Here is a 144,179-nt window from a genome sequence, read left to right as displayed (position 1 = left end):
AAAAAAATAGTGTAGACATATGCATATAACCCTAATAAAGAGTAGCCCCTTACACTTTCTGGATCAGTAGTATATCTCCCTTGCTGCCTCATATTCTGCCTCATATTCTCGCACATGTAGTACCCACAGTACACGGAACCCGCGGGTTGCTTGTGGCACGGGAATCTTGTGCGCAGAGTCATTTCATTAGGTTTGTCGGCCGGATGAGCTCCACCTTTACGGATGTAGAACTTGTAAGCCCTTTTCTAAAATGAATGAAAGAATAAATGAAAGTTAATTTATATATGTATATTTCTCTAGAGAAATAAGCATGATGTGCATGGGAAAGATAATAAGAAATTCACTGACAATTGTATAATTTTTAAGAATTCTTCATAACGCTTGGTTGACCAATCCAAGGAGTCAAAAGCGAGAATTTTTCCGAGCTTTGGTTGTATAAGGAAAGCAATCCAATGATTTCTGAGAAAAAAAAATTATGTACATTTTGTAGGCATGGATCCGAGCAATGGTTTATTATGAAATGGTCGATATTAGACCTACTAGATGTGGTATGGAGCATATAAGACATCTATGTCTTCCCATCGTGTCATCATAAGCGATATGTAGGCCGCAACGTTTGAGATGGTCTCGTCATGAAAATTTTTTTGTGCCTTTTGTTTTTCCTTCTTGGTTGGAAATGGCTTTAGGTAGTCATCAGTGTCTGGCATCCATTTTGGTGAGGCGTGCGCAGCCTTGCAATCGCAGCAGGGTCAAGGTATCAGACCTTTTTCTTTAAAAAAATGGCATCATATGTTTGCATCCTGTAGATAATAATGTATGACAATTACATATTTATGCACATAACATAGTTCTTTATGCTGTAATACAAAATGAATTAGTATCATGAGCACTTACATGCACCAGAGTCGAACCATTTCAATACCAAGTTCTTTGAGGTGGAACATATGTTGTATGTCTGCAAAATCGAACATGATATCAAAGATTTCGTGCCCCTTAGGTCCGAAAACATCCGGATGGTGCGGAGCATATATGGTTTTAAGGCCAAGTATACATGCTCTCTTGTACTAATGATGAAGTCTCCGCATAAAAGGAGGACAATCCCTTAGTGCCCAGTCCGGTAGCAAGTCTTTTCTGTACACAAACTTTAAAGGAACATCGTCCAAGTCTTGAATTTCATCAACCCCAATTGACAATTTGAAATCCGTGTCATTGCGGGGCGTAGAAAAGCCGGATTGTCTGCTGCCACTAGAACTTGCTAGATTATCCTTGGACTTAGCCTTCTTAGACTTTTTATCAGACTTTATATTTGCGGCATGCCATCTATTAATGATTTTTGACCCTTCTTTGTCCTTTTGGTATGGCCGTAGCATTCGAGGCAGCAATGATCGGGCCATCGAAGTCGGGTCCGTTGGACTATGCTCTCGTGACTGAGTCTGTGGTGCATGTGGTGATGGCTCTCGTGCTGTTGGTGATACTCTGGCATGTGGGGATGGCTCTCGTGGTGGTGGTGATATTGGGGCTTGTGGGGATGGATCTTGTGGTGGTGGTGATACGACGGCCTGTGTGGATGGCTCTCGTTTTGGTGGTGATACAGGGGCTTGTGGGGATGAATCTCGTGGTGGTGGTGATACGGGGGCTTGTGGGGATGGATCTCGTACTGGCGGTGATGGCGGAGGTAGCTCTCGTGGTGATGAGTGTTGGGAAATTGGAGCCACTGGTGATGGATGAGCCTGAGGTGTTGGCTCTCATGAAAATGGAGTAGCTGGTGATGCCTCTCGTGGTTCTGTTGATGGTAGGGCCTGAGTAGCCAAAGGTACCTGACCAACCAGTAAGATATCTCGTTTATGCCATAGAATGGTGGTACCAACACATTCTGCAAAGCAACTCTTTCCATCTGCAGTGGGAAAATCTATCTCGTTATTCTCATAGCTTGATTTTAAGAGTTGCTCTACTTGTACGCATGCATATCCGATGGGGATTGGTTTTCCCTCAAATAAACCTCTAGCCGAATGCATCTGGGCCTTGGCTACTTCCTTTGTCTTTCTAGCTCTGCCGACCGGATATAGCAACAAGCAGGGAGTATTAGTCGTTATGGTATCCACTGGGTATTGCTGAGCTGTGGTCGAGGCGACACTACTCTTTGCACATGCCGAACTCGCTTGGCCAAGTACTGGTGGGGGCATGGCCACCATCTGTTGCTGCCCCACCTCTTGCGAGACAGGAATCATAAGTCGGCCCGACTGCTGCTGCTCCGCGAGAGTTGCAAAAATTAAATCCTTGAACCTTGCTTCCATTGCACTCTCTGTTGCTGCCACGATTTCTTCTTTATAGCGGTCATGGCTCCTATACCTAGCCCGGTCCTTCTCGAACCCATCTCTGATGCTCAACTTAGAGGACATACCTCTAACACCGCCTCCATGCTCTTTAGACCCAATGGCTATACTGAGCACATCCACCTCCCTATTGGGTTTGAACTCTCCTTTTTTCTGTAGTTTGACATGTTTTAACATTCTTTCTGCCACCGCTTTTGTCTTGGGTTGATCAAATTTTGGTTTACCTTCAACTATCTTTGGCTTTCTTGCTTCAAGTCACTGCCATCCACGGTCGTCCAATCCTTCATAAGGGTCGGGTTGGCCAGCAGCTATTGCCGCCTCTCTTTCATGCCTCCACTGGTCGATCTTCCTTTGGTGCCCACCTGGCCCAAGGCAGACTTTATGTATTTTGCTCTTTGCCAATTCAGTCTGCTTCTAGCTTAGGGTTATAGCTTCTTCAGTGGTCTTCTGCCGAACAAACTCTTCCCAGTGTGCTGGTGTAAAGTCCCCGTAATCTGCGAATGGCATTCGACCCTTTTGGACATACCATGTATTCAGTTGGCTCTTCCACCGGCGGAATGTTTCACTCAGCATCTTCAGAGCATAACGCCTAACTTGTTCTCTAGTTCCTCTGGGCAGAATAAAATTTCTGCTCAACAATTGCCACATCGCTTCTTTTCTCCCCTCAGAAACCAGGGGCCAACTTGGGATCGTTGGATCCAAAACCATCTTTGTCCTTATTATAGCACCGATAGCATTCTGAAACTTTGCAACAATCTGTGGAGGTTCTATAGGCTCTCCTACCGTGCTAATTGCATTAACAGTAAATTGCCCATCGGGGTACTGGTTTTTGCCTCGCTGACCCTGTTTCCTTTTATTTTGTACGTCAGAGGCTGTACTTGCAGGTTCGGGTAATGAGGACATGCCTAGCATTCACTCATCTTCAAATGAAACTCCACTTGATATAGCTAGTCCAATTACAAGAAGTAGAGCTAAACAATTAGAGAATGAAATTCATTCTCAGGTGAACGCTAACTTTATGTTTAATAATCAGTTTATGTTGAATGATCCTATGCTTTTGAATTCTTGTTCCAATATCCTTAGGAATGATGGACTGTATGAACCAGCATGGGATGAAGATAGATTCAAGCCTCTAGACATCTGAACCAAGAAGCCTATGGTGTGCATGAATAAAATGGTGGTTCATCACCTTTGCATGGGAATGCAACCAGAAGCTAGATGACTGACACATGGTACGAATTCCAAGCATCACTGCAGACAGAATACAAGGAGTTAGACGGTGTTCTATAAGTGGGTGGAAGCATCTTCAAGTCTACTTTCCAGCCCATCAAACGGCTCATTATTTGGACTTCCCACTAAGGAGTTATGCTCATTTTAGTGACTGCTGCCAGAAGCTGAAAAGACGCGCGAACCAGCCACAAAATCCACTAGTGCATGCGCATGCTGCCATTTACTCAAAGCTGAACGCCCCTATCTCTATATATATCTTGTACTAGACAATGAAAGGACAGATTGTTGATTGACTGAACTCAGAATACACAAACTTGTGGAGTTTTGTTTATGCGTGAATCTTGAGAGGCTTACAACACTTGTTCTTTCGATTCCTGAGGGAGTTGTAGAACGCCGAACTGTGGTTCACCCAGTTCATGCCTTCACGTCTGTAGGGCGTGACTGCGTGGGCTGTTTCGTCGGTACATGGAAGGGTGATTGTCTCAGTAGTTCGTCGCTTGGATAGCCTCGCGGTGCGCAGCCTCTTCACCAGGTCACGCAGCAACAATTTATCAAGTTCGCAGATCCTACGAGAAGATCGGGCCACAACAACTTGCTACACGTGCTGCATAGGCGTGTGCATATCATCTGGTATCAAAGCCTCCGTTTCCTCAGTTGGATTGTTCTTGTTTTTTTTGGTAGGATAGAGTTTAAACACCTACTGTCCACTAATAGCCAAAAAGAAAACCTACAGCCCAAATTCATGCGTGCTACTGATTTTGTAGTTTGCTTTATCGAGTTTTCAATCCTTTGAGTCTTGTCTAGTTGCTGATTTTCCTTGGTACGCATCCTGATCATCCACTGCTGGATTTATTTTTTTTCTCTCGTCCTTTACTTGTTTTTGTTCTGGAAAGCCTTGTTTCTATATACCTAGTCTCTGAAACAACAACAAAAAAATTTCCACCCTTCCCACCCTTGTTTTCTTCCAAATCCGTATAATATTCTGCACCGGCATTCTTGTTTCTTATGCTGCACCACCCTTAATTGCTTAATTGCAAGTTGTGTGTTGTCTTTGTTAAAAGATAAAAAAAAGCCAAAAGAAAGACAAGAAACGGGTGGTTCAGTTAAAAAAAAAGTCTGTGACAAAAAAAAAGAGACATAAGAGTTCTTGCAAGAGAAAGGGAATTGAGCTGCAGTTCATTTGGTGCACTTGTCCTTTTTATTCCACTTTGCTTCCAATTCTACTTTCTTATCTTCTTTCCCCCTAATCAGCAACTAAGACTTGTGGCTCTCTTGAGTTATTATTCAGTTTTGCATCACTACATTTCAGCGCATTCCACTTACATATTATCCCACTAAGCTCCACTTACAAGCACCATGAGTTGTTGCACCGCCGTCGCTGTTACAATCACTCTTCCACTATAGATTGCAGGCACGGTTCTTCCTCTTTCTAGGGAGAGAAAGAACTTGTTTTGTAAGTGGTGAGGAGTGATTCCACATATTCATTGTCCTATTATTTTTGTCTCCTTATTACTAACATGGCTGGTGATGAAGACTCTTCTTCCCATACTATTTCTGCTCAAGAGATTCAGGAGGTGCGTGAACAAATGCGTCAATTGATGCAAGGAATGCAACAACTACAGCAATCCATTCAGAAACAGCGTGGGGACCCTCCACCTCATGATAATGAGGATAATGATCACCATGGTGGTGGCCGTGGCCGAGAATTTGCTGCTGGTTTTGGTCGTGCACGACGTGTACCTGTTGGTGATCCTACTGATTTTGATGCTGAAACGCTTTCAAATTCTAGTGCTGAACATGGAGGTGCTCCTTATGGTCGCTATGGTGCATATGATGAACATGGCGATGACAACTTTGGCTGTTTTGGAACCCGTGGTTGTTATGGTGATCACCGTCGGCGTCATCCTGAGCGACGTCACAATGATGATGGTTTGAGCAAGGTTAAAGTGTCCATTCCTCCATTCAGCGGCAAGGAGAATGCTGATGATTATTTTGAATGGGAAACCAAAGTGGAGCAACTATTTGATTTGTATGAATACCCTGCTGAAAAGAAGGCAAAGCTTGCAGCCATTCAGTTCAAAGGCTATGCCATAACTTGGTGGAATTAGATCCGTACTGAATATCATAGAGTTGGGCATGACCGTATAACTTGGGAAGACATGAAGAGGGAAATGAGACGTCGTTTTGTTCCTGCATTTTATTCTCGTGATCTACATTTGAAGCTGAAACGTCTTGTGCAAGGTACTCGCAGTGTTGATGAATATTTTCAGGAATTGGAAATGAGCTTACTTTGTACAGGGATAACTGAGGATGAGGAATCAACAATGGCTCGGTTTCTGGTTGGCCTCAATAAATCCATTGCTGATAAAGTGGATATGACAAACTACACATGTCTCACCGAGTTGGATCATTTTGCAAAGAGGGCTGAAAGGCAAATTGCTACATCTTACAAATACAATGCTTCATGGCGTCATTCCCAATAGCAAGGGGATGCCACGCCCCAATTCCAACAGCAAGGAGCTGCAATGCCCAAATCCTCATCTCATGGAGCAAATAGATCTATTCCAACTTCCTCCAAACAATTGGATGCGAAAGGTAAAGCTGTGAGTTCAAATCATCCCACTTCTACTGCAGCCACCCAACACAAGACAAGCAAGATTGAGTGTTTTAAGTGTGGTGGTCATGGGCATAAACAAGCTGAATGTCCCAATCGTCGTACTATTATTGCACTTGCTGATGGTTCTTATGATTCACAAAGTGAAGAGGAGGATGAGTTTTCCAATGTATTTGCAGATCTTAATCTTGACACTTGTGAGTATTCAGCAGAGGATGGTACAGTTGAGCTAGGTCTGAATTGCTTAGCCATTCAACCTATTCCAACTTTTGCTCACAATGACATGTTACAAAATGTTATTTCTCCATCTTCTGATGAGATTACTAGTGCTGATTTTGATGAGTTGCTTGCTGATTTTCCTGATTTGGAGCCTTCTACAATGAATACACCATCTCCTTCTTTGGTGGTTAGGAGAGTTCTTTCCACTCAGTTTGTTGCTGCTGAACAAGGACAACGCCATAATTTGTTTCAGGTCCGATGCAAAGTGAAAGGCCAAGTGTGCCATTTCATCATAGATGGTGGGAGCTGCAATAATATTGTTGGTGCTTTGCTTGTTGAGAAGCTTGGTTTGCAGCCACGTCGCCATCCACATCCATACCATATGCAACGGTTGAATAATTCCGGCACAGTTAAGGTTTCAGCCATGATTCGTTTGTCATTTTCCATTGGTGATTATCATGGAGAGGTTGATTGTGATATTGTCCCCATGCAAGCATGCCATTTGCTGCTTGGTCGGCCCTGGCAATTTGATGTGGACTCAGTGCATTTTGGACGGTCTAACAAATACACTTTCATTCACAATGACAAGAAGGTGGCTCTTGTTCCATTATCTCCAGAGGAGATACATACTTCAGATATGGCTCGCAAGAAAAGAGAGGAATCAGACAAAAGAAAATTGAGTGAGATCCCCAACCCAAGTAAGGGAGAGAGTTCTAACCCATCCAGCCACATAAAGCCTCATTCCAATCCTAAACAGCCACGCCACACTGAGTGTCTTTTTGTGAGCAAGAGTGATTTGAGAGAAGTGAGAAACACCATAGCACCATTCTTTGTGCTCTTGCACAAGGAGGTCCTACTTTCAACTAATGATTTACCTTGCTCGTTGCCCAGTCTTCTTCTTGATTTGTTACAGGACTACGAGGATGTTTTCCTGATGAGGTACCAGCTGGACTTCCCCCACTTCGCGGCATTGAGCATCAAATTGACTTGGTCCCTGGTGCTTCTCTTCCCAACCATCCAGCATACCGCACAAATCCCGAAGAAACAAAGGAAATTCAGCGACAGGTAAAAGAGCTTTTGGACAAAGGGTATGTTCGTGAATCCTTATCACCATGTGCTATTCCTGTTCTTTTTATTCCAAAGAAAGATGGCTCTTGGCGCATGTGTGTTGATTGTCGTGCTATCAATGCTATAACTGTCCGATATCGCCATCCCATTCCACGACTTGATGACATGTTAGATGAATTGAGCAGTTCCATCATTTTCACCAAGATTGATTTGCGTAGTGGCTATCATCAAATCCGCATGAAACTTGGTGATGAATGGAAAACAGCATTTAAAACTAAAATTGGTCTCTATGAATGGCTTGTGATGCCATTTGGATTGACAAATGCTCCTTCAACTTTTATGCGCTTAATGAATCATGTTTTACGAGCTTTCATTGGCAAGTTTGTAGTTGTTTATTTTGATGATATTCTGATCTATAGCAAATCATTTGATGAACATCTTGATCATATCCGTCAAGTACTTGCTGTTTTGAGGGATGAAAAATTGTATGGCAACATAGCTAAGTGCACCTTTTGCACAGACCGTGTTGTTTTCCTTGGCTTTGTTGTTTCCGCATATGGTATTCAGGTTGATGAAGAGAAGGTTAAAGCAATAAAGGATTGGCCTACACCAGTAAATGTGAGCCAAGTTCGAAGCTTTCATGGTCTTGCAAGTTTCTATAGGCATTTTGTCAAAGATTTCAGCACTCTCGCTGCACCCCTTAACAATCTCACAAAGAAGGATGTTCCTTTCAAGTGGGGACATGACGAAGACCAAGCATTTCATACGCTGAAAACAAAGCTTTGTGAAGCACCGCTGCTACAACTTCCAGATTTTGGTAAGACATTTGAGATTGAATGTGATGCAAGTGGTATTGGCATAGGAGGTGTACTGCTGCAAGAAGGTAAACATGTTGCCTACTTTTCTGAAAAGCTAAATGGTCCACATCTGAATTACTCGGTTTATGACAAAGAGCTTTATGCCTTAGTTCGCATTTTGGAAGTTTGGCAACATTACTTGTTACCTAAAGAATTTGTAATCCATTCTGATCATGAAGCTTTGAAATATCTTAAAAGCCAAGGCAAGCTGAACCATCGACATGCTAAATGGATTGAGTTCATTGAAACATTCCCCTATGTTGTCAAACATAAGCGTGGTAAAGATAACATTGTTGCCGATGCCTTGTCTAGAAGATGTGCATTGATTACACAACTAGATACAACAGTACTTGGTTTGGAATCCATTAAAACACTTTATGCTGTTGATGCTGATTTTAAAGAACCTTTCTCTCGTTGCATTGATGGAAAAGGTTGGGATAAATATTATGTGCATGATGGCTTCTTGTTTCGGACTAACAAAATATGCATTCCAGCTTGTTTGATTCGTCAAGTTCTTTTGCAGGAAGCACATGAAGGTGGACTAGCAGGTCATTTTGGTGTCAAAAAGACATTAGACATGCTCTCTTATCATTTCTTTTGGCCACATATGCGACGTGATGTCCAGCGGCACGTTGGGTGCTGCATCGTTTGCTTGAAAGCTAAGTCCCGGCTCAATCCCCATGGTTTATATACTCCATTACCTATTCCACATGTACTTTGGGAAGATATATCTATGGACTTTGTTCTGGGGTTACCTCGGTCTTAGAGGGGGAGGGATTCTATTTTTGTTGTTGTAGATCGCTTTTCTAAAATGGCACATTTTATCCCATGTCATAAGAGCGATGATGCTTCACACGTTGCTGATTTGTTTTTCAGGGAGATCGTTCGTTTACATGGAGTTCCAAAGACTATTGTTTCAGACTGGGATACAAAATTTCTCAGCTACTTTTGGAAGACATTGTGGGCTAAGCTTGGCACAAAGTTGTTATTTTCAACCACTTGTCATCCACAAACGGATGGGCAAACGGAAGTTGTCAACCGTACCTTGTCAACCATGTTGCGTGCTGTGCTGAAAAAGAATTTGAAGCTCTGGGAAGACTGCCTTCCACATATTGAATTTGCTTATAACAGGGCAGTCCATTCCACAACAAACTTTTGTCCATTTGAAATTGTTTATGGGATTAAACCGCATACTCCCATGGATCTTTTGCCTTTACCATTGCAGGAACAAGTTAACATGGATGCATCAAAGCGATCAGACTTTATCAAGAAACTACATGATGAGACAAGGACAAATATCGAGAAGAAATCAGCAAAATATGCAAAGCAAGCAAACAAAGGTAAGAAGAAGGTTACAATTCAGCCAGGAGATCTTGTATGGTTGCATCTACGCAAGGATCGCTTTCCCCAACAGCGTAAGAGTAAGTTATCTCCTCGGGGTGATGGTCCGTTCAAGGTTCTCCAAAAGATAAATGATAATGCTTACAAAATTGAGCTGCCACCTGAATATTCCAATGTGAGTACAACATTCAATGTCAAAGACTTGCTTCCATTTGTTGGTGAGCCTGAGTCGAGGACGACTCCTTCTCAAGAGGGGGAGGCTAATGAGGACATGCCTAGCATTCAGTCATCTTCAAATGAAACTCCACTTGATATAGCTGGTCCAATTACAAGAAGTAGAGCTAAACAATTAGAGAAGGAAATTCATTCTCAGGTGAACGCTAACCTTATGTTTAATAATCAGTTTATGTTGAATGAGCCTATGCTTTTGAATTCTTGTTCCAATATTCTTAGGAATGATGGAGTGTATGAACCAGCATGGGATGAAGATAGATTCAAGCCTCTAGACATCTGAACCAAGAAGCCTATGGTGTGCATGAATAAAATGGTGGTTCATCACCTTTGCATGGGAATGCAACCAGAAGCTAGATGACTGACACATGGTACGAATTCCAAGCATCACTGCAGACAGAATACAAGGAGTTAGACGGTGTTCTATAAGTGGGTGGAAGCATCTTCAAGTCTACTTTCCAGCCCATCAAACGGCTCATTATTTGGAATTCCCACTAAGGAGTTATGCTCATTTTAGTGACTGCTGCCAGAAGCTGAAAAGACGCGCGAACCAGCCACGAAATCCACTAGTGCATGCGCATGCTGCCATTTACTCAAAGCTGAACGCCTCTATCTCTATATATATCTTGTACTAGACAATGAAAGGACAGATTTTTGATTGACTGAACTCAGAATACACAAACTCGTGGAGTTTTGTTTATGCGTGAGTCTTGAGAGGCTTACAACACTTGTTCTTTCGATTCCTGAGGGAGTTGTAGAACGCCGAACTGCGGTTCCAGTTCGTGCCTTCACGTCTATAGGGTGTGACTGTGTGGGCTGTTTCGTCGGTACGTGGAAGGGTGATTGTCTCGGTAGTTCATCGCGTGGACAGCCTTGCGGTGTGCTACCTCTTCACCAGGTCACACAGCGACAATTTATCAAGTTCGCAGATCCTACGAGAAGATCGGGCCACAACAACTTGCTACACGTGCTGCATAGGCGTGTGCATATCATCGGGCCCCGAGCTTTCATTGTCTTCCTCTGTGGGGCTAGGGGCTCGGCATCGGCACTTACCCCTTTCTGTCGGCTCCTGCATGGATCACGATTCATCAAGTCGTAATGCATAGTCTATGAAAACGTATGGAATTGCTTCGTTGTAATTCATTACCTGACGTTGTTCCGGTTCGTAATCCGGATCAAGCGCCTCCAATGAACGGCTTTCTCTTTGCGGAAACGGGTGTGGATCGAGCGGATCCTGCCACCTGCCATCTTTCCAAGCCCCTTTTCCAATCCTAGGGCCATCATCGTCTCCACTTTCAGACTCGCCCGTCGCGGATTGGATATCAATGTCGTCTTGGGTCTCCAACTCCATCTGGGATGCAATTTGTCGAAGCTCATCTTGCAGTTCGGCGTCATCCCTTCGTGGGGAGGATGACGACGGAGAATCCATCTACGACTTCTAAACGGATCATGAAGTATACATTCAAATTACAATTATTTTGAACTGGTTATGGTAATACAAAATATCATTATAAGAAATGCATATGACATTCAAATTACAATTATTAGAGAGTACATTATTAGAGTGTACACTACAAAAAAAATAAGAGTGTACATTATTAGAGTGTACGAAAAAATGAACATGACAATACCATGAGCATATGACATTCAAATTACAATACTTCAAAAAAATTAGAAATAAACATTATTAGAGTGTACATGACAATATCATGAGCATATGAAATTCAAATTTCAATACTTCAAAAAAATAAGAAATAAACATTATTAAAGTGTACATTACAATATCATGAGCATATGACATTCAAATTACAATACTTAAAAAATAGATATTATTAAAGTGTACATTACAATATCATGAGCATATGACATTCAAATGACAATTATTTTGAATAGAAATAATACAAATGCACATTATACAAATGCTACAAATTTGTAGAACTAGTTCCAATAAATTCAGAATTACATAACTTAATTGAACTTAATTAATTATTTTTGGAAAACCCTAAACAGGGGCTGCCAGCTGGGCCCCACTGGTCAGTGAGAGGCCCAGCCCAGCCCCAGCACCCGCACACCATGGGCATGGGCATGGCCACGGCCAAGCACGGCGGCGGCGGCGTTCGGCCGGCGCAGGGCAGGGAGGCGAGGAGGTGAGGAGGCAAGGCGGTGGTGGGACGCTCGGCAGGCGAGCAGCTGCGGCGGCGCAGCTGCGGCCCGGCAGCGGCGGAGCAAGGGAACCCAGGGGGAATGGGTTGGGGAGGAAGAGGAGGTGACGGGGAAGCTCACTGCGGCTCGATTTGGACGGAGGGCGGCCGCAGAATAGAGAACGACGAACGGGCGGCGCTCTGGCGGAGGAGCACAGCTGGCCTCGGCGGCGCAACCCCGATTCGACTGAGGTTGGGCTCGGCCGAGTTCGGGGACGGGCAGAGTAGCTCAAGCGCGAGGAAGAAGAAGGCGCCGCCAGTCGAGGAGGGGGCCGCCGCAGAGGCGCCGCCTGTTGAGGAGGGGGGCCGCTGCGGAACGCGCCGCCAGTCGAGGAGGGGGCCGCTGCTGGGAGGCCCCAAGGCGCAAGGAGGGAGGTGCGGCCGCGGAGTCTTCGGCCCCGGGGGGGGAGGGCGGCAGCGGTGCAGGCAGGCGGCGCGGCGGCGGGACGGGCAGGAGGAGCGGCGACGGGGAAGAGGCACGAAAAATTTCGGCAGCCTGACGGCGTCCCGCTCGCTCGATCCGAAAATGTTTCTAAGTCCCGGCTCTGGAGATATTTATAGAGCACTATTTGTAGGGGCGGACCGGGGCGTCACCCACCCCTAGAAATCGATTTTGTAGGGGCGAGTGACACCCCGCTCCGCCCCTACAAATGGTTTTCCATTTATGGTTGAAAATTATAATAATACAAATAAAATAGTAAAATAAATGAAAAAATTGTGAAAATTTTACCATAGAGTTATTGTCACTTGTGTAACATATGAAAAATATCTAAATCATATTTCCGTGAATATATTGAATAGAAGTGTTGAAACAACAAAGTATAGCTATGTCATACTTATATCTCATATAACTTAAGGCAAACTTTGTGCTTTGAACACTCTTCAACACTAAACATGTTGAATTGTATTAATTATATTTTTCACGTATTCTACAGCTCACTAATTGGCTATGGTAAAAATTTCACATTTTTTTAAATGTTTTGCAGCTCTTTTTGAATTAAAAGAATTACCAGAATAATTTTGAAAACAATTTGTAGGGGCGGACCGGGGCATCACCCGCCCCTACAAATCAATTTCTAGGGGCAGGTGGGGGCTGGCCCGCTCCTACAGATTGTTTTAAAAAAAAATTCGGTAATTATTTTAATCTAAAGGAATAGTAAAACACATGATAAAATAGTGAAATTTTTACCATAGTCATATTGTGACATGTGTGATACATGGAAAATATTAAAATCACATTGCAATGTATATAATGAATAAAAGTGTTGAAACAATAATATAAACATATGTCACCCTACTATCCCATACCATTTAAGACTGACTTTGATTCAGAATCTCATAAACAACAATCTCAAAATCTAATAAAAAATTAGGCTAATGTTTGAACAATTGTATTATCATAAACATATTACAATCACTTTCGCACATTAATACAGGAATGCACGATATATTTAAGCGGTAACAATTCTCGATTCACCATCTTTGCGCACCCAAGGCTTCTCATCTTTTTTGATGCCCGCTTCTATAATTTTAATCTTCTGTGAAGAGGTTCATTTGATCATACTGATTGTATTCTTCCACATCATCGATTCCCTCAACTCCTATGATATCTTGTTTTCCAGGGACAACAATGTGTTTTGTCTTCTTTGCGGGATCAGCTACGTAGAGTATCTGTGCGACTTGTGAAGCAAGTACCCATTGGTCGTCTTTATATCCAATATTGTTGAGGTCTACAACCGTGAGTCCATATCCATCCACCTCAACACCCTTCGGATGTTTGACCCAACGACACCGAAAGACCGGGATTTGTATATTGGAACTATAGTGCACTTCCCATATATCTTCTATGACACCAAAATATATTGTATTTTGTCTTGTTCTCTCGTCTAAGGCTGCAATACGAACACCACTGTTCTGGGACAAGGTCTTCTTGTCCTTGGCAGCAGTATAGAATAGATATCCATTAATATTGTACCATTGCCATGATGTGACCTGGCTAGATGGACCCGCTGCCAATCTTTTGATTGTTTGTTCCTCCACAGACTGCCCATCTGGTAGATGCAGGTCCTTCAACCATGCAGTCAGTCGACGCTTGTGTTCTCTCATGATCCAATAAGCCGAGCCACCATTACTTTCTGCACGAATCATGCTCAAGTGTTGATTGACTAAATGTGTCATTATCGTGAGGTGCTGCAAGATGCTATAATGTGCTTGTTGCACACCTTTGAAATCTTTGCCGATGAAGATTTTTCTCCCAACCATGCCCACACCTTCCAACCTCCCCAAAAAACATGGAATTGGCAAACCAAGGGACATGTTATCCTTTAGGTAACCTAGGCAAGACTCGATGACTTCCTTGGTATTGTATCCCTCTATTATGGACCCCTCAGGATGAGCACGATTCAGTACATATCGGTTGAGGACGGACATAAAACGCACATACGTCCACATTTCATGAAGGTAAAGTGGACCAAGTGCCCATATCTGGTCGACCATGTAAATCATTAGGTGTTCGGTTATGTCAAAAAACCTCGGAGGGAAGCACATCTCGAGCTGCGCCATAGTTTCTGCAATGAATTCTTTGAGATCCTGCAACTCCTCTTCATCTATCACCTTTTGTGAAATCCTATTGAAGAAGTAACACAACCGAGTGATTACCATCCTTACATATACTGGCTTGATTGCTCTGATTGCAATCGGGAGGAACAACATCAGCAACACATGACAATCATGACAGTTATAGCCGCATAGTGACAAATCTTTCATCGACACTAGTTTCCTTATGTTGGACGTGAAACGACTCGGGACTCTAATCCCTCTTAAGCTCTCGCACATTGCCTTCTTCTCATCACGTGTCAAGTTGTAGCTAGCTGGGGGAAGTTCATATCTACCATTCTCTTTCTCAACAGGGTGAAGATCTTTTCTTATCTTCATGGCTACCAAGTCCTGTCGTGACTTGTACGTATCCTTTATTTTGGCAGATGTCTCCAGGAGGAGCCCAATTGTGTTACCAAATACATTCTTCTTGAGGTGCATACCATCGATTGCATGGCGGACCTCAAGATCTGCCCAATACGGCAAGTACTTGTAGAAGATGGACTGTTTCTTGAATGGTACGCCTTCGATAGGTACCTTATCTCTCTTTCTCTTGTTCCCATCTTTCTTCTTTTTCCCATAAATGACCTAGACCTTTCGGACCATATTGAAAACTTAATGCCCTTCAACCAAGAAGCATCTGTATCCAAGGTAAACTACCTTCCGAGAACCCTCAAGGAAAGACGATACAGTGCCATCCATGCACACCGTGCATCCCGTCCTACCTTTGATCTGTCCTGACAGGACAAACAATGCCTGATAATCATGGATGGTGACGAATATAATAGCTCTAAAATTAAAGGGCTGCCGTGCAAAACCATCATATATATCGATACCCTCCTTCCATAAAGTTTCCATCTCTTGCATCTGAGGCTCAAGAAAAGTGTCTATATCAATTCCAGGATGCTTGGGGCCCTGTATAAGCACGGATAATAAAAGATATTTCCTCTTCTGGCACAGCCATGTAGGTAGGTTATACATCATCAGTATCACTGGTCATGTGCTGTGGGTGCTACTTCTTTCACCAAACAGATTCATTCCATCCGTACTTAGCGCGAACCGAACATTTCTTGGGTCATCCCCAAATTCCAGATAGTACTTGTCATCGAATTCCTTCCACTGCCGAGCATCAGCTGGATGTCGGAGTTTTCCGTCACCCTTTTTGCGCTTATCTGAATTCCACCATCACATCAGCTCAGCATCCATTGGGTTCGAGAAGAAATGGCTAAGGCGATCGGAAACTGGGAGGTACCACATAATCATGGCGGGAATTCTGCTCTGCTTCTCAAAAATGCCTAAAGTAGCGTCATCTAACTCAACGAAGGCCTTCCCCTTATTCACATTGGTTGGATCTTGATTGTCATCACCACAGTATCCATCATTGTTTTTGTACCGACTTACAGAATATACAGGGCATTTCTTCGGGTCTTTAAAAGTGTCCCCACGATACAATATAAAATGATTAGGACACGCATGGATTCTTTTCACACCCATGGCGAACGGGCTGACAAGCTTCTTTGCTCTATATGTGTTGGCTTATTTGGCTTTGGAAGCAACCAAGCCAAGATACGCAGCAGATCATTGAAACTACCATCTGACCAACTATGCTTAGCCTTCAGAGTCAACAGCTCAAGTATGAAACGAAGCACAGTCCAGTGTTTCGGGCATCCCTTCGAGCGGTCATAAATAACTTCCTCAGCTGATCTTTTCACCATCTCCAAGTTTGCTAACCCCCGATCACTAGCAACCAATACCTCCCTTTGGTGTGGCGCAACAACTGGCCGAAAAAATTACCGTCGTCAAGTTCATCATCACTACTATCACCATCCATGGGACAGTCGACGTCATCACCATGGGGTCCACCAATACCACCACCATCATCATCAACATCATCATCATTGTCGTCGACACCATCATCATCTCCGCCGCCGTAAAAATAAAATGAACCAATCTGTTAAAATCCTCGTCTTGTACAATTTCATCAAGTGGATTATCCGCCTGAGGTGGAGCATCCGTCTCGCCATGTTTCTTCCAGACCGTGTAGTTCTTGACAAAACCTCTCACATTCACATGCGATCTGATTGTAGTTCTGTCGCTGAATACTCTCAAATTCTTGCAGTCATTGCATGGGCAATGCATCAGCTGTGTCTTCTCATTTCTTGCATAGTTCTCAGCAACTTGAACGAATTTGTTAAGCTCTCCACGAAAATAGGCGTCTCTCCTTTTTGTATGGTACATCCATGTCCTGTCCATCTCTGAATAGTAACAAATAATTAAATAGATTAAAACAAGCTACTATTCACAAAAATAATTAGGAAAAACATAAATTCTTTCCTCCAAGTATAATACGCATAAATGACATTGAAGATATATTAATCTGTAAGCGTACATATTGACAGAAAGTAATTTAAATAGTACTAAATAAGAAAGTGAAAACCAAACCTATTATTGTAGCATAATATCTTGCGAAAAAATTTTATCATGCATGTGTATAAAAATAGGGGAAAAACAAATCTTCTTCTCTCTCCTCCATAGATATAGTGACTAATTTACTAAGGAATGAGGCTAAAACATGTAGATCCAATCCAAATGATTAGATAATCTTGTTCTTCTTCTAAAATAGCACAACTTCATCCAAAAGTTTGAGGCAAATGGTGTCTCAAAAGTCTAAACCACACCATGGAGATCTAGAGGTAGAAAGAGAGAAGGAGAGCTCCATTTGAGCCACAAATCCAACAAAAGAGCATAGGAATGACAAGAAATTGGCGTCAACTTACCTTCCAAAGCCTCAACTTTCAAGGAAATCAAGTTGAAAACATTCCCCCCTCTTTTCTCTTTTTTTTTTTGATCTTGGGGAGCTCCTCTCCCGACCAAACAATGGGGGGTCGAGAGGAGGAAGACGCCCATATTTTTATAGCCATTTTCAGGGGCGGGTGGGAGGGTGAGCCGCCCCTGAAAATGTTATTCAGTTGCTATAGTGCGCGCGACTATTTGTAGAAATGGATGACTTTTTTATTTGCTCTTTAAAAAATTCAAAATGTTGCTACAAATCATTTTTTAGTAGTGCGCGCGGCTAAGAGTTGTAGAGCAGCCGGCAGCAGCAGTGCGAGGGTCACATGAGAGAGGAAGAGAGATGCCAGCAAAAACGCGTAGGAGTGTGGCTAGTAGTTGGACGCATGGTGCTGATGGCCTGACATGGTCATGTGGCATGGCCAGCAAGCGCGCGGCGTCCGAAGTTTTCATCGCGTCTGACGCCCGCAGCGAAGCATTTCCCAAATATAGGCTTTTTTAGTTGTCTTTAAAATTTCAAAATTTTATAAAATTTTTCATCACATCAAATGTTTCAACACCATAAATAAAATATAGCTAAATAAAATAACTAATTATACAGTTTGTCTATAATTTGTGAGACGAATCTTTTAAACTTAATTAACCTATGATAAAATAATAATTATTAAATACAAACGAAAGTACCACCGTACTTAATACATAAAAGTTTTCGCATCTAAACATGCGTCCGGACGCGCGTCTCGCTCCGAACATGAGACGCGGCACAATTTTATCCACGTAACCCTAGTACTACCACCTTCTAAATTAACTTTATCGTCTTTCATCTCACCATTTCACTCTACCATTCCAATATCCACACACGACCCGACCAAGCACGTAGCAGGCAGGCCTGCGCAGACGCGGCCCGATTGCTGACCTCGCTACTTCCCAGGCGAGCACACGTCGCCGTCAGGCACATGGCTTGCGCCATCCAAGTGTAGCCACGATGGGTGCCCCCCCCCCCCCCCCCCCCCCCCCCGCAACCCCTGCAAACTCTTCTGCTCTGCCCGCTGCTTCAGTTCACATCCGTTCCAATCTTTTAGGCTGTGTTCCTAGAAAATTTGATGGAGACAGGATCCATGGAGGTTATGCCCAGATTCGTGGAGGTTGTGCTCGTATCCACCGAATTCTCTCCTTCCAAACCATATATCCCTAGCAGAGGAGAGGCCACGTGAGACTTCCTTTCGCTTCCCAATCATGCCGCCATTGCAAAATACTCTAGCAAGAGGCTCGGATCTAGAGGTGTGTGATCTCGCAGTTAGCCCCGAGGTAGAAGTCTGGCACCGGCTTTCTCACTGAGAAGGTGGTCGAGCAAGTAAAAGCCCCCTGATTCATGGTGGAGGAGGTTAATCCGAGGCGGGTGTTGACGCTCACAAACGACCATTTCTGAGCGTTAATATTGTCATAATAAATGAACGGACATGCATTTCTTACACTCATGCCACTAATAAATCACCGAATTCCACATGTCCCTCTAAATTTCTATGAGTGCAGGATTTAGCTGAAAATGGAGGGCAATCACACCCTTTGTACCAAGAAGCAAACACCGATCGATCAGACGTCGCCACACATGAACTAAAAGGCCACCAGAGAAGAAATCTAGCAGGAACAAAGCCGAGTCATACACCATTGACCAGTGGGCCCTGAGAACAGCCCACAGGAAAAAGGAGAAGGTCGGTCGGCCCAGTGGGAGGTCGGCCGACCGCCCATGGGCCCCACCGCCTCAAATCTTCGACGTGGCAGCTCCTCATTGGATGGTGAAGTTGGTTCCGGAGGTTACCTGCTGATTCCACGGCCGAGGAGAGGGTGGCTCCCCACTATATATATGAGGGGAGGGGCTCCATTTCTACCATCCCATCATCACAACATTAACACAACACTCATCCAAGCAAGAGAGATGTAGTTAGCTTCTCTTGTAGAGGTCTTAGGACTAGAGGAGTTTGGGTTCGAGTCGTAGTTCAAGGCCTTGGAATCTTCATGGAGAGTCGTGTATCATGTCTCTGTTTCATCTTCCTTAATTGGACGCTCTAGAACTAAGGTCCCGGATAGACAAGGGTGTCCTTGCGCAAGGCTAGAGTGGTGCTCGTGAGCGTAGGCATGGTGCCTAGGTTGATGACCACGTTTGAATGCGACTTTACCCCACGGTTGGTAGAGGTAGCCGGCAGGTGGTGACAGCCCTGTCCGGTATCGAGTAATCCTCCACGTTCGGGTAGAGGAGTAGGAGGTGCATAAAGCCGTCGGATGTTCAGGCTTCTCCTGTTCATCTGGTTGTGGTCTTCCTAGTCCATTGATCAGGCTTTTTTTTGCTGTGAACGACTCAGTTCAGTTGCTCACGAGAGTACGATAGAGTATAGCCCTAATTATCCTTGATCTTGCTCTTTCCTCTCCGACGTCCTAGGCATGTTATCCAGTTGTGCTTGTGTGATCGCTACCCCCTTTTTACCATGATAATTATTCTCCTGTCCGGGTCATCGACATTGGTCCATAGTGGTTCCTCCTAACTTAATTAAATTCTATATACCGCCGTCTTCCCTGCGGAAATATAAATGACACCCCGGGTACTCTCGGGTAAAATGCTACGGCGGTACTCCGTGCGCTTATGGATTTATTCGTGGCCCATAATTTACCTGCCACTCCATTGACGTCTGCGGACGCCATCGCTAATTCCCAGTGGTGACGTTGGTAGGCGTCAACAAGCATTTTTGGCGCCGTTGCCGGGGAAGGCATAGGTTAAAAGAATTTATTTAAGTAAGGAAAATCTCTATGGTTAGTGGCCAGTGATCTGGCAGGACAACCATGCTGTCTTCTTTTTGTGTGAAGACAGGGGTAGTCTCCGATCAACTTCAATTCGCCAACGAATTTCACGACGAATCCGAATTGGCTTCAAGACAAGCGTGATTTGGCACTCTTGATTTCGAGAAGTCAACACTTTGGCAATTGAGTTGATCATGATTGCATCCACCCTTAGAAAAGGCTCGAATTCTCTGTTTGAAGAAGTGCTCTATTGTCGTTGCCTGATCACCAATAGCAATGAGCACTGCATCAATCGAGAAAGCGACCACATTATGGTGCAATATAGGTAAGTAATTTCTAACATTTCAGGGGCAATACTACGGGACGATATGTATCATGAGAAGTTCAACCCGATCAAAAGAGGACCAAATGATAATCCCGAAGACCCCAGACACCACATCGAGGTATGAATTCTTCCGACAATTTTCATAAAGCGGTGTCACACTTTGGAATTATTTCATCGAGCTAATCAAGGTTGACGGAATGGAATGTCTCGTTCAAAAGACTCTAAACTTTGAGCCCTTGCCGACAGGTAAATCGGTAGTTATCCCATATTTGATTTCAACCATTGCATGTTTGAATTTCCCTCAATTCCATTTGCTTCCTTGCATGAACATTGCATCTTTTGCATGAAAACCCTTGTAATTTTTTGTTTTCTCATCTTTTGCTTCATAAACCCCCATGAATCTTGGAAGTAGACAAGTGCCCAAGGGGCAATTTTGGAAGAAAATGGCAGCCACAAAAATTTGGAGTGTAGTGCATGCATGAACTTGGATGAATTACATGTCCAAATGCATTTGGGGCCACTCCTAGGCCTGCACCGGCCTACCCCTGTGCTCACTCATGCATTTTTGGACCATGTGACAGCCATTATGAATCACTGAAAAAAGGAGGACAAAATTGGGACCAGCCACAAGCCGGCCGACTCCTTGGTCGGCCGACTTAGTGGTGGCGCTCCTCTATAAGAACCGGTGCACAGGGAGCCCATGGCACTCCCTCTGCCAATTTCTACCAGTTTCACTCCGAGATACTTCTTCCTCTACTCTCTTTGCTCTTGTTTCTCTCCAAGTTCATAAGAAAAAGAAGAAAAAGATTTCCCCCTTTTTTGCATTCCCATTTGCATCTCATTTGCATTTCGTGTTTACCTTCTTCTCTTCACAAGAACTGTGGTGGTACTACTACCTCACAAGAATGATTTTGTGGAGTGTTATCACCCACAAGAACGATTTTTGTGAGAGGCAACCATGCCCCACAAGGACTACTAACTCTTGGACAACTGATTTTTTTTACTAACTCTCACATAATCCTTCCGAGTGTTTGGTTTGTCTGTTTGCTGCAATGTCTTTCAGGAACATCGGAAGGAAGGTGTCGGGAGCGCTCAAGAAGGTGACCGGGTCGAGCTCAAGTCGATCAAGCTCGCATTGCTCGTCCACCCCCATGCCAGGCTACACTCGTCAAGATGAACAAGCTGAGTCCTAGGCACCAGAAGAGCAGCCAGCACAACAACAAGAAGAAGAGGCGCTGAATGACTCCCACCTCGACATTCGAGGGGAGCGAGAACTCCAAGCATACAACATCCTGAAGGATCGAACCTTCGGTCATACATGGGAGTTCGATGAGGACCTGCTGGAAAAGACAGGTATGAAAGCTGAATTTGCGAGTATTTGGAAAGCCGTGGGTTGGTCTTCATTTGCTGAAATTTCTGAGTTGGGTTCAAGAGATTTAACCATTCAGTTTCTTTGCACTCTTGTGGAGACAAACAACGGGATCTCATTCCGATTTTTTTGGGAGGAATTTTCTTTGTCATGGAAAGAGTTGAGTACTATTTTGGGTTGTCACCATAGGTGTAATCTTGATCTTGAGCAAGCAAACAAGGGTTATCACCGGGAAAGTTTTTGGCACACCATCTCTGGGTTAAACATGTACACGCACCCCCGTTGCAATGATATTCAGCATCCAACTTTACGTTTGATGCATAAGTGGGTTGCTCTTACGTGTTTTCCTAGAGATGATGTCCGGACAGTTCGTATGGACGAACTTCGTATTCTTTATGGCATGGTGAACAAAATAAAAATTGCCCCTGTGCAAGAAATGGTTCGCCAATGGCTCGGAAATTTTCAGATGTCCAGAGCAGTTGAGTGCACTTATTTGGTCACAAGAATTGCCACAAGTTTGGGTGTGTTGAATTGGGCTTGATTTTCTTTTATCACTACTCCACGCCCATCGATCGATTTGGCATATTTAGTTCAAGGACATACTCTGAAAAGTGCTCCAGATGGCTCTATTATATTTTTCTTTCCCGGCTATGTAAACAAGATTCCGCTTCCTAACCCCTGGACTTCGTTTATATAAAAGGCGTGGTTATACTTTTGATTTGCAGCCCGCTGAAGTACCTCGCAGGAGTAGTGTGTCAGGAAGGATGACTAGAAGCCGATCGCGGAATGCTACGATGGATATGCCACCACTACAACCACAAGCTTTTCATAGTTATGCAGGTTATGCACCCACTGCGGGAACAGCCGGACCTTCGTCCGGACAGTAGTCCGGTTGGGACCGATATATCCCACAACCTGAAGCTGGGGGTTCATCCTGGCAGAGCGATGGCAGCTCTGATTGGGATCAACCCGGACGAACAAACTGGGCATATGCCAGTGGTTCTAGTTCGAGCGGAGCAACTCCACTCTTTGCTGCCCGACGCTCATTTTCAGCTCGAGGTTATCGCGACCTCTCTCAGGGGTTGAGCGACCTCAACATCAGAGTCGGCGACATCGATGATAGGACGCAGCAGACCCACGGAGCTCTCACTCAACATATCCAAGATACCAAAAGATATCACGCACAACAACAAGCAAATCACGAAGCCACCATGGAACTGCTTCAAAAGCAGTATCAGGATGCTCAAGCATTCTACCGGCACTATGGGTATTACCCTCCACCCGGTCAGTAAGCCAGCTTGGGGGGGAAGGAGTCCCCGAAGGTAACATGTATCTTGCATTTGCATATTTCCCTTTTCCATCAACTTGCATTGCATGCTAAAAAAAAGTTGAGTCAGATATCTTTATTTCCCTTTAAGTGTCATTTGTTTTGTTTTCTCATGAGCGGTAAGAATACCTAAGTTCTCCAGTTGAAATGATGAACAGTTGCTCTATTTAAATTTCCTTGTCATGCATAGTTTACAACTCATATTCTCCAAGAACTGAGTTCGTTGGTCTCAAAAAGTTTATCCTGAACCTGAAATTTTGTGGGTTGCAAGTGCATGATCTGAGTCTAAGATGTTGAGAATTATGATATGATGGATTAGAGTGGCTACAAACCTGTTCTGAGCAAAATTTTACGTCCAGAACTTTAATCTTTGAAAACTACAAAATAAAAAGTTCCTCGATGATGAGAAATACCTACCAGAGCCATATGCATGAAGTCTACAAAGAAATAACCTTTCTGCATGCTGCTTGTATCTTTTTTGAGCTTTGTCAAATTTTGTGACCTTGGTGAGTTGCTTTTCATACTCTCATGATCGAGAATCACGTACACACCACCTCCACATGCTAAAACTTCCACATCGGAAGGATAGCAATTCCATACCATCCACTCACTCATATCCTCTTTTATGTTCCATATTCCATAAAGTCTCTCCCAAAATTCTCTCCAATAAGGCATGAGCCATGTATTGAAAAAAAACAAAGAGAGGGCACATGAAGGCCCATGAAAAAAAATGGACACATGAAGGTCCATGCAAAAATAAGAAAAACAAAATTAGCCATGCCCAAAATATAAGAAGGGAGAGACAAAAGCATGGAACACCTTATCCTCTTTCCACTCCATCCACCACATATCCACACACATGCACTTCTCGATCATGATTGTATGACTTGTTTACTCTTTGGGTCCGATCTTTGACTCATGCCACTAACGACCATTTCTGAGCGTCAATATTGCCATAATAAATGGACGGACTTGCATTTCTTACACTCATGCCACTAATAAATCACCAAATTCCACATGTCCCTCTAGATTTCTATGAGTGCATGATTTAGCTGAAAATGGATGGCAATCACACCCTTTGTACCAAGAAGCAAACACCGATCGATCAGACGTCACCACACATGGACTAAAAGGCAACTAGAGAAGAAATCCAGCAGGAACGAAGCCGAGTCATACACCATTGACCAGTGGGCCCTGAGAACAGCCCACAGGAAAAAGGTGAAGGTCGGTGGGCCCAGTGGGAGACCGGCCGACCTACAGGTCGGCCGACCTGCCCATGGGCCCCACCGCCTCAAATCTTCGACGTGGCAGCTCCTCATTGGATGGTGAAGTCGGTTCCGGAGGTTACTTGCTGATTCCACGGCCGAGGAGAGGGTGGCTCCCCACTATATATATGAGGGGAGGGGCTCCATTTCTACCATCTCATCATCACAACATCAACACAACACTCATCCAAGCAAGAGAGATGTAGTTAGCTTCTCTTGTAGAGGTCTTAGGACTAGAGGAGTTCGGGTTCGAGTCATAGTTCAAGGTCTTAGAGTCTTCATGGAGAGTCTGGTATGTTCATTACTTTCTCTTTATGTAATTCTTTAAGTTTGTACTAGATGCTTATTTACTCTATTCAGTACTTTGGTTCATATGCTCTTGTTATGTGTGTGATCCTTCTTGTGAGTTATGATTGTCTTGAGTGATTCATATGCATAGACTAGTCGTGTATCATGGCTCTGTTTCATCTTCCTTAATTGGACGCTCTAGAACTAAGGCCCCGGATAGACAAGGGTGTCCTTGCGCAAGGCTAGAGTGGTGCTCGTGAGCGTTGGCGTGGTGCCTAGGTTGATGACCACGTTTGAATGCGACTTTACCCCACGGTTTGTAGAGGTAGCCGGCAGGTGGTGACAGCCCTGTCCGGTCTCGAGTAATCCTCCACGTTCGGGTAGAGGAGTAGGAGGTGCATAAAGCCGTCGGATGTTCAGGCTTCTCCTGTTCATCTGGTTGTGGTCTCCCTAGTCCATTGATCAGGCTTTTCCTTTGCTGTGAACGACTCAGTTCAGTTGCTCACGAGAGTACGATAGAGTATAGCCCTAATTATCCTTGATCTTGCTCTTTCCTCTCCAACGTCCTAGGCATGTTATCCAGTTGTGCTTGTGTGATCGCTACCCCCTTTTTACCATGATTATTATTCTCCTGTCTGGGTCATCGACATTGGTCCATAGTGGTTCCTCCTAACTTAATTAAATTCTATATACCGCCGCCTTTCCTGCGGAAATATAAATGACACCTTGGGTACTCTCGGGTAAAATGCTACGACAGTACTCCATGCGCTTGCGGATTTATTCGTGGCCCATGATTTACCTGCCACTCTATTGACGTCTGCGGACGCCATCGCTAATTCCTAGTGGTGACGTTGGTAGGCCTCAACAGCGGGTTCTTGAACGTCTATGGAGGATGGGGGCATGATGTTGCAATTGGTGTTCATGGATGTTGCAATAGGTGATTATTGGTGTTGCAACAACTTATTGAATTTTTCTTGGGCGTTGCAATGAGTGATGAGGACATGACACCCATGCATATGATCATGATTGGTGCATGGCATGGAAAAGGTGTCCAGCAAAGGTGTCCAAGTCATGAAGGAGGCCCAAGGTTAATTCAGTTCGAGTCGCCAAGGTGAAGACCCAAAATAACTGAAGTTCAAGTCCACCTCGGAGTCCGGAAATAGCCCGCACCAAAAAGAACGCCCAGGTCGCATACGGAGTCCGTTTCATACGTTATTTATATGGATGAAAAGATAATTTAAAGGATCTTCCAATGGCACCGATTTCAGGCAAAAATTCATGAGGAATCAACGGAAATCGTTGAAATAATGGGACGTCCAGAATCTGCCACGGTGCTGTGACACCATCTTTTAGGCTGTTGGGCCATGTATCGAGTTAGGGTCCATTATGTACGTGTCTTGGGCGTTATGCAGGCCCCAACCGATCATATAATTAGTAGCCACTGCCACATTAGGGTTAGGGTCTTGTTTAAATCAGATTTTTCATCGAGAAACTGTCTTCTTCATTGTAACTATGACAACAATCCTTTTCCTATGAATCACCCCCCCCGTCTTGTTCTTCACCACTGTGGCGATTAGTCCTTTTGTGATCAGATCTTGAATCCCACTTTGATTTTCACTTCATAAACATCTGCAATTTCAGATTGTGTGTTTACCCTTTCTTGCTTGTGTTCTTCGATTCGCTTGCAGAAAAAGTCTTCTTGGCAAGGTCAATCAACTTGTGCTTGGTTGATAACCAACGGAGCAATGGTGTAACGGTTGCAGGACTTCGAATTGTGTATGATTAGAAGTCCGGATCGCCAACGTCACATACTCCACCAATCGAATTTACCCCTACCTCTCGGAAGATCGGACCATGTTCCCATCAATGAGTGACTCATATTATTGCATAGCTTTTCTATAGGTTTTTTCTCTTTTTCTTTCTCTTTCTATTGGATAGGAGTAAGCTACTTTTGTATTTTTGAATGTTGCACACCGTGTTTGAACACGTTGTTAATGAAGTTTTCAGATGTTGCATATTGTATTCTTAGACGTTACAAAAACTTCTGAATTAATGTTGCTTGTAACATGACACATGTTGCGGCGGGAGTTTTACCTGTTCACCCACCATCCGATACCATCTTTGAACGTCGGGCTAGCAAGTTAGAGATATAAAGGACCTCTCTAGGGTAGCTTTTCACCACATCAAGACCCAGCTAAAAATATCATACAATTATTTTGCAAAACAAATTGCTGCACATTCCTAGAGCGACCTAGAATACAACAAATAAGTCCACATTTGAAACAAAATTAGTCATCTTTGCAAATAAATGATTTGTCAAGTCAACAAATCTAAATAATTTAATTTAACAGGGAATACATTAGTGTAGAAAGTGTACAGGATGAATTCACATGTGAAATACATGGAGAATAATCCATCCACATTATGAACTACTTAAGCAAAAAAAATTAGATTGCAGAATAATAAAATAATTTGATATCATGAATAATGATTTCATGCTTGAATAAATAATTCTACATGGCACGTCCACATCATGAGCAAATTATCATTACATTATAGGCGAGCAATTTTGTCAACCTAGTAGATAATAAAATAAATAATTTAATATCTCAAACTAATTCTTCTTACAAATGAACTAAATTTCTACATAGGGCAGATACGTTAGTATAAGGCCCCCCAAGCAGTGCTTCCTGAAATGAAAAGAGAGGGGAAAAAAAGTGAAACAATAGATTTGGACTATCATACAATAACTATTTGCAATGACAAAAACATAAGGACAATAACTTTTCACTTTCAAAACAATCAAATATGCGATTATTAACATTCAACAGTAAGAAATAAATTGAATTACAAATCGAATAAAGAATATTGACACAAGGACAGAAAGAAGAAAGAACAAATGAAAAGAACACACAAAAATTAAGAAATATACATGGGAGGATTAGATAGAAAGGGAAACTAAACAAAGAAAGGAATAGAAAAATTGGAGGGAAAGAAATAGAGAAGGAGAAAGAAACAGATAAAAAAACTGTGGTAATAGCCTAGTGGGCCAAATCACTCTCACATCTGTGTCCTGCGGCCCCGACGGTAGCATTTACACCGAATTGCTCATATGGGCCTCCTAAAATCTCTCACCTCCACGTCTAATGGATTGAAACGCATCCCACCTCTGCATTTCTGTTGCCTCCCATGGCCTACGCGTTCCAGGCCTGCTGCGTCCTGCGGCCCACGCCCTGCTGCTGACAAATGGAATAAAGTTTGGATACGTGCCCGCGCCATGGCTATTCATTTGGTGGCGGTTCAAGATTTTCGGCTGCCTCCACAGGCTGATCAGCAAACGGACCACGCGTTCGTTCTCCTTCCACAGCTTCGATCGATCCGAAGGCGCCTGATAAGCAGGGACGTTTGTTTGTCCACGGACTACGGGAGCATATGCCGTAGTACGTATGTCTCAAGAGTTCCCACGTGTTCTGCATTCTTACGCAGAACTGTGGAATGAAGGAAGGGAGAGGACGGGGTATTGACTGACGTGGTCAACATATCCTCGCCGGGGCTCCTGGTCTCACATAATAGCAAATAAACAGGATGGGTTGGATGTGGCTATAGCCTTAAAACATAAAAGTTTAAACTAGGTTAGGTTAGGACGACGACCCTCCCCTCTGAAATTCATGAACCCACCAGATACGGTCTCCATTCAAGCAAGCCACTGTCGACGTGATGGTGTGCCACTGTGCCAAGATTATTTGCCAAACTATATAACTGCATATATAGTAGCCATCTAATTCCTAGCTCGTTTGTACTCGCCGGGCTGCTCTGCAGCCCATAGTGGCTGCCACAATGCCAACCATATATATTGACAATTTATTCTGTCCGAAGCACATGCTCCGAGAGTCCTGTCAAATGGCTTTGACGAAGTAAGTGGCACACTACTAAAAAATGATTCGTAGGAGCATTATTTTTTTTCAGGTAGTCAAAAATTGCGACTGGTTTCCACAAATACGAGCTGCTGGCTATTGTAGCTTCCGAGCAATTTCTGGAAATGTATTTTTAGAGGCGGTGATGCCATCACCTGCCCCTGGAAATGATGGCCATTTATAAGGTGAGTGATGGCGTCATGCCCTTACAAATACATTTTCAGGGGCGAGCTACGGCGCGAGCCGCTACTAAAAATGATTTTCATGTGCAGGTGATGCAGGATCCGCCCCTACAAGTGGTCTCACATAAATAAATTAATAACTTTTTTATATTAATTCGAATGAAGTCAAACTTTATTTTAAAATTATAGAGGTTGATGAGGCCTAAAGTTTTATAGTTTATACATTATCCGTTTAAGACGGTTTAGGATGAGAGGACTTGGCTAGCTAAAAAAATGCAAATAGCTCAAACAATTGGATCCAACAGACTAGCTATCCCCCTCGGCTGGGTATCTCCTTCGCTATCCCCCGCTCCCCACTCGGTAGATTTGCCAAGGCACTCCCGCTCGGCATCACATCCCGGGCCCACGTTCCCGAGCCGTCCTCCGCCTGTCTGCCAGCCTCGCCGCCGCGCTCTTCTCCCACGCCCCGCTCGCCTTCATCCTCTTGCCGGCATCCTCCACCCCATGGCTCTCCTCGGAGCTCGCCATAGTCTGGGCGGTGGGGTCGAGCTCCCTATGGCTGGCGCGGTCGAGGTCCCTATGGCTGGCGCGGTCGAGCTCCGCTCCCCCTGTTCGGCGGGGTCGAGCGCCGCTCCCCATATGACCGGCAAGGTCGAGCCTCCCATGGCCGGGTCGAGCATGGCCGGCAGGGTCGAGTCTCCCATGGTCGGGGTCGAGCTCCACTCCCATGGCCTGGCCGGCGGGGTCGAGCGCCGCTCCCCATGGCTGGCAGAGTCGAGTCTCCCATGGCCGGGGTCGAGCTCCGCTCCCAATGGCCGGCGGGGTCGAGCTCCCCTATGACATGAAGTTAAGGGAGCAGAAACATGAATTTAGCTAGGATTCAAGGAATTTTTAAGAGACTGTTAGTTCCCTATCTTTTGAAATGCTAAATGGTTATCTAAATGGCTAGTTAAATTAGAATTTAGCGAGTCTAATTTGGCTAAGCTATTGGAGATGCTCTTAGTCCATAGCTTGTCCACATATAGAACAAAATATGCCTTATATTCTTAATTGTTACATGACCATTGATCATTTAATCATATAAATGAAATTCCTTGCATAGATATAATATATAATGGATGATAGAGGGATTTTATAATTTTGAAAATAGTGTACATTTATCCTCCTCCTTTACATGTCAACTCTCTTGGGAAGTAGCCTTAGGATTGACCAAGCGCTCTCAGTGGTTGAGCTTGCGCGGTATGCGCCAACAGTTCCTATACATGTAAGTTTGATGGTTGTTCGTAGCTTGTTATTCCCAAGATCGCTTCTGGGTTACTAGGATATGGGTATCTAATACACATATGCTGAACGGGACTTTTGTTGACATGATATGTTCTTCTTGAATGGTTGTATCTATGTTTGTCATGCCCACATCACTTGTGTTTGTTTCTCCCGACGGTTTTAAGGTCCTCCTCCAGTAGGTGTCCAATACTTTTCGATTATAGATACAGTCATCTAGGTTTGTCCTAACTAAGATAATTTACATTTGGTTTTCAATATTTAAGCAATTATATATTGATTGACATTGCAAGTTAATTAGAATCACTCATTCTAATATTTCCTTAAACTCTTCTTCATTTAAGATTTTAAACATCTTGTACATGTCGTAAGTCAAAGTGTGATTGTCATATTGCACACCATATGGATATCCAAGTGTGCTTATGTTTTCGATTTTAGGAAATATCTACTTTTATCATGTGTGTGTGGGACATGCGCATTCCAGTTGTACCCTCTCTAAAATGTTATTAGGAAGAAGCTTCCGTTGCCTTTTGTATGTGGTTCAAAAGAGTTATTAGGTAATGCTCGACACATATTGCAAGAGACACCGATGTTGCAATTATTGTTTCTTTATATTCCGCAATGGATATTGCATGAAACGGTGTTAATGTTGCGGTGGAAATTCTCCATCCTCGAATCAGATGTTAGATTCATTTGTATACCTGTCTTTAATGTTGCAAGCATTGATATCTGATATTGCAACAATTATTTATTAATATTGCGACAGACCGTCCGATGAAAAAATTCAGCTTTTGCTCTGAGATATATAAGGTTAATAATTAGTGGCACATAATAGGAGGTATGGCCACTTAGTGGGTGTAATGGACTCTGATCTCATCATTTTCGTGGAGTAAGATCGGTTTCATTTTGCCGTGTAACACAGATCATAGTCCACTAGTAAAAACTAACTGCGCACCACTTGGCTGTCCAATCATTGTAAAGATCGTTGGTACATCATCAGCTCTAGACCTAAAAAATGTGACAGTAACCACTGAAACCCAGCATATTCCCTATGCTTGGGACAATTCTTTTATCTTGATGCTGTAGGAACTTCGTCGATCACTATGTACATGCTGGACTTTTCTTTGGGCAAACTTGTATGCGCTAAACTTTATCAGGCACTACTGTTTCACCCACGTCATTCCTGCTTTTGGTGAACATTTTGTTGAAGTGTACAGTTAAATAATGTCACACTATCTAGTGTGATATCAATCAATCTCTGGCTTGAAACCTAAATTTATGTGCATTGAGATGCTGAAACGAATAAAAATTATTCCACTGCACCTAGTTTGTGGGTTTTGAACCTTGGCCTTAACAAAAAAACTGATTGTGCCTTACCATGGGTTTGAGCAAAAAAGGGAAACGAGCCTTGGGTTTCAGCAAATATTATCATCCTTTGTTCATATTGGGTTGCTATATTGTTAATTACCCTTCTTACTTCAGTTGGTAAGTAGTCGCCACCAAAAAGCTTTAGTTCTTTTTTTGGTAAAGACTTCCTGTAGGCCGGCCATATTTTAACTTGACTGCACAGCCGCATCTTTAAAAGACCTAAAACGGGGGGAATTTTTGCCCCCACATTGAGCCACGTCAGCCGGAATATCCCGGCCATCGGATCGCGCGTGGATGGCTCGGATTATCTGGAAGGCTCGGCAATTTTATAAAAAACCATTCGAACTTTATCAAAATTAATAAATAGTCCAGCCCACACTCAGTTAATTTTATAGAAACTCTCTTGAACTTTGCAGAAATAGCATTTGCTCAAGCCACCTCGCAAACAGTTTTACAGCAACCTCCTCGAGCTTTATAGAAATACAATTTGAACCATGTCATCGGGAATTTCTCAGCCATCGGATCACGCATGGATGGCTCGGATTATCCATGAGGCTCGGTAATTTTATAAAAAAACCCTTGAACTTTATTAAAATTAATATGTAGTCCAGCCCACACTCAGTTAATTTTATAGAAACCCCCTTGAGCTTCGCTAAAATAGTATTTGCTCAAGCCACCTCTCAAATAGTTTTACGGTAACCCCCTCGAGCTTCATATAAATACAATTTTAATCAAGCCAACTCTCAGGCAGTTTTATGGAAACCACCGCTAACTTTGAACGAATGCCAGCAGGGCTGCCAATTTTACAAAACTCCCTCAAACTTTATCAAAATTAAACTATCGTCCAACCACTCCTCCGACAATTTACTAACCACCCCCCCCCCCCCCGAGGTTTTCATAAATACCATTTATTCAAGCCACCTCTCCGGTAATTTTACGACAACTCTCTCGATCCAGCCACCTCTCAGGTAATTTTATGACAACCAACTCACGATCCATGCATTTTTTACAAACCCAAGCTCTACAGCAATTAACCCACGCCACACAGACTTTTACGAAAAAGGCCCTAAACTTCCTAAAAATGTACCCACAACCTGAAACATTGCAAAAAAGACCCCCAGATTCATGACGATCAACCCACGGCCCCTGCATTCTAACTAAATAATAATACCCTAAAGTTCCTATAAATTAATCCATAGCCTAAAATTTCACGAAAAACATTCCCAGCTTTCGTACCAATCACTAGGCTACAGGTCATGGCGCGGCAACGCCACCCCAGTCTTTCTAGTGTACATCAATAGAGAGCGGTTCACAGAGAAGCATTTTTTTTCTATTGCTCTCTTAAAAAAGTTCTAGTTTTCGGACCCTCCGTCTAATTCAAATTGAATTGCACAACTGTATTTCTTTTGAAAGACCTTCAAAACAAGACATCACTTGCATATATTTTAACAATATTTTTTAAATACACATAAATTGCTTACGTAGATTAGAAAAATACCAATATGAATTAGTAAAAATGCAAAATTGACTTGCTAAAGTTACCTATCATTGATCATGCAAAAAACATCAACCTACCACAACACAATTGTTTGCCATCATCCTCTAATCACATCATCCAATTATCTTCTAAATATCAACATCAATATTCACTTAACTAAACGTAGACGAGTCAAACAATATTTTGTAAAATGATGAGCAACTTTTGCAAAGTTTATAAGCAAATTAGAAAAGCATTTTCTCATATGAAAAATATATCTTTGAAACATAGTGGTGTGGGATCTTGTTTTGAAGCTCTTGTTGAAACGAGTGCAATTGTGTAATCGAATTTTGATTTGGACACTCGGTATTGAAACTACAATTTTTTTCAGAGTGGAAAGATTGCAAAAATAGAAAATTGTGATTAGTGACTTCCCCTAAAAGGAGCGGCCATACGGCGGGCCTAACTTACGGCCGGCCGTACGTTAGCCTGGTCCTTGTTTTTCTTATTGAGAAAAAGAATGTGAACAACAATGAAAGCACACCTACATAGTGGCTGAACATATGTAATGGACTTTGACATCAGGTTTTAAGTATTATGAAATTTTATTTATTTACAGTCATAATAAAAGTTGTTCCTGCTGAATTGCCCAATGATAGCAAAATTTCTACCAGACGTCATACCAAAAGGTGTAGTGATTTTATCTGTTTGCCACATTTTACCTAATTAGGAACCACATCTTGAAACATCATTCAGTAATTATTTAACCTTACCACTCGTTCCAAAACAACCACTCCTAAAGATGGAAGTTGGAGCTATATAATTTTTACTCACTACTGTCTGGTAAATATTTAAAATAAGGATAGTGGAACACAAGTTTTTGATCAATTAAAATCAACACTACGTAACTCATCAATTTTATTCCATATTTACATAACTCATCAATTTTATTCCATATTTAGTCCATCATATCAATGTTTTCTCCTAGTCGTAGCTTTGATGTTGGTGGACGCACGTTTCATGAAACTATTGGAACAATGCATGAAGTGAAATGATGGTTTCATGATGAGCTTTTGGCTCATTAGAGTAATTGGAGAGCCAAGTAAGTTATGATCGTCAAAATAAAAATATAAATGTGTCTTTACTGATGTGTATGGTGCTAGTTAACTAATTGAGGTACTATGGTGCTAGTTACTACTTCACTAGCACCAGGCACTGAGGGGGGATAGCATACTATATATTCGGAAAAGTATCGTGTTAAGCAGTGTATTTTCCCGCACAACGATGTAGTGTTCTATAGTTTAATTTACTATACACTATTTTGTGCCTTGGCAATTTCTTGGCTAGCTCCACAAAAAACTAGTCGGGAGAATTTAAAATTAAAATACCAATGAATGTACTGTGCATTGCCACACAAAAGTTTTCATGTAACTTACCAGCAAATTATTCTGTCACATCTTGAGAATTCCCAGTTCTTCGTTTCCCAAGTCGGGTCAAATTTTGCACGCTTTAGAAAATTATTATGGCGGTCTCAATTGAGTGAGCTGCAACTGCTGAACCTTCATCAATGTAAACATCCAGATCAAGCCGATTGCTAGCAAGATGAATGTTATTAAAAAAAAACAGAGTGCTACGGCGTGGCTGTTGTTTTCATGTGCTGTGTGATAGGTCCATGTTGCCAGCACTATGTTCAATTGATTAGTATTGTTTTCAGGATATGCTGGGAATCTTTCAGGGTTCTTTCAGTTTTTCAACGTAAATACAAGGCCACCTGCTTTTGATTGTCTATGGGAGATCATTCTCTAAGAGAAGTGATTCGTTAGCTGATGAAAGTGGTTCTCAATAGTTCTCTAAGATCAACTTTATGAAAAACAGATCCAATGCGAGAAGTGACTCTACCTTTTTCAGCTCCCAACTCCTTAGTTCATTTCAGATAATCACTTCATGGAATCACATCTCTCAGAAAAACTATTTGGCAGAGCTTCTCCTTGATTCAGCCTAGAAGCTACTCTGGGAGCTTTGCCAAACATGGCCCAAAACGGATATGTTCAAGGCAGCCATCTGGATGTGATCTATGCTCATTCTAGTAGCTAGCTGATTTGGGATAAGCAAATTGTTTAAAACTATATACTGACTGCTGAAACTTTTATGTGTCCCTAGGTAATAAGTAAACAGAATGCAAGTAAAGTATGGGCCCCTCAATCATGGAATTTACACATGTGTAATCACAGCATAGAGCAATCATGTGTGAAGATTATTTGAGGTTCATAATTAATTTATGGCCAACAAAGTTTTGAGTATTAAGTTGAGCTGCAACCATCAATGTTTGAGCTGTTGTAATCTCTTTGCTTGTCCCTAGTTGTACACTTGTCGCTAAATAAGCTGCCAAGCTCAAAACTAAGACCAAAACAAGTTCATTTTTTAAGAAAAATGAAAATTAACTTCTTGCTGGTCCATAGTCGCACACTTGTCGCAAAAATAAGAGTTCACATATAAAACAAACTCAATATCATTTTTTTCTATTCACTTTAATATCTTAATTATTAGTACAGAGAAGATGAAGCCACCACTAAAACCAAAACAAGATCACTTTTCTTTAAACAAACCGAAAAAGTAACTTGTGTGCTTGTCCCCAGCCACACGCATATCGCCAAACACAATCACGATATAAATAATGTAAAAACTATTCAAATTAAACAAGCTCATTTTTCATTCACAATAATAAGGTCTGTGATGTAGACATAGAAGACGAATCTAACTGCTCGAGGTCAAAAGATTTGCATAGAACAAGTTCAGTAGCTCACAAACCGGGCACCAGCCACAGCCACTCCTTTCACCTTTTGTGGAATTCTTAAAAGCTAAGGATGGAAGGACGGCAGCGAGGCTTTTGTTTTCGGGACCCTTTGTTTCGTCACTTTAACTAAAGCGTCACTGATCACGTCCGGCCCTAGCTAATTCCTCACTCCCCGTTTGCAAATGATTCGCCGCTTTCCAAAGATATCATCGCTGCCCCCACCAAGCTTAGAAAGGAATCGCCCAGACAGCCACAGCTTTAAGCTGCTGCTAGTTCTTTGCTCGTGCTGTCGCGCGTGCAGACCACTTCCTTGCTGCTGCAACATCTTTCTTCTGGTCTTAGATTCTCTTGTAGCATTAGTCATCAGTCAGTCCATGAAGTAATAATATCAGAAATAACATGTGGGCCAGGATTCTTTTGTGGTGCCCAGAAGCTATAGGGAGTATGGCCATACTTTAATTTGGCACCTTTGGTAGAACTCATCATACAATAGCCAAATGTCATGGCCAAAGCAGACCACAGACTATTATGAAGAAAAATCTTACAAGATGTGATGTTAGCCATCAGTAGCAGTACTTTTCAGCTATAATCTCTATGATTTCTGTACTTTGGGTGTCATTTATTTATTCTAGAAGAAAAATCTAGATAATAAGTATGATCATGAAATCTTTCGCTGTAAAATACAACATAATTCATATGCAAATTTTATAGTAGTATTACAAATCATCAATATGTATAAGGTGGTCGTCATACCAGCAGACCACACAGATGTGAGATTCTAGATTCTAGAAGCCACCTATCAGACAGGCTACAATTATTAAGATCTTGGTGCAAATCCTTCAGGACTCGATGATCAATCATTCAATTTCTGACCAACCATCTTTTGCACGGAATTTAGTTCTTTTCTCACCATCAAAGAGAAAAATAGGGACAAGTGTGAATGACCTGACAAAATGATACGATATATATAAGGCAGTTGCTTGTTCCACAAGGGCATCCACTTAACCACATACTCTTTGCCGTCCTTGTCACACTATAAAGTGACACACCACACACCACCACATAAACCCTACTTTGCCCTTGCCCCAGTGCCCACTCAATAACAACACGACAGGGCTGGACAAAGCAACACATACACCCACATCTAGTTACATAGATCATGGACACAACTCGAGAGCTAGATACAGCTAACCTCCCTGGCAATGACCTGAAGACGACGCCACCGGATGGCATGGCACTAGTAGTAGTAGTTGTACATGTTGGCGTCGAGCAGCTGCGGCTGGTGGTACTGCTGGTACATGGCGGCGTCCTCCATGCTCTGGATGAGCTCGGCCAGGGACTGGAGGCGCTCGCCGAGCTCGAGGTTCATGGCCTGCAGCAGCGCGTTCTCGGCCTGCACGGCGGCGCATCGGCGCTGGACGTCGTAGGCGGCCGCGGCCATGGCGCCGTTCCGGGCGCGCAGCGCGGCCACCTGCTTGGTCAGGTCGTCCAGCTGCTGCTGCTTGCGCGCGCGCGACCGCTGCGCGGAGAGCCGGTTGGACTCCTTGCGCTTGCGCTTCCTCTCCGCGGTCACCGCGGCCAGCTGCGGGTCGCAGCAGGGCGCCTCGGGCTCGGACCCGGTCGACGGCGACGCGGTCACAGCGGACACCATGCTGGGGGGAGATGCCATCATGTTCTCCTTTCTTAGTCTCACCGATTAAATTACCTGGTTAATAATAATCACTTTCTTGCTCGATTTTACTAGCAGTTCTTGGCAGAAATCAGAACGTGAATCTCCAAGAAATAATTACTACGTGCGGTCGGTTAATTATGAGAAGACATAGAACCAGTAGAGGAAGACGACGGAGAAGGACTGGACGAGGACGGTGGATGTTATCATAAACACGGGGGATGGGAGCAGAACAGCAGCAGCATCAAAAGGTTCGTGGCACAAGCATGGACATAAGTCAGAAGAGCAGCTCAAGGAAGAGCTTGTCGCGAAAGAAAAATCCAGCAGAGTTTCCCCCTGACAAAACAAGGTACTCGAGTAGGAATTCGGACAGAGTCCCCCCCTGATCAATCAAGAAAACCCCAGCTGAAAATTTTGGCAGAGTCTCGGCCTGGACAAGAGGGTTTTGCAGCTGGAAATTTCGGCAGAGTAACGCCCTAACCAGCAAGGTTTCTGGTGAAAAATTTCGGCAGAGTGACAGCCTGAACATCTATACGAGGTTTCTAGTAAAAAAATTCCGGCAGAGTCTTGCCCTGATCAGCAAAGGTTTCTGGCCAAGAATTCCGGCAGAGTTTTGGCTGCACAGACACTTTGCTACAGCCTCTCCGACGAGAAGGTTCTCGCAGCGGATCGGAATCTCCAAGGCACAGGGAACTACAGGTGCAGGTGTCTGGAAGCAAAGGGCCTGGATGTTCAAAGATGCAGCAGGGTAGTGGGTAGGTGAGGGCGGCAGCCGGCAGAGGAGGTCAACCAGCTTCAGCGGAACAGCGTGCCGCTGCAAGGGAACTTAGAGAGGCGAGTCGAGAGAAGGGGAAAAGGGAATTGGGGTTTGGAAGGGGAGCCCAATTTATAGCCGCGGCGGCGGGGGGGAGGAGGAGCCTTGGCGAGCTTGGCTTGCTTAGGGGTTAAGTGGGGTGGGGGAAAACTAGGCGAAAGGTGTGCGGTGGTGGTGGACTGGTGGTCTGGTGGAGGAGAAAGCGACCACGGGGAAAGGAAAGGCGTGGCAGGCAAAGAAAAAAAAAAAGCAGCCAGAGAAAGCGAGAGGGAGGGAGGGAGGGAGGCAGAGCGCGTTGGAATCTCAGGTTAGGTGTCCGCTAGGGATTCCATTGGGTTTATTTGGGACTTTGGGTTGGGTGCTGGCGTGCTGCATAGCATACATGCATGTCGATAACCAGGTTTAAGGAAGGAGGGAGTAGGTTATTGATCATGAACTCATCGTGCGTTGGTTTTTTTAATCATAAAGTACAACTCCGACATTTACAACACACGCACACTCACACTCCTATAAATACATGTATGCAAACTCTACCGCTATACATTGGTGTTGCACACTTGCACTTGGCCATTTGGCGGCCCCATCCGACCCGGCACGGCACGATCACTCTGGCAAGACTAGGCCCAAGTACAATTTGGTGCCAGAACGAACCAATCCACATGCCTTTGGGCAGGCGCGAGCACGGCACTAAGGCCTGTTTACTGTGTCGAGCCGATTATATCAGGTTTTTGTAGGCCGTGCCAGTAGCGGCCATGCTACCTTCAAACTACTCCATTTACTCAAAAATATATCATATATTTAAATCTGATGGATACAAATTTGGAATGTAAACACATTTAACACATTCATTGTATTTATTCAAGTACTCATGTTCACATTTACAAATTTCAAAAAAGCTACATATATTAAGTTTAGGACTATGGGACTTTGGACCCGTTTGGTTAGCCTAGAATTCTAGAAAATAGAAGTTTGACTGCTAATTAGAGTTGTTAAATAAAGATATTTTATAAAACTAACTCTAGAGCCCCTGCATTAGGAATCCTAATGAATCTAATGAGGTCTTTGACGTATGATTACAGCATAGTTACTGTAATATTACTGTAGCAAATCATCGATTAATTACTGTTATTAGATTTACCGCAAAAAGTTGCACCCATATGTGAAATAATTTTGCAAATAGACTTCATTTAGTAGTCTATGCATATAAGATTTTTTTTTCTAGAAAATCCTAGAAGAGAGGTATGCAAACAAGGCCTTTATGTGCTCCCGTTCTGAGGTCTTGGGCCAAGCACGGCATGAGGCTCGTGCCGTGGCCTGAGGCGGGAAGAACCGTGCCATGGGCTGGCCCATATGGAAAACTATACTTTGCACTGGTGTTTGTTCAAGGAATGTCGTTGGGTCAAGTCAAGGGGTCCCATGTTTGCAGGAATTATGATATCTCTAATTGGGCCTTCAAGGAATGTTTGCAGAAGTGATATCAATTCCGCGGTTCACCTTCAAGGAATGTCGTTATCTCTAATTGGGCCTTCTCTGGAATGTTTGCAGGACTACATGATTGCAAGATTCTGTTAAACAAAGTTATAATTGAAAAAAAAATTCTTTATGAAGCTTGTTGACAGGTGCTGCTGAGGTGAAAGGTTGAACTCACATTATTTTGTTCTAGTATAACATTTAATTAATGCTTGTGGAAGATAATATTTAATCATGTGGAACATATAAAAATTTCAAAGTGAGTGGAGTAGTTTGTTCTATTAGAACAAATAATGTATGAGGAAATAAACATAATTTTTTTAATTAAACATTGTTTTGAAGAAAATGTTTGAGTAGAACAAATTGAGTAAAATGGAACAAAAAAGTTAAGGGTAGATGATTCAGGTTTTTGTTCTAGTATAACATTTTATTTATTGCTCGTGGAGCATAAAATTTAATCATATGGAACAAATAAAAATCTCAAAAAGTCTGAGTAGTAATTTATTCCATTAAAAACAAATAATGTATGATGAAATAAACATAAATGTTTTAATGAAACAATGTTTTTATGAAAATGTTTGAGTAGATAGAACAAAATGAGGACAATGGAACAAAAAATTAAGATTAACCAAAAAAGTGATGATTTAGTATTTTGTTCTAGTAGAACATTTTTTTAATGCATGTGGAACATAAAATTTAATAATGTGGAACAAAATAAACCTCAAGTCCAAGGAATTAATTAATTAGTTCCATTAGAACAAATACAATTGGTTTTTAATTTGGATAATCGATTTGAAAAGTATTTTTTCGATTTAAATTTGTTTTGCACGAAATTCATGTATGTCACTTGCTTGCATCGTACCACTTCTTTCTCCGATTGCTTCTATGCACCGTTGCATCCTAGTGGATAGAAAAAGGAATGAATGAAACAAAAGGGAAAAAACAGGTCATGGTCAGCACGTAATGGCTAGCATGAATCATGGTGTTAGGGCTTATCAGAAAAGAAAAAACAAGGTGTCAGGAGGAGCTCTCTTGCAGACGTGCACCATACAACATGCATCCTAGTGGGTAGAAAAAAGAAATAAAAGGAAAGCAAGCCTGGAACTGGAACACATGGGCGGCAGATTCTGCAATCGTGTGTTCCGACGCGCGTGAATCTCGCAGGGTGATGTGGGCCAGAAATAAATGGTTCTAACGGCTCAGGAAATACCAGCTGACAGTGAGATGTGTTGGGCTCTGTCAGAAGTTATTGGGCCCAACTCCTCTCTTGACGTCAATTGGATGGGCTGGCTTCAAAAAAAAATGGATGGGCTACCCTAAACAACTCTCTCTACACAAATAATAAGTTGCCATTTCCTCAAAAAATTGCCAAAGTGCCATTTAAGAAGCATCTTGACAGGCCTTGTGTACAGGAGTTTCTTCTGTTGGCTTCTACGTGTCGAAATCCAAAAGGTGAAACAGACAAATGTGCTGCAAAAAGTGACTTCTAGAAGCTAACGGTAGAAGCCAAAAGCAGGTGCGAAGGGGAATTTTTAGCTTCCGTAGGAGGAAATCCTGAGGGGTGCATGTATCATTGCTTCAAAAAAAAATTAGAAACACGTTATAAATGTATACGCTCATAAATGCACGTACGCTCATCCCTATAAATATACGCACGCAATCCTACCTCTATGAGCATGCTTTAAAATTAAATCAAGCGGAGAAGATAGCCATGTCTTAATAGATTTTGAAAATAAAAACAAAAACCTAAATAAACTGTCCACAGGCTGAGCTTATTTATATTGAAATTCTTTTGAAATTTCAAATATCATTTTAACTGGAGAAGATTCTTGTGAGATTCCTGTACAGGCTGTTTTCTTTGATCAGTTTGTTTGGTATATGTGGGCCTAATATGTGTTGTGTCTCATGAATTTCATAATTTTCGGCCCACTAGCGCATCAGTCTCTTTTTTCGGTTTTCCCTCAATTCTCACTGGACTGACCTTTGACGTGCTTGTTAGTGCTTCTCCAAATTCGTCCTGTACCTGTAGAAATTAATCGAATTAATACAGTTTCACCTTGGTCTCCTCGAATCTGTCGGGCAAATTATATTGACGTGTATCGCCCCAATTAAATTCCCATCGCGCAAAGCATTTTTGACAGGTGGTTCTTTTCATTATCTCCAACGTACATTTTCTTTATCTCCAGCTATAGATGTCCATTTGGGCCGCCCAGCCCGGCCCGGGCACGGGCCCGTTCTGGCCCGACCCTATATCTCAGCAAGTCATGCCGGGCCGGCCCACGGGCTCCATCATCGGCCCAAGCACGAGCCCACGGGCCGATTTCGTGTCGGGCCAGCCCGAAAAAGCAAGGTGAAGTCACCGTGCTCGGGTCGTCCGCCGCCCGCCCACCGCCGGCAACGCGCGCGCCATCCGCTGTCCGCCCGCCGACAGTGCCGCGCGCACCGTCCACCGCCCCCGCGCCGATGGCGCCGCACCCGCCGTCCGCCGCCCGCGCGCTGCCGCAGCCTGCCCGCCTGCCGGGGCCACGGCCGCGGCCCCCGCCTAGCGACGCCACTCGCGCGCCCCCGGCGGCCGCCGCCGCGCCTTGTGGCTTCCCCCGTCGGCTGCTGGCCTCCGCCTGCCAAAGCTGAGTGGAGGGAGCAGGGAGGTGAGCGAGGCGGCAGCTGGCGGGGAGCAGGGGTGGGGGTGTGGTTGTGGGGATGAGATAGGGTTGGGAGACGGTAGAAAGTTGGTGGGGAAAATGTTAGGAGTCGCTCGGGCTACTGGCAGTCAAACCATCGCACAAAGGCCCAATAACTATTTTTTGTTCCGGAACATTTTTTTCCGAACAAATTATTTGTATTGCTAGAACAATTAAAAAATTGTTCTGAAACAAAATAAATTTGTTCTATAATAAATTCGACTATGGGTCAGTTTGTTAGACTAGTTTAGGTCCAACAACATAAAATTTGTAGTGGGTGATAAGTCAGCCAGGGGTCACCCGCGTGACCCCAGCAGCACCCGTTGGTGGGGTTGGCCTGGGAGGCTGGGACTGAGGTTTATCGGGCCTTTATCGAGCCGGTTTGCTCCCTGCGTGCGGAGCCGGGCCGCTCGACGTGCTGGGATGGCGGCCCAAGGCCGGCACTATCTAGCGGGTCGGGCTAGCCTGGGCACGAAATAGTTCGGGTCAGGCCGGGCCAAAAAAAGGGCTTTCGAGTGGGCTATCGGGCCGCGGGCTTTCTGGACAACTATATCTCCAGCGAAGGTCTACATGTTCTTTTCTTTCTTTTTTTGAGTTTCCCTGGCGGCTACAGTATTTTTTTCTTGAGAGGATGGCGACTAAGGTGGTTTTTGGTAGTTAGGGTTCTTGCGTTTATGGGTGTTTGGTCAGGGATGAAAGGACCGTGACACAGGGGTGAAGTTAAGCACAAATGCCATTTGCAGGGCCGGTCACTCACCCGCCCTTAAATTTTTTAAAAAAAAATTAAAATTTTGTTTAAATGAAAGCATATAGCAAAATATATCCAAAAAAGATGAAATTTTTACCATAAGTTCATTGTAACATGTAGAAATTTAAAATAATATCAAATCTATATTTCAACGTATGTAATAATTAAGAGTGTGAAATTATAATATATAACTCACTCTACTCTCTCGTACAATTCAAGACTTAATTTGTGCTTTCCACACTTATAATCATTATATATACTGAAATATACTTTTGATATTTTTTTTCTTGTTCAATAGATCAAAATAGGTCTATGGTAAAAATTTTACTTTTTTTGATATGTTTTGCTATTTTTCTTGACTTAAATACATTTTTGGAAGAAATTGAAAAAACACTTGTAGGGGTGGATGGGGCCTCAAGCCCTCAACCGCCCCTAAAAATCAGTTTCTAAGGGTGGGTGAGGCCCCCACCCGCCCCTACAAAGGATTTTCCAATTTATTCTAAAAGTTGATTTAATTCATAGAAGCTGCCCGGATACTCCGAGTATTCCTCCGAATACATCCGATCTAATACTCGGATACTCCGGAGAATTATGTGAATCCGCCTCTACAACTTTTGAATAAATTTGAAATCAATTTTCCTAAGAATATACTATTTTTAAAGGCGGGTGAGGGGGTGACCCGCCCCTACAAATGCATTTTTAGAGGCGGGTCGGTTGCTACAGAACCGAGCACCATGTGTAGGAACGGGTGAAATTTTGGTCTGCCCCTAAAAAAAATCAAGGTGTTCGTACCAATCGTTTTTGTAGTAGTGATATTATTAGAAGAAGTAATACCAGCTAGGTGCGCGGGGACCAACAGGGAGTACGAAGCATTTGGTTTTACGAAGGAGGAAGGATGTGATTGTTTAGCTATCTTGTATGTACGTTGTATATGATTGGGCTACCCCGACCAACCATGTGCATTGCATGTCCTCATATCCTGAATACTAGTCATCCAAAAGGGAAGGAGCAGGGGGTAGACGACGACAATGACCTATATATATCAACTATCACGGCAGCGTCTATGCTCATACCTCCTGGCCGGCTAGCAGTTCATCCGAACACCTTTAGCTATGACTAAATTAAAGCGAAGATGTTGAGTAGCATACTGGTGATCGGTGGGACGGGGATGATCGGGCAGCACCTCGTGACGGCGAGCCTTGACGCCGGCCACCCAACGGCCGTTCTCGTCCGACCGGCAACCGCCGACGCCGACGCCGGCAAGGCAAAGCTCATGGAGGCTTTCGAAAGCTGTGGCGCCAGCCTTGTCTATGTAAGTTTCCAACGAATTTATGTCAGCTAGCAGTTGATATTGTCATCAGTGTTGCCGCGTACTTATTTCTATATGCATGTGTACATGCTTGCAGGGGGGCATCAATGAGCACGAAGGATTGGTGGCCGCAATCAAGCAAGCTGATGTGGTGATCTCCGCCGTCGGTCACTCCTCGCCGGAAGAGGTGGAGAGCCAGCTCAAGATTGTCGCTGCTATACAGGAAGCTGGCGGAGTTCAGGTATAAATACGTAGCATTGTTTCTTCAGACCTGAGATCTACGCACTGCATACGTGGTGACAGTACTGCCTGAATTTCGTGAGGTGATGAGTGTTTCTGCTTAACGTTGTGATAATTTTGGAGAAAAACGTGCATGCAGCGGTTTCTTCCGTCTGAATATGGCTGTAACGTGGAGCTAGCGGAGCAAATGCTGGAGCCTGCAAGGAGCATTTTAGGGGCTAAACTTCGAGTTCGTGAAGCTGTCAGAGCTGCAGGGATCCCTCACACTATCATCTCTAGCAACTGGTGTCAAGGGTTCTTGCTGCCAAGGGCCGGAAACCCAGAAGGCCAGAAGCAAACGCTCCTCCGGACAACAGTGTAACAATCTTCGGTGACGGAAAACTACAAGGTAGGACATTCATTATGAGGTACGTTACAGTCTTACAGAATTATTTAATTTGTTTCATTATACTTCATCACACCTTATATATATGTCCAATCTCCAGTGTTCTTTGTTAACGAGAAGGATATGGCCACGGTGGCCATGAGAGCCGTGGAAGACCCACGCACACTTAACAATAGTACTACATTTGCGGCCTCAGGAGAATCTATGTTCTCTGGACAAGCTTGTCTCACTTTGGGAGAATAAAATTGACAAGACCCTTAAGAAAACCTGTGTTCGTGAAGAAGAGCTCCTGAAGAAAGTACAAGGTACGAGCTCCTGAAGACCTATGTTTGTATATGCCACAGAGGAAGAATTCAAACTCTATAATATATCATTAGGTACGAGCCGAGATAAAGATTCAATCTGACACCTTGATACAGTACCTTTGGTTAGCACACAACTCATAAACTCATCACGACTCTCAAGTCTCAAGAGTGATTTCTCTTTCATACCATTATACCAATAAGCAAAATGCAACTTTGAACTAAAACTCGATACACGCAAAAAAAAACACTCACAAGTATTGTTGCCTTGAGAAAAACAGAATCCTCCATCAACACTCCTCCAAAAATCATTGTAATCACAAAGAATTTCTGGTGTGTGCGCAGAGTCCTCATTCCCTCTGAATTTTCAACTGGCCGTGGTACACGCGACGCTCGTGGCCGGGGAAGCAAAGCTGACCGAGAATACCAGCACCAACGGTCCATCGTCTGGTGAGGGTGAGGGGGTGGAGGCGACCGAACTGTACCCAGACATGAACTATGTGACTGTGGAGCAGTACTTGGATAGTCTGCCATGATGGGTCGTTGAGCCGTGTTCCATGTCCATGTGTGCCGGTGCGAAACTTGTACTGGGCATTCCGCATTTGTTTGCCATGATGGGCCGTTGGGCCGTGCCCCATGTGTGCCGGTGCAAAGTTGTTGGGCATTCAGCATTCCCACTCCTCTTTGTTGTAATGTCTTCTTCAGTATGAATTTGAAATTTATAAATATCCATTAGCTGACAGCTTTGCCTTGCTCCCTTGGGTAGCTACTGACAATGTGAATTTGGTTTAATATGTATATATTCAATGAAAGCTGAGTACCCGCAAAAAAAGAATAAAAGCTGATTGGGGCTTCATAACATTTGAACTGTGTACAGGGGCGGAGGGCTCAGTATGGCAAGGTATGGTATTCGCCATACCTTGATTTTGCTGCAAGACCCCACAAATATTCTCCTTTCATGGTTGGCCATGACATCATGTCCAAGCTGCAAATTGCTGAGCGAGATGCGTAGGAAGGAGTAGTAGTCAGGCACCGCTGCAAGGCTGAGTGCTTTTTCAGGCCACTTCATCTGTTCGTTTGCTGCTGCTTTACAATTGCAGATCATCGTATATTACATGCGTATAGATTGTTTTCAATTTGAATCTTATTCTGGTCTACTATGTGAGTTGGTCATACCTTAAATTTATTTCGTCCTCCGCCACTGACTATGTATCTCAAATAATTTCTATAAAATCTCACAAAAATATATTTTAATTATCTCTATTCTATCATAGCTCATATCATGAAAGTAGATGAAAAGTTCACATGTTTACTAGGGATAATTCAAGCTTGTAAGTGTGACTTCATTATTAAAAAATGATAATAATACCTAAATTTTATTTAAAATTTTATAAATTATTGTAGAACCATTGTATTGATGTATAAGCTTGACATAAAAGTTTCATTATATTTTACAAACATTGATGTACATATATTGTTAGTAAAATGGATAGACCTCTCACATTGTTCAACACAACTCAAGTTAAACTTTGAAGTTTACATATCCTAAAGTCTTTTCTTGCTCATATACACTTGAACTTGGGACATAGACTTATCAGAATTTGTGATTTTACAGTGACGCTTGCTATGCAAAAAGTAGTTTTCCTATTTATTAATTGACTGATTAAGGCACTCTTGTGAAGTAACTTGCAAAAAACAATAAGTTACATACCCCAATGCATTTTTAAAATGTAATAGACTATTGATATGTTGTTGGGCAGGAGTCAAAAATTATGGAACATATTTACTTTTTTACAATTTAAATGTTTTTCTGTATACTTATTGAAAGTAATTCCAAAGTGATCTATATGTGCATCTAATAAGATACAAAAAGTTCACCAGAATTATATTTAGGCTCATATGTTCCATTTTAGCCTATGGCTTGGAGATAGACGAAAAATAAAATTTTCTTCTATGGACGATTCAAACTTCTTTCTCTAAATTACCATATAATAATTACAATAATGTTTAAATTGGCTCAAATAATTCTACAAATTGATACGGCAATATAATTTTGGTCTATAAGTTTGCCATAAAAACTTAAATAGTTTAATAAAGTCAGATCATATTTTTTCAAAAAAAATACATCTCTCACATAGTTTCTTATAACTTAAGTCAAACTCATAATATTTTTGAACTCATATGCACCTCAATTATGGACACAAGCTTATGTTCACCATAGTATTAGAAAATATGAAGTTAAAACATTTTTTTCTATTTTCTACTTGGGTGGAAAATGTATTTCCATGTGGGTTTAGGGTTGTTTCCGTGTGTGTTTTATCTAACCCACACCAAATGTGTAATTTCCCTATGGGTTCAAGTTATTTCCCTGTGGGGTCTTTCAAAATCGACAAGGAATGGGATCTTACAAAATTGACAAGGAAATGCCAATTTCCCTATGGGTTCAAGTTATTTCCCTATGGGTTCTTTCAAACCAACAAGGTTCAATTATTTTCCTGTGCTTCCTTTCAAAACCGACAAGGAAATACGAATTTCCTCTTTTTTTTGCGAGAAGGGATGTAGCTTATATTAAGACAAAGTCAAAACAGTACACCCAACTTTTACATAAAGGACCCTGAAGAAGTAAAAAATTACAACCAGGATCCTAGAGGTCATCTTCCACCTCTGGACATGGAGACGAAGCTGCTGCGCTCGCCGAAGATCGCATACGAGATGACAAATCACAAACCTTGCCCATCCAAATCGATAATCGGACACCAAACATTGGGAAGCTGCAAGAGATGCTCGGGAAGAGAACACAGCTGTCGGATTCATCACTTTGGTCCATCCACTCGCCGAACCGCACCCAAACGCCTCGAATCGCATCACCAGCATCGCCGTCAAGGAGATCCAGCACCCAGGCATCCAAATCGGAGAAGATGAACACAGGAGAGGCGAACCGCGGAAGCCCCAAACTGGAAGCTCACATCCCTTCGCAGAGATGAAGCAGAAGGACCCCACCGATCCAACTCCGACGAACCCACACACGCCAGAAATTATTTGGGGGGAAAAGAAGCTCACCCATCCAATGCCGGAGAAGACAGCCGCTGCTCTTTCACGGGAGTAAAGGAAGGGAAGCACAACTTGACTCCTTTCCTCTTGCGTAATCAAAAAAACCCACATGAAAATTGGGCACCCAGAGGGAAAAATCAGTTTCCAGCAGTTCACAATGTAGAATTATTAGGATTCTTATCAAACATTTGTGCGTGTTGGAGATTACCAAATCATTTAGCGCACTGCTTTAATTTATTAGGATTTGACTAACACATGTTGAGTATTTACAGGCTGCCAAATACTGCCGAACCCACCAATGTCAAGCTTGAGTTTTTAGCAGTATTGGTCTTGCTCTATATGGCATATCTAAGGCTCTGTTTGTTTCTACTTTTCTGAACCTCACTTTTCTAAGAATCAGGATTCTGAGATAAGCCAGCTGTTTGGAGAATCGGCTATCTGAATAAGCTAGGTGTTTGGCAGTACTGATTATTTTGAGTTGATTCTCTGAGTTCAGTGGTAAAATGTCTGAAATGCCCTTGAGGCTGATGATATCTCATTTTTTGCTGAATAAGAGCATAATTCAATAATTCTTATATTTTCTGAGTATCTTTACTACACAATTATATTACTATTAGATCAATAGATTAATATCATAAATACACCAATAGATGTACCAGCACTAATTTCTAAACTACGAGTACATAATTGATGGATACAACTAAATCACGAAACCATAGTGGTAGCGATCCCATCACGAAATGCATTCATATCGACATCATCTCCAATACCACCACCATCATCTGTGTTATCATAAGTTGGACAAGGACTATCATCTTCAATGTCTTCTTTAAAATGCGGATCTTCTAAGTCACATTCCCTAATGAAATTGTGCGGGGCCATACAAGCAACTATAATCTTGGACTGCTTGTTAACTGGATAACTGGGCAAGTTCAAGAGAATGTGCCACTTCATCTTTAGAACTCCAAATGAACACTCAATCACATTTCTAAGGGATGAATGTGCATGATTAAACACCTCTTTCAATCCCACTGGTTGGTGACCATGATGCCATTCAGAAACATGATAGCTTTGTCCCTTTTAGGGTGCAAGCTAGAAATCCTTTTCTATTAGGGTATCCAGAGTCAACAAGATAATACTTTCCTGCACATCGAATTTACCTCATGTTATGTAGCAATGAGGAATTATTGATAGAAAAAATAAATTGCACCACAACTTGATCTTACCATATGGAGGATGTGGAAATTGATCCTTGTATGTGACCAGCATATCCAATAATACACAAGTGTCATGAACAGATCCAAGCCAACCAGTAACAACAAATGTGAACCACATATCAAAGTCACATACTGCCATCACATTTTGCGAGGCATACCCATGGTGGGCAATGTATTTGGGTTGCTCACTTAATGGCATAGTTACTGGTATATGACTACCATCTATAGCACCTATGCAATCTTTGAAATGCGGCCAGAACCTTGCCTCTTGCAGTTTAGGGTGGATTGTACCAAATTGTGGATCTTTGGCCTCACAATATCAAAAGCTAATCTCATAATGGAATCAAGAACTTCTGCAAAGTTTCTACTAACAGTTTGTAATGATCGACGGAACTTGTTTTTGCATTGCCTAAAAGATTGAGGTGCACCACAAGCCCATAAACACATTCCTAAGGCTTCCTTGCTACAAAATACTCTACTTGATCTCAATCCTAAGATCTCGGGCAGGAGGGCGCTCGGGGAGAAGGGCACGGGAGGAAAAAAACGATTCACTTATGGGCTACGCGAGTTATGGGCGCCGGTGGAGAGAATCAAGCCTCTAGTTGTTTTCTGGATTTCGTGCTAAGCGATGGCTTAGAGAATCGGAAAATAATTGAGGGGTTTGGGTGGACTTTTCACTTATTCTCGTCCACAATCTGCTTATAAGCAGAAACAAACGTGCCCTAAAGCTGAACTTGGAAAGTCAGTCTTTTTCAGTTACAAGTAGCCTTCTGAATTTGCATTTATTATTTTCTACATATAGAGGCATTAATTGTAAAGTCTTGGTTTTGACACAGGAAATAGAGATTCAATGACTTCAGATTGAAGTTCAAATGTGGGCATTGGAGTACTTTCACAGGAAATAGGCATACCCATGATATCGTGGATGGTTGATCCCTTTGACAGCTCCTTATGTAAATGCTGCATAAGGATTTGGTGCCCTTTAGAAGATTGTAATATCTCTTATCTAAAGTCAAAATTTGGTATGCATGCTGGAAGATTGTAATATCTCTTATCTAAAGTCAAAATTTGGTATGCATGCTGGATTTGTAGTAATATTTCTTCCTTCAAAAGTTGTGGGATACTGTCAGCATATTTTTGAGGTAGCTCAATGCATCGGCAGTCAAAACAGATTACGGTAATGCTAGCTAGGCCTCGGTCGTCCGGACGATCGGACGTTCCACCAGGCCCACCGCCCACCCATCCTATCATTTCCCTATCTGTTCTGCCTGTTGCCAGCCCTATCTCTTTCAGCCTCTCTCTCATGCGCCGCCTGAGACTGCCAACCGCCTCCAACTCATTATCTCTCCTTCAGCCTCTCTCATGCGACCGTTGGGTGCATTTGGGACCGGAACAATCGATGCGGCGTCACTCCGACGAGCCCGGCCGAATGTGCGCTGAGGCATCGCACCGACGGCACTCCGCTGAGCTCGGAGGCGACGCGTGGCCGGTGGGGGCCTGCGCGAGCTCGCGCTGTTCGCTGCACCGCCTATGGCTAGCCCGCATGGAGGCGGCGGCGCGGCCGGTGGGGACCTGCACGGAGATGGCTGTCGAAGGCATGTGGGGTTCGAAGGCTGGGGCAGCACGACGACCCGGTGGGAGGCAGCAACGAGGGGAGCTCCGGTGCAGCGGCGCATGAGGCCGGCGTCCTGTATCAGGCCGACGGCACGCGGGGCAGCAACGCTAGGTGCCTGACGGCGGCTCGAGCTAGAAGAAGAGATTCTCTTATGCTTCTTAATGTCCATGTTGCATTAGGTACCCCAAGATGTTGTAGTAGAATTTTTTCGGATGTTGCAATGATTGATTTCCGGAAAAGCTATCTCTCGCTCGGGTGATTTGAAGTTGTTGCTCACTCGATTTTCTCACCGTTGGATTTGTTATCGCGTCCGATCTGATCTATTTCCCGCAGCTGTGTGGTTTTGTTTTGTCCTACCGCTGACATGTGGGCCCACTTCATTTACACTCACTATTTATATTTGTATTTTGTGAACTGCGTATTTTACCTTTCCCCACCCCTCTATCAGATTCATTTCGCCGCCTCCATTTTTGGGTGCGGAGCTCTCCAGGTGCCCAGGTGTGGCGAATTTGCACGGGTTCGATCTGATTTCTTCTCTTCTCTTCAATTTGACCAGTTTATCCATTGATTTGAGGTCTAGATTTGTGCCTGAATTGATTTTGGGCTGGAGACGGCGCCGGCGCAAGTATGCCTGCAGCTGCGTTTGCATCTGCGCCGCCGCCACTGCCCCCTTCTTCTCCGTGGCATTCTTCAACAAGGCGTCAAGCGTGCACGTGGTGACCAGGTTGCTGGAGGCGTTGAGCTTGCTGAATTTTTTTTCTCGAGACTGTGCCTGAGCACGTTTTTCATTAAGAGGAAGAGAATTACATGACGCGACTGCGAGAGCACCCTCGTAGCGTAGAGAACAAATCACTAAGCAGGTGATAAGCGACCTAAAACAAAAGAGCATGAAAAAGAAAGGAACCCAAACAACCCTGAAACCTAACAAGACGACCAAGACGACCAAGTACAACTGAGTCTATGAGATAAGAAACCTCAACGCCATGACTGTCTAAATATACTACCAAATCAGAATAGCGACGGCAAAGCATCCGTCCGGAACATCCAGCAACGACCACGACAACAGCGGCAAAGCATCCGCTAGAGCGAAGAAGCATGGCCTGGCGGCAAAGCATCCGCCGTAGAAGAGACGAAATCACCAGTGGCGGCAAAGCATCCGCCAAATATGAACCCTGCAACAGCACAATAGAGCAGACCATGGCGAAGAAGGTGATATGAATCACACACAGACACAAGATGTTTCCTCTCCGGACGGCGCGAAGTAGATCCACAACGAACATCGGCACGTCGACGACGAGGGGAGGCCATGAACGACATCAACCATCCATGGGATGGGAGCCACCACGACGAGCCATGGGGAGACCACACCGGCAATGGGCGATACTTGGGCGCCGGCACCAGCCGCAGAACGGCCAAAAGTGCCCCCGGGCGCCCCCAGGGCACCAGCAGTGAGGAGGAGCCCCCGGGCGGGCGCCAAGACCACGGCACCCAACCGCCGGCGAACGGGGGGGGAGCGATGCGACGACGCAGACGAAGGGGAGGGCGGCCCCAGGGGCCACGACCCAAGGAGGCAGCACTCCCACCGGCCGGCGGCGAAGGGGAAGGCGAACCCAAGGTGCCTAGGTGGAGGGGTGCCGCGCCGACCGAGATCCGGCCAAGGGAGACACGGATCCGGCGAAGGAGCCCGCGGATCTGAACCCCGGCGGCCGCCGGCGACCACAAACGGCCGGAGAAGACGCGACCACAAACGGGCGGAGAAGACGACCTCAGTTTCCGGGCTGCGGGAGAGAGCGGGGAGGGAGGAAGGGGACTGGCCGACTTCGGCACAGCCCGCAGGCCGCCGCCGCAGCCACCGCCGGCCGGCGGCGGCGGCGGCCACAGGGAGGCTTACGGCGGGGAGGAGGTGGTGCCGCCGAGTCGCCCCCGTGTCGCCAGGGAGAGACGGCGGGGGGGGGGGAGTCCTCTTGGTCAATTTTCAAAAAATGCTTGCTGAGTGAGTGGATGGAACTGTCGAGCGAATCGTCGAACTCGTCCCCGACGACGGAGTACACCACACCCGCCCCCGCCCGGGCTGCGCTTGCACCGTAGGAGCCTGGCGAGCCATGCGTGATGCTCCCTGTTCTCTGCTGCCGCTGCCTCTCTCCCTGCCTCCATCCCTCTCTCTCTGCTTCTTTTTCTTTTTGAAAAGCCTCTCTCTGCTTCTCTATCAGAGCCTTTGCCACAGCACACACAACATGCTGGCCTCTCTCTCTCTGAGCTTGCTACAGCACATTGCTGGCCGCCTCTCTCTCTCTATCTAGGAGTGAGCTCTTGCTATTTGTCTTAACTGCCTTGATATAGAAATTTTTTACTCTTTTGATCCGGTTATTTTGTTTAATGTTGATTGATGTGGTCTGTTATTATGAAAATTGTTATTATGAATTTTTGTTTTATGAAAATTTGTATTACTAATTTTTTTATTATGAAAATTTGTTATTATGAAATTTTGTATTATGAAAATTGTTATTATGAATTTCTGTTATTATGCTTTATTTGTTTTCTGTAATTGTTTTGGGTTATTAGTTTGTCATGAAATTTGTTTTCTGAGTTATTTGTTTGTCTGCTTTCTGTTATTATGCTTTATTTGTTTTCTGTAAATTTTTTTTTGGGTTATTGGTTTGTCATGAAATTTGTTTTTGGGTTATTACTTTGTCTTTAAATTTTTTTATATTCTCCATTATTTTTTTTCTGGTTTGTTTGTTATTGATCGGACATATACAATTTTTGGGTGACAATAGTCTTTGTTTCACTCAATTTTCTGCTATTGTATTTTTGAGTGATTCGGGTGCCAAAATCACACATGTGAGCCAAAGCTCCAAATCACTCAAGTACGGAATAGACGCTTTGATTTAAGATGTTGAGGTGGGGATACGTGACACGATTAGCTACAAGAAAACACTGGCCATTTGATTAGCTTAAGAAGAAAACACTTGCCAGGCGACGAACGGTATGGCAACGTCGAGCCCAAAGTTCTAGTGCCTCCAGTTTGACCTGCACGTAGTGTGCTATAATTTGAGTATATATATATGGTTCTTTCCAAACTCTAGTGGGCAGTTGCCAAAGCAAGGAAAGAAGAGAAGCGCCGGGCTTGGTCAAAGCTCGCCCGCACACGGGCCGCAAGAGGGTTGGTCTCGACCGAAGCAGCGCAGGCAGGAATTTCCTTTCCATTGTAAGCCCGAAGGACGAGAAAGAGCAGCTAGCACTAGCAGACGGGACTCACGGACAAGCACGGGCGTGAAATCAACCCAGGTGGCAAATATGGCATGAGAGTTTGCCTTTGTCCGCGGCCCTCAACACAGCTCCTCCCGAAATGCCAATCTCCATCTGCCAAAAAGCCTACAACCTACGTCCGGCCGGGCAGCATGTACGAGACAGGCAACAAGCTAGCTAGTATATTTGAATTTTGAAAGCTAATCTATATCTATTACTAAAGCGAGTAAGATTTCCACCCAATTTTTTTGTTTGGTACGTTAGTTTGGTCCGCTTGTGTTATTGACGGGTGGCCCTTAGTCTACCACGTATGTAAGTCGGACCAACCCCCTCCATCCACGACTTCATCACATAGATCCCTACAAATTAACATATGGGCATCAATATGTATCCGATACTTATATCAACTTTGTCCGTAGCAACGAATGGACATAATTATCTAGTAACGTATATATACACACATATGGGCACGAAGTCGATGGATATACAACTTTAATTTGATGAATATCCAACTCACTTTGCGGGTTTTTTTTTGTCTATTTTGTCACGACACAATATAGATGCATTCTTGTGCACAAACTGACCCAATGAAACTCTAAAAGATAAACACAACTTCCATGGACACTTTGCTGATAATGCAAACTTTTATCAACAATTTTACTATTGAAAAGTATTTATCTAAAAGATAGAAGTACTAGTACTAAATCGGTGTCTCAAGTAAACATAGCTATTTGACCTTGATCCACCCAAGCAAACACTTGTCTCTTAAGGGCTTATCCAAGTAGAAACTAAAGAAAAATATTTAAATATTTTTAAAATTTAATACATATGCAGTTTTAAAGTTATAAAAAACCATCCTTATGAACGTATTCTCTCGATTCATTTTTCATAAATTAAAGTTCCATGGTCCAAGATTAATAATATTTGAGTTAGAAAAATGTTCATTTTTGGCCATCCAACTATCATCCGAGTTTGATTTTAGCCATACAACTTCAAAATCGGGTATCCTTAACCATCCAATTATTAAAACCGTTCACATTTAGCCATCCGATAGTTTTGCTTGGTGGTTTGCTGATGTGGATGACACGTGGCAGTGATAGTTTTGCTTGGTGGTTTGCTGATGTGGATGACACGTGGCAGTGAAGCCCACATGTCAGCTTATTTTTTATCTCTCCTATTTTTCTCTTTCTTCCCCTCTCTCTCCTCTCTCCAATCACAGTCCCTCTGCTCGGCGGCCATGCATGGCGGCTCTGGTCGCGGTGCCGTTCTCGACGGAGCAAGGAGGGGCAGCAAGGGGGGCAGCAAGGAGGCGGGGCTGGCCCGCGGCCAAGGCAGCCCCGCGGGGTTGGCGCGCTCTGCAGCCATCGTCTGCTCCAGCCTATTACATGCATTGGCTGCTGCCGCCCCCGCCCCTGCTGCTTGCGCTGCCTGCTGCTGTCGCCACCCCCTGCTAGAGCAGCGCCGCCGCCCCTGTTGCTTGCGCTTCCTGCTGCCCCGCCGCCATGTACTGTAGGTGACGCCTCCCGCGGCCCCTCCTGTAGCTGCGGCACTGGAGAAGAAGGAGGGAGCGGCGGTGGGGGCCGTCGGGGCAGAGGAGGAAGGAGGGAGCGGCGGCGGCGGCCGCCGGTGCAGGGGAGGAAGGAGGGAGCGGTGGTGGGGGCCTCCGGGGCAGGGGGTGCGCGTCGGCGGCGTGGGAATCTCCCCAGCCTCCCCGCCGTCCAGGTACCTCGCCGGAGAGAGGAGAGAAGAAAGAGGGAGGAGAAAAGAAAGCGAAAGAGGAGAGAGGATGGCTGACAAGTGGGCCCCACTACCATGTGGCGTCCATGTTAGCGAAACCGGCCACAAAAACAGCTTGATGGTCAAAAATATATGGTTTTCATAGTTGAGTGGTCAAAGATACTTGGTTTTGGAGTTCAATGGTCAAAACCAAACCGAGGCAAGAGTTGGATGGTCAAAAATGGACTTTTTCCTTTTGAGTTATTTGCCACAAAACTGATACGATGGGATGAGCATCAAGAGAATTTATTTTTCATTATTAATAAATTTATTTTCTAAATAGTATCAAACAGTAAGGACTTATGACCCACTCAAATGTTGAGTGTGCAAATTTCAATAAATAAAAGAAAAAAAGGAACGGATGTGTGTGATATCCACAACAGGCCCATGGACCGGGCGCAAGCAAAATCAACCCAGCAAGTGCCCCGCTTACGCAACCACGAGCACACCCCCACACACGCTGCCTACGCATACCCGAGTCGCCGACTTCTCCGCTTCCCTGCTTTTTTCCTTCTCCCCAACCCAAACGCAGAGGAGAGGACTGGGGTTTAGCGTAGTGGTGGGGTTTAGCCTGCCAATGGCGGCATACGGTGGCGGCGGCGCGCGGGGAATCACTCCTCTCCGTTCCTGCAGGACGGGGCCGTCCGCCTCAGCTCCTCACAGCGGCAGCGCTCCACCCTACCACGTGCCGGAGGTTGGCGAGCTCACCGAGGTGGTGCAAGGCGCACTCGAGATCGGCTACGGGGAGAAGTTCCTCGACGTGCGGATCGAGATGTGCGGCGAGGGCCCGGCGGCTCTCGAGGAGGCGAGCAGCCGCGCGGAAGGTGTCCACGCCTACCGGGATTCGGCGCGATTGGTGTACGGGGAACCTGCAGCCCTGCAGAGCGACGACGCGAAGACCATCTCGATGGCGGGGAGGGTCCTCCTGGCGTGCGCGCAGAAGGTGGTCTGCTTCCCCGTCGCCTGCGGGCTGGTGGTTGAAGCGGCGCTGCGAGGAGGTCGCGGGTGCCGGAGCTGGGACCGGGGACGGCGCTTATTCGACCACGCCTCGCAGCGGCGCGTGCTTCTCCTCGCGGCCAGCAGAGTACTTGGAGCCCAGGTAGAGGGGCGGAGCACCTGTTATGGCGCACTATGGCGCGCGCCATACCTAAAGTCTGAGTCCAAATTTTTTTTTCTCCTCCTCGCGCTGCATTCCGCCCACCGCCCGCCCCGCGGCCGCCTCCGCGCCACCAGCCACCTCCGCCCTCCGTGCCGCAGCCGCCCCGCCTCCGCGCCGCCAGCCACCTCCGCCCTCCGCGCCGCAGCTGCCGCCCCGCAGCCTCCTCTGCCCCGCCTCCGCGCCGCAGCCGCCGCCCGCCTCCGCGCCGCCGCCGCCGCCCCGCAGCCTCCTTCGCGTCGCCGCCGCCCCGCCTCCACCATACCTTAAATTTCATCCGTCCTCCGCCAGGTTGTTACTGCTTAGTGCACTATTTCCCTTTCCCACGTAACACCGTTGTCAAATTTTGTTGTTTCATTGCCTATTTTTGCAGGCTAGTTTAATTACTTAGAAAAGTCATTTTACTTGCAATATCTTTCTATAGCACTCAACAGCTGTGCATGTAATACTGCATAGCTTATGTTAATTTTCATGCATGCTAATGTTGTCTGTCTTCTTGCAATATTTATATGATATCTGTTTTTCTTTGCCCACTTTTTTTAGATGAACAATCAAGATAAAACTGCTGATATTGATGTTGATATACCTGGACCCATTGTGCACATGGTCAAAAAATCACAGATCTCTCATGGGGCAATTGAGTACCTAGTAATTGATGAGGCTGGAAGGATACTGGATATGATGTTTGAGTCGCAGACAAGAATGATAGTTTATATGATGAACATGCCAAGCTTCCCACCGGATAGACAGGTAAATTAAAGATAGATGTGCTTACGTACTCTCTGTTTTCAATGTAAAATGGGATATATATTGGCATACCTTGTCATAAGAACATTAGTAAGTGGGTTTCACTTTTTCTTAACACAAGTGGACAGCACTTAGATTTTATATTGCATAATGAACTATGCTCTTATGTTGTACTGATAAACTGTGTATCTATTTGTAGTTAAATTGCTGTACGTTTGACTAATATCCAATTTATTTTATTCATGATGCTTTTCTTCTCAGATGCTGTATTCTGATTTCTTGTTAAAATATATATTTATCACTGTCGGGACAGTCGGGTCATGCACTGACCTGATTGTCCAGAAAATTGAGTTTGTTAATGATGGGGAGAAAAGAGGCTTGCTACTTGATGTTATACAATACAACCAATCTTTTGTAGTATCATAGTATGCAATATTTATCTACATGTTGTATTTGAATTGGATGGTATGCCACTTATTGCTTCAAGAAATCTTATAATGTGAGCTTTTATGTTTGTTTACCTGCAGCAGACTCTAATTCTTGTCCTTTTGGTTACGAAGCAGGTAGCTGACTCATTGCGGTTTTGGCTATTCTCAAAAGGTTTCCCTGCAACAGAGATCTGTGGTGACAGAACACAGCAGGTGATTGCTTTTATCACTATTCTTGTAATTGTCGAACTGGTTCTTCAATAAGCAATTCAAATTACATATACCATGAAACGCTCATTCAATTATAATTTGAAATTTCTGCCCTGCTGCTTATATATATATATATATCCTTGTTGTGCACAAGACTTGTCGGTTCAATGTCAATTAATTTGTGACTGTGCAAAGTAGTTTAATTGTCAAGTATGTCAGAAGTTCAGAAGTTGTGAGTCATGTGGTTGTACCATATTTCAGAAAACTGTCTCCTTATTGCAGTGATACATGGATCTCCTGCATATTTGAGAGAAAAGTTTTGGAAAATTTAACTTCATTGTCTGCAATTTCTTCATGTGGGCATAAAAAATATAATAGACTAACAGTTCCAAATTCTTCATGGTTTTTACTATAAATTCATATCAATTTTCTGCTGTTCATAGAACAATGTCAAGAGAATACTTCTTTTGAACATAAGTTGATGATTGATGACACACTTGTATATTATACTGTACAGAGAATGATATTCTTATGTTGTGGGATATACTGTGAATCTTTTTTTTTTTATTAAATTCCTGTACATTTGACTTATATCCACTTTTTTCTCCAACGTAATGTTTGTTCCAGAGATTGGCTTCTGGATTCTCATCAAATGTTATATTTGTTACTGTCCGGAGGGTTGGGTCAAGCACTTACCTAATGGTGCTGATTGAGTTTGTTATTGATGGGATGAAAAGAGGCTTCCTGCTATGTCCTGTAGGCAACCAATTTGTTGGTGCGGCTAACAGAAAGGTATGCACTGATTGTTTTCTTCACGGATTAAATTTGATGCTTTACCATTTATGGCTAGAAGACGTCTTTCTAATCTCAGCTCGCATGTTTATCTAGCTACATGAACTTCTAAGTCTGTTCTATGTGGAGATGCAGTGGGAAACCGACTCATTGCGGTATTGGCTATACTCAAAAGGCTTCCCTGCAACACTAATATTTGGTGACACATGTCCAATGTATAACCAGGTGATTACTACTTTCATGTGTTAGTTTCTTTTTCCTCAGAGTCCATCAGGCCTTGCTGTTTCATTGCCCTTTTGTGCAAACTAGTTAAATCGTAAAGTAGCTTATGATGTTCAGAAGTGATTTTAAATATAGGAGTAGAACAGAGTTTTGGAAATTTTCATTTCCAATATTTTATAAAAGTCATTTTACTTGCGATAGTTTGATACAACACTCAACAATTTGGAAATACTAGGACATTTGTGGATAGAATTACCTGTAGCATTTGTAAATGTTAATATCATTTGTGTTCTTACAATTATTAACCTCTTTTTTCATGCTTTCTGTTTTTAGCAGTGTGATCTTGAGAGCGGTGTAGATATTCTTGTTGCAACACCTGGATACCATGTGGATTTTGTTGAAGGATGGTGGTTCTCTTTTGAAGGAATCAAGTACCTGGTTATGGATGGTGGTGACACTGAGAAAACAAAGATAGTTGATATGAAGAATAGATCAAAAGATTCTGTGAGTAAAACTGTCCTCTTCACTTTTCCTTTTCCATGTATGTGAAGAATAGACCAAAAGAGTCTTTTTCTTTTTCTTTTATTTTTTCATTATCTAATTTAATGCAACTGACACTAGTCACGTTGATGCATGGGAATCAAATGACAAGTTAAGAAGTGGGAAATTAGCAATAGGTGAAGTCAAATGGCACTGTACACTAGTCACATCGACGGTGTACATGGCACTGTACGTGTTGCTGTTTTCCTTACATCGTCGCATGCATGCCTGCTTTCATTAATTGTGCTGTGCGGATGTCAATTAATTACGGGTGTGACTCTGTAGCCCTCATACCCGTATGTGTTTTTGTGAGTTGCTACACTGGCGAACCATTGGTTTGCACGTTCGCTTGTACACAAAATGTTTGTTTGCATCGTATTTACCGATTCTGCAAAGTGCAAACTTCAGTTTGTGGATGCTGATTTTGATAGATTTTGTTCTTGTAAGAACTCTTTGCAAAATGGAGAGTTACCCATAATCACTGCTACTTTAATTTATCAAAAATTCAAGTTTTGGCATTGTATACTGCACAATGCTCGATCTCAGCGACTTCCCTTTATATTTGGTTTGCGATTGTCGTGCAGGTTTTGGTTCAGTACATCCAGTGACACTGGTTTAGTACTCTTGGATTTGCACAATCTCATCAAATTGTTTTTATGTTCTGACTCTTGTTCGAATAGTTGTTGGCATTTCAATACATTTTTCACCCCAAAATCGGTTTGTTCTATGAAGAATCAAAGTCTTGCTGGTATTTCATCATGTATCAACTTGAGTATTGCTGTGTCGATTTACACATGATATTTGGACCTGAAATTATGCTTGATCTTTCATTGGATGTTTCTTTTATGTATTTTCCTTTTTAATTGTATAGGTGGTCAAGGATTCTTGGTTTTCACTCATATTAATTGTTGAAACTTAGTGGTTTGTGGTTCCATGTGTCAGGTAAATGAGAAGGGCAAAACGTTCTCTTTTCAAACTGGACTGAGAGTTGTGGTACCCAAGACAGGAGCTTTAATGTATAACCAGGTGGTTACTGCTTTCGTGTACTCTTTCCTTTTCCCGCGAAAGCCATTGTCAAGTCTTGTGTCATTTCATTACCTATGTTTGCAGGCTAGTCTAATTTCTTAGAAAAGTAATTTTACCTGCAATGTTTTTCTATAGCACTCAACAGTTAATTGTGCATGGAAAATTCTGCATAGCTTATGTAAATTTTCATGCCATGCTAATGTTGTCTGTCTTCTTGCAATATTTATCTGATATCTGTTTTTCTGTGCCTGCTGTTTTTAGATGCACAATCAAGAGAAAAGTGGTGATATTGATTTTGATATACCTGGACCCATTGTGGACATGGTTGAAAAATCACTGATCTCTCATGAGGCACCTAAGTACCTAGTAATTGATGATGCTAGTAATTAAAGAAAGATATGTTTACAACCTCTGTTTTTAATTAATGCAAAGTAGCATGAACACCATAATAGTTCCGTATTCTTCATTTTTTTTCTGGATGATGCATAATCCTGATATATACTTAGGTTTTATACTTCACAAAGAATGATGTTCTTGTGTTGTACTGATAAACTGTATCTATTTGTAGTTAAATTTCTCTAATTTTGACTAAAATCGATTTTTTTATTACTCGATGCTTTTATTTTCAGATGCTGTATTCAGATTTCTTGTCAAAAAATATATTTATCACTGTCGGGACTGTCAGGTCAAGCACTGATCTTATTCTGCAGAAAATTGAGTTTGTTAATGATGGGGAGAAAAGAGTCCTTCTGCTAGACCTGTTACATAACCAGTCTGTTGGTATGGCTAGTAGCATGGCATGCAATATTTATCATCATGTTGCATTTAAATTGGATGGTTTACCACTAATGGCTTCAAGATTTCTTCTGATGTGAGCTTTTATGTTTGTCTACTTGTAGCAGATTCTAATTCTTGTCATTTTGGTGATGAAGCAGGAAGCTGATTCATTGCGGTTTTGTCTATTCTCAAAAGGTTTCCCTGCAACAGGCATCTGTGGTGACAGAACACAGCAGGTGCTTGCATCTATCACTATTTTTGTAATTATCTAACTGGTTCTTCAATAAGGATTTCAAATTACATATATCACGAAGCGTGCATTCAACTTTAATTTGAAATTTCTGCCCTGCTCCTTATCTATATCCTCTGGTATCGGGGCTGAAAGAGCTCAATTTGTGGTTTGATATCTGTGTTAGGTTTCAGTTCACAGAATGCTTCGAATGGTATTTGTTTCATGAACATGATTATGAAATCTTTTCCCCCCAAAATTATATATGTCATGCATGTTAATTTATTAGTTTAATTGATTTTTTTCTCTTGTATATGTGAATGATATTGTTTTCATGTTTTTATGAGGTCTATAAGTTTTGTTTCCAAACAGGACTGGTAAGTTTTGGTCTGCTCAAATTAATAGCCAGGAGGTTGCTGTTTTATTCTTGTTTTCTGGACAGCTTGCTCATTCTTCCATAATAATGTAATTATAAAGTTGCTTAGATATTCAAAAGTGATTGTAATGCAGCACCAGAACAGGGATTTTAAAAAATGTTTCTGAAGGGTATTTGTGGCTATGATTTAGTACCATAACTTTCATAAATGTGACCTGGTAATGAAAGATAAAGGGTATCTCTTAATGCAATCAGTACCTGGTAATGAATGAGGATGACCAAAAGCTGGGTATGGGTATGGGCCGGTGTTTGAGCATCAGAGAAGAAATACAGTTAATATAAAAGATATGATCCCAAAGTCTACCAGAAATAGATGTGAAGATTAGTTATTTATGATTGCATTTTCTTAATCATAATCAATTTAATGGTGGCCCCTTTTCATGTTTTGTACAACTTGTAGCTTTCTATCCACACTTTTTCATCATAGTATTGGTGTATAGTTTGATATCACTTAGACTTTATACTGCTCGAGGAAGTTACTTTTACATTATGGTGACATATGCTAAACATCCATTTATTGTTATTGTTATTGAGTTCAGTCGACATTAATTGCACTAAAACTTCTTTTTCACTTCAATGATGCTTTTTTCAGAGATCGATTGTCTTGTCAAATTACATGTGTACAACTGTCGGAACTGTGGGGTCAGACACTGATATGTTTGAGCAGAAAATTGAATTTGTCGATAACTTGGACAAAAGATGCTTCTTGCAAGATCTTCTATGCAAGAAATCGGTGGGTGGTGTTTCACTATAGCATGCAAGAATACTGTACATTTCCTAGTTTCTATTGAAACTGTTTTGTTTTCGTGTTCAACATGTAGAGAATTGGGAAACCACCACAAACCCTAAGGAGGGGGGGGGGTTGACCTCTATTATATATTGCCGTATGGCTTGAAGTACAAGTAAACTCAATACAAGGAAATACAACAATATATCTCTAATACCCTCCCGTAGTCGTAGGCGGAGCTAGGCGAAGACCAAGACTAGACTTAAGTCAGCGTACAACTGGATTGGAAGTCCCTTAGTCATAATATCTGCATACTGATGAGAGGAAGGGACATGCAAGACACGAACTTCTCCCAAGGCCACCTTCTCACGAACAAAATGAATATCAATCTCTATGTGCTTCGTGCGACGATGGTGGACCGGATTAGCAGTCATATACACAACACTAACATTGTCACAGTAGACAATGGTAGCTTTGGCGAGAGGAAGATGAAGCTCCTGAAGTAATTGGGGCAGCCAACAACATTCAGCAACCACATGTGCAACTGCCCTGTATTCAGCCTCAGCACTGGAGCGAGAGACTGTAGTCTGGCGTTCGGAGGACCAAGACAAACACAGTAACCTGATGTCAAACGCCGAGAATCAGGAGAACGCCCAATCGGCATTAGAGTGTGCTGTAAGAGTCAACAGAGCCGACGCCTAAATGAAGTCCAGCGTCGAGAGTGCCCTTGAGCCCTTGACATAGCGCAAAATCCGCTTGACGACTGCAAGATGTGGCTCTTAGGGATCATGCATAAACAAGCAGACTTGCTGAAAAACATATGCCAAATCAGGACGAGTAAGAGTGAGATACTTATTAGGCATTGTATAGGTCTGTGTATTTGTATAGGCCCATATTGGACATGTACATCTTGTACTCCAAGCTATTGGCGCTATATAATGAAAGGTCCCCCCTCCCCCCCATTAGGGTGTGCGGTGTTTCCCCATCTCTCTACCTTTCTTCCGTCCCTGCAGCTAGGGTTTCCAACCCAGCTGTCAATTCCCCTCCCCCCTCCTCCCTCGCGCCGGGATCCCCCTGCGCCCACCCCCCAGCGACGCGCCCCTGATCTGTCGCCCGTCGCCACCCAGCCCTACGCCGCGCAAATCCTCCCTGGTCGTGCCGCGCCCTCTCTTTCACCAAGATGACGTCGACTGCTGTGACCTCCTCCACTACGTCGAGCTCCTCTAGCCCCTCCATCGGCTCCGGCGACTCTGCACCGCCCATCTTCATCCATCCGGCTGCTGCCGTTTGCGTGAAGACCCATGTCCCCTTCATGTTGGAGATGAACTCCAACTACTACAAGTGGGCGTCCTACTTCAAGGTGCTGTGCGGCAAGTTCGGTCTTCGCCCGCACATCGACGCCCCCGGCACCCCCACCCCGACGACCCCCAGTGGGTCATCGCTGACAACTGCGTCAAGAGTTGGCTCTTCAGCTCCGTCGGCGACTCCGTCCTCGACCTTTCCTTGGCCTGCGATGATCAAACTGCTCAACAGCTCTGGGCGGCCATCAGGGACCTCTTCACCGCCAACTAGGAGCCGCGCGCCGTCCTCCTCCTCGAGCAATTCCAAATGCTCACCCAGGGCGACTCCACCATCTCGGAGTACTGCCAGCGCATCAAGTTGAAGGCTGTTGAACTCCGCGCCGTCGGCAACCCTGTGGAGGGCCGCTCGCTCGTTCTCGCCATGCTGCGTGGGCTTCACCCTCGCTTCGCCAGCACTGTGGACGACATCAGCAACTCCACCGTGCTTCCGACATTCTCCCGTGCCCATGACATGCTCATCCACAAGGAGACCCGGCTGTCCAACGATGAGAAGACCATCGCCAACACCGCTCTCCTTGCCTTTACCGGCTCCGGCTGTACCAGCCCAGGCGGGTGCCGCTTGTAACGGCCCGGGTTTTTAAATAGCCAATTTAGGGTAATTAGAACCAAATTATGCATCATGTGCTTGAATTGCTTGAAAAAGGATCTTTTTGTAAATATAAAGGTTATATGTGTAATTATGATTTTATGCAAGGTCCTTTCTATAGTTAATTTGAATAGGGTGTGCAATTATAGCTTTTGTGGAGGGTGCTTTTGCAAAAATTCAGAGCATTTATTACATGGCAGCAAATTTTGCTTTTAAGTCTATGTTTAAAGTGAAAATACATTGAAAAAGACAAAGTTCCTGGAATTTAAAATTCTTTCCATGTTTTCAAACTTAGCTCTTGAATCTTTGATCAAATAAATTTTTGCACAACATCAAAGTTGTAGATCTTGAAAAATTGAACAACTTTCATGTTGGGCACTTTTTCATTTGAGCTCTATTTTAAAAGTTATCGCTGGTTTACAGATTGGTCCCTGGAGTTTTTGGAAATTTCGTTTGGGTCCATTTCCCCTTCCTCCAGCTCCTCTGCTCTCTCTCGCCGCCGACCGACGGCGCCACGCCGCTCTGGGCCGCCCTCCCGCGCCACCTCCTGCCTGCTAGCTTCCACGCGTCGTATAGAAGCTCCTCGACGCCCTCTTCTTCGCGCTGGACCTCCCCTCCCTTCGCCACGCCGCCCAGAAGCTCCTCGCGGCTGCCACCTCGCCGCCGCCGTGGCCCGACCAGGACAGAGCCCACTGCTCCTTTCTCTCACGCGCACCAGAACCAGGGGGCTCTCCTTGATCTTTTCCCCTCACTCTCTCGCTCTTTCCCTGCCCAGACGCCACAGACCGCCACCGCCGCTCTACCGAACGCCGGCGAGCCTCAAGCCGCCGTCGAGCCGCACCTCCACAGCTGCTCCGCCCAAATTAACCCCGCCAGTAGCTCCTACTTGGTCCCGCGCGGCTCACCCACCCTTTTCCCCCTCCAATCCTTCACCGGAGTGTTGTCTCCGCTGACGCCGACCACCACCGGCCGCCGGAGCCCGCGGACCCGCCACCATAGGCCATCCCGAGCCTTCCCGAAGCCACCTAGAGGTGCGCCTGGTCCCCCTCTTGCTTTCCCACCTCGATCCCCTCGCCGCCGGCGAGCCTAGCCGCCGGTAATGGCCGGCGCCCTTTCCCCTGTTCTCCTCTGCGGCTAAGGACCCCGTGTTAGAAGGAACAAAAGTTCCAGGGGGCTTTCTGCAAACCCCATGACTCATATGAATAGTAGCAGCAAGGGCCTCTTTGTAATTTTTGCTGAGAACTTTGAAATTCTATAGAAATTCCTAGGAAATTCAGAAAAAGGCAAATCTTGATGTTTTGGAATTCTCTTGAAGAGCTCTATGCAGTAGAATCATAATATGTTAGGCTTTAGTTGCAAGTTTTTGCTGTAGATTTTGTTTTGTGTTACTAGGTATATAAATACTTGTTCTTTAATCTTTTTCTTATCTGATGCTTGAAAGCTTGTATTGCTCTGAAATTTTTGTGGTAGTTGAATCATGTTACACTAGCTTTGCTATAAAAATTTCATGATCAGTTCTCTTGTGTAGCTATTTATTTGTTTTAATCCTTGTTTAATAGACTTTAATTATGGTAAATAGTTTCTGTTCTTGTTAAATCCTGAAAATATTCCTGAGTGTTCATCTGGAGTATATTAGCTTGACCAGGAAGTTTGAGCCTTAGTTCATGACTAGAACAGGAGCTAAAATTGAATCTCGCTAAACTGATGTTTGTTTTGTTTATTTTCTCAGAATTAATTCTGTGTAGATAAAATCATGAAAAATTCACAGTAAATAAATCATCTCTGTGTAGAACTCCTGTTAAATTTTGAGCTTCTGTTTGGCTCTAGTTTGATCTATATAATTCAATCTTGTACTAGGTGTTGCCTGCATAAATGATTTATTGTGATTAAATGGTTACATATCTTGGTATGATTTTTACAGGGTAGATTACTTTGTTCATGTTCTGTTTAGTGTAATTTTGGTAGATTTTATTACTATTTGTACTCTGAGTTGTTAATTTATTTACAAACCATGACTTAATCGTATAGGAAATCACCACCACTCATTTTATGAAGTTAGTTAACTTCTTTTGTGCTGTTGATCATGATGCCTTGTGTAGTTAATTTTGTTATTTAACTACTCTATAAACGATTGCCCATGTATGTTTATAATGTTGTTCTTGTATTACATATAGACACGACTGCCTTATCGGACGGGACGTACGAGCTGATCCCGGAATCTGTCGGAGGTGATCTCGAAGCTCAAGCGAACACTGCTGAACTAACTGAAGCCCCAGACCAAAGTTCGGAAGAGCCTAGAGCTGAAATAGTTAGCAACTACCGAGAAGGCAAGCCCCGGACATAACCTATATTTCAAATTATTATCATTTACTGTTATTATTTACTTGTGCATTTACAGTTCTTAGGATTTGAATTGAAACCCTAGATGCATGATCCTAGGAACCTATGTACTGAACACTAGACTCGAGATCGACTACTTGCTAAGCTTATAGGACCGGTAAAAGTCGAGTGATTGCCTGTCACTCGCGAGCTTTATAGGAATTGTTTGTTTACTTCTGTTATCAATATAAGGACGACGGACGGGGTTGTGATCGCTATCATGACTTTATGTGAGACCCCGTCTGTGTTGATGAACTTGCTAAGGTCGCGGGGTGTGGTAGCGGTGGTTAAGTTTTTGAAAGTACTAGCCACATGCCGTAAATATGGTACGCGGCAAGCCTAGTAGCCGATTGGACCGGGGAGTGGATATACCTTTCACTCTCTCTTTAGAGATAGGTTTTTAAATGTTACTGTTGATCAACACTACGACTTCAAGGGACAAGGGTGGACCGGGCACGGGTGGACCTTGGAGCCCTGTAGTCGGGGAGAGTGACCCTATCCACAAGCCGGAAAGAAAGGTCAACGGTTGCTTAGAAGTGACTCGACGGTGCTTCAAGCGTGTGTGCTAGGTTATCCTTGCAAGGTTGAATTTCGATTCAGAATCGTCCGCCTCTCACGATGAAATGATACTGCTTGATCCCTTTGCCACACAGAGTAATAAGAGCAACAATATTATTTATTAATCTTGATGTTTGCTTAGTTTTCTACCATGTTTGGATAGTAGTTGCTTACATAGAATGGTTAATCTACTAGAATCTTGAAAGCTAAAACTTGAAAGTAAGGATCTACGCTTTATTGCTTTTCAGCAAAAAGGAAAACCAGAGCCTCACAAACCTTGCATAGTCTAGCTATAGTGGGCTACTTATACCCGTTGACGGTTAAGTCTTGCTGAGTATTAGAATACTCAGCCTTGCTGTTGAAACCCTTTTTCAGGTACGAGTCTTGAGGACCAGGTCGCTAGTTTGACCTATCCCTGCTCTTTGCCTCCTGGCTGGTCCGTAGAGTGGGATTCGTCTTCGGCCGGCAATGACCATGGCGAGTGATACCTTGCTTGGGCTAGCTTGGTATACTTTTGCGACGTGTTGTAGCCATCGTTGTCTCTTTCCGCTGCTTTCAAACTCTGAAGTTAAAGTTATGGTTTGTATAACTGCTTTTTAAAGTTTGTACTTGTAATAATGTTTTAGAACTGGTTTGTAATCATTTTATGCCTGTGTTGTAAACTTGTGGTTGTAATATCTCTGTACTCGCCTTCGTGCGGGGTATGCTTGTTCGATCCGAGAACCGGTGGTTGTATCGGGACGTTACCCGACAGACCCAGAATTATTCCGTTTGAAGTGCGTTTGAGCTAATGTTGCCTTTATAGTGATGGCCTGCGCACTTGAGCCGGAATAATTTAGGCGGTTCTGCCACAGCTGGTATCAGAGCTGCAAGCATACACCGGAGATGTTGGAACCTTAAAAATTGGTTTTCTTATAAAATTGGAAGAACAAAGTATTTCGGAGAACTACGTTGGAATCGTTAAGGATTGTACATAGAACGTAAAGTCCTAGGGAATTTACGGGAATTACTAGGTGGTTAGTTATGTATGGTTTATGTTATCTGACTTCCAGCACTTTATATTTTGTCAAACCATACTCACAAGCAACTCTTAATTTTTGTAACGACGCACCTACGTGAGGTAAGATGGTAAGGATCCTCAGTCAGCTGAGGGAGTCTGACCTTCCCGTCGGTGATGCGAGCCGAACGCTGCCCTCAAGCAGTGGCTTACTTGAGGTGCTTCCAATATATCGACGATTAGTTGACTATATTGGAAGTAAAGTGTGCTCAGTCAGCTGAGGGAGTCTGACCTTCTCGTCGGCGATGCGAACCGAACGCTGTGCTCAAGCAGTGACCTACTCGAGCTGCTGCCAATATACCGATCTCGGTCGACTATATTGGGAGTAAAGGGACTCGTGAATACGCCACTAAGTAGCGTATGTTAACGTTGGCCATACGGCGGAAATTGTATGGCTGCCGCTTCTATAGTGAGCGGTACTGTATGAGAACGCTTTCATGGGTGCTGGCATGAAAGGTTCATTGGATTTATATATGTTCTGTCAATCTTGTGCAGGTACACTAACCACGATTCGATAAGATAAGAACGGTTAGAATGTATCGACTAGCTATATAGGGAGAGCCGTATTTATGTATGCCACCGTGCTAACTACGTAAGCCCAACGATAGTTGGCAATTGTTTATCTTGTGAGGACGGTCAGGACGTGCATGCATATTTGGTTGATGCTTGATTTGGTTCCTAGTATTTGAAGTTGTTACATAAGCTTTTTAAGGAATTTCTAGTATGAATCCTCATAGATAAGTGTTAGTGTGCTTAAATCATGAGTGAGTGAAATTTTGATTTTTGTAGCATACTTGTTAAATGCTTATGTTTCCTTGGATGAAAAAGATGGTTTTTAGTCATGCCTTCATCCGAAGCCCCATCTTGATGTCTAGTGATCTTTTCATTCCTTAGAATCTCAAATGATGAAACAGTACCACTTGGACTACCAGTTGGAAGATCATAATCCTTTCTACTTGCCAAATCTCTTCATTTGTGCATTTCTAGGCTGTTTGATGAATACTAAAAATGTTGCAAATTTTGTAACATGGGTGCTCATCAAATTTTAGCCTATTGAATCTGTGAGACTATATTTTTAGTCCAATCACAACTATGATCTCGGTTGATTAGCAGCGTAGCCCAGAACCCTGTCTATTCAATCACCGAAGATCTATCTAGAAATCTGCCTTTCTATTGTATCTGGGAAAAAACAAAATTAATTGGCCAAGTTTGTGACTTGATCTATAGTTGATCATGTGGAAAGTTTTGTTCGGAAACATGTTCTCTAGCTGCTATTAAATTTTCCTTAGTTAATGAAAGAATTACGCATTGCAGATGGTGCAAGGGACCCACAATGCTCCTGCAGGGTTGGGAAGTGCTTGTGTTAGCGGACAGCCACTACTGTCCAACCTGGCTGAACTCGTGGCTACTCAGACCAAACTACTCCAGCAACTTGCTCAGAGACAGCAAGAGATTTATCAACTCCTACAGCAGCAACACCAGCTAGGGGGTGGCTATAATGTTCCCCAACCTCTGGTTGCGGAATATCCAGAGCTCAATGAAGGAATAAAGGAGATGAGGGATGTTTACTTAGACTCCCTAACGCCACCATCGCGACCTCCGATGGAATTTAAGGCTCGCCAAGCAAAGCATCGGACTCTCAAGCATGACCCAAGCGACATAGACTTGACTGGATGGGAAATTACCTGCACGGACTTCATCCCACGTGGTGGTTCAGGCAAAATAAAACGTTGCTTCAATTGTGGGAATCCTAACCACTTCGCTCGACACTGCTCCCAGCCTAGACGACCGAAACGGGGTCAAGATTCTATGCAGAACAACAAAAATAAGGGCAAGAGACAGGCTAGTTTACAAGGAAGGGTTGGAGGCACCCCACTTGCCAATCTTCTTGAAGGTGCACCGGATATGATGGGTATATTCTCTATTCTCAAACCGTCTAGCCCATACTTTGCATTTAAAAAGGGAAATCTCATTACCCTCCTTGCTCGTATAACTCTCCTTGAAAACTAAAAAGAGTGGCAATCAAGAATACTAGAATAACACGCAGGATCCTTACTAGCATGGTTGTTGCATAGCCATTAATTAAACATGTGCATCATGGGGTTCAATTACAATTAACATCATATGCATCTGGGAAGGGTTTTGCATTTATCACCTAACCCTCCGTCTTTAATTCTAGCCATGCACATTATTTAGGTTGCTATATTTTTACCTTGTCGTGGTGTCTGTCACTGACCAATGGTGCCACGACGGGACCTAGGGCCTCGTGTGTGCTGCAGCCATACGTTTGTGCCACTAGAAGCGCGCTGGTATCTTGGTACGTGTAAGCAATACCCCGACAATCCATTTTTCGCAACCTGAATATTGTGTTAACTTGGGGTTTTGATTCGGCCAACAAAAACTGTGAGTTTTGGTATATCCTTCTGGGTCACTAACCAGCATTGCAATCATACATCTTGAGGATGCATCATTCTCATGGTCATCGAGCATATGCATCTCGCATCATAATGTTTAATTTAATCAACAGTTTGAGAAAGAATGTCCTTGAGCAAAAACTCACCTTGATATCTTTTCTATCTGGTTTCACCACCAAATTGAGACCTTGATTCTACCAGAACTTAGGTCCTCTCTTCTTTACAAAAATCCTACTATATGTCAGTACTAGAATAGTCCACCAGTCTTTTCCAGCCAACTTGCTGGTGATTGTGATCTCATATTTTATCCACCGACTCTTGCCGCAAAGAATGAAATCCTAGATCCTTTAGTGTGGAAAAAACAATTGATTAGTTCACACAATCGTACAGTAATTCCTCTCGCTCATAAATTCATACCTTGTTTCTTGAACTTTCTCTAAGTTCTCAATCCTTATCTACAAAAGATCATATCGTCAACATCAACCTTCTTTATTGTGACTTTGTCCTATTGGCTTTGATGGTTAGTCTACTCCTCTTCCCTTGAGAGTTTTTCGTTCGGAATCTCGGGACGAGATTCTTTTTAAGGGGGGTAGGCTGTAACGACCCGGGTTTTTAAATAGCCAATTTAGGGTAATTAGAACCAAATTATGCATCATGTGCTTGAATTGCTTGAAAAAGAATCTTTTTGTAAATATAAAGGTTATATGTGTAATTATGATTTTATGCAAGGTCCTTTCTATAGTTAATTTGAATAGGGTGTGCAATTATAGCTTTTGTGGAGGGTGCTTTTGCAAAAATTCAGAGCATTTATTACATGGCAGCAAATTTTGCTTTTAAGTCTATGTTTAAAGTGAAAATACATTGAAAAAGACAAAGTTCCTGGAATTTAAAATTCTTTCCATGTTTTCAAAATTAGCTCTTGAATCTTTGATCAAATAAATTTTTGCACAACATCAAAGTTGTAGATCTTGAAAAATTGAACAACTTTCATGTTGGGCACTTTTTCATTTGAGCTCTATTTTAAAAGTTATCGCTGGTTTACAGATTGGTCCCTGGAGTTTTTGGAAATTTCGTTTGGGTCCATTTCCCCTTCCTCCAGCTCCTCTGCTCTCTCTCGCCGCCGACCGACGGCGTCACGCCGCTCTAGGCCGCCCTCCCGCGCCACCTCCTGCCTGCTAGCTTCCACGCGTCGTATAGAAGCTCCTCGACGCCCTCTTCTTCGCGCTGGACCTCCCCTCCCTTCGCCACGCCACCCAGAAGCTCCTCGCGGCTGCCACCTCGCCGCCGCCGTGGCCCGGCCAGGACAGAGCCCGCTGCTCCTTTCTCTCGCGCACACCAGAACCAGGGGGCTCTCCTTGATCTTTTCCCCTCACTCTCTCGCTCTTTCCCTGCCCAGACGCCACAGACCGCCACCGCCGCTCTACCGAACGCCGGCGAGCCTCAAGCCGCCGTCGAGCCACACCTCCACAGCCGCTCCGCCCAAATTAACCCCGCCAGTAGCTCCTACTTGGTCCCGCGCGGCTCACCCACCCTTTTCCCCCCTCCAATCCTTCACCGGAGCGTCGTCTCCGCTGACGCCGACCACCACCGGCCGCCGGAGCCCGCGGACCCGCCGCCATAGGCCATCCCGAGCCTTCCCGAAGCCACCTAGAGGTGCGCCTGGTCCCCCTCTTGCTTTCCCACCTCGATCCCCTCGCCGCCGGCGAGCCTAGCCGCCGGTAATGGCCGGCGCCCTTTCCCCTGTTCTCCTCTGCGGCTAAGGACCCCGTGTTAGAAGGAACAAAAGTTCCAGGGGGCTTTCTGCAAACCCCATGACTCATATGAATAGTAGCAGCAAGGGTCCCTTTGTAATTTTTGCTGAGAACTTTGAAATTCTATAGAAATTCCTAGGAAATTCAGAAAAAGGCAAATCTTGATGTTTTGGAATTCTCTTGAAGAGCTCTATGCAGTAGAACCATAATATGTTAGGCTTTAGTTGCAAGTTTTTGCTGTAGATTTTGTTTTGTGTTACTAGGTATATAAATACTTGTTCTTTAATCTTTTTCTTATCTGATGCTTGAAAGCTTGTATTGCTCTGAAATTTTTGTGGTAGTTGAATCATGTTACACTAGCTTTACTATAAAAATTTCATGATCAGTTCTCTTGTGTAGCTATTTATTTGTTTTAATCCTTGTTTAATAGACTTTAATTATGGTAAATAGTTTCTGTTCTTGTTAAATCCTGAAAATATTCCTGAGTGTTCATCTGGAGTATATTAGCTTGACCAGGAAGTTTGAGCCTTAGTTCATGACTAGAACAGGAGCTAAAATTGAATCTCGCTAAACTGATGTTTGTTTTGTTTATTTTCTCAGAATTAATTCTGTGTAGATAAAATCATGAAAAATTCACAGTAAATAAATCATCTCTGTGTAGAACTCCTGTTAAATTTTGAGCTTCTGTTTGTCTCTAGTTTGATCTGTATAATTCAATCTTGTACTAGGTGTTGCCTGCATAAATGATTTATTGTGATTAAATGGTTACATATCTTGGCATGATTTTTACAGGGTAGATTACTTTGTTCATGTTCTGTTTAGTGTAATTTTGGTAGATTTTATTACTATTTGTACTCTGAGTTGTTAATTTATTTACAAACCATGACTTAATCGTATAGGAAATCACCACCACTCATTTTATGAAGTTAGTTAACTTCTTTTGTGCTGTTGATCATGATGCCTTGTGTAGTTAATTTTGTTATTTAACTACTCTATAAACGATTGCCCATGTATGTTTATAATGTTGTTCTTGCATTACATATAGACACGACTGCCTTATCGGACGGGACGTACGAGCTGATCCCGGAATCTGTCGGAGGTGATCTCGAAGCTCAAGCGAACACTGCTGAACTAACTGAAGCCCCAGACCAAAGTTCGGAAGAGCCTAGAGCTGAAATAGTTAGCAACTACCGAGAAGGCAAGCCCCGGACATAACCTATATTTCAAATTATTATCATTTACTATTATTATTTACTTGTGCATTTACAGTTCTTAGGATTTGAATTGAAACCCTAGATGCATGATCCTAGGAACCTATGTACTGAACACTAGACTCGAGATCGACTACTTGCTAAGCTTATAGGACCGGTAAAAGTCGAGTGATTGCCTGTCACTCGCGAGCTTTATAGGAATTGTTTGTTTACTTCTGTTATCAATATAAGGACGACGGACGGGGTTGTGATCGCTATCATGACTTTATGTGAGACCCCGTATGTGTTGATGAACTTGCTAAGGTCGCGGGGTGTGGTAGCGGTGGTTAAGTTTTTGAAAGTACTAGCCACATGCCGTAAATATGGTACGCGGCAAGTCTAGTAGCCGATTGGACCGGGGAGTGGATATACCTTTCACTCTCTCTTTAGAGATAGGTTTTTAAATGTTACTGTTGATCAACACTACGACTTCAAGGGACAAGGGTGGACCGGGCACGGGTGGACCTTGGAGCCCTGTAGTCGGGGAGAGTGACCCTATCCACAAGCCGGAAAGAAAGGTCAACGGTTGCTTAGAAGTGACTCGACGGTGCTTCAAGCGTGTGTGCTAGGTTATCCTTGCAAGGTTGAATTTCGATTCAGAATCGTCCGCCTCTCACGATGAAATGATACTGCTTGATCCCTTTGCCACACAGAGTAATAAGAGCAACAATATTATTTATTAATCTTGATGTTTGCTTAGTTTTCTACCATGTTTGGATAGTAGTTGCTTACATAGAATGATTAATCTACTAGAATCTTGAAAGCTAAAACTTGAAAGTAAGGATCTACTCTTTATTGCTTTTCAGCAAAAAGGAAAACCAGAGCCTCACAAACCTTGCATAGTCTAGCTATAGTGGGCTACTTATACCCGTTGACGGTTAAGTCTTGCTGAGTATTAGAATACTCAGCCTTGCTGTTGAAACCCTTTTTCAGGTACGAGTCTTGAGGACCAGGTCGCTAGTTTGACCTATCCCTGCTCTTTGCCTCCTGGCTGGTCCGTAGAGTGGGATTCGTCTTCGGCCGGCAATGACCATGGCGAGTGATACCTTGCTTGGGCTAGCTTGGTATACTTTTGCGACGTGTTGTAGCCATCGTTGTCTCTTTCCGCTGCTTTCAAACTCTGAAGTTAAAGTTATGGTTTGTATAACTGCTTTTTAAAGTTTGTACTTGTAATAATGTTTTAGAACTGGTTTGTAATCATTTTATGCCTGTGTTGTAAACTTGTGGTTGTAATATCTCTGGACTCGCCTTCGTGCGGGGTATGCTTGTTCGATCCGAGAACCGGTGGTTGTATCGGGACGTTACCCGACAGACCCAGAATTATTCCGTTTGAAGTGCGTTTGAGCTAATGTTGCCTTTATAGTGATGGCCTGCGCACTTGAGCCGGAATAATTTAGGCGGTTCTGCCACAGCTGGTATCAGAGCTGCAAGCATACACCGGAGATGTTGGAACCTTAAAAATTGGTTTTCTTATAAAATTGGAAGAACAAAGTATTTCGGAGAACTACGTTGGAATCGTTAAGGATTGTACATAGAACGTAAAGTCCTAGGGAATTTACGGGAATTACTAGGTGGTTAGTTATGTATGGTTTATGTTATCTGACTTCCAGCACTTTACATTTTGTCAAACCATACTCACAAGCAACTCTTAATTTTTGTAACGACGCACCTACGTGAGGTAAGATGGTAAGGATCCTCAGTCAGCTGAGGGAGTCTGACCTTCCCGTCGGTGATGCGAGCCGAACGCTGCCCTCAAGCAGTGGCTTACTTGAGGTGCTTCCAATATATCGACGATTAGTTGACTATATTGGAAGTAAAGTGTGCTCAGTCAGCTGAGGGAGTCTGACCTTCTCGTCGGCGATGCGAACCGAACGCTGTGCTCAAGCAGTGACCTACTCGAGCTGCTGCCAATATACCGATCTCGGTCGACTATATTGGGAGTAAAGGGACTCGTGAATACGCCACTAAGTAGCGTATGTTAACGTTGGCCATACGGCGGAAATTGTATGGCTGCCGCTTCTATAGTGAGCGGTACTGTATGAGAACGCTTTCATGGGTGCTGGCATGAAAGGTTCATTGGATTTATATATGTTCTGTCAATCTTGTGCAGGTACACTAACCACGATTCGATAAGATAAGAACGGTTAGAATGTATCGACTAGCTATATAGGGAGAGCCGTATTTATGTATGCCACCGTGCTAACTACGTAAGCCCAACGATAGTTGGCAATTGTTTATCTTGTGAGGACGGTCAGGACGTGCATCCATATTTGGTTGATGCTTGATTTGGTTCCTAGTATTTGAAGTTGTTACATAAGCTTTTTAAGGAATTTCTAGTATGAATCCTCATAGATAAGTGTTAGTGTGCTTAAATCATGAGTGAGTGAAATTTTGATTTTTGTAGCATACTTGTTAAATGCTTATGTTTCCTTGGATGAAAAAGATGGTTTTTAGTCATGCCTTCATCCGAAGCCCCATCTTGATGTCTAGTGATCTTTTCATTCCTTAGAATCTCAAATGATGAAACAGTACCACTTGGACTACCAGTTGGAAGATCATAATCCTTTCTACTTGCCAAATCTCTTCATTTGTGCATTTCTAGGCTGTTTGATGAATACTAAAAATGTTGCAAATTTTGTAACATGGGTGCTCATCAAATTTTAGCCTATTGAATCTATGAGACTATATTTTTAGTCCAATCACAACTATGATCTCGGTTGATTAGCAGCGTAGCCCAGAACCCTGTCTATTCAATCACCGAAGATCTATCTAGAAATCTGCCTTTCTATTGTATCTGGGAAAAAACAAAATTAATTGGCCAAGTTTGTGACTTGATCTATAGTTGATCATGTGGAAAGTTTTGTTCGGAAACATGTTCTCTAGCTGCTATTAAATTTTCCTTAGTTAATGAAAGAATTACGCATTGCAGATGGTGCAAGGGACCCACAATGCTCCTGCAGGGTTGGGAAGTGCTTGTGTTAGCGGACAGCCACTACTGTCCAACCTGGCTGAACTCGTGGCTACTCAGACCAAACTACTCCAGCAACTTGCTCAGAGACAGCAAGAGATTTATCAACTCCTACAGCAGCAACACTAGCTAGGGGGTGGCTATAATGTTCCCCAACCTCTGGTTGCGGAATATCCAGAGCTCAATGAAGGAATAAAGGAGATGAGGGATGTTTACTTAGACTCCCTAACGCCACCATCGCGACCTCCGATGGAATTTAAGGCTCGCCAAGCAAAGCATCGGACTCTCAAGCATGACCCAAGCGACATAGACTTGACTGGATGGGAAATTACCTGCACGGACTTCATCCCATGTGGTGGTTCAGGCAAAATAAAACGTTGCTTCAATTGTGGGAATCCTAACCACTTCGCTCGACACTGCTCCCAGCCTAGACGACCGAAACGGGGTCAAGATTCTATGCAGAACAACAAAAATAAGGGCAAGAGACAGGCTAGTTTACAAGGAAGGGTTGGAGGCACCCCACTTGCCAATCTTCTTGAAGGTGCACCGGATATGATGGGTATATTCTCTATTCTCAAACCGTCTAGCCCATACTTTGCATTTAAAAAGGGAAATCTCATTACCCTCCTTGCTCGTATAACTCTCCTTGAAAACTAAAAAGAGTGGCAATCAAGAATACTAGAATAACACGCAGGATCCTTACTAGCATGGTTGTTGCATAGCCATTAATTAAACATGTGCATCATGGGGTTCAATTACAATTAACATCATATGCATCTGGGAAGGGTTTTGCGTTTATCACCTAACCCTCCGTCTTTAATTCTAGCCATGCACATTATTTAGGTTGCTATATTTTTACCTTGTCGTGGTGTCTGTCACTGACCAATGGTGCCACGACGGGACCTAGGGCCTCGTGTGTGCTGCAGCCATACGTTTGTGCCACTAGAAGCGCGCTGGTATCTTGGTACGTGTAAGCAATACCCCGACAATCCATTTTTCGCAACCTGAATATTGTGTTAACTTGGGGTTTTGATTCGGCCAACAAAAACTGTGAGTTTTGGTATATCCTTCTGGGTCACTAACCAGCATTGCAATCATACATCTTGAGGATGCATCATTCTCATGGTCATCGAGCATATGCATCTCGCATCATAATGTTTAATTTAATCAACAGTTTGAGAAAGAATGTCCTTGAGCAAAAACTCACCTTGATATCTTTTCTATCTGGTTTCACCACCAAATTGAGACCTTGATTCTACCAGAACTTAGGTCCTCTCTTCTTTACAAAAATCCTACTATATGTCAGTACTAGAATAGTCCACCAGTCTTTTCCAGCCAACTTGCTGGTGATTGTGATCTCATATTTTATCCACCGACTCTTGCCGCAAAGAATGAAATCCTAGATCCTTTAGTGTGGAAAAAACAATTGATTAGTTCACACAATCGTACAGTAATTCCTCTCGCTCATAAATTCATACCTTGTTTCTTGAACTTTCTCTAAGTTCTCAATCCTTATCTACAAAAGATCATATCGTCAACATCAACCTTCTTTATTGTGACTTTGTCCTATTGGCTTTGATGGTTAGTCTACTCCTCTTCCCTTGAGAGTTTTTCGTTCGGAATCTCGGGACGAGATTCTTTTTAAGGGGGGTAGGCTGTAACGGCCCGGGTTTTTAAATACCAATTTAGGGTAATTAGAACCAAATTATGCATCATGTGCTTGAATTGCTTGAAAAAGAATCTTTTTGTAAATATAAAGGTTATATGTGTAATTATGATTTTATGCAAGGTCCTTTCTATAGTAAATTTGAATAGGGTGTGCAATTATAGCTTTTGTGGAGGGTGCTTTTGCAAAAATTCAGAGCATTTATTACATGGCAGCAAATTTTGCTTTTAAGTCTATGTTTAAAGTGAAAATACATTGAAAAAGACAAAGTTCCTGGAATTTAAAATTCTTTCCATGTTTTCAAAATTAGCTCTTGAATCTTTGATCAAATAAATTTTTGCACAACATCAAAGTTGTAGATCTTGAAAAATTGAACAACTTTCATGTTGGGCACTTTTTCATTTGAGCTCTATTTTAAAAGTTATCGCTGGTTTACAGATTGGTCCCTGGAGTTTTTGGAAATTTCGTTTGGGTCCATTTCCCCTTCCTCCAGCTCCTCTGCTCTCTCTCGCCGCCGACCGACGGCGCCACGCCGCTCTGGGCCGCCCTCCCACGCCACCTCCTGCCTGCTAGCTTCCACGCGTCGTATAGAAGCTCCTCGACGCCCTCTTCTTCGCGCTGGACCTCCCCTCCCTTCGCCACGCCACCCAGAAGCTCCTCGCGGCTGCCACCTCGCCGCCGCCGTGGCCCGGCCAGGACAGAGCCCGCTGCTCCTTTCTCTCGCGCGCACCAGAACCAGGGGGCTCTCCTTGATCTTTTCCCCTCACTCTCTCGCTCTTTCCCTGCCCAGACGCCACAGACCGCCACCGCCGCTCTACCGAACGCCGACGAGCCTCAAGCCGCCGTCGAGCCACACCTCCACAGCCGCTCCGCCCAAATTAACCCCGCCAGTAGCTCCTACTTGGTCCCGCGCGGCTCACCCACCCTTTTCCCCCTCCAATCCTTCACCGGAGCGTCGTCTCCGCTGACGCCGACCACCACCGGCCGCCGGAGCCCGCGGACCCGCCGCCATAGGCCATCCCGAGCCTTCCCGAAGCCACCTAGAGGTGCGCCTGGTCCCCCTCTTGCTTTCCCACCTCGATCCCCTCGCCGCCTGCGAGCCTAGCCGCCGGTAATGGCCGGCGCCCTTTCCCCTGTTCTCCTCTGCGGCTAAGGACCCCGTGTTAGAAGGAACAAAAGTTCCAGGGGGCTTTCTGCAAACCCCATGACTCATATGAATAGTAGCAGCAAGGGTCCCTTTGTAATTTTTGCTGAGAACTTTGAAATTCTATAGAAATTCCTAGGAAATTCAGAAAAAGGCAAATCTTGATGTTTTGGAATTCTCTTGAAGAGCTCTATGCAGTAGAACCATAATATGTTAGGCTTTAGTTGCAAGTTTTTGCTGTAGATTTTGTTTTGTGTTACTAGGTATATAAATACTTGTTCTTTAATCTTTTTCTTATCTGATGCTTGAAAGCTTGTATTGCTCTAAAATTTTTGTGGTAGTTGAATCATGTTACACTAGCTTTACTATAAAAATTTCATGATCAGTTCTCTTGTGTAGCTATTTATTTGTTTTAATCCTTGTTTAATAGACTTTAATTATGGTAAATAGTTTCTGTTCTTGTTAAATCCTGAAAATATTCCTGAGTGTTCATCTGGAGTATATTAGCTTGACCAGGAAGTTTGAGCCTTAGTTCATGACTAGAACAGGAGCTAAAATTGAATCTCGCTAAACTGATGTTTGTTTTGTTTATTTTCTCAGAATTAATTCTGTGTAGATAAAATCATGAAAAATTCACAGTAAATAAATCATCTCTGTGTAGAACTCCTGTTAAATTTTGAGCTTCTGTTTGTCTCTAGTTTGATCTGTATAATTCAATCTTGTACTAGGTGTTGCCTGAATAAATGATTTATTGTGATTAAATGGTTACATATCTTGGCATGATTTTTACAGGGTAGATTACTTTGTTCATGTTCTGTTTAGTGTAATTTTGGTAGATTTTATTACTATTTGTACTCTGAGTTGTTAATTTATTTACAAACCATGACTTAATCGTATAGGAAATCACCACCACTCATTTTATGAAGTTAGTTAACTTCTTTTGTGCTGTTGATCATGATGCCTTGTGTAGTTAATTTTGTTATTTAACTACTCTATAAACGATTGCCCATGTATGTTTATAATGTTGTTCTTGCATTACATATAGACACGACTGCCTTATCGGACGGGACGTACGAGCTGATCCCGGAATCTGTCGGAGGTGATCTCGAAGCTCAAGCGAACACTGCTGAACTAACTGAAGCCCCAGACCAAAGTTCGGAAGAGCCTAGAGCTGAAATAGTTAGCAACTACCGAGAAGGCAAGCCCCGGACATAACCTATATTTCAAATTATTATCATTTACTATTATTATTTACTTGTGCATTTACAGTTCTTAGGATTTGAATTGAAACCCTAGATGCATGATCCTAGGAACCTATGTACTGAACACTAGACTCGAGATCGACTACTTGCTAAGCTTATAGGACCAGTAAAAGTCGAGTGATTGCCTGTCACTCGCGAGCTTTATAGGAATTGTTTGTTTACTTCTGTTATCAATATAAGGACGACGGACGGGGTTGTGATCGCTATCATGACTTTATGTGAGACCCCGTATGTGTTGATGAACTTGCTAAGGTCGCGGGGTGTGGTAGCGGTGGTTAAGTTTTTGAAAGTACTAGCCACATGCCGTAAATATGGTACGCGGCAAGCCTAGTAGCCGATTGGACCGGGGAGTGGATATACCTTTCACTCTCTCTTTAGAGATAGGTTTTTAAATGTTACTGTTGATCAACACTACGACTTCAAGGGACAAGGGTGGACTGGGCACGGGTGGACCTTGGAGCCCTGTAGTCGGGGAGAGTGACCCTATCCACAAGCCGGAAAGAAAGGTCAACGGTTGCTTAGAAGTGACTCGACGGTGCTTCAAGCGTGTGTGCTAGGTTATCCTTGCAAGGTTGAATTTCGATTCAGAATCGTCCGCCTCTCACGATGAAATGAGACTGCTTGATCCCTTTGCCACACAGAGTAATAAGAGCAACAATATTATTTATTAATCTTGATGTTTGCTTAGTTTTCTACCATGTTTGGATAGTAGTTGCTTACATAGAATGGTTAATCTACTAGAATCTTGAAAGCTAAAACTTGAAAGTAAGGATCTACTCTTTATTGCTTTTCAGCAAAAAGGAAAACCAGAGCCTCACAAACCTTGCATAGTCTAGCTATAGTGGGCTACTTATACCCGTTGACGGTTAAGTCTTGCTGAGTATTAGAATACTCAGCCTTGCTGTTGAAACCCTTTTTCAGGTACGAGTCTTGAGGACCAGGTCGCTAGTTTGACCTATCCCTGCTCTTTGCCTCCTGGCTGGTCCGTAGAGTGGGATTCGTCTTCGGCCGGCAATGACCATGGCGAGTGATACCTTGCTTGGGCTAGCTTGGTATACTTTTGCGACGTGTTGTAGCCATCGTTGTCTCTTTCCGCTGCTTTCAAACTCTGAAGTTAAAGTTATGGTTTGTATAACTGCTTTTTAAAGTTTGTACTTGTAATAATGTTTTAGAACTGGTTTGTAATCATTTTATGCCTGTGTTGTAAACTTGTGGTTGTAATATCTCTGGACTCGCCTTCGTGCGGGGTATGCTTGTTCGATCCGAGAACCGGTGGTTGTATCGGGACGTTACCCGACAGACCCAGAATTATTCCGTTTGAAGTGCGTTTGAGCTAATGTTGCCTTTATAGTGATGGCCTGCGCACTTGAGCCGGAATAATTTAGGCGGTTCTGCCACACCGCTCCAGCAGCACCGGCGCCTCCTCCAGTGGCACTGGTGGTGGCCAGATGGCCCCTCCCAAGCCTGGTGGCGGCTCTGGCAACATGAAGAAGGGCGGCTGGAAGGCTAATGGTGGCGGCAACGACAGTGGCGCCAGCGGCGGCTGCGCACGGCAGCCTGGCAACAGCGGCGCCTCCTCCTACAGCGCCCCCAGCCCTACCGCCCCATGGCCCCCTGGATTTGTTACAATCCTTGGGCGCCCTAGGGGCCGTATCCGACCCAGGGTCCTGCAGCTGGCGCCTGGCGTCCTGGCATCCTTGGCGCTGCTCCTCAGGGGCAGAACGCCTTCGCACTAGTCCAGGTGTCCTCGCTGACACCTATGTGGGACCAGGCCGGTCTCATCGCCGCCATCAATCATATGGCGCTCTAGAACCAGGCTTCCTGAGTCATGGACTCTGGTGCTTCATCACACATGAGCACCACAGATGGTGTACTACTTGTCAGACCCGGGGCAGCGGGATTGTTCATAGGCGTGGAATATTCTAGAGTAAGGGATAGCGCATGGATGTACCTTACCTTTCTTGTAACTACTCGTATGGTAGTAGGACTAGTTGATGTACATGAAAACATCTCAACACCTAAGATAATACAAACAACCACACAGGGCACGTAGGGTATTACGTTCCGGCGGCCTGAACCTGTCTAAATTTTTGTGTTCCTTACACCATCGCGTTCTGATCTTGGCGAGTCTGTGCCTACAATCAATCTCCTCGGGGTATACCTCGAAGAGTTTGGCGGTTAAACACCGACAGTTGGCACGCCAGGTAGGGGCCTCCGCCGACGATCATCGGAAGAAGTTTATGGCACCGCTTGACAACAATGTGATGCCCGCCAAAGGCACCACCTTCTACGTCGGCTCCTGTGTTTTCATCGCTGATGGCTCAAGTGGCTTTCACAGTCATCTGATTGACCCCAGCGCACCGAAAACATCTGAAGCCACACGACATCGTGAAGTCGACAACTTCGTTGACCAACTCGACGTGATCCATCTCCTAGTTCACATCAAGGAAGTCCGTGATTAACCTGATTTCGACGTAACCACACCTAAAAATCTTTCCAAATTGGAAGAGGACCTGGACAACCTCTTGGAAATTACCAGACAGGAAGCCATCGTTGACTGGGAGGCTCCCACGTATGAATTACATCAAGACCCTGTCCAAGATCACATAGAGCTCGCAAGCAACACGGTTTCACCCGTTACGATCGAGAATTACTTGAAAGATCTAATGGCAATCCCTCGGCCGCGAGTAGACAACTCCGAACTACTCGATGGCATCGACCGTGTTTCTGATAGCATTACAGACTGGATCAACATTGTAGAGTCATATCTCCGCAAAAGAAAATCAAGCATCAAACATGAGAAAACTAGTCCCCAACCGAAACACACGGGCGACATCTTCTCAGGACTTGATCGCATTGATGATAAAATTGCCTACTGCATTAAACTTGCGGGGGAGACACTCAATTCAGGAAGTTCTAATGAATAGGAAGAACCCGGGTTTATCAACCCATGGGCAACCAAGGAATACAACCCACGAAGTTCTCCTACGGGTCGTATTTCCCTTGAACCTAAGGTGATCCACTCATTAGAATCCCCCAGGGAAGATATCTTCCCAAAATTATCAGAGATCGATCGCGATCAAGCGTTCATTGAGTACCTCGATGAGCTTGACGGACCAATCCCTGATGATGAGCTTGTCGAGTGGTCGGATGATATCAATCTTTTTATGGAAGGATTGTCAAATCCTGATAAACTCGAAGAACTTTGGGAGAATCAAAAGCTAAGAAGCTATGGGATGAATCTCAATCTAGATTGCCAAGCCGACTGGATGGACACCTTGCAAGCTCGCATCAGTCAGATGACTCCGTGCAGATCGAAGACTACATGAGTCGCTGGTGTAACATCATCCACCAACCCACCCCCAATGTTTAGATTCCCCCATCACCCACTCCTGTCCTAGGAGAGCATGAGACATTTCTACGTCCTAATTGCTCACCAAGAGAACTTGAAAATCTATGAAAGTATAACAACTTCATGAATGATCTCTCTGTTCAAGTGGAAGGAGGATGGGTGCCACCAGATACCCTCCCGCACGATGAAGACTCTCCGACACACCCTCGGATCATCCACCCGTACGAATCCTTTCCATACAGGGTCAAAAACCAGTTCCTACTCCAACTCGGAAAGGAATCAGGGAGTTCAAACCTTGAGGGAAGGAGTCCCTAAAAGGGTTCGAATACCTTATAACACCGCATGCGACTCGGAAAAGAAGCTGGAGCCCAACCCGGACACCTCTATTCGCAACCCTCAAAAGGACCCCTTTGGAGACCAAAGAAACAGAGCAAGCAGCGAGATAGCTAGTATCCAGAAGACACGGAACTCCCCTTTCAAGAAGGTCTTTCGCTTCAAGGAGAAGACGACCAGAAGATCCGTAGCCTCGATCGCCAGTGCCACCTCTTCCTTCCTTGGGATGTACTCCGCGTCAGGTATGTCGGCCGAGCTCCCTGCTTCCTGGGTGGTACATGCACATGCATGTTGCATGCATGCCATGCTCCATTTTCCTTGCAACTTGAGCTTGCGTGTGGCAGAGGTCTAGCTCTGGATCACATGACCAAGTAACCCTGTGAGACAGTGACAATCATTTATTGCCCTGTCCTTGGGATAGCCATAGCTTGGGCCATTTAATGCTGGTGCCGTCCTTCCTTCTAACCGAAGGAAGCTCGCCTGTGTCCCGGGGTCCTCCACGGCGCCATCCTGGGGTGGTGAGCAGTACCCCGGGATCCTCCGAGCTGCACCCCGGGACATGGGGTTAGGTGGGCCTGATCCCGGGGTGGGGAGTAGCACCCCGGGATCATCCGAGCCACACCCCAGAACGTGAGATTAGGTGGGCCCATCTCGTAGATTATTTCTTCGTGCATCTTGTTGGTCGAGTCTCCAAAAATCGTCTGCTAAGGGTACCCCCGTTCCCTATACGCCGACAGAAGCCCCTGGGCCCATGCCTGACCGTATAACCTGAAGATCAGGTGTGGGGCCAATCTTTCCTCTGTGGTGGTGGATGGAGCCTCGAATGCCATTCTTTTTTAGCAAGACCGGCATCAGTCTTGTGTGGGTGTCAGCCTATTGTGACCGGCGTCGTCTTCGTACGACACTTCCGGGGGGGAGGGGGGTAGAGCCTCACTGTTGTCGGCGGAGCTCATGCGAGGGCGGAGTGCTCTCGGTGGCGGACGGAGATCGCGCACGGCAGAGCGCTCGCGGCGGCTTCTTGTACCGTATACAAAGGCTGATTTTCGCTACCTCCATAATGCTTGGTTGGGTTATGAAACACCTGTATCGAGTCAAGTGTCTACAAGTTTTTCTCCAATACAAGGGTCGATTTTCGCTACCCCCATAATGTTTGGTTGGGTTATGAAACACCTGTATCGAGTCGAGTGTCTACAAGTTTCTTATCGAATACAAGGGCCGTTTTTCGGTACCCCTATAATGATGGACGGACATGTCCCCTTGAGTTAGCGTGGGAAACGCATGACTCAAGTAGATGGCACGAGGGCTTTGTTCGCCTGGAAGTGGTTGGCGATGGTGACCCAAAGCTCCCGTGTCGTCTGGTTGCCGGCCATGGTGAAGTCGAGGACGTCCTCGGTGACAGAGCCATACAGCCAGCTGCGGACAGCGCTGTTGGCCTCGATCCATGCATCAGTGCACAGATCAGGGGGAGGGGTGCCGTTGATGTGACGCAAGAGGCTGAACTTGCTGCACATGGCCTCGAAGAAGTTGCTTCACTTGGTGTAGTTGGAGGAGCGGAGTTCCAACTTGATGGGGACGTGCGCCTGGATGGAGACGGCGGCGTAGGCGGCCATTGTAGTCAGCGGAGGCGCAAAGTCGTCGGATAAGAGGGCAGCGATGCCGTTGAGGAAGGAATCGCTGTCGTCGATGGTGTCACCGGCGTTGGTAGAGGCGCTGCTGACATAAGACATCGACAGATTGATCTGTTGAGGGGAGGGGCACCCTAGGGGGGCGGAGCACGCAACAAGGGAGGGGCTGCGTGCGAGAGGTGGTGGCCGGTGGTGTGGGTGGCACCCTAGGGTAGGGCGCAGGGAAGGGGGGAGGCGCCCTATGGTTAGGGTGTAGGGGAGGGTTGGTGCCGATGGAGGAATCCCGGAGGAGAGCGAGGCGCACGGCAGGGCAAGAAGAAGGTCCGGACTCGTGATACCATGTAGAGAATTGGAAAAACACCACACACCCTAAGGAGGGGGTGACCTCTATTATATATTGTCGTATGACTTGGAGTACAAGTAAACTCAATACAAGAAAATACAACAATATATCTCTAATACAATAGAAACTCTATATTCATTGCAATCACAATTTGTTTTAGTATAGATATTTGAGTTGAAGTACTATTATTTCCTCATTCTGCATTGTGCACTTTAAAAAGATTCGACATTTATTTATTTTTTTCTCAAACATGGTATCAAACATATTTTTTCCCAAAGTTGTTAACAAATCATAAGTTTCCTAAGGAGTTTCTTTGTTTTCCACTGGGTTAAGGGATTATTTGTATTCCAATGGGTTTTGTGCCATTTTGTGATCAGCCACACATAACACAGAAGTGAGCTCTGCTTTATCATGCTTGGTGTTACTAATTTGCTTTTGTTTGTGTAGGATATAGTTTGATCTTCTTTATAAAACATGCAAATCTTGTTTAATTTGACACTCTTTTTAAACTAATGAAACTCTCCTAAAACTAATGGTACTTTTTCTGCAAATTTCTGAGGATGTTATTGATATGTGTAAGATTGTGTACAATGCGTGGGATGTATTGCATTGAGCCTCTGAGGTGAATATATAGGAGTATGTGGCTTGGATATCCAGAGTTGCCAAATATACTTCAAAATGTGATCAGTTTTACTTCTGATATAGTGCTTCATTGTTGTTTCCCAAACAATAATGGTTCTACTTTGTTGAATAAGCTTGTTCACTTAGATTGGACTATTTGTCTATGTGATCAACTATTCAATTTAAAATGAAGTTTTGTAGTTTCCTTACAAGCCTAAACAGTTTAATTTAACTATTCTTGCAGGGTTCTCTCTGCGGACCACTCGTTCCCTCATTTCAATCTGCTGCATGGTATGGGTTCACTACACGCTGAGTAATTTGAGGGTGTTCTATAGTTGGAAAGTAACAAAATGTAGCAAATGCTTGTGCACTTGTTACTTTTTGTCTTTCCTTTTCTTCTTTACTGAGACACGTACTATACAAATACATAGGAGGCAGTTTATATATTTTGTGGGTGTAAGCTTTTTGTTTTCTAAACTATCAAACTATGGATTATTTTAATGCTACATTTGTAGGCTATATATATTCATTATGATCATGCTATATATAGGAGGAAAATAACAAAAAGTGGACATTCATGCATTGTTTGTATTCTTCTAGCTAATATATAATGTTTTCTAAACTTTTATTCTGATTTATCTTAATGCTACTTTTGTAGGCTGTACCTGTTCATTGCAATTATGTTTTTGCTAATTCCAAGATCTAGTCAGTTGCCAATAACAGATAACACAACAGAAATTTGCCCAGCACCATATATGCAGTTCAAGAGGCCTGCTCCTGTTTATGTGCCACGCCTGTTCAAGCCAGAGGATCTTGGATACAAAGAAATTCTGATGTTAGATAATACTTCTACGGCAAAAAGGTAATGTATATTTGCACTCAATTTTAGATTTTTTATTTTGAGAAATCATTAATTGTTTTGTTTTTCTCTAGCTATGCTCAACAATGGGCTTTAACACTTGGACCGACTATTTCATTCTTGGCAAACTTTGCTCCACTGTAAGTTGGAAACTGAATCTTTGTTTTTTTACTGAAAATTTTAGAGTAAATTTAACCCACACGATTATTGAAGTTATGTATTCAGACAATGACCATACAGACTATTAGTGAAATACAAGGTTTTGCTTTTAAATACCATTGCCAATATAAATTGTCTTCTGAAATATTATGCATATTCCCTTTTTAAATAGTGAAGTTTCATATGGCACTTCATAGGTTAGATTCCTTCTCTACTACAGTCAATGTTTTAATAACATAGTCATAGGAGATGGGTTCAAGTCTTAGTCCACTATGGTCGCGTGGTAATGCCTCTTAACATGTGAGACTCATTACCATAGGACTTGAACATCTAGTCATTCTCAACACGAGCTGCTGTTCAAAGAACACTCACATCAATCCACTTGCTGATATCGACACTTCAAGCTTGTGGATGTGTTGTTAGTAGGTAACCGTGTAACCACTACCTCGGTTCTTGCTTCCACCTGAGTCCTATACTTCGAAGATCAGAACTAGCCTTTAACCATGAGTGTTATTCATCATTCCCTACAGAACACCCTAAAATGTCACTTCTAAGAACCTACTCTTGGATGATAGATGTCAGTGAATGTCTTTATGCCCACTATACTACATGAAGCACAATGGTTAGTGGCATTAGGAACATCACTTCAAAGTTAGTGCTTGGGTTTCAAAATCCTTATGATCACCGTTGGTTCATCGGGATAGTTGGGAAAAAAAGAGAGATTATGCATGAGGGGGGAGACGTTAGTCTAGATGGGCAAGTGGTGGTCCAGAAGGATACGTTTCGGTATTTAGGATCGGTGTTACAAAAGGATGGCGACATTGATGAAGATGTTAGGCATAGAATTTCAGCTGGCTGGTTGAAATGGCGGCAAGCTTCTGGCATCCTTTGTGACAAGAGGGTGCCACAAAAGCTAAAAGGCAAATTCTATAGGACAGCAATTCGTCCGGCGATATTATACGGTGCTGAATGTTGGCCTACAAAAAGACGACATGTGCAGCAACTGAGTGTAGCAGAGATGCGGATGTTGCGGTGGTTTTGCGGGCACACAAGGAGGGATAGAGTCCGGAACGAAGTTATTCGGGATAGGGTCGGGGTGGCACCAATTGAGAAGAAACTTACTCAGCATCGGCTGAGATGGTTTGGACATGTCCAACGAAGGCCTCCTGAGGCGCCGGTGCGTAATGGGATCCTTGAGCTAGTCGATAATGTAAAGAGGGGTAGAGGTAGACCTAAACTGACGTGGGATGAGTCGGTTAAGAGAGATCTTAAGGATTGGAACATCTCTAAAGAGATAGCTTTGGATAGGAGCGCTTGGAGACTAGCTATCAATGTGCCTGAACCTTGAACTTATTTCTTTCGGGTTTCATCTCTAGCCTACCCCAACTTGCTTGGGAAAAAAGGCTATGTTGTTGTTGTTGTATGCATAGGTTGTATTTATGAGGAAGATGTGCCTTGACCTATATTAGAGAAGAGACCTATGCATGTATTCCTTGGGGGTAACTTGCTTCTGCTCTCTCTTACAGTTGGGTTTGCAACCGAGGTATCTACGGCAATTCTATTTTTGACCCTAGCTTGTGTATGGATAAACTTTGGGCCTCAGTCCCCAACAAAGTCCATTACTCATCAAAGCCAAACCTTATTAGAAGGTGTTACATCGCTTATATGAGCCTTATGTGCTGCACCAATAAGATCCACATCACTTGCACACATGTGCCAACATATACAATATCCTTTTTAATAGCCTTGTGAACGTCAAGCTCCAACAAAGTACAGTCTGCTGACCTTCTCACCATGGCAAGCCACTAGCTGCACCTGTAGGATAATAGAATTGGTCTTTAATGGATGATTGTATTGCATTAAGGCCCAAGCCGGTATATATTGGGTTACATGACTTGGGAGGGCAAACCTCTCTTACGGTATGGTAGAGTTCATATATGTTAGCGAGGCTATTAGTGGGCTTAGTGGGCTGGCCCTTGGGCCATGTGTCTAGCCAAGGCGGCCAGGGCTGCCATGTGGGTTTATAGTAATTGATCTTGATTAGTCAAGGATCTCCGTTGATTGGGTGTATTCTATAAACCCTAGATATCGATCCTTGCCTATATATTGTACCCTTGTACCCTCAATAATCAATCACCAATTTCCCAGGCCATATTTGCTTTCATGGTATCAAGAGTCCGAGTTCCTCGGATCCCCCTTCCGCTGTCCTAGCACGCCGGCTCCTTGCCGTGCAGTGCTTGCGCGCTGGCACCTCGCCGTGTTGCGCCTTCCTCCCCTCGCGCACTAGATCCCCTTCGTGCTGCGCCATGGACGGCACCCTACCGTCCTCTCCATACGTCGCACAGCCCGTCAATCCGGCGGACGTCGCTGCTGCCACCAAGGCCCAGGCGGACGCCGCCAAGGCCGCCGAGCAGGCCCGTGCTGATGTGCTCGCCCTCGTCAAGGCTGCGGAGGATGAGTTCCTCAAGGCAACGACGGACCGCGATGCAGCTGCCGTGCGGATCCAGGCCGCCCTGGATAGCGCCGCCGCTGCGCGCATGGCCGCCGGCGGCCCTCTGCCGCCGCCGTTGCCCCCCCGCCACCTCACGGTGGCGACAAGGACGAGTATGCCCCGCTGCAGCACGATCTTCACGACGCCATGCTGCTGCACAAGGCTGCCGCTGTCCTTAACCTCCACGCCCAGGCCGTCTTGATCCAGAACATCCGCAGCTTGATCCCGACTACCCTCGACATCAACTCCGGTAACTACGCTCGCTGGTGTGATCAGTTTCTGTTCACTGCCGGCAAGTTCTCTCTTTAGGATCACATTCTGCTCGACGCCCGCGCCCCTGCCTCCATGGACTAGGCTCGCATGGACTGCGTGGTCCAGTCCTGGATCGCCGGCACCCTCTCCGATGACCTTGCCGAAACCATCTCCAGCCGTGGCTCCACTGCTCGCGATCTTTGGGTTGCAGTGGAGGCGTAGTTTTTGGGGAACCGTGAGACACGCACGCTTCTCCTTGACGTCGAGTTCCATGGCTTCGCCCAGGGCGATCTCTTTGCCGCTGACTATTGTCGGCGCTTCAAGAAGAGGGCCGGTCAGCTCGCCGATCTTGGGCCCCCTGTTCCGGACCGCACGCTCGTCGTCAAAGTTCTTCGCGGCCTGAAAGAGCGCTTCACCAACATCGGCATCCATCTTCATCGTGGGCGCCCATTCCCGACCTTCAAGGAGGCCCAAGCTAAGCTCCTCCTCGAAGAGATGAACATAGCGCATTGGTCTCCTTCCACGCCGCCCGCGGCGTTTGTTGCATCGTCCGCCCCCAAGACGGCCACGAGCTCCTGGGGCGCCGGCCCTGGTGCTGCTCTTGCAGTGCCCAAGTCCAAGAACCGAAGGTCCAAGCGCGGGGGAGGCAAGGCGCTCGACGCCGGTGTTGCCTCTGGTGGTGGTTAGACCGTTGGTGCCAAGGCGGCTTCCACCCCCTGGCCGTCCTTCTGGAACCCGTGGACTGGGTCCATCCAGATGTGGCCCGGTCTGCGGCCTCCCCTAGTGTCGCTCCGTCGACGGCCACTGCAGCAGGCCCTGTTGGCTTAGCCGAGTCAGCAGCAGTAGCTCTAGCAGGCGCAGCATCAACCTCAGACCGCTGCACCGGTCCAGGACACCACTGGCCAGTGGGTCCCCTCCCCCCCGGGGTTCTACCATCCCATGGTTGGGACACCCTCCTGGGATCAGCAGTCCCTCATCTCCACCTTAAGCACTATGATGCTGAACCAGCAGTAGCCAAACAACGAGTGGTACTTCGACTCAGGTGCTATCTCTCACATGGCCTCTCATTCCGACATTCTTTCACATACTTCTCCCATGCGGTATCCTACTCCTACTTCTATTGTTGTCGGTAATGGTTCCTTGTTACCTGTCACTTCTACTGGCGCTACTGTTCTTCATCCATCCTTGTATCTTAATATTGTTCTGGTTTCCCCACAACTTATTAAGAATTTTATTTCTGTTCGCCAGTTCACTACCGACAATAATTGTTCTATTGAGTTTGACTAGTCTGGTTGTTCTGTGAAGGACCTTCAGTCTCGGAACGTGATCGTCAGGTGCAATAGCTCTGGGCCGCTGTATCCCCTTCGCCTTCCGGCTGCGCACTCCCTGGTTTCTTCCTCTGGGTCATCACTGTGGCATCGCCGCCTCGGTCATCCTGGACACGAGGCTCTCTCCAAGTTAGCGTCGTCCGGCCTACCAGCCTGCCGCCATGACACCGGCTCTTCGCTTTGTCACGCTTGTCAGCTCGGGCGCCATATGCGCCTTCCTTTTAGTACTTTAGTGTCTAGAGCGTCCAGTAATTTTGAACTTATACATTGTGACCTGTGGACATCTCCTGTTCTTAGTGTTTCTGGATACAAATACTATCTTGTTATACTTGACGATTGCTCTCATTATACCTGGACGTTCCTGCTAAAGCTGAAATCTGACGCCTTTTCTACGCTCACTCAATTTTTTGTCTACATGACTACTCAGTTTGGCTCCACAGTGAAGGCAATCCAGTGCGACAATGGCAAGGAGTTCGACAACTCCAGCTCTTGCACGTTCTTCCTCACCCACGGCATGCACCTCCGCATGTCCTGCCCCTACACTTCGTCTCAAAACGGTAAGGCTGAGCGCCTCATTCGTTCTCTCAACAATGTTGTGCGTTGCCTTCTGTTTCAGGCCTCCCTTCCGTCCTTCTACTGGGTCGAAGCCCTCCAGACAGCCTCCTACCTCCTCAACATTTTACCCACCAAGACACTTCGGTCCTCTGCGCCGCATGCAACTCTATTTGGCGCTGCGCCCTCCTACGACCACCTCCGTGTCTTTGGTTGCAAATGTTATCCCAACCTGTCTGCCACAGCCACCCATAAACTCTCCCCTCGATCCACCCTATGTGTCTTCCTGGGATACTCCGCTCACCATAAAGGATACTGCTGTCTCGATCTCTCTTCTAACAGAGTGATCATCTCTCGTCATGTCATCTTCGATGAGTCAGCCTTTCCTTTTGTTGAGCGCGGCTCCTCTCCCTCACCGGCGGATCTTGAGTTTTTGGATGCTACTGACTCTGTGCGAGCTCTCATTGGACCTGTGCATCGGCTTCTCCCTGCCGGACTTGGCAACCTCCCTCTCGCACACCACGTGCTGCTGCGCCTTTGGTGCTGCTCGACGCCACCCCGGCTAGTCCGGTAGCACATCCTGCGCTCCCAGCCGAGGTCCCGTCCTCTTCGTCACCCTTGGACGCGCCAGCACTGCCACGTGCGGCCCCCTTCGTTGCCGCACAGCCACGTGTGGCCCCGTCTACTTCGTCGCCCTCGGCCGCGCCTGCACAGCCACGTACGGTTTCGGCTTCCTCGGCGCGCAGTTCTCCCCCGGGCTTCCCGACCCCTGCCTCGCCGACCCCTGCGGGAGGGCTCCGCCTCGTCAGACCCCTGACCCCCGAGGGTGGGCTCCGTCTCACCCGACCCCCGGGCCCCGAGGGTGGGCTCCGCCTCGCCTGACCCCCGGCGGCCGAGGGTGGACTCCGCCTCGCCCCACCCCCGGCCCCCGCACCACGCGCGGCCTCGCCGACTCCCGCGTAGCCGACCCCCGCGCCACCGGCTCCGGTCGGCCGCATCATCCCGCAGGTGTACACCCATCGGCCTCATCCACTGCCGACCCCGACATCGCCTGCACCCTCATCCAGTGAGGCGTTGTCAAGCAGCACGGCTACTGCCCCAGCCGTACCACTGCCCAAGAGTGCCGTGGCGGTTCCTCTAGTCTCCAACCAGCATGCCATGGCAACGAGAGCCAAGAGTGGCTTTCGAGTGCCTGCCCTCTACCATGCTGCACCGCTCTTCGCCGTCCCGAAGACCTACCGTAGTGCTTTGGACGATCCCAATTGGCGAGCTGCTATGGTGGAAGAATATAATGCAGTGCTGGAGAATGACACTTGGGATCTTGTGCCTCGCCCTCCACGAGCCAATGTTGTCACTGGGAAGTGGATTTTCAAGCACAAGTTCAACGCCGACAGGCAGTTGCTGCATGAGCTCCACGCCCCTCTTCGCCGAGCTACGCTGGTGTATTGTGACAACATCAGTGCCGTCTACATGTCCTCCAACCCGGTTCAGCATCAGCGAACCAAGCATATCGAGATTGATCTACACTTCGTCTGGGAGCGAGTTTTCGTGGGTGATCTTCGTGTTCTTCATGTGCCTACCTCTTTGCAGTTTGCAGACATCTTCACCAAAGGACTCCCTTCTTCAATGTTCACGGAGTTTAGGACCAGTCTGAATGTGCACGGTGGCTGACGATCAGACTGCGGGGGCGTGTTAGCGAGGCTATTAGTGGGCTGGCCCTTGGGCCATGGCATCTAACCTAGGCGGCCAGGGCTGTCATGTGGGTTTATGGTAATTGATCTTGAATGGCAAGGATCTCCGTTGATTGGGTGTATTCTATAAACCCTAGATACTGATCCTTGCCTATATAATGTACTCTTGTACCCTCAATAATCAATCACCAATTTTCCGAGCCATATTTGCTTTCAATATACAATCCTAACCTACCTATTGTAGAGATATCCCAAATATACTCTAATAGCACCTCCAACCTTGCCCAATGTCTACCATGTCAAAGTTCGCTCCACCAAAGAAGAACACATATTGAGAGCGGGCTTGCAGCTTTCAACTTCAATTCCTTGACAACTAGCTAGCTTAATGAAGAATATTTCCTGTTTTCTTTTTCATGTTAGCTCAATGCAACATTATTACATGAAGCATATGACCATAGTTTTCAGTTGATTTGTTCGGATCCCTTATTCTTTTGTCTTCTGTTTTTTACAGAATAACCGCACATGGGATCAGTAATGTCGCTGCCAAAAACATACTGCTCCAAGGAATTTCCTGTCTCCTTTTTGCCCAAACGAACCTATCCTGGACTTTTTACCTGCACAATGATAGTGCAGGCACAGTGGTTTACTACTCAGCAATCTTTGCTGCTCTCTTGAACGCCTTCTGGTCTGTTTTCTTCTGGAAAAACTCAAGTCTTGATGCCAAGCAAACAATGCTTGCCCTTCTTGCGTGTGTTATCATGGGAACTATCAGCTATGCTTGCTTGCTTATGGCAGGTGTATTTGCTCTTATTTGTCTTCTGTGCGGCCATTTCTTCCGTATCAAATGCATGTGTCATGTCCAGAAATTTCATGGGTTTACATGCGCAATGTCTTTTTTAGGTTTAGGGGGTTCTCTATGCAGTCTATATGGAGTAGGTATTATTGGTCCGGTGACAATTCCTAAGGTAAGCATGCTGACAACATGGACTCTTTATTGATTAAAACAAACCAATTCTATAAAATACAAATATAATATGATGCATAATCAAATTTTCAGGTTTTTTCTGCAATTTCATTTGTTGTCCGTATGATTGATATACCCCTGCAAGTGTATTTCCGTTGTTGCATTGAACAAACTGAGACAACAGCTGTGGGTGAAGGAGATAAGCAGAGAAGAGAGCTTGCACTTAATGAGCCTTTGCTACATCCTGGTCCAAATATCTCACAAAACAATGTTGATGTTGATCGGATAGATGTGTTGGATGATGAGCAAAGTGAACTGTCCTTGGGTCTCAACGATGGTGACATGCATACCTCGACAGATACTCCTAGAAGCTCTGCATTGTCAGGACATTCATCTGGGAGCATCTCAGACTCCAGTACTGAAGCTGGCTCACAGGCGGAGACAAGTATGGCACAGGCAGAAAGGAATGGAAGAACTGATGTTGCATCGGAAGATGTGATTCCAAGTTCATTTGAGCAGGCATACGGGGTTGAAGACTGTGAAGCAGCTCCTTCAGAGTTTAATGGTCATGAGACAATGGAGACGAGATCAGTGCAGGCGAACATGGATGGAAGTATTGAGGTTGCATCAATACAGAATATATCAAATTCAGTCAAGCAAGCATCAGATGGCAAAGACTCTGGATTGGCTCATTCTGAGCTTACCACAAGGATGCCTGGAAAGTTAGAAAATGATAATAAGAATTAAGAACCCATCCGTGGCCTAATGAAATGTACTTCACAGCATTGGTTGATTGTACTCAATCTTGTTTAGTATGTGGCAGTACTTAGCTTCCACATCATAATGTTGGTTACTATCTCCATCTAGTGCGTGCTGATACTTCAACTAATCTGCTTATCTGGTTATATGTGTGGCTCTGAACACGTTAATTAATTACAGAATGGTACTATGTATATATTTTCCAGTTAGCCAACTTCTGTCTGCTTTTGCACAAAGGTCTGGTCCTATCTCCTTTGGTCGCCCATGTTCGACCTCCTGGTTTGATTACTGTACTTATGTATGTTTGATGTTCATTGTAACAGTTTAATTTTGGACCATTGGCACTTTCGCCATGCTTTTTTTTGTTTGAAATTATAGCAAGAGATCATTCACTTGGGTTACAAGCTTTAAAGTTTTACAAATCTAGGCAGCACTTGCCTGACATTAACCTTAAAGTATCAGTCACGATCGTCAGGAATATATAATTCGAATAAATTCAATTCTCGACTCTTTGTTCGCTTGACCCTCACTGTTATGCCGCAGTCTCCCTCTGACCGCCCCATCCTAAAACAAATTAAACGACCAGCTTATTACGGTCCCCTCGGGGAGCAGCACACCATGTCATTAAACCGGTAAACATAAACGCGGACATGTTTTGTTCAGAATAAGTTTCCTCAGCTAGCTTTACATAACTCTTGCACCATTGTCTCCAATTTTTTTTCCCTTGGTAGTGGATCGTGGACCGGGTCCTGCATATGTAAAAACCACAGAAAATATTTTTAATTTGTTCAAAGGAAGTGTAGTATATTTTGGAGTTATATTATATAGTGTGAGCTCGTTTCCTGCAAAATTAATAATGTGAGCTTTGTAAAACGGCAAACCGGTTTCTGCACTTAGAGCAATTACTCAAACAGTCTACAATATTGTGCCATTCATTAGATTCAGTTTCTCTAAATGTCTCTAAATGTTCTACAAACGGTTCACCAGGGCATAATCACCCATCACCTGATACAATGTGTGATGCTGATAGGGAATTTAAAACCACAAGTAAAAGAAATCTTCCAATAGCAATTACCACTGCAACATCTTCAAAATTTCCCCAATGCTTTTTCTCAAATGGCCAATAGTTATTCTTTTCCATAAGTTTTTCCTCAAGTGAGCAGTTTTAATTTGGACAATTCCCAAGTGGGAAACAAATTACCAACGAAGAATCCACAACAACAGCAAAAAGAAAAGAAAAATCAGCCACTTAGTAAATAACTTGCCGTAAATGTTTTTAGACTAAAAGCAATAGAATGTCACGAAACCAACCAGCAAGGAACGCGGACGATCCAAGGAACACACATATTGTAACACCCCAGGCGCCACAAAGCCTAAGATGTCACTCAACACCCTTCCCACAAGCCGGAGTATGAAAAACAGAGTAAAGCACTCATTCTTATAAAGATAAATAGTAAAGCATGGAAACAAACAGAGTAAAGCATGGAAACAACCACATATATGACATATAAAGATGAACCACTCTTTAGCATTTAAAGAGCAAATTATACAAAGATAAATAGTAAATGTCATCCGCACTCATTCTTATAAAGCCAAGAGAAAAAACACAGGGTCTACTAAAAAAACTCACTACAACAAAACAAAATTTGTTATTATTATAAAAGGACGTGGTAAAAGATGTGATGATGTATAGCTAATCCCATCTATTCAAGCAAAGCATCGACTCAAACCTGGAAAGGTGGGGTGTGCTAATAAATCTTAGCAAGCAAACCACTTTAGTGAGTTATTTAAATTACAGTAAGTTCATTAGACAACAATTTGAATAGAGATATGAAACATTATTTAAGATGTCCACCCTCATATGAAACAAATAAACAAAGAACAACCGCTTATAAATAGAAAACCTCATATCCACTTCCATGTAAATGTTCAATACTTGAATATATAAGTCAGAATGAATGTCAATGCAATGCATATGCCATGTCCACTACCTCCTTACCTGACAAGGTATCTAGTTGCATCATACCCCTCCTCGGACAATGTAGGATGCTGTACCGGTACGGTCGCGGCCATAAGAGGGCAACACCACGAGTGTTATGCAAAATGCAATATGATGCAATGAAATGATGCCCTGCAAGTATGCTCCTCATTTGTGCCATACATATATATGAACATGTCACTTAACTCATGATGAGAATGTAAATTGTAAACCACCGTTCTTACCATAACAACATAAGTAGATTAAAAATGTCTTAATATTTAGTTAATGAGATCATAATTCTTTGATAATGTTCTGACTTTTTAAGTGTAGGTAGAATAAATAACAAGTTAAAGCTGTAGCAAACTCCATGGCTATGTGTACTTGCTGTTCTCTGAAGTATAAGAATGTGAACTAAGCACGATCCAAAAGAGCACTACCTGTTCACATACATAACTCAGCACCAACGTAAATACACAAAGATAATTAAACATCAATTAAAGTGTTCCTATGCTTGAACCTGACGTACAAAAGAAAACAGCAAACTTAGTGTTTGGTCAACCACAGTAGTGTTGCTTGTCAGTTTTGTATATTTAAATCTACAAAAGAAATTGTCGGTGTTTTATCGGCATGCCCACCTAGGGATACCCTAAGGTGGTAGATTGTAGGTAGGGAGTTGTCAAGATCAGGAACACGATGGTGCAAGCAAGTAAGCAACACAAAGTTTAGATAGGTTCGGGCCACAAATATGTAATACTCTACATCTTGTTTGATGGTTTATATCGCCTGAGGGTTGTATATGCTTTGGAGGGGTCCCTGGCCCGCCTATATAGCCTGGGGGGATAAGGTTACATGAAATCCTAGATCGATATGAACCTAGGTGTGCTTCTCGAGTAGTTTCCTTCTATAGTAATGTTGGAGCTCAGTAGTGACCAATTCTAGGCGTCAATCTGATTAGAAAATCATGAGAGTTTGCATTTCTTACACGTATTATCTACCAAATAAATTTGAAAACACACTTTACCCCTAGAATAATTGCAAGTTGTGTTTTCGAGCTAATATGCAAGTTACAAGTACACTTTGGTCCGAGATAAAATCATCGACAAAGCAGAGCACAATTATCAGGTTCAACTGGACTAAAGGAGGCCCAAGTACTCAAGCAAACCGGCTTAGGACAAGGTGTGGCACCCTTTTTGGACAAGAGGAGGCCCAAGATAGCCAACCAAAGGTAGTTGGGGGTGGTTGGCACCACGGGCAGGCACACCCTGGTTGGCCAACCAAGGCCATGGGCCCCACCGCCTCAACCTTGCCACGTGGCTGCTCCTCACTAGCTGCCAAGGCCGGTTCTGCAAGGATCAGCTACTGCTAGGCCGTGGCTCCCTCCTATAAATATGAGAGGGCGGGGGTAAAAATGGAGACACACCTCTCAGGTGAAGCTCAATTCATTCTCTTGCTTTAGCTCTATTGGTTAGTGGTGTTTAGGTGAAGTTTGGTAGTCATCGAGTCCCCGGAGTTGCTCAGGAGTTTTGGTGGGTTCTTCACTAGTTCTCTTGTGTAATTCTCGGTCATTTGTAATAGATTTAATCTATGGTTACCAATATCTGCATGATTAATATTCTGAGTTATCGGATATATGTTTCATGATCTGGTTGCGTTATCGCTCTATGCTTGCGTTGCATTATCGCCTTGTGCTTGCGATGGTTAACACATTAGCTTTAGAACTCTGGTAACTATTACAGTATTCGTATGTTTGTTCTAGTGTGATGTCGGTCCATCTGGAGGGTGTGGGCTCCGTGCGGGATGCTAGAGTATCGCTTACTAGTGTAAACATGGTGTCTAGATTAGTTAAGTATTGCTGGATGTCGGCCTTTTCCACGGTTTGAAGAGGTAGCCAGTAGGTGGTGACAGCCCTGTCTATTCCCAGTAATCCTACACATTTGTATTGGGGGGTAGGAGGTGCATAAATGTTGGCGCCTACCAGCGTCACCACCGGGAAACAGTGATGACGCCTGCAGATGTCAATTGGGGTGGCAGGTATTTCATGAACCACGAATAAATCCGCAAGCGCCCGTAATACCGCTGTAGCATTTTACCCGGGAGTATACCAGGGCGTCATTTATATTTCCACAGGGAAGGCGGTGAATGAAGAGATATGGACTAGTTGATGAACTTTATCTAGATTGGATATTCTCTTGCATTAATAGGAATAAGATACATAACATGGTAGGAGGTAGTGTGACACACACACAACTACCCTCAAGATAAATAAATAAAGAAAGATGCTATAGGCCGGGAGAAAGGCAGAAGTTCGAGCTCGAGTCAACTATGCTAGGCTAGCTATATCTATGCTATCTTATGGTTAGATCGTCAGAGATTAAACTACACAACGAGGAGACCGCTATCGAAGTAACGAGAGAAGCCCGTACACCCCGGCTGCTTTATGCATCTCCTACCCCTCATACCAAACATGGAGGATTACTAGGGCTCAAACAGGGCTGTCACCACCTGCTGGCTACCTCTACAAACTATTTGTATAGTTGACATCCAGCAACACTTAGCTAATCTAGACACCATGTCTACACTACTAAGGGATACTCTAGTGTCCCGCGCGGAGCCCCCACCCTCCGGATGGACAGACATCACACTAGAGCAGTCATACGAATACTGGAGTAGTTGATAGAGTTCTAAGGCAGATATGTTAACCATCGCAAGCACAGGGTGATCATGCAATGCAAGTATTGAAGAATAACGCAACCAGATCAAGAAGCATATATCCGATAACTCAGAATATACTTCGAGCAGATATCGGTAACCATAGTCTAATTCTATTACAAATGACCAAATATTACAAGAGAGAAGAGAGAACTAGAGATGAACCCATACCAAAACTCCCGAGCAACTCCGGTGACTCGATGACTCCTAGACTTCTCCTAAAGTCCACTAGGCCTAAAGACTACACAAGATGAACTTGAGAAGAGGTGAGTGTGGTGTGTGTGTTCTAATCTCTACCCCCCTTGTATTTATAGCAGGGAGCCACGGGGTGAGACCCTTGCAACCGACCTAAGGGACCTATGAGGAGGCGCCACGTGTCGAGGTTGAGGCAGTGGGGCCCATGGGCCTGGTCGGTCGACTAGGGTGGTCGGCCGACCAACCCAGGGCGCCAACTGCCCCCATCCTTCTTCAGGTCAGCTGTCCTAGCCTCCCTTGTCTGATCCATGCTGATCTCGGCCTGTCTTGAGTGGTTTGAATTGGGTTCTTGGGCTACACTTGGTCCATTTGAGCCTGAATCGATGCTTTGATAATTTCTATGATTTTATGTCAGGCCAAAGTGTGCTTGCAACCTGCATATTAGCTCAAAAACACATCTTGTATTTTCTAGAAGGTGAAATGTGGTTTAGGGACTTTATTGGACAAAGATGCGTGTAAGAAATATAAACTCTCATGATTTTCTGATCAAGTTGACGCCTAGAAATGGTCATTAGTGAGCGTTAACAAGATCTCCCAAGCTGTCCTTTGCTCGTCCTGAGCAAAGTAGGACAAATCAGGTTGTTGATCAGAAAATCACTTTGACTCATACCTACTTGTCATGTCACAGTCTGAAGCAGCGATGTTCATCTATAAGTTTAAATAAGTTGGCTATCATACCTTTGCACAAGTACCTTACTCCTTCATGGGTCTTCTTAGCAGTCTCCTCGTCTTGGGCTGTTGAGAGTTAGAACGGTGCACAAAGTAATACTTACTTGTTCATAGATCTGCAATCCATCTGGAGATATTTTTGAAGAATTTCTGAAAGTGCGGAAAAGTTCCCAAGATGATTCTCTCGAAGCACTCAACTTTTGTTATCCTTGCCACGACAGTATTTGCCTTCAGTCTTTCCTACTGCTACAAAGCTTTTGTGGAGCTCAAGGTAGGGTAAGAACAGGGCATACTTGCATTCCATATATTGTAAAGTCAAAAAGAGGATCCATGGAGAAACAAGTCATGCAATCTTGATCAAAAGGTGCAAGTGTACGAGTGGGTGGATAGATAGATATGGCTTTACTCCTTAAGGCATTGGTTCTCACTCTTAAATCGTCCCTTTTTCTCTCTCTTTTGTTTTTGAGACATGGCTACCCCTCTCTTTCTTTCTTTTCTCTTTTTTTTGGGTCATGCTTCTTCGGCATGCCATCTTTTCTCTTTTTGGGGCAACCATAATCTAACATTATTTTATTTCAGGGATGTTCTACGAGAGAGATTACCAAGACATGGAGCATTTATTAATGGAGAATGGATGGATAGTGGTGCTAATTTCCAATGTAGGAATGTCGTAAATGGATGGAACATGTACGTGTTTATTATCGAGAAAGCATGAAAAGCATCTCACTAGGGTCACACAATTTAACAAAACTCAACAGAACATCAAGCAGCATATGCGTAAGGTTTTTCATGGAATGAAACATATGGCTCTGGTAGGACTTGCTTATCACTGGGTAACTTGCCCTTTTTAGCTTTTCGAAAACAAAAAACTCCAGATTTCAAGCATCACTAAAACAAATTTGTACAACTTTATTTACCATATCTGTACTCACAACAACTTAGACTTGGATCAAGCATATGCAACCCACGGAACTTTCAGGTTCATTTGCAAGGTGTTTACATGGCCAATAGACTTAAACTTGCGAGAACTTTTATTGCCAAACTAGACACAACAGATACGGCAGAACAAAGCAAAACTCATCCTTTCAAATTTCATAAGGAGTTAAAACATTCTTACCGCGCATGATAAAAGGGAAATAAAGTGGTAAACATTTATTTTATTTTGGAAATTTTATCAAATTTTATTCAAAAGCAAATAAAGGATACAGTTGATTTAGGGGAGGGGACCTAGCTCTTGGTTTAGGGTCCGAAAAGCAGGACCTTTCTCCATACCTGATCAGGTTGAGGTCGTTTCATCCGTACCTGGAGAAGTAGTAGCGGGCGATGACGTCTTTTTCTACCTGCGCCATATTTTCTTGTTCTTCTTTGGTGGCGTAGACGGTGCAGGAATAGGATCCTCTGGTGTAGGATAGACGATCTCCAGATTTTCCCATACTGTGTTGGTGATGAAATTAGGGATCTTCTGGTCGTCTTCCACTGGCTCAGTTGGGGGAGTATGAATCTCCCAATCCTCCCAGGCTGGCTTGGAAGGGGAGTGATAAAAATCTTGATCATCCCAACCGGGTTCTGCCCATAACCCCTTTCTCTCGCTATCCTCGTGAATCAGGAATAATTCCCTCTTGTTTTGAAATTTGAACTTCACGGTCTTTCCCATGATGCGGAGGCTGATTTTTCCTGTCCCTATATCAATTCTAGTGTTTGTGTCCTTGAGGACGGGCGCCCAAGTATGAGCGGGATTGTTGGCATTTCTTAGCGCAATCACTAGGAATGGTTAGTTCCCAGCAACGGTGCCAAGAAATGCTTGTTGGTCTGTTGCCCCACAGCGGTGATGCCATGGGGCGGCGTGCAGTATGTCTTAACGATTACAGAAGAATCCGCAAGTGCACGGATATACCGTTGTAGCATTTCACCCGGAAGTATTCAGGGTATTGTTATTTATATTTTCCCAACGGATGGCTACGGTGTGTAAAGATGTTTACCAGATACATAACCATACCAATTATGAGATAAGGTGTGAACTGCTGATCATACAGGGGTAAGTGATAATAAAGATAATCGAGGGTAATGTGACACACACAGATTAGCCAACTCTCAGGAATAAAGAATAAACAAATACACCTAAGGTGTGGGAGCATAGGCAAGCAAGGTCCTAGTATACTATTCATGTCAGCAGAGAAGCTATGTTAGTCACACACTTAGAACTGCAGGTGCCGGGAAATTAGGGACATCGGGGAGAATGACCCGTTTTGGAGAACGTCCAGACCGTTTCATATTTGCATGAACTCCTACACGAATACCCGAACGTCGGGGAGTACACTAACCGAGAAGCCCCACCCTTCGGATGGACAGGTAAGACGCTAAGGCAAGCACGAAAGCACAACGAACCGATATCCTTACCCAGATCATTTTGTCTAAGCAAGCAACTAATACAACTTGAATAAGAACAGAACTTGGCTACGCAGGCTAAGAACATAGCAAGATAACCAAGAATGAACTCTTTATGAATAGCATAACGATAGTCTGAATACAAAGCCATACCTGTGGCGGAACCACCCAAAAATACAGGGCCCGGGTGCACTGATCTTTGTTGCTAAGCAACTCTGACCCAAATTGGCACTCACCGGTAGTTCCTCGAGTGAAGCCTCGATAAAAGCCACGCTATTTCAGGATCAGCAGACAACACTCACGCGAAGGTGAGCCCAGAGATTACAACACAGAACATTTCATACACCTCAGAGTGATTGCAGCGGAAAGAAAATTTATTACAAACCATGTTCAGAGTAGCAAAGTACTATGGAGTTCCAACTACTCAACTTATTCCAGTCTCATCGTTCAGCGGAAGCAGTAAGAGATAACTAGCGAGATAACGTGACGCATCGATAAAGCCCGTACGAATGCGTCACTCAGTGGGCGGGTGGTTAGCACCAGCTGAAGGACCATCCCACTCAACAGACCAACCCGGAGGAAGAGTACACGGCCAAGTAAGACTTGCAAACAGATCCTCGAATTTAGTACCTGAAAAACAGTGCCACAAGCAAGGCTGAGTATACTAATACTCAGCAAGACTGACCCGTCACCGGATATAACATAGTCTGATAACTAGACGTGCAAGGCTTTTTGGTTGGTGGGGTTTGTTTTGCCAAAAACGCCACTAAATGTTGATCCTTATTTTCAGATTTTATTTAGCCATCTTCCAGTTGGATTAACCATTCTAAGTTTGCATCTAACTCTACACAAACATGGTAGATCAATCATTTAATCAACCAGCAGTATTATCATCATCATATTCCACTTGTTACTCTGTGTGACCGAAAACATTAAGCAATCTCATGCCGTGAGAGGCGGACGATTCCGAATCGAATTTCAACCTGGCCAGGGGAACCTAGACCACACGCATGGGGATCGACTTCGCTCCCGCCCACGCTACTTTTCCCCTTTCTTTCCAGTCCGTGGATCTGGGGCACCCTCCCCGACTACAGAGTCCGACCACTCTGCACCCGTACGTCGTGACAAAATATAAATCCTACTTCTACCAGGAGGGTGCGAGATCGTTCCACTCGCCGGTCCAATCAGGTACTTAAGCTTTCCGATTACCATATTTCTCGGTATGTGGCTAGTACTTTCAAACGCTTAACGAAATGAGCCACACACCGCGACCTTAGCCATTTTTGACTACACCAGCGGGGTATCACGACTACACAACCCCGCCCGTTGTCCTTACATTTCAATAGGAATTAAAGTCAGTACAATTCCTATTTGCTCGCGAGAGGCAGGAAACCACTCGACTTCTACCGTACCTATTTAGCATGGCAACTAGTCGATAAAAAGATCCAGTATCAAACATAGGTTCCTAGGGATCATGCATCTAAGGTTTTCGATCAACGCCTAGAAAACTTAAATGCAGAAAACAAAATATTACAATACATTAATAAATAGATAGCTGAATGACAATTCGGAAAATAGTGGGATTATGCTCCGGGGCTTGTCTTCTTGGGCACTGTCAGGCAGAAAAGCCTCTGGGGCTTGGCCCAGGTCTTGAGGCAAGTTAGCACAATTCAGATTAACCTCCTGATCCACACGAGAGTCCGCGGGCACCAATTCGTAGTCACCGTCCGCGAGATTAACCGTTTCTATATGCAATGCAAGATTATGAGTTACTCATGGATAATGATTTCTTTCCTTTACGATAAAGTTGTAGTCAGCAAAAGTTACTTTGATTTCAACATTTTAGTTTCATGGGCAGTCATTTATAGAGTAGTAAACATAACTACGTTTCTTCATGAATGAGTGGGGGTTTTGGTTTTCATTTTCAATTTCAACACATAGCATGCTTTTATTATTTCATAACAACAAAACTACTAATGAGCTAGTGTTGAAACACTAAAGTAACTCAGATCCACACTTGAACATTCATGGTATAAATTTCAGCATCTACCATAGAGCAAAAACTATAACTATTCATGCAAAAGGATTACTCTAGTTGCTTCACCTTTTTGTACAGAACATTCAACATGGGTTATGGTGCTACAAATTTTATGGGAGCAACTTCAAAGCATATACTCAGCACTGAAATTTTTCCAGATTTTATACACTTATACAGCAGAGGTGATAAAAAGAATAATAACAGCAAGCCATTAACAAAGATTAATTCTACAGAGAGTTTTACTAGGGATTTTGCTCTCAAATTTTTACCAGAGTCTAATCATGAGCTAAACATACTCCAGAAAAATTATCGAGCTTTATACCGACAAGATAAATTGGCTATGTATTTAACTTAACATGAATTAGCATAAATTTCTCAAGGTGCATTTAACTAGTACTACATATGAAATTTTTATTACAGATAGAACATACTCTAAACAAGATCATGCCCAAAAATCATGATCAGAAACATTGTAGATTACTCAGAACAAAAATAGTAAATCTAGCCCTAAGATGCTAAGCATGATTATTCATCAAAGCAAAACTCAGTAACTGCAGCTCAAAATTTTTAGACAGGAACATAGAGCTAAAAAGAGACTTCAGAAATAAATATAGATTTTTATGAGCATAAGAACAATATATGAAGAATTAAGTTGATTAAACAAGCATAAATCATGGTATATAGAAAATTAACTCTAATAAATCTGAAATTTATGGATTCACAATATTTAAGTTACACATGTATGCAGTAAAAATTCCAGAGCAAGCTCATGTGTATATTTTCTAGTATTAAATCAAGAAAGCTAGCAACAGATTAGAGAATCTTGATTGCTCCAAATTGATCACTATTTTGGTTGGGTGTCATCTTTTTACTGTGTTCTTAATATTCCATTAGTGATAACATGTCCAAAAATCAAGGTCATTTGCTGAGTAGAACTTCCTGAACATGCATAAGGTGGTTTTCTTATTCTTTTCCCTAGATTAAATTCGGTTGAGTTTCTGCAGATGTGAATGTTACAAAATTTGTAGGTCTTGTTACAAGGATTCCAGATCAGTTGAGTTTACATTTTTCCGATTTTTCTGTGATTTTTTTCGCATTTTAGAAGTTCACTGGTATACCCTGGAATACTTGCAGAAACACCCTTGAACAAAAAAAAGAATTTACAACCGGGTCCTTCGCCGGCCTTCTCCGTCGCTGCAGCTCGCCGGTGGTGTTCTGCTAGGCAGGGATCGAGGAACACCCACCCTGGTCGGCGTTCGAGGGTTTGACGCACGGATTCGAGCTCGTCGGCGTCAATGGCGGGGCGGTTGTTCGGTTCGCCGGCGCTGGAGGTGAAGGAGGGCTCGGGGTAGGGGAACAAGGCGCGCACGAGCACCGCGTGAGCTTGTGGATGCTTCTGGGGTAGCTGTCGTGCTCGGTCTCCCTCTGAGCTGGCCGGTCCGCGGTGAGCCCGAGCTCGCCGGCGGCGGCGCAAAAGGGGAACGGCATCGGGAGAAGGATTTGGCTCGATTCCCCGCGCGTGTAGCTTCACTAGGAGGTGGCGAAGCTGCTGCGGTGGTCGGATGGGACAATGTCGGGCTGGGTTAGCCGGTCCGCATGAACTGGATCTCGGCAGCCATGGCGGAGCGGCGGGAGGAGGAAGAAGGAGGAGAAGGGGCGCGACGGTGGAGCTCTGGGGGTTCTTATAGGCCAAGGAGTTCCTGGGCGAGGGAAGTGGTGTCTGGGGGCGGTCGATTTGGCCCTGGGCGACTCGATGACGAACGGGCGGAGGAGGCAGCGGCGCTGTGTCGGCCGGGGTGTCGTGGCGGCTCGGGGTGGCGTCTCGGACGCGTGTGCGCGTGAGGAGGTGCCAAGAGGCGGGCAGGTGGCGCTGAGAGGTTTCCCCAGGTCCATTTGGCCGCGGGCGCGCGGTGGACGAAGTCCACCGGCGCCGTACGGCGGGCGGCGGGAAACAGAGCACCAGGGAGAGAGAGAGGTGAGGGCCTATCTGTGATTTCTGATAATCCAGGGACCTCTCGGTAAACTAAAATTATCTCCTATTTGGAGGGCTCGAATGGAAAAGTGTTGAATACCACTTTTGCATAACTTTTCAAGATCTACAACTTTCGTGTTATGCAAATTTTCATTTGAAACTCACATTTTGAACTATTTGTGCATTTGCAAATTTGCACAAAAGGACTTTGGTTTTATTCAGTTTTTGACTTGATTTTGGCTGAAGTTCAATTGAGCACATGTCAATTGAAGCACCACTCATAAGCCAACTAAAATTTTGTGCACCTTTTTGAATTGAAATTTGGATAGCTTTTCACTCTTTTTCTTGTCTCCCTTAATTTCTTTTGTATAATTTGTCTTTTATTTGACCCTTTCTCTTTGAATCAATTTCCCCAATTTTTCTTTTAACTTTAACTAAGGTACATTGATTGTATTTAAATGTACTGACACCTGAGGTGTCACAACCTACCCCCCTTAAATAGAATCTCGTCCCGAGATTGGATGATTGAATTGAGGTAGGGAAAAAAATGATATACCTGAGGTGGAGCTAAGAAAGCCCGGATAATGTCGATTAAGATTATCTTCCGTCTCCCAGGTGGCTTCTTCTTCAGTGTGATGAGACCACTGAACTTTATACATTTTTTTGTACCACCTTTCGACGAGTACCTCTCTCTTTTTGATCCAGAATTCTGAGCGGATATTCGGTATATGAGAGATCGGGCTTCACTAAAATTTCTTGTTGATCAATGATTTCCGTAGGAATTCGAACACATTTCTTGAGTTGGGATATGTGGAAAACATTATGGATGGCGGCGAGTCGTGAAGGAAGTCGCAAACGATAATCCACAGGTCCACATTCTTCAATGATTTTATATGGCCCGACATAGCGAGGGGCTAGCTTACCCTTGACTCCGAAACGTTGAACGCCTCGAGTCGGGGACACTCGTAAATAGACGTGGTCACCAACCATGAACTTCATAGGAGCCCTTCTTTTATCAAAATAACTCTTTTGCCGAGACTGAGCTGCTCGGAGATTTGCTTGTACTATTTTTTCTTTCTCCTCAGCCTCGACCACTAATTCGGGTCCAAATATTTGACGTTGTCCAGTCTGGGACCAACTCAAAGGAGTACGACACCGTCGACCATACAAGGCCTCGAATAGTGCCATCTTCAGACTGGCCTGATAGCTGTTGTTATAAGAAAACTCAGCCAAGGATAAACATTTGTCCCAGTTCTTGTCATAATGGATGACACATGCTCGAAGCATATCCTCAAGAATTTGATTCACCCTTTCGGTCTGTTCGTCAGTCTATGGATGGTAAGCTGAGCTTCGAATTAATTTAGTTCCGAGAGCCTCTTGGAGTTGCTCCCAAAACCTTGCCACAAACTGAGGACCACGATCTGATATAATCGTTTTGGGTATACCGTGTAGGAGACAATCCGATCAATATAGATTTCAGCATATTTCTTGGCTCGATATTCAGTATGCACTGGAAGAAAATGAGCGGTCTTTGTGAGCCTATCAACAATGACCCAAATGGAATCATGATGCTGAGAAGTATTTGGTAAGCCCACGATGAAATCCATGCTGATATCTTCCCATTTCCAAGACGGAATTGGTAGAGGTTGGAGAGTTCCAGCAACTTTCAAGTGACTAGCTTTCACTCTCTGACAGGTGTCACATTCTGCGACATATTTGGCAATCTCTCTCTTCATGCGAGTCCACCAAAAATTTTGTCTGAGATCTTGGTACATCTTGGTGCTACCCGGATGAATGGAGAATTTAGAGAGATGTGCTTCATCCAGGATTTGTTTCCGCAGCTCATGATTCTTGGGAACGACTAGGCGACCCTCGAACCACAAAATTCCTTTATGGTCCACTCGGAAACACTTATATTTATTTTCACCTTCTACCACTTTCTGCTTGATGAGACCAACACTTTTGTCATGTAATTGTGCCATGATGACCTAGTCATAAAGTGTCGGTTCCACCGAAATATAATTCAACGAACCTTGAGGGATGATCTCCAATTTCAGCCTTTGCATTTCAGCACACAATGTGTCATTATACGATTCCACTGAAAGACAATTGCAGTGAACCTTGTGACTGAGCGCATCGGCTACAACATTAGCCTTGCCCGGATGATAATGAATCTCCAGGTCATAATCTTTGATTAATTCCAGCCATCCGTTGCATCATATTCAGCTCACTTTGAGTGAAAATGTATTTGAGACTCTTATGGTCGGTATAGATATTGTAATGAGTGCCCATAAGATAATGTCTCCAAAGCTTGAGAGCATGAATAACGGCGGCTAGTTCAAGATCATGAGTGGGATAATTTAGCTCGTGTGGCCGAAGAGCTCGGGAAGCATATGCTATCACCCAATTGTCTTGCATTAGAACACAACCAAGGCCAGTACCTGAAGCATCACAATAAACGTCGTAGGGCTTATTGTTGTCAGGTTGAGCCAAAACTGGCGCAATGGTTAGATGTGCTCTCAATGTATGGAATGCTTCATCGCACTTTGCATTCCATTTAAACTTGACATCCTTCCTTAGTAGTTCTGTCATGGGCTTAGCAATTCTGGAGAAGTCCGGAATAAATCTGCAGTAATACCCCGCCAAGCCGAGAAAACTGCGGATCTGATGAACTGAAGTAGGAGGTTTCCAGTCCATCACTTCTTGTACTTTGCTGGGATCAACTGAAATGCCTTCACTAGATATAGTGTGACCCAGAAATTTGACTGTGTCCAGCCAGAATTCACACTTGGAGAATTTTGCGTACATCTTATGATCTCTGAGGCATTGAAGAACAATGCGCAGATGTTGCTCATGTTCTGCCTCATTCTTGGAATAGATCAGAATGTCGTCAATAAAAACTATGACAAACTTGTCAAGTTCCGGCATAAATACCGAGTTCATGAGATACATAAAATAAGCCGGAGCATTGGTGAGACCGAAAGACATAACCAAATATTCATAGAGACCATATCGGGTTGAGAAGGCGGTCTTGGGAATATCACAAGGCCGGATTTTAATTTGATGATACCCCGAACGGAGATCAATCTTGGAGAAGATCTTTGCTCCAGCCAACTGATCAAACAGTACATCAATGCGGGGAAGTGGATATTTATTTTTGATGGTCACCGCACTGAGAGGCCGGTAGTCAACACACAACCTCAGACTATCATCCTTCTTCTTTACGAACAATGCTGGACAGCCCCAAGGTGAAGCACTTGGGCGAATAAAACCCTTGTGCAACAGTTCTTGTAGCTGGATTTTTAGTTCAGCTAATTCTTTAGGCGGCATTCGGTACGGCCTTTTTGGAATAGGTGCTGTACCAGGCTGAAGTTCAATGACAAATTCGATATCCGGGTCTGGCGGCATACCAGGTAAATCGTCCGGAAACACATCTGCATATTCACAGACTACCGGAATATCTTTGAGACGAATATCTTTCATGGCATAGGCACAAGAGTGGTTGCATTGGTGATGAGGTAAATATAGAACCGAATGACCATGAGTTGGAGAATTTATTTCAACGGCTCGGGAAGAGATATCTAACATTACCCCATGTCTTTTCATCCAATCCATTCCCAGAATAATGTCCATACCTACTAGTGGCAACAAGATTAAAGTGGTAGGAACAGTTTTACTACCCAAACTAAGTGGCGCATTACGAACGATTTGGTTTGATGCAACTTTACCACCCGGAGTAGATATCATAAATGACCCTTTCGTGTGACGAAAATCTAACCCAACCCTTGCTCCAAATTTAGCACTAATGAAGCTATGAGATGCACCAGAATCGAATAAGATAACTGTGGGGTGTTGGTTTATAGAGAATGTACCCGACATGACTGGTGCCCCCTCGGGTAGTTCAGCAAGGTTGGTGAAGTTAAGTCGGCCCTGCCTGACTTGAATGGTTTGCCACTTGCCCTTGTTCTGATCATTTCTGCGAGAAGCCTGCCCTTGAGTTTGTCCCGCCTGGGGGCACATCTTGGCAAAGTGATCCGGACTCCCGCATCTGAAACAACGGTTATTATTATCAGGGCAAGGGACTGGCTGAGTATTCGGCCTAGAGCCGTTCTGCTGCTACTGAGGTGCAAATCGAGCTTGCTGAGGAAACCCGAATCGAGTCTGCTGCTGCTGTTGAGGAGGCCGAATAATCCAACGCCCTGGCTGAGGGGCCTTCTGAGAGGGTGCGGGTGGGTTATTCTGCACAATACGATACCTCGGTGCAGAGGCACTCGAGGGTCCAGCAGGTGCCTTGCGCTTCTTTTCAGCGCGGTGTGCAGAAATCAGATCCTCCTGAGAGATAGCCATATTCACCAATTCATTGAATGAGTCCGCTCGGACAAGATTTAGCCTCTCTTGTAACTTGGTGCTAAGGCCTCGACGGAACCGTTCACGCTTCTTAGCGTCGGTATCCGCATGATGTCTAGCATATTGACACAATTGATGAAATACTTGAGCATACTGCACCACCGTACGAGTGCCCTGAGTTAAAGCCAAGAACTCGTTGAGCTTACGGGCAAGAAGTCCAGCTGGAATATGATGATCTCGAAAAGCCAATTTGAACTCATTCCAATTCACCACATGATCAGCCGTTAGCATCCCGTGGTAATGATCCCACCACATACGAGCTGATCCGCGAAGCTGCTGCGCGGCGTAGCGAGTCTTGTTCGCTTCGGAACAAGGAGTAGTCAATAGAGAAAACTTGGACTCGATCGTGCGAATCCAAGCGTCCGCGTCCAGAGGCTCATCCGCTTTATGGAACAGCGGAGGCTGAGTACTGAGGAAGTCTTGGTAGCTCGCTTCTTGTGCTTGGTGAGCATGATGCCCACCCCGTGGTTGTTGCTGAGCTTGGACCAACTGCCGCAAAATTTCCGTCTGGGCGGCAAGAACCTCAGCGATACCCACTGGTGGAGGAGGATCGCCATTCCCCCCGGCTCCAAAACCACTAGGGGTGCCTCGAGTTGATCCAACCATCTGAAATGTGAGTATCTTTGCATTAGGCTCAACATTCTCATCATTTCAAATGGAACATACAACTCAAATGTCATGGGAATAAAACGAATCGCTTAAATCATGTTGTGCAGAAAACCAATGATACGAAAACACTAATAACTGGAGTTATGTACATGATATAAACTTGAAATTTTTACAGGAGATAGATAATTTCATGATCTACAACTTTGGTAGTCATCAAAAAGTCAGATTTCCAGAGTAGGTTAGTCGAAAAATTCATTTACTCCTCCTCTGGTTTTTCTGTTTCACAGAAAACAGAGCTTCTGTAATTTGCGATTATCTCCTGCGATACTAATCCGTTTGGGCTGAAATTTGTGAGCATCTTCCCGATGAAATTTGGAACAACTTTGGTATTCAACTCAGGAGCTAATTCAGAAAGGAAAATAGGATAAAAATTCGAACTAGCTGCTGCCTTCAGCTTTTCACAGATCACTGATAATTCACATTAGTAGCATTAGGGATTCATTACATCCATCATCCTCTCATTTCTACTTGGTTACTTCTAACATCAGTACTAAGGGGTTTACTCAACTCTAAGTTAGCCTAGTAGCCATGGTACAAAAGTAGGCTACACTAAGAGGAGTCTACAAAAGCTAAGAAAACAGCGCCTCGGTCTACATGTTGACCGATGCCTCACTCGCCGCGGGAGTGTGAACCTCAACCGGTGCGGGCTGCGGCGCCTGGTCCTCGGAGTCCATCTCTGAAATGCCCTCGATCTCCTGGGGCTCGTCCTCCTCGTCTACCTGCATCTCGTCGGGAGGTGCGTGAAGGGCATCCTGCGCGTGCTGTATCGCGTGGAGCTGCCCCTGGGCCTCGTCCAACTCAAGCTGCAGGTCGTGGAACTGGTCCTCCAGGAAGTTGATCGTAGCGTCACGATCCATCACCGTGTCCTGAAGCTCGTGAACCTAGCCGTGGAGCTAGGCGATAAGAGTAGCCCTGCTCTCGAGCTCGGTACTAGCCTCCTGAAGCTGCCCATCTCTCAGCTGAACCGCCAGGTGCAAGGCCTGAGCGTGGTCCACCAACTGAGAGACGGCGTAACTCTGGTAAGTGTGAAGTCTGTAGAGACCATCCAAGCACATCGCTGTCGTCCGAAGTGCCCCGACCGGGTCAAGGGTAGCGACCACGTCCACGTGTGCCATCCGGTCGAGCCAAAGCGGGTCTGTCGGTTCAGGTGCAGGGAACAACCTGAACGCAGTCAGAACCACCTCCAGAGGGTGCGAAGAGCAAAAATCGGTCATTGCCCTCATAGCGGTAAGCTCCCAAGTGTCCAGCAGGTAGTGACCGACCATCTGAGTCACGATCGGCTCCCACCCGTTGAGCGGGTGCTGCGGGATCACCATCGTCACACTGCAGCGACGAACTCCGTCCTCCACAAACTCGTGGCCATCGTAAATCGGTGGCTGGAGGTAACCGGCTGCACTCAAAAGCTCCCAACGGCGGCGGGGAAACCCGTCCCAGTGCAGGAAAGCGGAGTGCACGTGCCCCTGTGCGTCAACGACCAGCAGCTCTTCCATCTGTCCCAACAAAAGACCGATGGATCAGCTGATGGTAACAAGAACTACTAACTCTAGTCAGTGCAAGAAATGGCCAAAACGATAGATAATTTGCTTCAAAAATTCTCAAAAATTTACACAAGATCCCTCTGATATTAAGGAACGATTCATCTAGTCATCACTAAGATCAATTCGGAATCCATGGGGGTGATATGCTCAGGTATTCAGAGTGACGTCAACCAGGAAAACTGGGTGTCCAGAGAGGGTGTATTTTGACCATAACTCTCAAAATTTTTTGTCAAAAATTATTCAAATTTTTATGGTAAGATCATAACTTAGTTGTCTACACCTTTCATGTTGAACGATTGTTCGTTTGAACAACTTATAAGGGTCGAAAAATTTCAGTTGTCTATACTGTTCCGAGTTAACAGTTTTACCCAGGGTTGATCTAAAAACACAAATACCAAGCTAGAAGGCTTCAAAAATTTTCAAACTTTTACAGCAGTTTGATAACTTAGGAAACATAATTTTGTCTTACTACCCCAAGTTGATTTGAATAATTTATCAGAGGATTAAAATTCGTGGAAACCAATTTCCTGAATTTGCAGACTGTCTAAAGGATCCTTGAGATTGCGTTTTACTCTTTTTGGATTACGGTTTCTTCCAAAAGTTTCTTTGCTGGTAATTTGGGAATGAATGCAGATCCTATTCGCCCTCGCCAAGGAAAAGAATTGCCAAGTACCCTTGGTCTTACGCAATGACTTTGGTGGCATACATATTACGTCTCTCACTTTAAAGCTACTCGATATAACTAGATAGCCTAGAATTCGGTCTCGAGTTAGCGTACCTGTAGAAAATTGACAAATATAAATTGAACCTTCCGTGCCAGCACTCACGAAAGCGTTCCCATATATTACCGATCACTATAGAACCGGCATCCATACAATTACCGCCGTATGGACAACGTTAAGCATACGTCATCGAAACAACATATTGACTGAGTACCGTCTTTGACGGGGAATTGAATTCCAATTTCGAACCATTGCTCCCCATATATTCAACCGAAGTTGGTATATGGGCAGCAGCTCAAGTAGGCCACTGCTTGAGCTCCAGCATTCGGCTCGCATCACCGACGGGAAGGTCAGACTCCCTCAGCTGACTGAGTAAGCATACCTTCGTGGCGATGATGTAGTTGCAGAATTTAAATTACGGAATTTAAATACTGAAAGGTAATGTGCTGGAAGTTAGCCATACAAAATAAGCCACCTGATTATACCCATAAGATCCCATAGGGCTTTACGTCCTAGACTTGTCCTTGGAGATCCTAAACTCTTTCAAAAACTTTAGTAGTTTTGAAGTCAAGTTTTAATTTGTTGTTTTGAAAACCGAGGTTGCCAACTCTGGTAGGCTGTCTGCGAGCTCTGATGCCAGCTGTGGCGGAACCACCCAAAAATACTGGGCCCGGGTGCACTGATCTTTGTTGCTAAGCAACTCTGACCCCAATTGGCACTCATCGGTAGTTCCTCGAGTGAAGCCTCGATAAAAGCTACGCTATTCCAGGATCAGCAGACAACACTCACGCGAAGGTGAGCCCAGAGATTACAACACAGAACATTTCATACACCTCAGAGTGATTGCAGCGGAAAGAAAATTTATTACAAACCATGTTCAGAGTAGCAAAGTACTACGGAGTTCCAACTACTCAACTTATTCCAGTCTCATCGTTCAGCGGAAGCAGTAAGAGATAACTAGCGAGATAACGTGACGCATCGATAAAGCCCGTACGAATGCGTCACTCAGCGGGAGGGTGGTCAGCACCAGCTGAAGGGCCATCCCAATCAACAGACCAACCCGAAGGCAGAGTACACGGCCAAGTAAGACTCGCAAACAGATCCTCGAAGTTAGTACCTGAAAAACAATGCCACAAGCAAGGCTGAGTATACTAATACTCCGCAAGACTGACCCGTCACCGGATATAACATAGTCCGATAACTAGACGTGCAAGGCTTTTTGGTTGGTGGGGTTTGTTTTGCCAAAAACGCCACTAAATGTTGATCCTTATTTTCAGATTTTATTTAGCCATCTTCCAGTTGGATTAACCATTCTAAGTTTGCATCTAACTCTACACAAACATGGTAGAGCAATCATTTAATCAACCAGCAGTATTATCATCATTATGTTCCACTTGTTACTCTGTGTGACCGAAAACATTAAGCAATCTCAAGCCGTGAGAGGCGGACGATTCCGAATCGAATTTCAACCTGGCCAGGGGAACCTAGACCACACGCATGGGGATCGACTTCGCTCCCGCCCACGCTACTTTTCCCCTTTCTTTCCAGTCCGTGGATCCGGGGCACCCTCCCCGACTACAGAGTCCGACCACTCTGCACCCGTACGTTGCGACAAAATATAAATCCTACTTCTACCAGGAGGGTGCGAGATCGTTCCACTCACTGGTCCAATCAGGTACTTAAGCTTTCCGATTACCATATTTCTCGGTATGTGGCTAGTACTTTCAAATGCTTAACGAAATGAGCCACACACCGCGACCTTAGCCATTTTTTACTACACCAGCGGGGTATCACGACTACACAACCCCGCCTGTTGTCCTTACATTTCAACAGGAATTAAAGTCAGTACAATTCCTATTTGCTCGCGAGAGGCAGGAAACCACTCGACTTCTACCGTACCTATTTAGCATGGCAACTAGTCGATAAAAAGATCCGGTATCAAACATAGGTTCCTAGGGATCATGCATCTAAGGTTTTCGATCAACGCCTAGAAAACTTAAATGCAGAAAACAAAATATTACAATACATTAATAAATAGATAGCTGAATGACAATTCGGAAAATAGTGGGATAATGCTCCGGGGCTTGCCTTCTTGGGCACTGTCAGGCAGAAAAGCCTCTGGGGCTTGGCCCAGGTCTTGAGGCAAGTTAGCACAATTCAGATTAACCTCCTGATCCACACGAGAGTCTGCGGGCACCAATTCGTAGTCACCGTCCGCGAGATTAACCGTTTCTATATGCAATGCAAGATTATGAGTTACTCATGGATAATGATTTCTTTCCTTTACGATAAAGTTGTAGTCAGCAAAAGTTACTTTGATTGCAACATTTTAGTTTCATGGGCAGTCATTTATAGAGTAGTAAACATAACTACGTTTCTTCATGAATGAGTGGGGGTTTTGGTTTTCATTTTCAATTTCAACACATAGCATGCTTTTATTATTTCATAACAAAAAAACTACTAATGAGCTAGTGATGAAACACTAAAGTAACTCAGATCCACACTTGAACATTCATGGTATAAATTTCAGCATCTACCATAGAGCAAAAACTATAACTATTCATGCAAAAGGATTACTCTAGTTGCTTCACCTTTTTGCACAGAACGTTCAACATGGGTTATGGTGCTACACATTTTATGGGAGCAACTTCAAAGCATATACTCAGCACTGAAATTTTTCCAGATTTTATACACTTATACAGCAGAGGTGATAAAAAGAATAAAAACAGCAAGCCATTAACAAAGATTAATTCTACAGAGAGTTTTACTAGAGATTTGGTTCTCAAATTTTAACCAGAGTCTAATCATGAGCTAAACATACTCCAGAAAAATTATCGAGCTTTATACCCACCAGATAAATTGGCTATGCATTTAACTTAACATGAATTAGCATAAATTTCTCAAGGTGAATTTAACCAGTATTACATATGAAATTTTTATTACAGATAGAACATACTCTAAACAAGATCATGCCCAAAAGTCATGATCAGAAACATTGTAGATTACTCAGAACAAAAATAGTAAATCTAGCCCTAAGATGCTAAGCATGATTATTCATCAAAGCAAAACTTAGTAACTGCAGCTCAAAATTTTTAGACAGGAACACAGAGCTAAAAAGAGACTTCAGAAATAAATATAGATTTTTCTGAGAATAAGAACTATATATGAAGAATTAAGTTGATTAAACAAGCATAAATCATGGTATATAGAAAATGAACTCTAATAAATCTGAAATTTATGGATTCACAATATTTCAGTTACACATGTATGCAGTAAAAATTCCAGAGCAAGCTCATGTGTATATTTTCCAGTATTAAATCGAGAAAGCTAGCAATAGATTAGAGAATCTTGATTGTTCCAACATGATCACTGTTTTGGTTGGGTGTCATCTTTTTACTGTGTTCTTAATATTCCATTAGTGATAACATGTCCAAAAATCAAGGTCATTTGCTGAGTAGAACTTCCTGAACATGCATAAGGTGGTTTTCTTATTCTTTTCCCTAGATTAAATTTGGTTGAGTTTCTGCAGATGTGAATGTTACAAAATTTGTAGGTCTTGTTACAAGGATTCCAGATCAGATGAGTTTACATTTTTCCGATTTTTCTGTGATTTGTTTCACATTTTAGAAGTTCACTGGTATACCTTGGAATACTTGCAGAAACACCCTTGAACAAAAAAAGAATTTACAACCGGGTCCTTTGCCGGCCTTCTCCGCCGCTGCAGGTCGCCGGTGGTGTTCTGCTAGGCAGGGCTTACCGGGGCTGCAACGGGGAGGCGCGTGGGAGAGTAAGGATCGAGGAACACCAACCCTGGTCGGCGTTCGAGGGTTTGACGCACGGATTCGAGCTCGTCGGCGTCAATGGTGGGGCGATTGTTCGGTTCGCCGGCGCTGGAGGTGAAGGAGGGCTCGGGGTAGGGGAACAAGGTGCGCACGAGAACCGCGTGAGCTTGTGGAAGCTTCTGGGGTAGCTGTCGTGCTCGGTCTCCCTCTGAGCTGGCCGGTCCGCGGTGAGCCCGAGCTCGCCGGCGGCGGCGCAAAAGGGGAACGGCGTCGGGAGAAGGATTTGGCTCGATTCCACGCGCGTGTAGCTTAACTAGGAGGTGGCGAAGCTGCTGCGGTGGTCGGATGGGACAATGTAGGGCTGGGTTAGCCGGTCCGCGCGAGCTGGATCTCGGCGGCCATGGCGGAGCGGCGGGAGGAGGAAGAAGGAGGAAGAAGGAGGAGAAGGGGCGCGACGGTGGAGCTCTGGGGGTTCTTATAGGCCAAGGAATTCCTAGGCGAGGGAAGTGGTGTCTGGGGGCGGTCGATTTGGCCCTGGGCGACTCGACGGCAAACGGGCGGAGGAGGCAGCGGCGCTGCGCCGACCGGGGTGTCGTGGCGGCTCGGGGAGGCGTCTGGGACGCGTGTGCGCGTGAGGAGGTGCCAAGAGGCGGCCAAGTGGCGCTGAGAGGTTTCCCCGGGTCCATTTGGCTGCGGGCGCGCGGTGGACGAAGTCCGCCGGCGCCGTACGGCGGGCGGCGGGAAACAGAGCACCAGGGAGAGAGAGAGGTGAAGGTGAGGGCCTATCTGTGATTTCTGAAAATCCAGGGACCTCTCGGTAAACTAAAATTATCTCCTATTTAGAGGGCTCGAATGGAAAAGTGTTGAATACCACTTTTGCATAACTTTTCAAGATCTACAACTTTCGTGTTTCCCATGGCTCCCAAGAGATCTGCTGGAAGGAGGAAGGTGGGCGAGGCTGGCAGAGACAGTGCGGAAACCCATGGGTGGAAGTGGAGTAAGTGTACAGACTCCCACCTTTCCGATCTTGTAGATGAGTATCTTCTTCAATCCCGGTAGGAGATCCATTGGCGGAGATCTGAGGGAGAGTCTTTTTCTCACGAAGGGGCGGATGAATCCGTTGTTTTTCATCCCCATGTTCTTCGTGGTCTTGGTTTTCCTATTTTCGATTTCTTTCAAGGTCTTCTTCATTATTGGGGGGTTCAAGTGCATCACTTGACCCCTAATTTCATTTGCCAATGATATTTCTATGGTTGGCCGGAAGCACAGCAACGCACGGTCGATGCCTGGCCCCACGCCATGTGAATACGTCGCCCACTCGCCCCCTCCCCTAGGCGCATCTCTCTCTTTCTCTCCGTTCCCTTTCTCTCTCTCTCGTCTCTCTCTCTCGTCTCTCTCTCTCTCTCTCTCTCTTTCCTCCAGATCTCGAAAGCTCTCCGCCCATCTTCTCTCTCTATCCTCCAGATCCCGACAGACGAGACTCCGCCCAGCGCGCCGGCGCGGCAGGCCGGTAGCGGGTTTCGCCCCTCATGGGAGCAGCGTGGCGGGGGAGGCGCAGCCCGACGGCGGCTCACCGAGGAGGCGCGGCGGCTGCGGTGGGCCTCCCTGGAGGTGCGGCGGCTGCGGTGGGCCTCCCTGGAGGCGCGGCGGTAGCGGCGGACATCCGAGGAAGGCGGGCGTCGGCGGCTGTGGGAACCTCGCTGCGGGCGCTCGCTCCCGGCAATGGCGACGAGCTCCGCCGGGTGTTTTTCTATTTTTTTTCTTTTTCTTTTTTCTTTTTTGGTTTCAAATTTTTTTACAAAACTTTTTTCCTAAACTTCTTTTTAGTTTAGATTTGGATGTAAAAGTTTTTCTTCAATTTTTTTCTAATTATTTCTGAAACTTTTCTGTGTCAATGTTTTTCTCATCAATTTTTTTCTCTCTTCAAAATATTTTTCTTGAAAATTGTCGCAAACTTCTTTAATTCAGGTTTGGATGCAAAATGTTTCTTCAATTTTTTTGAATTATTTTGAAATTTTTTCTGTTTCAAACTTTTTCTCATCAAATTTTTTCTTTTCTCTCTAGAAAATATTTTTCTTTGAAACTTTTTGCTAGACAAAAAAAATTGAAAAAGCAAAGAAAAAAGAGGTTGGTCGGAAATCGACCGTACAGAACCCTGGTACGGTCACCCGTAAATTAGAATGGCCCATTTCATTCTTCACATCGCGATCTTTGTCCACCTTTGTGAAGCTTTCTTGGGGATCGAGCCCCACTTCGATCTTTTTTGATATTTCTTCCATCTGAAGCCCCATCCCAATGACTCTAAGGTAGATGTAATTGGGGGTGGTGGGTTACAATTTCGCCAGGGGAAGAAACCCAAGTACATCCCTTACGAGTTGAGTGACAAGGTCATCGATTGGAAGGAGATGTGGTTTTACGTTAGGAATCTTTCTTCTTCTCTTCCTCTTCGCACTCCTGGGCCCCCTGTGAAGAAGCCGAGTTGGAATTCCAGGGGCGGCAATGCTGGTCAAGTCAATTTTCTCCTTTGAGAAATCGAGAGGCTGAAGGCTGATCATCAGATTTGCGGTGCTTCTGTGATTGTGGATTGGACTCTTCGAAGGGTTCAGCCTCTGCAGCGGTGTGTTCATCTTGGTTTCTAGTATGCGGGAGAAGAGGATCCCACCCGATATACTTGTGCCATGATTTTCGAGGATGATCTAAAGGGTCGGGTGGACGGATTGCTAAAGAATGCAGTCTAGAAGCCTAGTATTTCTGGGATGTTCAGATCCGGACGGCGTCCTCAGGAGGTACTCCTTTGAGTAGTCGGCTGTAGTTTAAATCGAGTACTTTTGTCGAGTAGTCGAGTTGATCTGGTCTCTTTCATGCAGATTAATCTAAAAAATTATCAGAGTAGGCCTCCGCTGCCCGAAGGTGCGCCTCTGGCGCATACTGACTCAAGTGTGAATCTGACTACATTTGCTTTGCTCTTTTGTTGAATTTGAGTTGTTGGATCTTCGATTGATCACAGCTATTTCTTGTTTGCAGGTCCATCGGCTAGTCGGACGGCATCGGACGTTCATGACAGGGTGGCAGATGAGCCATCCGCCGTGTCGACAAGGACTCGGAAGCGGAGGGCTGCCTCCGCTGGAAGTAGTGACAGGTGAGTATGAACTGTCACTTTTCTGAAATCTTGAGTTTGTTTTTGATGGTTTTTCTTCTTCCTAGGCCCCCTTCTCCTTCCAAGAAATGGGCGGTGAGCTCTGTTGTGAGCCCGGCCGCTTCGACTCTTGCTGCGCGGACCGAGTCCGGCAGGAGTGGTTCTGCTAGGGGGCAGAGTGCTTCGGGGCTGAGCGGGGTCTCGAAGTTTACCAGGCCGAAGAAATTCGTGTTGAAGCAGTCTTCCCAGTGAATGTAACTGATGATCGGCTACTTGTCTTTGCTTTTTGTTTTTGTACTGGTGTATCGAGTACTTTTTTGTCTTGCAGCAACCCTGGTGCTCTTGGGGTTGATGATTCGGAGAAGGGTATATTCGCTTCTCTTAAGAACATCACTCAGTTGCCCCTCAGCCCACCGAGGAATGATGATCGGTTGGGCGATTCTGCCGCTGGTACAGCGGAGAGTCCTGCGACTGAGGAGGGGGAGGGGAAGAAGACTCCCATTGCTGACACTATTGAGTAGTTTTCATATATAGTCAACTGGTTCTGTTTTGAGCTTTGCTGACTGTCTTGTATCTTTCAGATAAGCAGGCTGAAGATCAGTCGAAGAGTCATGCAGTTGTCTACAATGTTGACCTGATTCCACTGGAGACGCCGCGGCAAGAGACGGAGAAGTTAGTCAAGGAGTCGACTGCTGTAGCTCAGGGGATTCTGGGCTGTCATTCTGCTCTTGTTGTAAGTATCTTTTGTACTCAAGTACTTTGAGTTGTCGAGTACTTTGTATTGACTGTGTTTTGTTGACACGATCTGGCTAAGCAAGTCACTGAACAGGTGTTGGGTATTTTAGCTTCACGAATAAATCCGCAAGTGCGCAGCTATAGCTTTGAGTTTGTATGCTGTAAAGGCTCTGGAATGGGTATATGGCAAGCTAAGCATGAGAGTCGCGTTGTTTTTGTGTTTTTAAAATAAAAACTTCCAAGACTTTGAATTAGGAACTCGCACAACCTCATGTCATCATATCGCAAGGATCAATAAGCAAAATGGCGAGCAATTCTAAACATGCATTCCAAGATAGATAGGTACTTGTATATGAAATAAAACTTAGCACAACACCTTTTTCCATGAAATGATTTCACTCTTCCTATGCAATTCGTTCATGATTTTATTTGAATTTAATCAGGATGAATTTGAACGAGCACAGGAAGGAAAGGGTAGTAGAGGGGGTCAAACCAACACTACGCGATGGATCTCGGGGAGAGGCTGACAAGTGGGGCCGGCCGGCCTGCACCTGTGGCCAATCTTCGTGGCCCTTTTGCGGATGTGCAGGCTCGGTGTAGTCTATTCTAGGTGAATTGCTTCAGCAATTTTGATGAAGAATGTAGGCCGGCCGACCTGGATTAGGCCGCCCGGCTTGAACTTTCGTCGGATTTCGTTCAAATTCCTCTGGAACGTTGGTTCTGTTCTCCTGATTCGAAATCACTGCGCACTCAGCGGAAGATCATAATAGGGGTGTGGTTGGCACACACAAGTGCACCAACCACAAAAGCACAAGGGGGAATGACTCTTCTTAATTTTATTTTATTCAAAATCAAAGTGGGGTGCTGCATACAATTGAATGAAACAAATGAAACGAAATAAAGGAATTTTTAGGGCAGCACCAAAACCTAAACCTAAAGACTCTTCCTAGACCTACACCTACTTCAGGTCTGGGGAACGATATAGATCCTCATTCCCGGTCGCCTTCGCAAGGCGTTTGATCTTAGAACAAACTGCCTTACGAAGGGTGTCTACCCGATCACCCAACTCCATCCGGTCGATCTCCGACTTGGCTACGCACTCATCCATATTGTTGAGGCATAGCCGGAGTGTCGCAAGTTGTGCATGAAGAGTGGCGACATCAGTAGGCTCCTCCTCCTCCTCCTCCTCGTCCTCATCCTTTGTGTCCATGTTGGCATGGATCTCAGGAGGGCCACGGATCGGCGGCGGCTTGATGTGACGCCGCACCGTGTCCGATGGGGGATCAACACCGCTGCGATCCAATGGCAGGGTGAGCACCTTCCCTCGCCTGACCTTGGCCCCAGTCACACTGTAGCATGGAGGGCTAGGACTGGCAGGGGAGTACTGCGGGGAGTACATCGGCGAGTCGACTTGCACTACCGAAAGTGCAGCGACTTGCACGACACGTCCCGCAGAGGATGTTCCTGTGTGCTTGGTAACGACCTTTCGAGGGGAAAGGACCATTGTTGTTGGTCGCACCGGGCTGAGTGCGCGGGAGCGCACGAGGGCTCCTGCTCCTAGCACCTGGGTGGTGGTCTCTGCCAATCCGGGAGACCCCCGGCCTCTGGGTGGCCGGCCTAGGACAGGCGCCCCTGGCTGGCAGGCGGTGACAGAGAGAGGGCGGCGACCTCCTAGGATCCAAGGATCCAGACGCTGCTGGATGTTGCGCGTGAATGACTGGACTTGGAGGGCAATTTTGAGTTGGAGAGCTCCATGGGCGCGGATTTGGGAGTTTTGGGCGAGGGCTGCGCATCCATGGGTGTGATCTCGGTGGTGGAGTGGAGGAACGAAGAGAATTCTGGTGGAGAGTGTTTGATTGAAGAAGAGGGAGATGCCTCTCGGCTTAAATCAACTCAAATCGATCCGAACGCCCCGGAGATGAATGTTTACAACATTTCGAACGTTGCACGAAAGGATGAGGGCGAACGGGATCGGGGCCAGGCCGGCCGGCCTCCCTTAGGCCGGTCGGCCCCACCTTGTCAGGTGTGGCCCCGGGCTTCTGGAATCTTCCTCCTCGGTGTTTCTATTTTCGGACTTTTGGGTGTTTTGGTCCAGAAAGGAAAAGAAAAGTAGGGGGAGAGAAAGATAGACACTAAACCTAACATACGCCCCGTTTAAGGTACAGCGACGACCGTAGATGCATGCTCCAGCTCGTATAACTCATAGACATCTACCTCTTCGAGTTCCGGTATCTCAGGCTCAAGGAATATTTTCAAACATTGGCCATTGGCCTTGAAAATGTTCCCGTCATCGCCTTGGAGGGTTATAGCGCCGTGGTCGGCGGCATTAAGCACTAAGAATGGGCCTTTCCACTTGCTTCTAAGCTTACCATGACCAAACAAATGAACACGGGAGTTAAAGAGTAGTACCTTGTCTCCCGCTTTGAAATGCTTGATCTTGATTCACTTATCGTGCCATCTTTTCGTCCACTCCTTATAGAGCTTGGAGCTGTGGTAGGCCTTCTCCCTCCATTCATCCAGTTCAACTAGTTGGATTCGTCATTTGATCCCGGCTGACTGGAGGTCCATGTTCCACCTCTTGATTGCCAATGGGACTTATACTCGAGTTCAACTGGAAGATGGCAAGTCTTGCCATAAACAAGTTGATACGGTGTCATCCCTATTGGAGTTTTGTAAGCTGTTCGATAGGCTCATAGTGCCTCGGGTAGTTTGCTTCACCATCCTTTCCCCATGGCATTGACCGTCTTCTGCAAGATATTCTTGATTTGCTTGTTAGATGTCTCTACCTGACCACTTGTTTGGGGATGGTATGGTGTAGCCACCCGGTGGTCCACTCCTAACTCGCTGAGGCACTTCCTGAAGGTTTTGTCGATGAAGTGTGAGCCTCCATCGCTGGTCACGACTCTAGGAATTCCGAAGCGAGGAAATATGATTTCCTAGGACATTTTCTTCGAGCTCTTTGAGTCGGCCGCAACACAAGAAAGTGCTTCAACCCATTTGGATACGTAGTCCACTGCCACAAGAATGTACTTGCACTGCTCTAATATTGGGAAGGGACCCATGAAGTCGACTCCCCATACATCGAATATTTCCACTTGAAGATTGCTCTTTAGTGGCATGGCTTCTCGAGAATTGATATTCCCATGCTTTTGACATCTTGGGCAATGCCGCACAAATTCTTTTGCTTCTCCAATCATGTTTGGCTAGAAGAATCCGCTCTACCAAACTTTTTCATGGGTACGGAAGGCTCCGTAATGTCCTCCATATGGCGAGGAGTGACAACGCTCAAGAATTTTGCGGGTCTCACACATTGTGATACAGCATCGGAGTAAACCATTAGCACAGACTTTGAAGAGATATGGGTCGTCCCATAGGTGAAACCGGCTGAGGTGTATCATTTCTTCTTATCTTCTCCTAAAGGTATATACCCAGTGACCATGAAGTTCACCAGATTAGCATACCATGGACTGGATGTAGTAACCTTCAGAAGAGTATCATCTCTCAAATACTCATTGATCGGTAAGTCCGATCCTTGTATTTGTATTCTGGAGAGATGATCTTCCACGCAGTTATCTGCTCCTTTCTTATCTCTTATCTCCAAGTCGAACTCTTGGAGGAGCAGAATCCAATGGATGAGTCATAACTTTGCATCCTTCTTGGTCAGTAGGTACTTTAGTGCTACATGATCCGTGTATACAATCACTTTAGCACCAACCAAGTAGGATCTGAACTTATCCATGGCGAATACAACCGCCAGAAGTTCCTTCTCCGTTGTGGCGTAATTCAACTGGGGCCCAGTCAGCGTCTTACTGGCATATGATGTGGCATAATGCTGTTTATCTCTGCACTGACCCAGCACTGCTCCCACTGCGTAGTCACTTGCATCGCACATAATCTCGAATCGAAGTTTCCAATCGGGTGGCTGGATGATGGGCGCTGATATGAGTGCCTTCTTGAGTGTGTAGAAGGCTACGAGGCATTCCTCGTCAAAGTTGAACGGGGCATCTTTTGCCAATAGGTTTGTCATAGTGCTTGGTTGGCCACTCTCCACAAGGACCAGTTCATAGAGCGACAATCTGGGACAACAGCGCAACCACAAGACTAGAATGGGATGGTCTTGGCTTATTAATTAGGTCATTTTGGTTCGGGAGTAACTTACCGACGGGGCAAGAGGGGTGGTGAGCTTCAATGGTCCCTACGCTACGAGGCTTGGTCTGTGTTATCTTGTACCCCCTCGAGGTGGGCCCCATCGTTGTGGAGCCTGAATCCTTAGCGGTTACCCCTTACCAACGTGATCCTTTGTAACGGCCTCGTAGTGAGTTTGCTAGTCATCTCACCTAAGGAAGTGTGATGAACCTCTAACGTAGCTCACAACTTGTGGGTAAAGTTGTGCAACCTCTACAGAGTGTAAAACGGGTATACTAGCCGTGCTCACAGTCATGAGCGACCCAGATCCTCCTTTTGATTAGTGGGGTTATCTTCCTTTGACGAGGCAGGTTCCCTGGGTGGCTTGGTTCAGTTTGGTTATCAGTAGTTCATGTTTAATTATGATTAATTACTATGTAACTGGGTTAATGGTAATTCATCAACTTGTAGTAATTAGTTTTAATAAAATTTTGCCAAGACTTAAAAGCTAATGCAGTTGAGTCAGCCAACCTTAGATCCTCATAGTTTGTGTTATACTTGTTGAGTACGAGTTGTGTACTCACTCTTGCCTCTTCTATACTCTTTCCTCTTGGGATACTCTACTGCTGCTCAGTTCCTGCCGAGGCGAGGGATCTTACTTAGAGCTACCAGGAGTACGAGGACTTCTAGGCGTTCGTCTCCCAGTCGACATCCCTGTGGCGCCCTGCTTCGTCGAGAGTTTATCGTATTTTGTATTACGCTTCCGCTGTATCAGACATTTTGTCATTATTGTAATAAATAACATTCGTATTCGCTTTATTATATATTTTACGTGATATGTGCTGTGATATACTGTTCATTCTATTGTATATACGTGTGACTTGATCCTGGCACGTATATGATTGCTCGATTTATGTTCTTTTATAAACCGGGTGTTACACTCCCTCATCGCATCATTGAGCCGTCATTGATGTTCTCTTGATGGCTTATGTTCCGGTTCCATTGGGATGTGATGGGTGCATAAGTTGGGGCTGATCCCCTTCAAGTCTTGGAGAGAGTACCCGATGATGGATCGATACTTCTCCAAGACTGCAACGAGCCGCCGAGTCTCACTCTCTGTCAGCTTGTCACTGATGATGACTGGCGTGGCTCTGTTGTTGTGGAGGAAGGCATACTTCAAGCCAGGAGGTAGCGGCTTCAGCTCTGGACGGGGAAGTTTCGGTGTCTCCTCCTTACTGAGCTTACTCTTGCTGGCCGGATCTGATTCCTGGGTGAAGTGTGAGACATCTTCTTCGGGAATGGGCTGAGTTTGCTCTTCCTGATTGATGTTCACTGCTTCCTCCAATGGGTCTTGCTCCGGTCTAGCCTCTGCAATGGTGTTGCATGAACCGACTAAACTGATCGGGATCTTTTCTTTACCAACCTTAACCTTGAGCGTTGCTCGGTCTCCATTTGGGTTGACATGGAAATCCAGGAAGACCTTGTTGGTGCTTATTTTCACGGGCACCACTCGCAGAATTACTTGACCTTCCACTATCTGGCCGTCGATCCACTTTAGGTGCTTACAAGAGAGGGTCAGGGGTGCTTCCGATGTGATGTGATCTGCCAAAGTTTTGGACATCACATTCACCCCGACTCTCGGATCGTAAAAGGTTTCTTGTGGTACGGCGTCCCCAATAGAAATGAGGAATTTTCTTGGTCGGTGGTAGATCTGGATGATAATACTACTGGCCTCTACTTCCTCTGTCCATTCCTTACTGATAATCACAGAAAGACCCTCTATCTGCGATGATGCTTCTGGAATGAACGCCTCAGATCTTGAGCATACACCCTTATGCTCCTTCGGCATGCCTGATACATTGCCGAGCTCCAAGTATTCCTCTTCTGTGAAGTGGTCTAGTATGAACATCGGTATATCTTCATGGAGAGGCTCATGATCTGAGGACTGTAGGGTGTGTTGAGTCATACCAGGAGATGGTTCGCGACATGGGTAGTCCACTAGAGCCAAAAACGGGGCTCGGCAGGTGTCTGGGCGGCGTGAGCGACGGCGCAGGCGGCGAGCCTCGCCGGAGTGCGGTGCCCTGAGCACTAGAGCGCGCCAAGGTCCAAACCAACTATTGCAAAAGGAGTAGGAGGTCTGGGCGACGCTCACCGAGGATCGGGGTCGGTAGGAATGGTTGCGCAGGAGGGTTGGCGGCGTAGGTCGGTGGCGAGAGTCCACGCTGCTCGCTCGGGCGGGTCGACGCTGAAGTACTCCGGGCCCCTGGACTCCGCGGGCCGGCTCGTGGAGTGACTGCGAGGAAGCCACGGTGGTCAGGACGACCCGAGGATCGCCGACGATGAGAAATTGCACAGCGGAGGGATACTCACCAGAGAGGCATCCCGGTGAAATTCCGGCACAGCACGGGGTTAGAGTTGAGGCAAAAGCCTCAGGAAGGTTGCTGGCATCATGGCAATGCTCCTGCGCGGCTTGGCCGGGACTCCGGCGTGGTGGAACGGCATGGCCGCGGCGGCTTTCTGCTCCGAGCAGAGGCAAGGCAGCGGCTAGGGTTTGGGGCTGTGCTGCGGGATAGGATGGGCGCAGGGGATGCAACTGCATTTAAAGGGGCGGTGCCGAGGATCGCGGGTGTAGTTGGGAAAGGGCTCTCCGGCGAGGATTGCGGGGTGACGCGGTGCGGCCGTTGCGCGAGCGGAGGGCGCGGGGAAGGGGATGACCACTGGGGTCGCGCTGTCGGTGAGGGGAGGGGGTGACACGCGGGGTCTGGTGATGCAGGGTCTGCAGGAGCGGGCTCTGGGCTTTGGCACGCTGGGCCGTGACGTGGTCGGCGTGCGGGGAAGAGGAAAGCTGCGGGCCGAGCGCGGGGAGGAACCAGCTAGCCCACGGCGCTGGGCCAGTGCGGGAGTGGGGAGAAGGCGGGCCGGTGCGTGGGAAGGAAAGGAGGGCTGGGCCCGGGGTGAGGAAGTGGGCCGGGGAGAAGAAAACAAGGGAAGGGGAACGGGCCGCGGTTTGGGCTGGTTTGCTGGGTTGGGTTGGGTTGAGCTCCTTTTCCTTTTTCTATTTCTAATTCTAAACAACTCAAACCTATTTGAATTCAAATCAAATTTGAATCCAACACTAGCACTCAAACAAAAAGAACCATGCACCAGCATGAATGCATCAACAAAGTTAAACCTAAGAAATTTTTAACTACTATTGGAACAAAAATTAGATTAAATGCAATACTAAACACAATAAACCTTAGAAATTTAAATAAAGCCAATTAAATTTATTATTAAAAGCTGAAATTTAAATTAGGGTGTTACAGACCCTACCCCCTTAAAGGAATCTCATCCTAGAGATTCAGCTGGGTTGGCTAGCAAAGAGATCTGGATATGTCCTCATTAGCTCATCTTCTCGCTCCCATGTAGCCTCAGCTTCACTGTGGTGACTCCACTGAACTCTGCACATCTTGATTGTAACACACGATTTATAAAAGAACATAAACCGAGCAATCATATACGTGCCAGGATCAAGTCACACGTATATACAACAGAATGAACAGTATATCATAGCACATATCATGAAAAAGATATAATAAAGCGAGTACAAAAGTTATTTATTACAATAATGACAAAATGTCTGATACAGTAGAAGCGTAAAACAAATACGAAGACTCTCGACGAAGCAGGGTGCCACAGGGACGTCGACTGGGAGACGAACGCCTAGAAGTCCTAGTACTCCTAATAGCTCTGAGTGAACTCCCTCGCCTCGGCAGGAACTGAGCAGCAGTAGAGTATCCCAAGAAGAAAAAGTAGAGAAGAGGCAAGAGTGAGTACACAACTCGTACTTAACAAGTATAACACAAACTGTGAGGCTCTAAGGTTGGCTGACTCAACTGCATTAGCTTTTAAGTCTTGGCAAAATTTTATTAAAACTAATTACTACAAGTTGGTGAATTACCATTACCCAGTTACATAGTAATTAATCAGAATTAAACATGAACTACTGAGAACCAAACCGAACCAAGCCACCCGGGGAAACCTCCCTAACCAAAGGAAGATAACCCCACTAATCAAAAGGAGGATCTGGGCCGCTCATGACCATGAGCACGGCTAGTATACCAGTTTTACACTCTGTAGAGGTTGCACATCTTTACCCACAAGTCGTGAGCTATGCTAGAGTTTCATCACACTTCCTTAGGTGAGATGACTAGCAAACTCACTACGAGGCCTTTACAAAGAATCTCGTTGGTAAGGAGTAACCGTGAGGGTTGGATCGGCGACCATGGAGCAAGTCTAGTGGGCATCAAGCACATATGCCAAGACATAAAGCACAGATGCCAAGACATAAAGCACAGATGAGGCCACTGAGCACGAGGGCCATAGAAGCTTACCACCCTTGCCCCGCAGGTAAGTTACTCCAGACCAAAAAGACCTAATTAGTAAGCCAAGACCGTCCCATTCTAGTCTTGTGGTAGCGCTGTTGTCCCAGGTTGTCACTCTATGAACCGGTCCTTATGGAGAGTGGCCAAATAGGCAGTAAGCACAGTGCTGGCCCCCTAAACCATGTTTCTAGAAAAACCAATTATTAACGAGACGTGAGCCACTCAAGCCAACACAAGGGGCCACTCTCAGAATTAAGTTGCATAAACCATTAATCAAATTAATTAAAAAGGACCGAGTGTGTTGTAGCGCAGCAACCTAGCACAACTAACCAAAATGCAACCCAAAGGATATATAAAGGATATAAAGTGGCTAGGAAAGTCCTTATAGGCATACAGTATTAAAATATAGTAGGAAAATGTATTTAAAGGTGATAGGTTGTTCATGTTATACTTGCCTTCCTCGAACTGCTCCTGCTACTGCTCAAACTGGTTAGAAGATGGCTGCTCCGGGTACTGGTACTGGGGCTCCTCAGATGGATCAGCGTCTAGTCACGAACACATGGCCAAAAGCAAGGCACAACAATAAGCATACATGCAAACACTAGCAAAAACTAAGAAACAATACAACAATACATGAAAACAGCAAACAAAACTAGTCTAGAACTATTCTACGTGTTACAATGATCGCGTGGACATAAAGAACGCCTAAAATGGAGCTAGAACGCGAAAACTAGAGCTAAAACAAGGTTCAGGGACCTATTTGCAAGAAAAACAGAGCTACAGGGGGTTCTGGGCAAAAACCGAGGGCCTAAATGTAAATAAAGGATAGATCCAGGGGCTAGCGCGTAAAAACACAGGGCTTGGACTGCGGCTTCAAAAACTGGAAAGGTCAGGGGTCTAAGTGCTAAAAACTGGGCCTGATTGGAAAATCTCTTGAACTAAGCTGGACGGCGGGTTAATTTCCAAAGAGTTCAGGGACTCTTTAGCAAATCTGCCAGGCTGAAGTGGTAGGTTTGGATCCAAGCCATTGGATCTCGATCTTGTGGCTCAGATTAGTTGTGACTTAGATCTAATCGTGCGCGTCCAAAACAATTCAAACGGATCAGGTGAAAGGGGGTCGACGGCGGCGGCGCGGGTCACCGGGAAACCCTTTCCCGCGGCGGCGCGGCTCGGGAGTTCGCCGATGGAGGTCAATTCGGCGCTCCCGTGGCTGATTCGGGCCGATGTTGGGCTTTGGAGCATGCACTCTGCAAGACTAAACCTCCTGAGCACCTAGAATGGGGTTTTCGGGCTTGGCCATGGCTCGCCACGGCGAGGGGCGGCGCTGGGTGGTGGTGCTCGCTGGGGTGCGGCGTGCAGGCCGCTCTGTGGCTCGGATGCGCGTGCAATAGGGCCATGTGACTTGTGCAAGGCTCGGCACGCCTGTGCAGAGGTCGTGCGAGGGTGCAGGGCTGCAGACATCCGCCTCGGCGGAGCTACGGCGGCGAGACGCCGGCGTGCGAGGTCCAGGCTCCTAGGTGCACCACGAGCTAAACTAGCTAGCGCAAAAGCAAGAGAAGGCCGGGCTAGTGCTCACCGAGGCATGGAAATGGGGAATGGACCGGCGCAAGGGTGTTGACGGTGAAGTCCGGCGGTGGCGCTCCGGGGTGCACGCGGGCGGAGTCGATGCAGGACGGCTACGGCTTTTGGATGACACGGAGCAACACATGGTGTCGCTGCGAAGCATAATCCGGTGTTAGGGGGGTCCGACGGTCCACGACGATGAGCAATTGATCGGGATTCGGATTACCTGCCGCGGCGGGTCGGGATGGAATTCCCGTGCTGGCGTGGAACAGAGGGCCGGGAAGGCGGCCGGTGTCGACCCTGTCCTCAAGGCGAAACTCCTGCAGCAGCTCTCGGTGGCTGCGGCGCGGTGGAGCTACCGAATCACGGCGACGCAGAGGAGCGGCGCTGGACAAGGCAACGCGTGGCGGTGCGTTAGGGTTTGGGGTGGCTGCTGCGGATGGGAGGAGGAGGGGAGGCACAGGCTCCTATTTGTAGTGCGGTGGAGTGCCTTGGCGTGCGCGCCCATGGTTGGAAGGCCGGCGCGATCGTGGCCGGGGATCTCGGCTTTGGTTGCGCGAGGAAGACGACGCTGCAGCTGGGCTCGGGTTGTCAGCGGACACGAGCACGTGCGGCGAGTGGAGAGAGGCGCTGGCAGGTGGGCCTTGCGGTGCGCGGAGAGCGGGAGGGAGCAGGCCGCGGCGTGGGCCGTGCAGTAACTGAGCGAGATTGGGCTGAGCGAGGCTGGGCTGCGGAGCGGGCCCAAGGGAAAGGGAGGAGAGAGTGGGCCACAGGGTTGATGATGGACTGGGCTGGGTTGGTTGGTTTGGGTTGGGTTTCTCTTTTCCCTTTTCTATTTGCCACTTCACTCCAATTCAAACCAAACAAACTAATTGAATTCAAACTTGAATTTGAATTCAACCCTAACACTCAAACAAATAAAATAATGCACTAGCATGAATGCATCAACAAAGTTAAACCTAAGAAAAATTTAATTACTAATGGAACAAAATTTTGATAAAATGCAAGACTAAACACAATAAACCTTAGAAATTTAAATAAAGCCAATTAACTTTATTAAAATCCTGGAATTTTAAATTAGGGTGTTACATTGATGCGCTAGTTCCATGTAACCCTCTTCTGTGAAGTGGTCTGGTATGAACATCGGTATATCTTCATGGAGAGGCTCATGATCTGAGGACTGTAGGGTGTGTTGAGTCATACTAGGAGATGGTTCGCGACATGGGTAGTCCACTAGAGCCAAAAACGAGGCTCGGCAGGTGTCTGGGCGGCGTGAGCGACGGCGCAGGCGGCGAGCCTCACCGGAGTGCGGTGCCCAGAGCACTAGAGCGCGCCAAGGTCCAAACCAACTATTGCAAAAGGAGTAGGAGGTCTGGGCGATGCTCACCGAGGATCGAGGTCGGTAGGAACGGTTGCGCAGGAGGGTTGGCGGCGTAGGTCGGTGGCGAGAGTCCACGCTGCTCGCTCGGGCGGGTCGACGCTGAAGTACTCCGGGCCCCTGGACTCCGCAGGTCGGCTCGTGGAGTGACTGCGAGGAAGCCACGGTGGTCAGGACGACCCGAGGATCGCCGACGATGAGAAATTGCACAGCGGAGGGAAACTCAGCAGAGAGGCATCCCGGCGAAATTCCGGCGCAGCACAGGGTTAGAGTTGAGGCAAAAGCCTCGGGAAGGTTGCTGGCATCATGGCAATGCTCCTACGCGGCTTGGCCGGGACTCCGGCGCGGTGGAACGGCATGGCCGCGGCGGCGTTCTGCTCCGAGCAGAGGGAAGGCAGCGGCTAGGGTTTGGGGCTGTGCTGCGGGATAGGATGGGCGCAGGGGATGCAGCTGCATTTAAAGGGGAGGTACCGAGGATCGTGGGTGTAGTTGGGAAAGGGATCTCCGGCGAGGATTGTGGGGTGACGCGGCGCAGCCGTTGCGCGAGCGGAGGGCGCGGGGAAGGGGATGACCATTGGGGTCGCGCTGTCGGTGAGGGGAGGGGGTGACACGGGGGGTCTGGTGACGCAGGGTCTGCGGGAGCGGGCTCTGGGCTTTGGCACGCTGGGCCGTGGCGTGGTCGGCGTGCGGGGAAGAGGAAAGCTGCGGGCCGAGCGCGGGGAGGAACCAGCTGGCCCACGGCGCTGGGCCAGTGCGGGAGTGGGGAGAAGGCGGGCCGGTGCGTGGGAAGGAAAGGAGGAGGGCAGGGCCCGGGGTGAGGAAGTGAGAAGGGAGAAGAAAACAAGGGAAGGGGAACGGGCCGCGGTTTGGGCTGGTTTGCTGGGCTGGGTTGGGTTGAGCTCCTTTTCCTTTTTCTATTTCTAATTCTAAACAACTCAAACCTATTTGAATTCAAATCAAATTTGAATCCAACACTAGCACTCAAACAAAAAGAACCATGCACCAGCATGAATGCATCAACAAAGTTAAACCTAAGAAATTTTTTAACTACTATTGGAACAAAAATTAGATTAAATGCAATACTAAACACAATAAACCTTAGAAATTTAAATAAAGCCAATTAAATTTATTATTAAAAGCTGAAATTTAAATTAGGGTGTTACAGACCCTACCCCCTTAAAGGAATCTCATCCTTGAGATTCAGCTGGGTTGGCTAGCAAAGAGATCTGGATATGTCCTCATTAGCTCATCTTCTCGCTCCCATGTAGCCTCAGCTTCACTGTGGTGACTCCACTGAACTCTGCACATCTTGATTGTAACACCCGATTCATAAAAGAACATAAACCGAGCAATCATATACGTGCCAGGATCAAGTCACACGTATATACAACAGAATGAACAGTATATCACAGCACATATCATGAAAAAGATATAATAAAGCGAGTACGAAAGTTATTTATTACAATAATGACAAAATGTCTGATACAGCAGAAGCGTAAAACAAATACGAAGACTCTCGACGAAGCAGGGTGCCACAGGGACGTCGACTGGGAGACGAACGCCTAGAAGTCCTCGTACTCCTGATAGCTCTGAGTGAACTCCCTCGCCTCGGCAGGAACTGAGCAGCAGTAGAGTATCCCAAGAAGAAAAAGTAGAGAAGAGGCAAGAGTGAGTACACAACTCGTACTTAACAAGTATAACACAAACTGTGAGGCTCTAAGGTTGGCTGACTCAACTGCATTAGCTTTTAAGTCTTGGCAAAATTTTATTAAAACTAATTACTACAAGTTGGTGAATTACCATTACCCAGTTACATAGTAATTAATCAGAATTAAACATGAACTACTGAGAACCAAACCGAACCAAGCCACCCGTTGAAACCTCCCTAACCAAAGGAAGATAACCCCACTAATCAAAAGGAGGATCTGGGCCGCTCATGACCGTGAGCACGGCTAGTATACCAGTTTTACACTCTGTAGAGGTTGCACATCTTTACCCACAAGTCGTGAGCTATGCTAGAGGTTCATCACACTTCCTTAGGTGAGATGACTAGCAAACTCACTACGAGGCCTTTACAAAGAATCTCGTTGGTAAGGAGTAACCGCGAGGGTTGGATCGGCGACCATGGAGCAAGTCTAGTGGGCATCAAGCACATATGCCAAGACATAAAGCACAGATGAGGCCACTCAGCACGAGGGCCATAGAAGCTTACCACCCTTGCCCCGCAGGTAAGTTACCCCAGACCAAAAAGACCTAATTAGTAAGCCAAGACCGTCCCATTCTAGTCTTGTGGTAGCGCTGTTGTCCCAGGTTGTCACTCTATGAACCGGTCCATATGGAGAGTGGCCAAACAGGCAGTAAGCACCGTGCTGGCCCCCTAAACCATGTTTCTAGAAAAACCAATTATTAACGAGACGTGAGCCAGTCAAGCCAACACAAGGGGCCACTCTCAGAATTAAGTTGCATAAACCATTAATCAAATTAATTAAAAAGGACCGAGTGTGTTGTAGCGCAGCAACCTAGCACAACTAACCAAAATGCAACCCAAAGGATATATAAAGGATATAAAGTGGCTAGGAAAGTCCTTATAGGCATACAGTATTAAAATACAGTATGAAAATGTATTTAAAGGTGATAGGTTGTTCATGTTATACTTGCTTTCCTTGAACTGCTCCTGCTACTGCTCAAACTGGTCAGAAGATGGCTGCTCCGGGTACTGGTACTGGGGCTCCTCAGATGGATCAGCGTCTAGTCACGAACACATGGCCAAAAGCAAGGCACAACAATAAGCATACATGCAAACACTAGCAAAACTAAGAAACAATACAACAATACATGAAAACAGCAAACAAAACTAGTCTAGAACTATTCTACGCGTTACAATGATCGCGTGGACATAAAGAATGCCTAAAATGGAGCTAGAACGCGAAAACTAGATCTAAAACAAGGTTCAGGGACCTATTTGCAAGAAAAACAGAGCTACAGGGGGTTCTGGGCAAAAACCGAGGGCCTAAATGTAAATAAAGGATAGATCCAGGGGCTAGCGCGTAAAATCACAGGGCCTGGACTGCGGGTTCAAAAACCGGAAAGGTCAGGGGTCTAAGTGCTAAAAACTGGGCCTGATTGGAAAATCTCTTGAACTAAGCTGGATGGCGGGTTAATTTCCAAAGAGTTCAGGGACTCTTTAGCAAATCTACCTGGCTGAAGCGGTAGGTTTGGATCCAAGCCGTTGGATCTCGATCTTGTGGCTCAGATTAGTTGGGACTTAGATCTAATCGTGCGCGTCCAAAACAGAACAAACGGATCAGGTGAAAGGGGGTCGACGGCGGCGGCGCGGGTCACCGGGAAACCCTTTCCCGCGGCGGCGCGGCTCGGGAGTTCGCCGGTGGAGGTCAATCCGGCGCTCCCGTGGCTGATTCGGGCCGATGTTGGGCTTTGGAGCATGCACTCTGCAAGACTAAACCTCCTGAGCACCTAGAATGGGGTTTTCGGGCTTGGCCATGGCTCGCCACGGCGAGGGGCGGCGCTGGGTGGTGGTGCTCGCCGGGGTGCGGCGTGCAGGCCGCTCTGTGGCTCGGATGCGCGTGCAATAGGGTCATGTGACTTGCGCAAGGCTCGGCACGCCTGTGCAGAGGTCGTGTGAGGGTGCAGGGCTGCAGGCATCCGCCACGGCGGAGCTACGGCGGCGAGACGCCGGCGTGCGAGGTCCAGGCTCCTAGGTGCACCACGGGCTAAACTAGCTAGCGCAAAAGCAAGAGAAGGCCGGGCTAGTGCTCACCGAGGCTTGGAAATGGGGAATGGACCGGCGCAAGGGTGTTGACGGTGAAGTCCGGCGGTGGTGCTCCGGGCTGCACGCGGGCGGAGTCGACGCAGGACGGCTACGGCTTTTGGATGACGCGGAGCAACACATGGTGTCGCTGCGAAGCATAATCCGGTGTTAGGGGGATCCGACAGTCCACGATGACGAGCAATTGATCGGGATTCGGATTACCTGCCGCGGCGGGTCGGGATGGAATTCCCGCGCTGGCGTGGAACAGAGGGCCGGGAAGGTGGCCGGTGTCGACCCTGTCCTCAAGGCGAAACTCCTGCAGCAGCTCTCGGTGGCTGCGGCGCGGTGGAGCTATCGAATCACGGCGACGCAGAGGAGCGGCGCTGGACGAGGCAACGCGGGGCGGTGCGTTAGGGTTTGGGGTGGCGGCTGTGGATGGGAGGAGGAGGGGAGGCACAGGCTCCTATTTGTAGCGCGGCGGAGTGCCTTGGCGTGCGCGCCCATGGTTGGAAGGCCGGCGCGATCGTGGCCGGGGATCTCGGCTTTGGTTGCGCGAGGAAGACGACGCTGCAGCTGGGCCCGGGTTGTCAGCGGACACGAGCACGCGCGGCGAGTGGAGAGAGGCGCTGGCAGGTGGGCCTTGCGGTGCGCGGAGAGCGGGAGGGAACAGGCCGCGGCGTGGGCCGTGCGGTCACTGAGTGAGATTGGGCTGAGCGAGGCTGGGCTGCGGAGCGGGCCCAAGGGAAAGGGAGGAGAGAGTGGGCCACAGGGTTGATGATGGACTGGGCTGGGTTGGTTGGTTTGGGTTGGGTTTCTCTTTTCCCTTTTCTATTTGCCACTTCACTCCAATTCAAACCAAACAAACTAATTGAATTCGAACTTGAATTTAAATTCAACACTAACACTCAAACAAATAAAATAATGCACCAGCATGAATGCATCAACAAAGTTAAACCTAAGAAAAATTTTAATTACTAATGGAACAAAATTTTGATTAAATGCAAGACTAAACACAATAAACCTTAGAAATTTAAATAAAGCCAATTAACTTTATTAAAATGCTGGAATTTTAAATTAGGGTGTTACATTGATGCGCTAGTTCCATGTAACCCTCTCTGATGTCTCCAGAATTTTCACCAAATGCTCAGTATAAGTCAGATCTTCCTGCACATCTAACCCATCCAGTGGTGCCTGCTCCTCAAGTACTCGCAGACACTTCTTCAGCTCAGATATATGGAAGACGTCATGAAATCCTGAGAGACTGGGAGGTAACTCCAGGCGATATGCAACTTCGCCTTTCCTCTCTAGCACCTTGAATGGACCAACATACCGAGGTGCTGGCTTCCCCTTGACATTAAACCTGCAGATTCCTCTCATCGGAGACACCTTCAGGTATACATATTCACCAACACTGAAAGTCAGGTCTCTCCGTTTGCCATCTGCATAGCTCTTTTGCCTGCTCTGTGCAATCCTCAGATTTTCCCGCACAGCTTGCACCATCTGCTCTGCATCTTCTATAATGTCAGGGCCAAAGAGCTGCTTCTCACCAATCTGATCCCAGTAGAGAGGAGTCCTGCACTTTCTGCCATACAATGCCTCAAAGGGGGACTTCTTCAGACTGGCCTGATAGCTATTGTTGTATGAAAACTCAGCATATGACAGGCACTTATCCCAACTAGTACCGTACTGAATAGCACAAGCCCTCAGCATATCCTCCAACACTTGGTTGGTTCTCTCTGTCTGCCCATCTGTCTGAGGATGATAAGCTGTACTGAAACACAGCTTCGTATCCAATGAATCATGGAGCTGCTCCCAGAATCGTGAAGTGAACTGAGACCCCCTGTCAGATATGATCTTCTTGGGCACACCATGCAAGCAGACAACCGAGAGATGTACAACTCTGCAAGTCTAGCACCGGAGTAAGTAGTGTTCACTGGAATAAAGTGAGCAACCTTCGTCAGACGATCCACTACTACCCATATGGAGTTGTAGCCTTTCTGAGTACGAGGTAATCCAACAATGAAGTCCATAGTGATTTCCTCCCATTTCCACTCTGGAATCTTCAAAGGCTGTAACAGACCTGCTGGCCTCTGATGCTCAGCCTTGACACGCTGACAGGTGTCACAAATAGCCATGTACTTTGCCACTGAACGCTTCATCCCATACCACCAGAAACATTCCTTGAGATCATAATACATCTTCGTGCTGCCCGGATGAATAGAGTAAGCTGTATCATGGGCCTCACTCAGAATCAACTTCCGGAGATCATTCACATCAGGCACGCAGATCCGGTTCTTGTACCACAGGGTACCCTGATCATCCTCCTTGAAATGAGGAGCCTTGCCCTTCTTGAGCAACTCACAGATCTCCTGTAGCTTCTTATCTTCTTTCTGATGCTGCCTGATCTCTGCCTCTAGAGTGGGTACTGCCTCGAATGATGTACTCGATGTATGATGCAAGAAGCCCAGACTCAACTGCTCAAACTCCTCGCATAACTTTGGAGGCATATGGAAAGCCACGGCCATGTTGACATAGCTTCTTCTGCTCAGAGCATCTGCCACAACATTGGCCTTACCCGGATGATAGTGAATCTCCAGGTCATAGTCCTTGACCAACTCTAAACATCTTCTCTACCGCATGTTCAGCTCATTCTGCGTGAAAATATACTTGAGGCTCTTGTGATCAGTGTAGATATCATACTGCTGCCCATACAAGTAATGCCTCCAAATCTTCAGAGCATGTACAACTGTGGCTAACTCAAGATCATGAGTGGGATTGTTCAGCTCATGCCGGCGTAACTGCCGTGAAGCATAAGCAATCACTCTACCCTCCTGCATAAGAACACACCCAAGACCATCCTTCGAAGCATCACAATACACCGTGAATCTCTTGGTCTGGTCTGGCAGAGTAAGGACTGGCGCCGTAGTCAACCTTTTCTTTAGCTCATCAAAGGCCATTTGACGCTCATCAGTCCATATGAATGCCACATTCTTCTCTAGCAAAGAAGTCAAAGGCTTTGCGATCTTGGAGAAATTCTCAATGAACCTCCGATAATATCCTGCTAAGCCCAAGAATGACCGGACTTCCTTCACTGTCTGTGGTGTCTCCCACTCGAGCACATCCTTCACCTTGCTCGGATCTACTGCAATGCCTCCCTTGGAGATGACATGACCGAAGAATGGGACCTCGTCAATCCAGAACTCGCACTTGCTGAACTTAGCATACAGCTGATGCTCTCTCAATCTCTACAACACGAGCCTTAGATGCTCCTCATGCTCTTCCTCTGTCTTGGAGAAGATCAGAATATCATCAATGAAGGTCACCACGAAGACATCTAGATAATCCATGAAAACCATGTTCATCAAGTGCATGAAGAAAGCCGGGGCATTAGTCAAGCCGAAGGACATGACCGTGTACTCATATAGCCTGTACTTGCAGGTGAATGCCATCTTCGGAATATCCTCAGGACGGATCCTCAGCTGAAAATAACCCGAACGAAGATCAATCTTCGAGAATACACGAGCACCTCGAAGCAGATCGAAGAGATCCTCAATACGGGGCAGTGGATGCTTGTTCTTGATAGTAACTGCATTCAGCTCCCGATAATCGACACACATTCTCTTCGAGCCATCCTTCTTATCTACTAGCAACAATGGAAAAGCCAAGGAGAGAAACTGCGACGGATATAGCCCTTGGCTAGCAACTCATCAATAGTCTTCTTGACTTCCTCGTGCTCTATAGGTGACATGCGGTAGGGCCGCTTTGCAATAGGAGCTGTGCCAGGCAAGAGATCAATAGAAAACTCGATGGCATGTTCAGGCGGCATACCTGACAGATCATCCGGGAAGACATTCGGGAATTCAGACATCATGCGAATACCATCCGTGGGTCTAGCCTCCATCTGATGAAGAAATCCTGAGGGCTCTGAAGCACTGACTGTCACCTCTTGGCCATCAGATGCTGTCGAGTGAACTGCCCGATGAGCACAATCAATTCTGACTCCCCACTTGGCAAGAGTATCCATTCCTAGAATCACATCAATACCATTGGTGTCTAGCACCCTCATATCAGCACTGAAATTTACCCCCGTTATGGCTATACTGACTCGGGGGCTAACAGTATGGGATCTCAACTCCCCTCCCGATGAAGAGACTAGCAGACACTTCTTTAATGCAGTGGTAAATAAACTATGCTGCTCAACATATGACTAGGTGATGAATGAATGAGTGGCACCAATATCGAAAAGCACTGTAGCTGGATGAGAGTTGACCATGAACATAATAAAATAACCACGTTAGGAGCCTCGGCCGCTGACTCGGCCATCACGTGGTTCACCCTGCCCTGTGCTGGCGCCCTGGGCTAAGCTGGGCGCCCTTGCTGTCCTGCTTACGCCTTCCGGGGGCAAGAGTTGGCATAGTGCCCCGGCTGGCCGCAATGAAAGCACGCACGAGGAGGTGCCTGCGGTCCGGCAGGAGGAGCTGCCTGTCGTGGAGCCTAGGGTGCTGACGGAGCTGGTGGAGCAGCACGAGTCGGAGGTGCCGGTAACCTCGGGCCCTGCCCCGCCTGCTGCTGCTGTCGA

At 45.2% G+C, this 144,179-nt stretch overlaps 3 protein-coding genes and 1 pseudogene across 8 annotated transcripts; 3 read left to right on the top strand and 1 right to left on the bottom strand.

The window, feature by feature from the left end:
• The first annotated feature begins 6,056 nt into the window (after positions 1 to 6,056).
• On the top strand, positions 6,057 to 7,494 carry LOC120707125. Its single transcript, XM_039991921.1, has one exon. It carries the CDS (start codon positions 6,089 to 6,091, stop codon positions 7,463 to 7,465), a length of 1,377 nt encoding a protein of 458 aa, XP_039847855.1. The 5' UTR covers positions 6,057 to 6,088; the 3' UTR covers positions 7,466 to 7,494.
• Positions 7,495 to 36,803: 29,309 nt separating this feature from the next.
• On the bottom strand, positions 36,804 to 38,416 carry LOC120707124 (bZIP transcription factor 44-like). The gene has a single exon (XM_039991920.1). The coding sequence runs from the start codon at positions 37,532 to 37,534 to the stop codon at positions 37,100 to 37,102; it is 435 nt and encodes a 144-aa protein (XP_039847854.1). The 5' UTR covers positions 37,535 to 38,416; the 3' UTR covers positions 36,804 to 37,099.
• Positions 38,417 to 44,376: 5,960 nt separating this feature from the next.
• LOC120709856 lies at positions 44,377 to 45,569 on the top strand (annotated as a pseudogene).
• Positions 45,570 to 56,843: 11,274 nt separating this feature from the next.
• LOC120707122 lies at positions 56,844 to 97,639 on the top strand. Of its 6 annotated transcripts, XM_039991918.1 has the most exons (16): positions 56,844 to 57,487; positions 58,088 to 58,294; positions 58,855 to 58,932; positions 59,557 to 59,721; positions 59,818 to 59,946; positions 60,277 to 60,447; positions 61,426 to 61,509; positions 62,139 to 62,306; positions 62,445 to 62,522; positions 63,544 to 63,684; positions 88,593 to 88,639; positions 89,007 to 89,210; positions 89,282 to 89,347; positions 96,192 to 96,475; positions 96,581 to 96,645; positions 96,738 to 97,639. In XM_039991918.1, the coding sequence occupies exons 1-16, from the start codon at positions 56,966 to 56,968 to the stop codon at positions 97,389 to 97,391; spliced, it is 3,063 nt and encodes a 1,020-aa protein (XP_039847852.1). In that variant the 5' UTR covers positions 56,844 to 56,965; the 3' UTR covers positions 97,392 to 97,639. The 6 variants fall into 6 exon arrangements, with proteins under 6 accessions (XP_039847852.1, XP_039847850.1, XP_039847849.1 ...); XM_039991916.1 differs by having other exon boundaries at positions 59,857 to 59,946; positions 60,280 to 60,447; positions 96,192 to 96,645; XM_039991915.1 differs by having other exon boundaries at positions 59,857 to 59,946; positions 96,192 to 96,645.
• The last annotated feature ends 46,540 nt before the right edge of the window (positions 97,640 to 144,179 follow it).

The sequence above is a fragment of the Panicum virgatum genome, chromosome 5K (assembly GCF_016808335.1).
Source record: "Panicum virgatum strain AP13 chromosome 5K, P.virgatum_v5, whole genome shotgun sequence".
Lineage (NCBI taxonomy): Eukaryota > Viridiplantae > Streptophyta > Magnoliopsida > Poales > Poaceae > Panicum > Panicum virgatum.
This window is presented reverse-complemented; position numbering and strand designations above follow the sequence as displayed.

Bases quoted from the DNA above. Each gene is read 5' to 3' on its own strand.
- LOC120707124 (XM_039991920.1), bottom strand. From the start codon at position 37,534: ATGATGGCATCTCCCCCCAGCATGGTGTCCGCTGTGACCGCGTCGCCG.
- LOC120707125 (XM_039991921.1), top strand. From the start codon at position 6,089: ATGCCCAAATCCTCATCTCATGGAGCAAATAGATCTATTCCAACTTCC.
- LOC120707122 (XM_039991913.1), top strand. From the start codon at position 56,966: ATGGCGGCATACGGTGGCGGCGGCGCGCGGGGAATCACTCCTCTCCGT. The intron at 61,510-62,138 runs GTGGTTACTGCT...TTTTATTTTCAG, and splicing joins GAGCTTTAATGTATAACCAG to ATGCTGTATTCAGATTTCTT. The intron at 88,640-89,006 runs GTATGGGTTCAC...CTACTTTTGTAG, and splicing joins TCATTTCAATCTGCTGCATG to GCTGTACCTGTTCATTGCAA.